Source organism: Schistocerca cancellata, chromosome 3 (assembly GCF_023864275.1).
Source record: "Schistocerca cancellata isolate TAMUIC-IGC-003103 chromosome 3, iqSchCanc2.1, whole genome shotgun sequence".
Lineage (NCBI taxonomy): Eukaryota > Metazoa > Arthropoda > Insecta > Orthoptera > Acrididae > Schistocerca > Schistocerca cancellata.
Window position 1 is genome coordinate 692501707 of NC_064628.1, and position 144179 is coordinate 692645885.

Sequence of the window (144179 nt, forward strand, 5' to 3'; positions counted from 1 at the left end):
CACTGATTTTTTTTCGTTTTGTTCAGGTATCTGGCAAGCGGTTGTTCCTTCACTGACTTACATTTCCAGTACAGAATTGGGATTTCTACAGCAAGTAAAGTGGTTAATGATGTATGCACAGCAATTTGGTCATCACTGCGGGAAGAATGTATACAAAGACCGACCAAAGAGGTATGGGAATCAATAGCGGCTGGATTTGAACGTACTGCTAATTTCCCCCACTGCTTAGGAGCGGTGGATGGAAAACATATCCGTCTTACTGCCCCATTTAATAGCGGATCAATGTACTTCAATTACAAAGAATACTTTTCTGTGGTTCTGATGGCTGTAGCGGATTCCAACTACAGGTTCATTTATGTCGACGTAGGAAGTTATGGCAAAGACTGTGACTCTTCAGTGTTCAGACGGTCCAGTTTATGGAAGTCAATAGAAAGTAATTCCCTGGAATTTCCAGACGTCCAATGTCTGCCTGGTACGGAAGGTCCAAAAGTACCCTACTTCTTCGTGGGAGACGCAGCATTTGGCCTACACACGCATTTGCTCCGGCCTTTTGGGGGAACAAACTTGACAGTTGAGAAACGTGTATTTAATTACCGTTTGTGCAGAGCAAGGAGGTATGTGGAATGTGCTTTTGGCATCCTCACCAATAAGTGGCGGTTGTTTCACCGACCTTTAAATGTTCATCCAGATTTTGCAGTAAAAATGGTTAAAGCTTGCATTGTTTTACACAATTTTGTACGTCAGAGAGATGGATTTATAATTGAAGACACCACATCCTTCACTGGTTTGGAAGACTTAGCCCAAGATGCCAACATAAGAGGAGGACTGACAGCCAACGCCATAAGGAACACTCTTTGTAAATATTTTATGACAAATGCTGGAAGCGTGTCATGGCAGATGTCAAAGATATAAATTAACAAGCCTTTTCCTTTTTGTAGATTGTTTGTGAAAGCCTGCGACTGTATAGTAAATAGTTTTCTTTATAAATAAATTACTGCTACCACTCACGTTTTTAATCGTTTTGTTTATATTTTGTACGACGCGTTTCGGGAAATAATTCCGATCTTCAAGTGCGTTTTTTTCTCTAAGTTTTCATTATGTGTAGTGTTTTTTTATTTGTGAGGTCTTGTGCGTGTTTCTCTTATAAATTACAGTAAAGAAAACAGAATGCAAGACCTGACACATAAAAAGACACCACACATGATGAAAACTTAGAGAAAAACGCACTTAAGGATGGGAATTATTTCCCGAAACGCGTCGTGCAAAATATAAACAAAACAAAAAAAACGTGACTGGTAGCAGTAATTTACTTATAAACAAACGATTTACTTTTAGAATAAAATTTATAACGTTAAATAAAAACTGTTTAAAACGTATTAAATGTAATATTAATATATTAAATAAATACTTACCAAACGCATTTTTATCTTTGTCTTCCATCTCATCAAAATCTTGCTTCAGTGCTACGCAAACTTCCCGCCAAGCATTCTTTGTAGCAATACGATCTCTATACGCATCTAGAGTTTTGTCCCACAGAACAGGTCTTACTTCCACCAAGGTTATCAAAAGTTCAGTATCAATTTCATCCATTCTTCTACACTTTTCAGTAAACAAGAATAAACACAAATGAATAAAACGACACTACAACGAACTAGTCGACGCCGTACGGCTCAAAACCGTCCAGTGTGAAAGCATGCACTTAGTCACGTAGGCCACTGTTGTCGAACTTGCCGTACGGCGACCGTCTGTTGTAGTGGCAAGACACGGCTGCAGCACGGCACGGCAGCGGCATTTTGCCGTCGCCGTATAATGTGAAAGGCGCCATACATTTCTTCACACCTACAGCCGTACGGCTTTTTGCCGTACGGTCAAAACCGTATAGTGTGAAAGCGGCGTTAGTGGGGAACGATAGGTTTAGGACGTGTGGAGGAGGTGAGGAGAAGGCAGCGTCAGCTGCTACCTGCAGTGCTGACATCATTACCCGTGACTATTTGTGCAGTTAAACTTCGCGTCTACGGGTATCCTACCGTTGGCAGCGCTTGAAGACAAATGAATATTAAAGATAGAAACGAAGTGGCTATCTGTGTGAGCACGCACAGCAAACATGAAAATAAAAGGTTTGTTAATAACACTGAAAGAGGGATTTTACCTGAAATCGTACCAGTGACTACAGGTGACAGTTTACGTTTTGAATCTAGTGGGTTATTATTGTCAACAAAAATAAAATCTACAGGAAAACTGAATAATTACTTAACGTAGGTATATAGATTTTGTGACAGTGTTAAACATACTCATTCTATTTTGGATTAAATTTTAAAAGGAACATAAAATTGGACTGCATTTCGTTGGTAGCCCTATTTTTCAGTTCATGAATACAACAAATAATGTTTCATTTGGCAGATAAAGACTTTTTTGGGCACTTCATGAGAAAATGTCAAGCAAGATTAAATGTAGTACCTTCTTTATATGTGACAGCCTTCTCCGTTTATCTTTCCTTTGTCCCCCTTTTTTTTCTTTATTGTCATTTTGAAACCTGTACACAGGCAGGCCTGCAGCAACATACTACGCCGCTCTTTGGCCGCAGAGAAACACAAAAGATAGAAATGAAGACAATTAGAGAAAAAAGATGGTGGACATATAAACGGAGCCAAACACTTTTTAAAATACAAGGTGCCGTTCACGGGCGTAAAGTCCAAGATAAAATTGTTCAGACACTTGGACATAGACAGAAACGCCCTTTGTCCCCTTCGACCATGCTGTATTTAAGATAACTCAGACGGGTAAGAGCGTAAAACGTTGCGTGCACGTTACTCCATAGTTCCGCCATCTGTTGGTAAAATTGTGAAGTATTACGAAGCTTTATTGTACGAGCGAGGCGAAGCGAGCGTAGCAGCGGCTGAGCGGCGAACTGGGCAACTTCGCTAGGCTTCCGTACTTCACGAATGAACTACTTGATTTGAACGCTTCACGGCAAAGAGTGAAATGAATGAAGTAGTTCACGGGAATGAACGAGTTCGACCCACCTCAACAGTAGTTAGCCTATTCCTCGGTTAGTTATCCTTGGATTTATCCCGAGATTTTACAACCGGCCCATAGGGGTCATGAGGATATTAGAATAATTACTGCATGCACAGTGGGATTCAAACAATCATTCTTCCCGCGCTCCATATGTGAACTGAACGGGAAGAAACGTTAATAACAGGTAGAATGCCCTCTGCCATGCACATCACGGTTGTCAAGAGTATAGATGTAGAAGTTTTTTCTGGCTTTTTTCGTGGATGCAATTAGCTTTGGAGAGTTGGCCACACTGATGCATTGTTTACTGTAAGTTTAAATGCAAGATGCAGACGATCATGCTTATCTTTTGAGTGATTTGCATGTTAGTGCATGTAAAGAAGAGGTAGAAAAGCATAATTAATAATTATAAGTCTGCAAAAGACGGACCCAGTCCTTTGTTATAGCTGGAATTAAAATAATAAGCCATGGTATTTGCCTGCCAAGCAGACAGTTTTCTGCGAGAGGTAATTTTGAATAGTTATATTCATTTAATTTGTTTTGTTGCGTATAACAAGAGTACGAATTTTGATTGTTTTCTTTTCTCCGTGTAGTTTTCTTCTAAAGTCGTGTCTTGTGCTGAAGCAAAACTAGATTTAGTAAAAGATGGGAAGAAACAAACAATTGATGGGTTTGAAGTGGTTTTAGAAGACACAATTTTGTTTCCTGAGGGAGGAGGACAGGTGAGTAACAGGCTGTAATATTCAGACTATGGTGATTGTGTGTAATAACGTGTTACATGAGAAGTATTCATGGGTAATGTAGTCTGCTTCGTGTCACAGCTGTTAGTACATCAATTTTGTGTGACTTTCTTTTACCGAGCTGTGGTATGCAGTTTTGTACTGTGACACGTCTTTCGTACTGGCCAGAGTTCTTCATTATTGATTAATTCAAGTTTTACTAGGAAAAAAGACAGAATTTAACTCAACATCGCTGCAAAGCATAAGATTGGAATATGCCCCCAACCCAACACCATTCTAATTCTTGGTTGTTGTGAAGCTGACGATTATACTTTTTTTTTTTCTTACAGCCATCAGATACAGGATACTTAAATGAAACACCAGTGATTCAGGTTAATCGACGAGGTGCTGAAGCTGTTCATTTTGTTCAATCAAAGTTCTTAGTTGGAGAAACAGTAAAACAAAAAGTAGACTGGGAGAGAAGGTTTGATCACATGCAGCAACATTCGGGTAAATTGTCGTAACATTACGTCCTTTCTGCTCATTAGTGGAAAATAATTTCGTCTTGGTTTCTAATTTTTCTGTGTAACAGGGCAGCACCTTCTCTCTGCTGTTGGTGAAACTGAATTCAGTTGCCCCACGACTTCTTGGTGGCTTGGTGAAGAAACGTCATATGTTGAACTTGGTAAGATATTACTTTTTTTTGGTGAAAACTTACAACTGCCCTAGATGGCAGCTTAGACTTGTCACTATGATGTAAGTAATTATCAAGCTGTATGGCTACAAGTGGTAAAAAAAAGGGGGGAGGCAACAAATAAGTGACTTCCGTCATTTCTATATAATGGGAATGGAATCAAAATTCTCTGGCTTTGCTTTATCACTTTATATATTACTGAAAAGATAATCATTTGGCTTTTCATTTTAATATTTCACTGTTGTGGTCGAGTAAATTTTAGTAAATGTCATCAGTTAAGCACATGCACAATAGGCCTAGTAGTTTTACTGTTCAGATTAAAGGACAAAATCCAGAATACAATGTATTGCATTATTTATAGCACTATTTTTTTCCCATTGCTAGTTGGGCCAGAAGGCAGTCTACATTGAAATTTATTTGTGCCCACCCACTCCTCAGACATGCATTTGTGAGGACACTGTTCAAAAAATCCCTCTGGATTTTGGGTTCTCATTGTTTTCAGAAATTGCTTACAGCAAATCCTACTGTCCTTTCTTTCAGAAGGATACAACCAATCTTTACTGACTTATGCTGCTGCTCCGTTTCTAATAATCTCATCATCATTTTACCATTAAACTGTAATCTTCATTAACCCCCACTTTGTTATTTGATAGACTAATCCGTAGCGTATAAAAGATTCTAAATTATTTTGAAATGTTATTTTGGTTGTGAGTTGACAATATCATTGAACATAAATACAAAAACTTCATTGTAGTGGCAGACTGATGTTCTGCTTAGTGACGGGTCTAGATTCATCTTTGGCAAGATTTGCTCCATATTTAGTAATTACACACCACTAAGATACATAAATGATGCTTCATAATTTTGTTAGCCTTTTCTAATTTTGGAAAAAGTTAGCCAACATCCACAATGACTCTTGAAGAAGAATGAAGGTAGTGATCCACCCAAATTCAAATACTGATCTCCCACCAATATTCTGGCCACTATTTATTTATGTACATTTTTTGCACGTACATTATCAGACTGACAACTTTTGCAAACGTCATACATAAATTGAGTAATTAACATAGATAACACATACAGTAGTGGTACATACATCCATCTTAATATTCTAATTATATTACATGTTACAACAGAGGGCAAATAAGATTACAATTCACTGAGTGAATATAAACATTTATTTACTAAGAAGGCTTTTAACTCCCTGTGGAACAGCTTTGGTTTACGAGTTTTCAAAGCATGTGGCACCTTTTTGAACTATATCTTCCCATTAATATACTGACTATTGTCAGTTATTGTAATTTTGTCCTTTGCCTGAAGTAGTTACCTTTATTTCTAGTGTCATAAATATGTGTACCACTGCACTTATTTACTTTGTTTTTACTATTCAGAAAAAGTATAAGAAGTTTATACAAATACAAGGAATATACTGTTAAATATTTATATTGGACAAAGGTTTCATGACAGGTCTCTCTGCACCAACCTAATGGCTCTGCTCTGTAATACTGGTACTCTATTCATGTGCAGGTCTGCTGCACAACCCCACAGTGCAGTACAATAATTAATAAATCCATTAATTGTTCCATGGTAAACAATTTTTAGTATTTAACTTGGACTACTTGCCAGGTGACTTAGCAGATCCAAGCTACTGCTGATTTTCTAATATACAGTAGTAATGTGATCTACCAAATGGAGAAATTTTTCCAAGGTGGACATAAAGAAATTTGACGTTATCTGTTTCTGCTGATGTAATACCACAAATATTGTTTATGAGAACCTATTTTACTGATGATAGTGTTTATACCCTGGTGCAGAAATTATGTGGTTACTTTACACACCTATAGTTGCAGCTGATTGTAATGTTTCTCTTTTTCATAAAATAAGAGGGAAGTGTCAACAGCACAGTGTACTAGATGTGAGTTGAAGGGTTGTGTCACGTCATTGACATAAAGAAGAAACGGACCGAGGATCGATACTGGCAGTACCCCCTGGATTACTGTATATCTAGAAGACTGGAAATCCATTACCTTATTATGTATTTAACGTGAAAGTTTAGTACACTGTTCACGATTTGTCGGGTGTGTGGTGAGTAATTGTATGGACGAGACCTCAGTGTTGGAAGCCTTCAACTTCTTAGTAAGCAACCCATGATTGACTGAATCACAAGGCTTTAGTAAGTTCTAAGAATATGCCCGCTTTCTTCATACCTTGGTCTAAGACAGTGTACACTTTATGGAGAAAGTCAGCAACTGCGGTAGTTGTGCACAGATCTTTCCTAAAGCCATCCTGTGTTTCTGTTAGCAATTTGTTCTTTGTAAAATAAGTGGAGAACTGAGAACGGATATCCATTTCAAAAACTTTACTAAAGGCAGGGATCAATGATGTTGTGATGTAGTTTGATATCTCTTTTTGTATTCCCCTTCTTATGCTATGGTTTAACAATTCTTATTTTTAGTAAATTCTTTCTCTAATACTACAGTTTATGAGACGCTGTTTGACTATTTCTTTTATTCATTTTTTTAACTACTACATTCGACACACCATCCCATTCAGCTGAGTATTTGTTCTTTAATGTTAGGATTATCTTGCTTGTATCATTTTCTTTCACCTCATCAAATTCAAAACTTGCTGCTTGAGGGGTGTGATTTGGTATCTCTTGGTATTTTTATAAAGTGTGTGTTGGTTTTCCTGTTGGTGATATGAAATGTTTATTAAAAATATTACACAATACTGTTGGTTCTTTTATAATAATGGATAAGGATTTGTTGTCCTTAGTTGCAGAAATCTTTTCTTATCAATTAGTTTCCAGGACACCTTTCTTACAGTTGTAGATTGAGATATTCCACTACTGTGGACTTGTTTTCTAAGGTTTGAATGTTCCACTTTAAATGTTTTATTAGCTGTGTTACATTTTTTGTTTGAAAATGTCTCCTTGATCTGTACAGGGTATCTAGGTCATGAATATTTTGCCTTAGTTTAACAATACTGGCTGAAAGTCTTTGGTTGTTATTTCTTACACTGTGTATTGGCCCTGTCTGCATTTCTTTAATGGGACAGCCGGAATCAGTGTCTCAATAGAATGTTATAAAACTTTTCCCATTTGTTAACTGATCCTTCCTCATAGTACATTCTATACCACTTCTCCTCAGCTAGTTTAATTTTCTGAGAGTTGATGTTACTTTTGCTCATAACTCATTTCTTTTCAAAAGTTTTGGTCTTATTTAACGAGGTGTCTTTCTGTTTTCTACCTGTTGTGCAAGGTTGCCTGAGAAAGAAAAGTCTATATTACTATACTTGAGTGTCTTCAGCAGTTTCATTAATTATTGCATAATCTGTCCTGGTAGAACTAGACACTCAGACCCTGGTACCCATGGTATCTATATTTTTAAGATTGTATGAAGTTAATACATCTAAAAATTTCATATTAGCTAAGTTGCTGGAGTTTACATCAGTGTTAAGGTCTCCAAGTACAGCAAGGTCATTGGAACCTGTTTGCCTAGTTATGGTATTGAAGCTGTTACATTTTCAGATGTATTATGCTGAGTGATGGCTGGGTTTCTTCTCTGCTTATATATCTCTGGATGTTGCATTCTGTGAGAGTGGAACCAGGACTATCTTTGCTGTTGTACTTATCTTCTATGTGAGTGATTACATTGAGTGCACATGGTTCACATACATCTAGTTTGCCTGGTTGATCACTGCTGTAATGGTTCTTTTCTCTGGAAAAGTGTACAATTATAACCTAGTGCTATTGGCTCCTTCTTGTAGGTGAATGAGACACAGAGAACTTTTATTTCATTCAGTAACATTAATTTTTTCTTCCTGTTCTTGTGTAGTCAATGCTGGGTGTGTGCACCTTGGTTCATTTTGCTAACATCTCTTAATTTTACATAGCCTAATTTTTCACATAGCTTTCGTAACACTGAATCGTGAGTTTCTGTTTCATAATTAAACATCTCCAGTTCTTTTCCTTCACCCCTCTTCCTTTCCCTTCAACTCTTCTGCCAGAATTATTTTTCATTGTGGCTTATTCTCAAAGCAGTCATATACTTTTGTTATGGTCCTGTCTACTGCTTTCACAGTAAGTAGGGTAGATCTAAAGCCATACTGTACAGAACCAATTAGTTTATTATATTCAAAATATTGGTTCATCTACTGGTACATTCAGTGCTTTGTTGCAATAGAAATAATTGGGGCAAGTGAAATGAGTAGGTAATTGTCATGTGATGTTGCGCTTGTTTTGTTATGGACCAACTTTATTATGGATATTTTTAGGCATTCTGGGTACACTCCCTCTTGATCTTCATTCCTGCCAAGACACTTATTATTCTATCTTCCATCATTAAAAAAAAAGAGTTGGCAGGATGGTGAGTTATCCCAAAAAGTATCCTCGTTCTTTACGGCAGGATATACATTAGCACTGTTCAGTCCTTACGGCAACAGTTTTCAGGCACACTCTTTAAACAACATATGATACTTAATCTTCTAAATATACCAGCAATATGTATATCCGATCTAAGATAGCCTTGGAGCAAGACCCCAGAAATTTTGTACTAATGACACTTAAATTATTTTGTCTGGCATTTGAATTTTTATGTCCTCCTCACTAGTTCTCTTGACATTATGAAAAATCTACATCAATGTACACTCCACAAACCACCATATGGTGAGTGGCAAAGGGTACCCTCTACAACTATTTGTTGTTTCCCTTCCTGTTCGCTGGCCGAAGTGGCCGAGCGGATCTAGACCCTACAGTCTGGAACTGCGCGACCGCTACGGTCGCAGGTCCGAATCCTGCCTTGGGCATGGATGTGTGTGATGTCCTTAGGTTAGTTAGGTTTAAGCAGTTCTTAGTTCTAGGGGACTGATGACCTCAGATGTTAAGTCCCATAGTGCTCAGAGCCATTTGAACTTGAGGAGTATTAAAGAATAGTTCCCACTAGCGTCGTGTATGTCGTCTCCAGATGAACCACACTTTCCTAAAATTCTCCCAATAAACCAAAGTCTACCATTCATCTTCCCTACCGCAGTCCTCACATGCTCATTCAATTTCATATCATTTTGCAACATTATGCTCAGATATTTAAATGATGTATCCAAATATTACTGGTTTGTTTTTCGTACTCATCCACCTTAACTTAAGTGTTTTTACATTTAGAGTTATTTGCCATTCATCACACCAAAAAGAAATTTTGTTAAAGTCCACTTGTATCATCCTATGGTCACTCATCTTGAACACCTCCCCCTACACCACAGTATCATCAGTGAACAACCACATATTGCTGTCCATCCTGTCTGCCAGATCATTTATTTATATAGAAAATATTAGTGTCACACGTAGCTGAGGCTGTCCTGATGATAACCTTGTCTCTGAATGCTCGCCGTTGAGGATGACAAACTGTATTCTATTACTTAAGAAGTGTCAGAGCCACTCACATATCTGGAAATCTATTCCATATGCTCATACCTACGTTAAGTCTGCAGTGAGGTACCGTTCTAATGCTTTTTTTAAATCTAGAAATATGGAATGTGCCTGTTGCCCTTCATCCATAGTTTGCAATATATCATGTGAGAATAGAGAAAGCTGAGTTTTGCATGAGCAATTCTTTCTAAAACTGTGCTCTATTCATGGACATAGACTTTTCAGTCTCTAGGAAATTTGTTATATTTTAACCTGAATATGTTCCAGAATTCTGCAGCAAACTGATGTTAAGGATGTTTCATGCTGTATTTTATTTTTATTTATTACCAGTTATATGACAGTATATTCTGAAGCACTTCTGTCATCTTACCACCAATTCTGATACTTATCATCCGTGAGCTGAATAGTGTTTTGTGTGTGTGTGTGTGTGTGTGTGTGTGTGTGTGTGTGTGTGTGTGTGCTGCTGTATCCTTTTTTCCCATTTCTGGACAGTGGATTCAGCTTCACCACCTTTCAACAGAAAGGAAAGGTTCTAGTTGAAAATGTACTGTTGAATGAATGGGCTTGTGGTATTGCAATGAGGGCACCAGAGCCAGTGAAACGGTCAAAAATTTCATCCAGTCCAGTCGAATATTTTGTTTTTAACCAAACAATCGCTAACACAACCAGTGAAAAGTCCAGAATGAGCCACAGAGAAGCACAATGAAAAAGAACACACAAAATTTAGCTTTAGACACAGTCCTCCTTCAGAAGCAGAGTGCACACGCATGTGTGCCAGTGCCTGTAGACAATGGCCAAGTGTTTGTGTGTTGTGCATATGTGAATGTGTGGGTTATCTTTTTCAGAAGGAATTGGTCCAAAATCTTAACTATTTTAGCAGTCATTTTCATTGTACTTCCTGCGGCTCAGTGCCTCCTTTTATGTAGTGAACACAGTCTGTCCTTTCCTTATTGCTGTCGAGTCACTAACACAGTTTCTTTAGGGTTGGTTGGAAAGAAGGAAGTTGAATTAGGGTTTCTATTCAGGTTTAAAGGTAATATTGTAAGTTCTTCCTCTTCTTCTTTCCCTGGCCTATGTCTCTGTCTTCATGGAATGGGCATTTTAATAATTGGATTTGGCAGTATTGGTGATAGAGGGTGGCCGAAGCCCTTCCTGTATGCTCCGCCCCCCCCCTCCTCTACCACCTACCCCCCCCCCCTCTAGAAATGGAATTTGTGCACCCCATCTATGTGCATCTAGTGCTATCCCATGGGAAAGTGTCCAGACATTTTATAGATGTTTGTGAATTGTGAGACTGATGCAGGATGTGTGTACCAGCCCAGTATTTGCCTCGTCAGATGCAGGGGAAACTGCCTGGAAACCACATCCCAGCTAGCTGGCACCACAAGCTTTTGTTGTTAATCTGTCAGGTTCATTCAGTGTGGGACCGGCATTCCTCCCTGAATGCAAGAAGTGGCATGTTAATGCCTGCAACTATTCAGATGGATCAATATTCTATATTTGTTACTGGTACACCTCCCTAATATCATGTAGTGGCCCCTGCAAGCATGCAGAACTGCCACAACATGACGTGGCATAGACTTGACTAATGTCTGGAGTAGCGTTGAAGGAAATTGCAGGGATTTCCATAAACTGAAAGAGTACAAGGGGGTGAAGATCTCTTGTGAATAGCATGTTGCAAGGCATCCTAGATATGCTCAATAATGTTCATGTCTAGGGAGTTTGGTGGCCAGCAGAAGTGTTTAAACTCAGAGTATTCCTGGAGCCACTCTCTAGTAATTCTGGACGTGTGGGGTGTCACATTGTCCTGCTTGAATTGCCCAAGTATGTCAGAATGCGCAATGGACATGAATGGATGCAGGTCATCAGACAATGCTTAATGTGTCACCTGTCACAGTCGTATTTAGACCCATCAGGGGACCCATATAACTCCAACTGCACATGCCCCACACCTTTACAGAGCCTCCACCAGCTTCAGTAGTCCCCTGCTGACATGCAGGGTCCATGGATTTGTGAGGTTGTCTCCATACCCATACATGTCCATCCATTCAGTATGTTTTGAAATCGGACTTGTCTGACCATGCACCATGTTTCCAGTCATCGACAGTCCAATGTTGGTGTTGACATGCCCCAGGTGAGGCGTAAAGCTTTGCATCATGCAGTCATCAAGGGTACACAATTGGGTCTTCGGCTCTGAAAGCACGTATCGATGATGTTTCGTTGAATGGTTCGCACACTAACACTTGTTGATGGCCCAACATTGAAATTTGCTGCAATTTGCAGGAGTGTTGCACTTCTGTCACATTAAACGATTCTCTTCAATCGTCATCAGTCGCGTTCTTACAAGATCTTTTCCAGCGGCAGTGATGTTGGAGATTTGATGCTTTACTGGATGCCTGATATTCACAGCACACTCATGGAATAGTCATATGGGAAAATACCCATTTCATCGCTACCTCAGAGATTCTGTGTCCCATCACTCCTGCGCCGACTATAACACCACGTTCAAACTCATTTAAATCCTAATAACTTGCCATTGTAGCAGAAGTGAACGATCTAACAACTGCGCCATATACTTTTTGTCTTATATAAGCAATGCTGACCGCAGTGGTGTATTCTGCCTGTTTACATCTCTCTGTATTTGAATATGCATGCCCATACCAGTTTTTTTGGCAGTCCAATATATTAATACTGGATCTGTAGCTCTGCTAGATTTTTTGGTTGCGGGTTGTTCAGATTGCTGGGAAGAATAGGTACCTTGCTACAGTTGGCGATTGTTGATTAGCAGGGCAGCAGCTTCGTGGAGCCAGGTGGATGTCAGACAGTAAGTTTTTGAAAGAAAAAAAGAAACAGCATTTACATAGGTAAATTCATTTATTCTGTACAAAAAATGCAGCAGTCATACTGTTGCTGGCTGTTAGTCAGTACCCTGCCAGTCAACGAACTGTGCTTGTATCAGTAAGCGGCCACGTAATGTCCAGTGCGTGATATCACTCATTGAGCAGGTGGAAGCTGAAGTGAAGGTGCTGTTAGCACACCAGCGGTGTAGCACTATCTCAGGCCCCAGACAGGCAGTTGCCATACCACTGTGACTGACTCCACAGCTATACATCCGAAAGTCAGTAGATATAGGCCAGCAGATGGTCTGCCGGCTGAAAGGCACCAGTTCCACTCCTAGCAGCATCGAGTGTAGGTGCAGCTAGTGAAGGCAGTGCCTTTACCAGCAGTTATATGACCCATATCAGGGTGACAACCAATGTGGAATACCTCTTGTTGCTGGCTGCAGGTCGTGACACACTACATAGCTGAAATGGGCATCCTTATGGTGGTTTGACCGACCACCGAGTTGTCAAGCCATCACTTCCATTGCATAGACCAAGCAAATGGCTTGGTGCCAGGCATGAAGATGTGTTATTCGCCTCATTGTTCCTACAGTCTGCTTCTGTACTTCCACAATGTCGATAATGTTACGGCTTGACAGCGGGTGTGGAGGTTAGATGTGTAGTATTTCGTCCATCGTGAGGCATGAGCAGTGATTCTTGTCAGGCTCTTGTAGCTTCCTGCAAAATTATCCCCTTCTGGCTTCTCTTTGTCCCATCTCTAAGTCTTCTTGTATCAGCTTGTTGTGACATTTCTGGCTAACTTGGCTGAAGGTTTTCACATGCCAAGTAAAGAAAGTTGTGATGCAACATGCCTCCCCTCTTCAAAAGATATGGTCTGCTGGATTGCAGACTGGCAGTATCTCTGAAAATAAATTGTTAACCTACACTCCTTTATTTTATTATTTACTTACGTGCGTGACAATCAGATTTTCCTTATACTAATTCATCTTCAACTATGATGTTCATTGGTTGTATACTAATAAATAACTGCTTGCTAATAGTGACCTACTTGGCTGGTATTTTGTGTACATGGAGTTCAGGTGGGTAGACAGTTCTGTCTTAAATAGTTACAGGCCACATAGACAAGAGTCAAAACCAAAATTATACCTGAGGCCGAAACATGTACCACCACGACTCTGGTGAAAATCGCTACTATATTGTTTTATTTACTGCAGCATCTGCTCTGCACAATTTGGCCTTCCTGTGTTGCTATTAACTTGCTGAACTTGCCTTACTTTCCCACATAGCCATTACATAACAAATGAAGAGAACAAACAAATAAGATAATATTGATGAACACACTCTCTCTCTCTCTCTCTCTCTCTCTCTCTCTCTCTCTCTCTCCCCCTCCCTCTCTCCTCCCCCCCCCCGCCCGCCCACCATTCTTGATGTTTTAGTACATCCCTCAATATGTTGTCTTTGCAACCAAGATTTGCCTTATGTTTTCCCAGAAAATTTCTTCCATAAACTGTGCTGACACATAACCCACACATGATACTGCCAACCCCCATTAAGACAGTATCGCGTATGCCCCGCTTCAATATTGATTACAGGTTGAATCCTTTCTGCAATGCTGCTTTTCCTCATACCTTGCGGTACTCCACCATGGAAATTGAGCCTTGCTGATTTTGAATGCAGTGTAACTAATTTGCCCTATGCAAGAGACAAACCGTGCAGCAGCTCATCATCAACAGTTTCCCCTAAGTTCTACCCTGTGTTGTCCATGGCCAACTTCATTATTTTTCCGTACCCTGTCTGTAAAACTCTTGGTAGGATTAACTAAGACAACAGTAGTTGAAACTAGTGTGGGGGCAACTAAATTTGATGACGCTCTGTCCTCTTTTACAGCATTTAATTTGCAATGGAAGTTTAATTACCTCCTCTGGACTGAGCTATTTGTTCCATCAAAGATTCAGTCACTTCCTGAGTGGTAACTCCTCACATCTGAGACTTTTAGCTAATACACAAAAAAGCAATTGGAGAAGCAAAATGATAGGATCATGATAAGGGCACTTAAATGTAACAGTATACCAACACTTTTTGCTAACTTCAGTTTCTGTGCCCGAGGGGTTGCTTATGATTAACACCGTATACAGTCACGGGTTCAATTCCCAGCCGGGTTGGGGATTTTCTCTGCCCGGGGACTGGGTGTTTGTGTTGTCCTCATCATTCATGAAAGTGGCTACATTGGACTCTGTAAAGATTGGGGACTTTGTACGGGTGCTGATGACCGTGCAGTAGAGTGCCCCACAAACCAATCACCACCACCACCTTATACAGTTCAGAATAAACTATAGTTGATGACTTAGCCACACTCCTTGGTTTTCAATAAATTACATTACCCATACCAACTAGATACAAACTAACATATGCTCCTTTCAAAATTCGCCTCATACACCTTCAAATTGTAGTCAGACTTTTTGGGCCCAAATTTAACCCAAAACCCAGAATTGAAAATCTGGTAGGAGACTAGCTGATTTAGCATTGAAAGTATAGCCCAAAACAGTTACTACACTCACCCCAGGGTGTCCTTGATGTTGTACATTGCGGCTGTCACCATTGTCCCAAGTCCAGTTGGCCACTTCTGCCTGTAGTTGACAGCATTCGGCCAATTATGAAGCCAGTTGCAGTGGGTCCACTGGTCACTTTAGAAATAGTTATATCAGAGTGTCAATATGGCGGGTGAGATTAGGTACCCCGCTGCAGGTAACAGTGTCATTGAGAGTGTATTAGCAGGGCGGCAGCTTCGTGGAGCCAGGTGGATATTCAACAGTAAGTCACAGAAACAGCAGGTATGTACATTCATTTATTCTGTGCAAGAATTACAGCAATCGTAGTGTAGATGGTCAAATATCCTGACATTTGCCTTCAGACGTTGTTTGGTTTTGGTCAAGGAAGTGTGTTCAGCTCAGCAAGGTGCCTCGTGCAACGACAAGCGTGCAACGGCACCCTGTCAAGCAGGCAGTGAAACTACGTTGTCAGCACATCATCGATGAAGTGCTGCATTGAGCCTCGGGCAGGTGGTCTGTACTCTGCTGTGACAAACTCTGCAGAAGCTGGTCATGTTGGTTGTTATAGATGTGTAGCTCAGAGCAGAAAACTTGAGCACGCAGTACTGAATCAGGACCCCATTGCAGTATGTGGTAACAGTGATCCACAGGGGCAAGTCTGCAGTGGTAGTGTCTGCTGCACTGGTCAGGCACTGACTCAACATCTAGTGACTCCCAGGCATGAACTGTGGATCTCTAGGTACATACCCTGAAGTTAATAGAAGTTGGCCAGAAGGTGTTCCTGTAATTAAGTACTATACAGAGATGTACATATATCCTCCACCTCAATGTATTAGAGTGCATGGATTATTTTTGCTCTCCTTTCGTATGAAACAATGGATGTACTGTAGAGTTCTACTTACTTCCCACTCCTCCTGTCTCGATACATGCCACAACACAAGGTTTACATCTTTGAGTTAACCTTCAATAATAATCTTATTTTTGAAATAAACAATGTACTGTTTATTGAATACGTATCTTAAATATCACTAATTGTCTGTGCAAGTTTGTCATATGTTGCAGCAGCCTAATTCTGCTGGACATCGTAAGTTCAGTGATGTAACGATTAGACGCCATCAGCGCATATCATATGCATATTTGCATCCTTTGTTGTAGAACCTACAGTCTAAATCATTTTTATGTGAAGTCTAATTATTCTAGTTGTGCACTGCCAGCTATTTTATCACAGTTTGCTACATTTTGATACGGCCAATTATCACCCAAGTTATCTCTCTTCTGCAGAAATGTCTGCACCTTGTTTCATCAGTGGGAAGAAGAATAAGATTAACACGTGCAGCCAGCTACAGTGGGAGCTCATTCAAGTCATACCTTAATTGAGAACTGAATAGAATCATTTTCACTCCAGCTGCAGCCCTTGTGATCCCCCCCCCTCCCCAGAACAATAGTATTCTGAGGCACTATGCAGTCTTGCATTCCATTTTGTTTGGACAACACATAAAATTCTTCATGGGGAAATATCACAGTCACCAGCTGGAAGGAACCAGTTTGACTACCAGTGACATCAGGCATAGGTGCAGCCAGTAGATTCGCAGCTAGCGAATGCGGTGGTGTCTGGTAGCAGCAGTGGCGGAGGGAACTTTGCATACCACTGTCACTTAACCCCCTTTCCTGTGTGTCACAAATGGTTCATTGGAACAACAAATGCCACTGTGAAGGCCTGAACCTTTATGATTTTATGTCCATACTCCCCCCCCCCCCCCAAAGATATCTGTAGGAGGAAGAAAAGTATTGTTCTCTCTTCTAAGATCACATGCTCTCATAAGTTGAACAGTAAATCACACCATGGGGCAGAACACACCCCTCTTGCACTGTCTGCCAATGGATTTCATCATCTCCATGACACTTTCGTGCTTATTAAATGAACCTGTAATGAAACTAGCTGCCCTTCTTTGGATCTCGTCTGTTTCCTCTATCAATTGTATCTGATACAGATCACATACTAATAGCAATATTAAAGTTTTGGTCCAACAAGGCCTTCGTAAGCTACCTTCTTTATTGGCAGAGTACATTTCCTGAAGATTCTTCCAATGAATCTGTCTAGAATTTGCATTTCCTGCAGTTAGTTTTATGTGGTTGCTTCTGTTTAATTTTTTCCAGGATCACACTTCTAAATATTTTGTGAAAGTAACTGTTTACAGTGATTGTTTTGCAATCATGTAATTATAAAGTGATCGATCTTTCTGCTTATATATGCACAGTACATTACATTTGTTTATGCGCCCCTGTACCAAGCATTGGTCCTGTGCTGGTCTTTCTGCTATTTGCTACACTTTCTAGTGTTGAGACTTCTCTGTATACAAGAGCATTGTCCTCAAAAAGCCTTATTGAACTAACATTGCCTATTACGTCATTTACACTGAAGTATCAAATAAACTGGTATAGGCATGTATATCCAGACACACGGATATGCAAACAAGCAGAATAAGGCACTGCGGTCGGCAATGTTCATATAAGACATCAAGTGTCTGGTGCAGTTGTGAGATCAGTTACTGCTGCTACAGTGCAGGTTATCAAGATTTAAGTGAGTTTACACGTGGTGTTACAGCCAGTACACGAGTGATGGCACACAGTGTCTGCGAGGTAGCAATGAAGTGGAGATTTTCCCACATGACCATTTCACAGGTGTACTGTGAATACCAGGAATCCAGTAAAACATCAATTCTTCGACATCGCTGCAGTCGGAAAAAGGTGCTGGAAGAATGGGACCAATGAAGACTGAAGAAAATCGTTCATCATGACAGATTTGCAACTCTTCCACAAATTGCTGCAAATTTCAGTGCTGGGCCATCAACAAGTGTCAGCATGCGAACCATTCAATGAAACATCATCGATATGGGCTTTCGGAGCTGAAGGCCCCCCCTCCTGTGCCCTTGATGGCTGCACGACACAAAGCTTTATGTCTCACCTGGGCCTGTCAACACCAACATTGTACTGTTGATGACTGAAAACATGTTGTGTGGTCAGACGAGTCTCGTTAACATATAGAGTGGGTGTGGAGTGGGTATGGAGACAATCTCATGAATCCATGGACCCTGCATGTCGGTGAGGGACTGTTCAAGATTGAAGATACAACTCTGACATGTGACACATATGTAAGCATCTTTTCTGACCACCTGCATCCATTCATGTCCATTGTGCCTTCCAACGGACTTGGGCAATTCCAGCAGGATAATGCAACACCCCACACGTCCAGAATTGCTACAGAGTGGCTCCAGGAACACTCTTCTGAGTTTAAACACTTCTGCTGGCCACCAAAATCCCCAAACATGAACATTATTTAGCATATCTGGGATGCCTTGCAACGTGCTGTTCAGATCAGAAGACATCTCCATCCCCTCAAACTTTGACGGATTTATCGACAGCCTTGCAGGGTTCATGGTGTCAATTCTCTCCAGAACTACTTCAGACAGAACTGGGGACCTAGAAACAACAGAGTGTCTTAGACTCGCCGTTTCCTTCAGTGGTTCACAACTCCACAACACACAACAGCAGTCCACCCACATCACCATCGCCCCACACCGAACACAGGGTTCATCTACATCTACATCTACATCCATACTCCGCAAGCCACCTGACGGTGTGTGGCAGAGGGTACCTTGAGTACCTCTATCAGTTCTCCCTTCTATTCCAGTCTCGTATTGTTCGTGGAAAGGAGGATTGTCGGTATGCCTCTGTGTGGGCTCTAATCTCTTTGATTTTATCCTCATGGTCTCTTCGCGAGATATACGTAGGAGGGATTGGTTATTGGTTATTGTGTGGTTTGGCCTCCAGTGGAAAAAAATGTATTCATTTTTCAACATAATGTCATTTCAGCTCTATACACTTTCCCCAGAGATGTTAAATAGGTTAGATACCCATTTTATAATGAGAACTACCTAATTCCTCAAAATAGCCATTAACTGCTGACATCACATCTTTGTTGGAAAATCTTCGACCATACTAAACAATGTGGCATATTTTTTCCTTTTTTGCAAGTTTGGGAACAGAAAATGATCCGAGGGGGCTAAATGTGGCGAATAGGGTGCATGAGGTTGCAATTCAGACTTCAATTCATTAATTTTGGCCACTGCAATACCGTACTTGCGAGCTGGTGCATTGTCCTGAAGAAACAACGCTTTTTTCTTTGCCATATGCGGCTTTTTTTGTTTGATTTCTTGGCCCAAATGTTGCCGTAACTTTGCATGATACTCGCCATTGATAGTTTTTCCTTTTTCCAGGTAGTCAATGAAAATTATCCCATGTGCATTAAAAAAAATGACGCCATGACCTTGCCCACAGGTGACGCGGTCTTCGCCTTCTTTGGAGTCAGTTCTCCAATTTGTGTCCATTGTTTTGATTGTTCTTTTGTCTCGGGAGTGAAATGGTGGACCCAGGTTTCATCCATGGTTATGAAACAGCACAAAAAATCAGCTTTGTTGCTGCAAAACTTCACTAAACACTCAATTGAAACATCTTCATGACACTGTTGTTGCTCGAGTGTGAGGAAACGCGGCACAAACCTTGCACACAGTTTTCTCATGTTCATATGTTCAGATAATATTCAATGTATTGCACTTCTTGAAATGCCTACTTTGTCTGCTAGCTCGCGCTCTTTCAGTCGACTCTCATCCAGTACTGCTTTGTAGGTTTTCTTCACCATTTTGGGAGTAATGACCTCATTTGGTCGACCACTGTGATGCTCATCTTGGCATCTTATACGGCCTCATTTAAACTCAACTACACAATATTTTTCTGTTGCCAATGAAGGAGCAGACTGTCCCAAAGTAGAATGTAGCTCAGCTTTAATATTGGTTGACACTGAGGCCTTTCACAAGTTCACTCACAACGTTCACTATCAATGGCTGCCAAACAAATACTAAACAATGTGGCATCTTCAAACATGAAACATATGCTTCGTAGATCGTATACTTTCTAATCGAGAGATATTTTTCAAGAACTACCATCTCTGTCAGGCCGGGTACTTATGGGACCACCCTCGTACTTTGACTTAATTCTCAAGAGGTTTAAGGAAAGTAATTACACTCCCATCTGGACTACCATATACACAAACATTATTTTTAGGTCAGTCACTTCTGTAGGAGTAGTTTCAAAATCGAGCTCTTTCCCTTATTTGTCAGTGAACTTTAAGGAATGGTGTTTGAAGCCTTTTCTTACGTATATTCATATTCCTCCACGAGTAGAGATTACCGTGCAGAAAACTGATGCTATTCACTAACATACATAACTGATATGTCTCTTATTTCCATGATAACAGAATTTCCACCTTGCTAATTTTATTTGATAATGACTGCACATTTCAGTGAAACAGAATGAATTTTGCTGTTTGCTTATTTACTTGGTTTCTTACCCTTATTTGTGATCGTGCTACCCATTTTTTGACTTGTTGCTCATGATTAAAAGTAAGCCAAAAATGAGGAGCAGTGACAAGTAAGAGTAAGGAACCAATTGGAGGTAACAGGTAGTAAACTGGGATGCAAAACTTAAGAATCAAAGGATCGCATGGCATGTCACTGCCAGTCTAAAGTAACTGAAAGAAATGCACGGTGAGACAAACAGAAATTACACTTATGTTCAAAGACAATAATTACACTTAAAGTTGAGCATAATTCTTAATAGTGTGTGATCACCATGAATGGCAATGCATGCTCTGCAATCTGCTCCCACATTTTCATGTGGTACAGCTTTCCATACCTCCAACAGAGTGCCTGACAGCTGCTGCATGTCTGTTGATGCACATGAATGTACAGCAATAAGTCTCCCCAATACATGCTACATGAACTCAGTGGGATTTACGTCAGGATTGGGCATGCCATTCCATTCACAGAATATCTTCTCGCTTCAAGAGCTCTTCCACATGCACTGTTTGACATAGTCATGTGTTGTCATCCACAAAAAAATGAAGTCTGAGCCGAATGCTCCCCTGAAAACGTTGACTGGTAGATGTACTGTGTGTTCATAGACTTGCAGACCAGTGCACACACACAACATTATGCCGTCCCACATCCCAACACTTGGATGACAAAAATGAACATGTTCAACAATGCTGGACGCATCGTCATATGGCAAGATGTGGGAACACGTAATGCGCTCGGTAACATAGTTTGAACATCATCATTTTGGTGGTCTAGGTGTTATATTGTGGGGAGTCATAATGTTGCATGGGCATACTGATCTCCAAATCTTTGAACATGGTCAACTCGCTGACCAACATTGTTGTGACACTGTACTCATTCCCCATGATAATCTTTTCAGGGATGCATTCCTCTGTACGGACAAGAGTGGGCGACCACGTAGAACAGCGTGCATTGAAGAGTTATTGGCATGGGAGGATATTCAACATATGGACTGGCCTGCCCATTCCTCCATCTTAATTTCCATAAACCATGTGTGGGATGTGTCAGGGAAATGTATTTCAGTGCATCAACAACCATCCAACAGTTGTCAGCCACACTGCTGAACAAATCGAATGCCCTACCACAAGAACTCATCACCACAGGGGCAGGATGGGATCACATTGTACAGTATGCATTGCTGCTCATGGTGATCACATATGGTATTAAGAACCATGTCCTGTTTGTGTTGTCCAGGGGACTTTCGTAAATTGTGGATACATCAGTGTAATTTCAATTTGTCTCATTGCTTATGTTTTTTGGTTATTTTCCATCTATACTGTAGTAATTCTTTACACGCCTGAGCCAAGTTTCGTTAAGTTACGTTGCGTGCCAGTGGCACAGCAACAAAAGTTACTTTTGTCCTTAACTTTTGCACACCACAGTACTTTATCTTTTATATCTGTCCAATATGTTATGTTGGTGGTTCCCACACATTTGAGATTTTTGTTTCTTTGTGTTTCAGCTACAACCAGTCTTACCCAGAGCATTGTGAATAAATGGGAAGCTATAGTGAATGAAAAAATAAGACTAGCATTACCTGTCACAGTCAAAGTATACAGTAAGGGTGATCCGTGGTTGGATGAGGTATGTAAGGTTTGAAACAATGACATAAAAAATTAAGAATCATACAAATTTTAAGTTTTTTCAGTGCCTGTTTTTCCAGAGTAGAGCAGGAATGTAAAATCAATAAACTAGAGGTATGTTTCTTTTGCATTAATGCTAGACGGGAATAAAGTATAGCCGGCCGGGGTAGCCGAGCGGTTCTAGGCGCTACAGTCTGGAACCGTGCGACCGCTGTGGTCGCAGGTTCGAATCCTGCCTCAGGCATGGATGTGTGTGATGTCCTTAGGTTAGGTAGGTTTAAGTAGTTCTAAGTTCTAGGGGACTGATGACCTCAGATGTTAAGTCCCATAATGCTCAGAGCCATTTGAACCAATAAAGTATTATTGTTCTTTTGTATGGACTGGAAAACTAGCACAAATGGGACAACCTTCTGGCATTGCTCTTATCCTCTGCACTTGATCCAGCTATTTTTCTTGTATACCACAATGACTTGCCATTAAATGTGACACACCAGTGCAAATAACATAACTATACACTGGAAATAACAAAAATATTTGGCAGCAGGTACTTGTTATCTTGATGTATTTGTGTTTTCCATTCACATTTTGAGTCTTACCAGAATGATGCAACCTGCATACCTTTGTGTACACAGACATTAGTGCAGCCTTATTGGCACAGGCATTAGAGTAGTATGAAAGAGACTAAGAGATATCAATACTGTCATGTAACTACACTAAAGTTCAGATCCAAAAGCAGGGTTATCAGTGAAGTACAACACTTAGAATTGAAAGCATACAATCACCAGCATACAGCTAAAACAGAACTGACCTCCTGGACAGAGGGTGCAGCTGCTTATACAAACATACAATTTTCCAGAATGTAAGTATATATACAAGCATTGAATATTCCAGAAGATTTTTCAAGAAACTTCCATAACTCAACAACAAATAATTGCTAGTGGGTGTGTTTGAACCAGACACGTGTGCGAGGAAACAACGCTAACCACTACACATGCTTCTGAAGTTCTTATTGGAGCCAACTACATCACTCTGCATCTCAATCTTGGCAATGGTCCTCTGTAAGATGGTGCTGGTGGAACATTATGTTCTGGTCATGTTCTTACATTCTCTTCACTATGATGCGAATCATAGGCAGCTACTCCCATTGAGGCTTCGCGATTATTGAGTCAGTCATCTGTTTTTGTGAATGTCCCATCATTGTTCTATATTTCTGCACTATAGTTGGGCTTCTTACATAGGACACTGACAGTATATTCATGCTTTTGTGTTCTTGATGAAGGGTTATAATCCTCAATCTCATATGTGACACCTGATGGAGACAAAGGAGACAATACAGTGTGAAGTAACACTTGGTAACTTTCTGCACAGGTGTAAAAGTCTACACCAGGTCTCTTGGACTGTATCTCCTTGTCCTGGGCATTAAAGGTCCGTATATGAGCTGTTTGTCTTGTTTCTTTGGTCCTGGTGATGAGGTTTTTCCTGTCATCATTCTGAGTATCATCAGATTTAAATGGGAACAGTGTATTCATTGTTGTTTTGGCCTCATGACCATGGAGTAGAAAGAATGCTGTGAAGCCTGTTGTGTTCTAATTCACTGTGTTGTATGCGAATGTCATGATGGGCAGTATTGTATCCAAATCTCATGTCAGTATAAACATACATAGAGAGCATATCTGCCAATGTCTTAAAGTTTTCTGTGAGGCCATTCTTTTGTGGATGGTAAATAGTTTCCATTCTGGGATGCTGTCGCAATATGAAATTGTCTCAGATACTAGTTTCGGCTGGAAAGCTTTTCCATGATCAGAGATCTTCACATAGGGTGCTGTGTGCTTCAAAATTTTGTGTCCTGTGAGGAAAAAAAGGAAATTTGCAATTTCTGGAGTTTCAGCATTTACCACAGCTTTATTGACTGTGTAGCTGGTGAAGTACGCAGTGCACACTTATGTCCATAGAGTCCTATTTCTCAATGTTCTGAACCTCCCTAAGATGTAGATTGCAGCTGAGTGGAATGGTGCTGCTGGAGGCAGGATTAGTACCAAATGATTCGGAGTTAATAGACACAGGCATTCCTTACATTGGCTCACATGATGTATAATGGATGAGAAGAGATATGGCCAGTGCTGCCCGCATCTGATTCTGTCTGCAGTCTTCATGAATCCCGGGAGACCAGATGTTGGATCATCTTGGGAATACTTTGTGAAAGCTGGCCGCAGATGAGCTGGAATGATGAACAACCATTTCTGCCCCTTCGTATCATGATTCCTCGTAAATAATATTCCATTTATTAATTGGCTTCCTCCTGTGGTTGGTTCCTTTCTTCAGGTTTTCATGGTTTTCAGCGTTACTGGATTTTACCTCTGTTCAGCAGCCATTGTCATTTAATCCAGCGATGACTGAGATTTCATCCACACTGCTTTGGTTCAACCAATGGAGTCTCGTATTTGGACCCACTTTCATATGTCATTGTGACTATGTACAGGGAGCAGCAAAATAATATGAACACCTGTACTTACTTGGGAGTGGTGTATTAATAAGGGGTTGGACCCACATTTGCCCATAATACAGCTGCGATTCTTGTTGGAGTACAGGCATATAATGATTGTATAGTCTCCACTGGAATGTTGTGCCACTCTTCAGAATCTCTTCTAACCCCTGTAGTGACGAGGGAGGTGGAAGTCTGCTCCAGAATCTGCACTTCAGTACTGCCCATAAGGGTTTGATAATGTTAAAAGTCCAGGGACTGTGCTGGCCAGGGAAAATGCTGCAGTTCAGTTGCATGTTCCTCATACCACGATTGTACTGTCCTGACTGTGTGAATGGGTGCATTATAGTCTTGAAGTATGGCATCATTGTTGGGAACAACATTTGAATCATGGGTGCACCTAAAATGTTCACATAATCGTTGGCTGTAACACGGCCTTTGAGAGAGATGATGAGTCCTTAAAAATGACTGCTCACACCATCACACTTCCATATCCATGTGTATCATTGGAATCAAGCAATCTGACTGTAGGCTTCTTTTGGCATTCTCCAGATATAATTCTAACCCGATGTTGGAAATAATGAAAATGTTGACTCGTCCAGGATTTGTGTTCCTGACCGTTTTACGCTTCTTTACGTTGGTTGTCATCACTAATGGTTTTGGTATAGCAGCCTGTCCATGAATATTCGCTTTATGGAGGTGTTGGCGGACAATGTCAATAGATACGGTGTCTCAAAAATGGCTATTGAGCTCTGCAGTCACTTTAGCCAGTGTAGTTTAGTGTTGTTTTGACACAATTTGTGTTAGCGTATGACACTCTGTCATTTAGTTTTGATTTGCACCAACTATTATGTTCACACGATGATGTCTTTCCATGTTTTGTGTAGGCTGTCATGACTGTTGAAACAGTTGCTCCTGTAACATTCAGTAAGTTAGCTGTCTTGGTTACTGATGGTCCAGCTAATTGGGCCCCACAATCTGCTCTCTTCGGAGCTCTGTTTGGTTTTCATTGTACGTCGACCTCGGCCTCTGAATGCAAATACGAAGTGTGCACTACTCGTAAACAACCTGAACTGATGCCTAGTCCGTACTGAACACGCACAGTCCAGTGCGACATGTGCCTTACCTGCATTGTTATTTGTCACACAACCATCCCATTACTACCACTGTTCACATTATTTTGCCTCTCCCTTGTACTCTTCAAGCCTTAGTGCGCATCTCGCCAGTCGGCCCGAGTCCTTCAGGCTAGTCAGCCAGCATAGAGAAGGGTGGTTTGTTAAAGCGGTGAATTGCTTGCCAAATAAATATGATTGGAATTTGTGGATGGCCCAAACAACTGCAAGGGATTCTCTCTGTTATAGACTAGTTCATCTCGTTCTCGAAGAGTAACTTCAGAAGCATAAGCTAATAATCTTTTCAGCCCCTTCCTAAATCTGTACTAGATCGGTGCCTATCCCAGAAATGCTAGCCCTTGTGTGATGTTCTATTTCGCAATTTTCAGCAAGGTGGTGTAAGAAATTCCTGAGTGGCAAGAAAAGATATTTCTTGGGCCTCATTCCAGGAAAATTTGGCATCTTCCTTCAGTAGTTCTTGCAAGGGACATGACTTGGTACAGAACCCAATTGTGAATCACCAGTAGTACGAGCACCTTCTGAGAAAACTTCTCATGTCATAAGAGTTGTAAATTCTGTGACTGTTATTTTTCTGTGGATCAGGACGGACTTAAGTGGCATTCACTATGTGCCCCAAAGATTTTTTTCATCTTGGGTGACGAAGAGGCACTTATTTGGATTCAGGCAGAAACCTGCAGTCTGAACACATTTAAACAGGGTTTTCAGGTGGCTTAGATGTATCTCAAATGTCAAAGCCTTTGTCGTCCAGATAGCAAAGATCTTGTCCACTTAAGTTGTTGAAGCAAGCTGCCCTTCATACATTCGAAAGTGGGTGGAGTATTACACAGTTCAAATGGCATAACTTTAAACTTTAGAGGACATCAGGAGTTATTAATTCAGTCTTTTTCTGGTCAACTTCACCAGCAGCTCCTGATGCATGTCCATAGATGAAAAATACTTTTGCTCATTTCAAGTAGTTTATGTTGTCTTCAGTGCACTGCAATGAATAGACATATTTCTCTGGAATACTGTTCAGTCTTTATTAGCCAACACAGAAATGCCATGAGTCATCCTTCTTTGTTCACCAGACCCCAGGAGAGAACCAAGGACTCTCTGAAGTTTCAGTGGTGTCATCTTGCAGCATCTTCTCCACTTCCTCATGAATTATGTCTTCAGTTGCTGAGACTATATAAGCACTGGCAAATTGGTGCATGGTGTTCAGTGTTCATTTAGTGTGTTACTATGGGCACTCAATCTGTCTTCTGACCATTTTTGATTTGAAAGCATCCAAACATTTATACACAATGACTTACCTCTCATTGATACTGTTCCTCAGTCAGGCCAGATCCTATTAGCAGTTTTGTAGTAGCTCCTCCCCTCTCCCCACCCTCTGAATTGTCTGTATTGGTAGCAGAGCAGATTCTCTATCAGTGACACTAAGCTGCCCTTCTTGGACTGGTGCGGCTGCCCCTGCGAATGCGCCTTAAGGGATGAGTTGTGGTCATTCACGACAATTAGTAATCCAAAGTTCTCTTTGACCTCCTAAAATGCTTGTGATCATCAGTGGCATGTAGAATACTTCTGTAGGCCTGAGCAGCTTTCTGCAATCAATGAAAGCTTCACCCTGTGATTGAGCATCTGTATTAATGACAGGAACTTGTCTTGTTGACGATGCCGAGACATCGTCTTCAACACCAAACACGCGCCCCGACCAATGTTGGTTCTTTGTGCTTGTTGGAATAGCTCCAATAATCTGGAGCTCTGATCTTCCACAGACTTCGTAGGATCACAGGAGAGTTATTCTTGAAAGAAATGTTTCTATCAGCTGGATGTATTTACCATTTGTGACTTTCAGCACAACTGCCCCCCCCCCCTTTTTTTTTTTTTTTCAAGGAACATAGTCTTTAGCTGATGTAACAGAAAAAGAAGTCCTGAAGTCGACTAGTACCCAGACAGGTTGATCATTGATAATGTTGATGAGACTTCCTAGCATTCTGGCAACTATCGTCCATGGAGGATTTGTAGCTGTGGCTGCCTCACCTCTGTAGATGGCCACCTATCTAAATTTTCATTGACACACAGTCAACATGGATTTAGAAAACATTGTTCTTGTGAAACACAACTTGCTCTTTATTCACATGAAGTGTTGAATGCTATTGACAAGGGATTTCAGATCGTTTCTGGATTTCCGGAAGGCTTTTGACACAGTACCACACAAGCGGCTTGTAGTGAAATTGCGTGCTTAAGGCAATCCTCTCAGTTATGTGACGATTTGTGATTTCCTGTTATAGGTGTCACAGTTTGTTGTAACAGACAGAAAGTTATCAAGTAAAACAGAAGTGATTTCTAGCGTTCCCTAAGGTAGTGTTACAGGCCCTTTGCTGTTCCTTGTCTGTATAAACGATTTGGGAGGCAATCTGAGCAGTCGTCTTAGGTTTTTTGCAGATGATGCTGTCGTTTATCGACTAATAAAGTCATCAGAAGGTCAAAACAAATTGCAAAATGATTTAGAAACGTTATCTAAATGGTGCGAAAATTGGCAGTTGACCCTAAATAACAAAAAGTGTGAGGTCATCCACATGAGTGCTAGAACAACATAAATTGAAAAGAACACACAGAAAATGTTGTGAGGAAGGCTAACCAAAGATTGCATTTTATTGGCAGGACACTTAGAAAATGTAAGAGATCTACTACGCTTGTCCGTCCTCTTTTAGAATACTGCTGTGTGGTGAGGGATTCTTACCAGATAGGACTGATGGAGTGTGTTGAAAAAGTTCAAAGAAGGGCAGCACGTTTTGTATTATCACTAAATATGGGAGAGCGTGTCAGTGAAATGATACAGGATTTAGGCTGGACATCATTAAAAGAAAGGCGTTTTTTGTTGCAGTGGAATTTTATCACGAAATTCCAGTTACCAACTTTTTCCTCCAAATGCAAAAATATTTTGTTGACACCAACCTACATAGGGAGAAACGATCAGAACGATAAAATAAGGGAAATCTGACTGCGTATGAAAAGATATAGGTGTTCGTTCTGTCCGCGCGCTATACGAAATTGGAATAATAGAGAATTGTGAAGGTGGTTTGATGAACCCTCTGCCAGGCACTTAAATGTGATTTGCACAGTATCCATGTAGATGCAGATGTAAAAGTTGGTGACTGGGTGGACGGTTGGTATCTCTGCACGTTGACAGGGAAGGACTATGGCAAGGGGAAGTGATATCGTCCAGGGTACAGTGATCAGATTTGTCCCACAGGTTGACTTTTATCATCTACAGCTGACTGACATGAATAAAACTGTTGTTATCATTGCCATGTGGCAGCATTGTAGTTGTCAGAACTCTCCCTCCCTCCCTCCCTCCCTCCCTCCCTCCCTCCCTCCCCTCTAGCATACAACGTGTCCAGGACATCCCCAGTGGAAACACATTGGCCAGTTGTCCTCTGGCCTTCAGATGTGTGTTCTTCTACAGGGCATCTACTTGGTGTAGGAATTTGTTGTACTTGCATTGGTTGTGTGCTGAGTTATACTTTGATGCCTGCAATGTAAGTAAGAGTTGGCAGAGTCTATTCTTCCCAGTGATTTCGGCTGGTGGTGGAGATTGCTACTAGAAATAGGTGCGCCACAGGGACCACATTCGGCAGTCAGTTGTACCTCTTTTGTCTGACTCTTTTGTGGCATTTTCTCAATTTTCTGGCAGCAATTGATGAATTCCTGTCATGACATCATTTACCAGAAGAGCTTGGTACATGTTGTTGACTCCTTTTATCAAATGGGAGATTTTGTCAACTTTTAAGATGTTGAGATTCACAATACGCCATAGGACCAAAATTTTCTGTCATTTCTCCATGACATTGGGTCCAAGTTGTTGTTCTGCTAAATAGGCTTGCTGTTGATTGTCACCAAACTGGAATTTATCCCAGCTCTTATGCTTCTCTTTTTGTTCTTGGACCAAGCTACCATGAACACCATTGTGAACGAATTATTGGAGCTACAATAGATAGGAAGCCAACACCCATATCATAGTAGTACAAGCTTATATTTCAACTAGCTCCTCAGATGACAAGAGAGATTAAATTACTCCCTTTATCAGAAAAGTTCCAGGGCAGTTTTTTAGAAAATTGCACTTACCCAGTAATAATCCTAGCTTCTATCAAAGTAGCCCCCTTGGCTAACTGCACACATTGCCAACGTTTCTCAAGGTCTTGGCAGAAAACAGGGAAATTTTCAACTGTGATGTAAGCTCACATGTCACAGTCCGTTGGATGTGTGCAGTTTCTTTATGAAGCTTTTCTTTCAGTCGCCTTTTCACTCGCAAAAAGAAGAAAAACACCAAAGGGTGAGAGGTCGGGTAAATGTGGTGGATGTGGGATGGCAGTAACACAATGTCTGGCCAGACACTCGTAACAGTTAAATCAGTATGGGGTCGTGCATTGTCATGCAGTAAAAACCAGTCCTGAAAATGCCACAAATCAGGGCAGTGACATCGAATTGCTTGTTGCAAACATTTCAAGATTTAAATGTAAAGAGTTTGGTTCATTGTTTGACCTGGAGGAGCGTACTTGTGGTAAAGTAATCCTTTACTATCAAAGAATGCAATCGACACTGTCTTTGTTCTCAAAGGTTGTCATTTGACTTTTTTTGAGGCTGGTGATCTGGGACTCTGTCATTCAGCACTTTAATGCTTCATGTGAGGGTGATACTCGTAGCACCAACTTTCATCCCCAGCAGTAATCTTCGACAGATATGTGGGATCATGTCTGACTCTGTCCAGTAGTTCAGCAGAAGCTATTCATCTTTCCTCTTTCTGTCCATCTGTTAGTGTGCGAGGGATGAGTTTTGCATTAAGTTTCCATTTCCCTAAATGTTCACATGAAATCTTACTACTCCCATTACAGTTCAAAGTAAGTTCTTCTGATACTGCACACACAGTTACATGATGGTCTTTTTGCAATAACTGCTCTGGGATTGTTTTGCAGTTATTCTCTGCATTCACAAAACCTGGTGTCCCACTCAAAAACACAACTTCTTTTTGCCTCACCTGAATATGCTTGCTTAATCGTTACCCGCATTTCACTAGGGGTTTTCCTGAGCTTAACGTAGAACTTAATGTTCACTTTTTGTTCACATCAGCATCCATTGTGTTACCATAACTATGTGAGGTAACGGGCGAGTTGTGGCGCCTTGGAAATATTCTAAGTTCAGAGTTGGTGGCTGCCGCTCGGCAAGGCGCAGCTCGTTAGCAAGCGTGTGATGCTGCACAGCAACTGGACCGTGTAGTCCATCAAGCACGTGGCTAGGAATTCCTTGGTGTGTCGATAAGAGACTTGTACGCCGGGAGAGCCAAAGATGGCGGACTTTGTGAGACCATAATGGCAGACATTTCTCAGTTAGTATAGAAATTAAAAGTAGCCAGACGAATCAGGATACCTCGAAAAGAAACGTTTACATTACTATTATTTACACGACGATTCTGATGGCATAATCATAGTATCTGATCGTAAATTATACAAGTAACACCCAGCAACGAATTTCCAAAACTAAACGCTTCATCAGATTTTGTTGGTTGACATGTCTTTCGAAAGCTATTAGTGTAAATCTAAATTGGTATAAATTACAGGCATGTAACAAGAGTTATTGGAGGTCAAAGTGGCCGATTACTATCAATCGCGTCAGGCCATAAATACTCCACAGCTACACGAAAAAACAATAGCAGCAAGCTTATAAATATATTTATTCCTCTATGTCTTTGTTTATATCTCATATATACTATTCATGAAGAAATTGGTTAAATATTTACTGTGTTTCATAAAGCACAGAGAAATTAGGCTACTGGCCTATCTTTTGTTGCTATTCCTTTGATATATGTTTATTTAATTTGTTTTTGTATTTAATCATGTATGTTAGAGTGTGTTTATGGTCCAGCCGTTGGAATATGTATTTAATTTCAAGTTATTTAAATGTAAATCCAGTATTTAAGAAGTGTTTCATTATGTTCGTGTGGGTGCGTTGGCTTGAAGATATGGCACGAGCGCTCCAGCCAATCACAACGCTCATGAATGGGGAGACTGGATGGAAGCGGGAGAAGAATATGGCACAGGACACAGGAGGTGCTGGATGGAGAGTCTCGGACAGTACGGCACACCACACGCACAGTCGCGGAATGACTTGGACATTGGAGCAGTTTGCACGTGGGCGCGCCGAGATAGAAATATTTTGTAGCGCCGACTTATGAACTTACGAGATCACCATGGTTTCCACAGTGAAGATGTAGTATGCGTTTAGAAATGAATATCTCGCGAGCTATGTTGGCGTTCATATTTAATTTCGTGCAGTAGGAATGTATTGTTTCCCTGTTATTTTCAAGTTATGTTTTATTTAATTACTGGACCATCGACACCAATAAGTGTTTTGCAGAAATATACTGCATTCTCAAAAGTACTTCTACTATCGTACTCATCATTTAAAGTCATCAAAATAGTACCTGCAGCTTTTGATTGATTGCAATCTTTCATTTATAAAAGTGTATGTCACGTTCAAAATTCACAATTGCCAAGTGATAGAAACCTTCGACCATTCGATTCTCATGCATAGTCATATTGTATGTTGTAGACTCAGCAGTATTTGGCTGGTAATGAGGCAACTACATATTCCAGCCCCCAGACAATGAAACCAGCCAAAACTTTTAATATTTCACCTCTGAGGGGGAAGGGTATGTAGTTGAGGGCCACCACCACTCTTCTTCTTCTTCTCTCTCTCTCTCTCTCTCTCTCTCTCTCTCTCTCTCTCTCTTTTTTTGGAAGTCCGTAACTGATACACCAAGTACCCAAACAGCTTGTTGCGTAGGACAGCCCTGCCATTTAGTGAGTTTGCATGGAAACATGGTCAAGATCATTTTAAGGTCACACACACTTCAGGTAACATAAAAAACATTTTTTCCTTTTTAGTATTGCAAACTCAAAAAATCTGTCCTGGAACTATACTGACAAAGGGAGTATAATTAAATAAAGGAATACTTGGGAACACCAGATGGTTTCAGATCAATTGTATAAGAGGCAGTCAAATAAAAACAAGGCAGATGTAAAAAAATAAGTAAACTGTTTATTATTTCAAAAGTAATTGCCATAACTGTTAATATATTTATCCCACAGTCGGACAGGTCAGTGAGTGCATTCGTGGAAAAAGGTTTGTCGTTGCCTAAGGAACCGTTATTGTCCCCAAGCGTGCACCTCTTCCTCTGAAACAAATTGACGGCCATGAATGTCTTTCTTCAGTGCTCCAAAATCTTGGAAATCACATGGGGAGAGATTGGAATTTTATGGAGAATGTGTGAGGGCTTGCCAGCAGAAGTTCTGAAACATAATCAAAACAACCTTGGCAACAGTCAACATTCCTGGGTACTTGGAATTGATGATTTACTTCAGTTTTTGCAAAGTGTGCATGTAGACACATTGCAAAAATTTAGACACATCATAAAGTCCAAACACCTAGGAATGTTGATAAAAGATTTCTGTTGCAGGGTAATGCCCACCCACATGTTGGTGAGATTTAGATTATGCAGCAGAATTTTCACTGGGTAGCCCTTAACATCTTCCATAAAGTCCCGATCTCTGCTCATCAGATCTCCTAGTTTTTGGAGCCCTTAAGAAACATTCGTGGCTGTCAGTTTGCTGCGGACAAAGAGGTGCATGCCTGAGTAATGTTAGGGCTCCAGAGGCAACCACAAGCATTTTTCATAAAGGCATTGATGGTCTTCTCCCACAGTGGAATAATACACTGAAGAGCCAAAGAAACTGGCACATCTCCCTAATATCGTGTAGGGCCCTAGCAAGCTTGCTAAACTGCCACAACAAGATGTGGTGTGGACTCGGACTAATGTCTGAAGTAGTGCTGGAGGAAATTGACACCATAAATACTGCAGCGCTGTCCATAAATCCATAAGAGTACGAGGCGGTGGAGATGTCTTCTGAACAGCACATTGCAAGTTATCCCACATATGTTCAGTAATGTTCGTGTTTGGGGAGTTTAGTAGCCAGCGGAAGTATTTAAACTCGGAAGAGTGTTCCTGGAGCCATGCTGTAGCAATTCTGTATGCGTAAGATATTGCATAGTCCTGCTGGAATTGCCCAAGTCTGTTGGAATGCACATGAATGGATGCAGGTGATCAGACAGGGTTGCTATGCACGTGTCACCTGTCAGTCATCTCTAAACATATCAGGGGTCCCATATCACTCCAACTGCACATTCCCCACACCATTACCGTATTTACTCGAATCTAAGCCGCTCTCGAATCTAAGCTGCACCTGAAAAATGAGACTCGAAATAAAGGAAAAAAATATTTCCCGAATCTAAGCCGCACCTGAAATTTGAGACTCGAAATTCAAGGGGGGAGAAAAGTTTTAGGCCGCACCTCCAAATCGAAACAAAGTTGGTCCATTGTAATATGAGACACTATTTAGGTCAACTGAAAGACCATACAGCTACAGTAGTTTGGTTCAAGTCATAAGCTTAGCAGTTAAGCTTTACCAGGTAGCCATTGCTATGCGTCAGGCGCTCCGTCCGTATTTATACGGATACCTTTCCTTTTTCATGTGCTTCGTCTGGTTTGAATCGATTGCTTATTTTGCTTTGATCTGATAAGTGCCGTTTTCTTTGTTATAGGTGTTTACGTCACTCTAAGCTGAAAATGCATTACTGTACTGTGTCATGCATTGTTTGTCACATTCTGATAGTGTGTATTTACGGCCTGTCGCCCCTCGCGGCATGACTTGTTTTATGCGCGCTACCGCCGCTTAAAAAGGAATCGTCTCATTAGCGAAACAATGGCAAGAGACTGCTATTTGTTGTTACTTACACTGCTGCTTTATTTGATAATGATCAACAAGAACCAAACAATAGACTGCGTATGATAGAACATGTTCTGAACGAGAGTTAGGCGCAAATTTTTCTCCGTTTGAAAATCTTTGCGGCAGCTTATTTAGTACATCAAATTCTGCACAGAAATTAGTCATCTTACATTTAAAATCTAGTCAGTTGCCGTGCCTCATTTCTGATTATATCACTATTGGGCATAAGAATAATACGAATATAAACATGACACGATATGTGTATTCTTCCGCGTTTGCTGTTGTTTCACTCTAGTTTCTTAGTTTATTAGGCATGCAGGATTTAAATGAGATAGCAGCAAACATGAAAGAATACATGGCAAAATGTTTATTTTCATATTATTCTTATGGTGAAGAGAATACTGCATGTGATTCACATTTCATCAGGTTCCTATTAGCAACCATCTCTTCTCACAGGTAGGAAAAAACTCGGAACGTAGAGTTGGCCATATTGACAAACATCCCTAACAGTCTTGCCAGTCGGATTTTCGTAGTACATTGAAATTCTGCTACATTTGAAGATGAACAATACGGAATTTGTATTTACTTCGTTGGATAATGTAAGAAAATGCAGTGGCCGAAACAAGGGGCGGAGAAAAAAAGTTTTGGCGCCAGTATTTATCTTTGTGCCCACAAAGCATGCTTGTGTAGCGCTACATATATTCGACGGCAGAAGTTAGATTTGGCGGCTTACCAACATTTTTCAGAACCTCCGCTTGCTTTGCACTCGATTCTAAGCTGCAGGCGGTTTTTTGTATTACAAAAACCGGAAAAAAAGTGCGGCTTAGATTCGAGTAAATACGGTAGAACCTCCACTAGCTTGAACAGTCCCCTGCTGACATCCAGGGTCCATAGATTCATTAGGCTGTTTCCACACCTGTACAAGTCCATCTGCTTGATACAATTTGAGGATTCGTCCAACCAGGCAACATGTTTCCAGTCGTCAACAGTCCAATATCAATATTGACGGGCCCATGCGAGGCTTAAAGCTTTGTGTCGTGGAGTCATCAAGGGTAGACAACTGGGCCTTTGACATTTTGTTGAATGGTTCGCATACTGACACTTGTTGATGGCCAAGCATTGAAATCTGCAGCAATTTGCGGAAGGGTTGCACTTCTGTTGTCGTTGGTCCTGTTCTTACAGGATCTTTTTCCGGCCAAACAACGTCGGAGATTTGATGTTTTACCGGATTCCTGATATTCATGGTACACTCGTGCAATGGTCATATGGGTAAATCCCCAGTTCATTGATACCTCGGAGATGCTGTGCCCCATTACTTGTGCGCTGGCTATAACACCACGTTCAAACTCACTTAAATCTTGGTAACTGCCATTGTAGCAGCAGTAACCAACCTAACAACTGCGCCAGACACTGGTTGTTTTAGATAGACATTTCCTGCCTGTTTACATATCTCTGTATCTGAATATGCATGCCCATACCAGTTTCTTTGGCGCTTCAGTGTATATCAAGTTATGGTATTACTTTTGAAATAAGAAATAGTTTGCTTGCTTTTTCCATCTGCTTAGTTTTGCCCCTTATGTAATGGTAATATAGATCTTCATGTCAGATTTTAAACTAAAAGTCATTTCCAGGGGTAGTTGTGTACTCTGCCCATAATGTATGGATTATGAACTGCAAATGAAAACTGAAGGAATTGGTAAATGGTAAGAATTTCAGGATATATGATTGGAATAAGCTGATAGAGCCAGAGGTGTTTTTCAAGCTTTAGAAGTAATGTTAGAAACTATCAGGCCACAACAGGGGGAAAAGATTACAGTAGAAGACAAATGGAAGGCTTTGAGAAAGGAAATGGTGAAGAAGCAGAGGATCAAATGAGTAAAAAGACAAGGCCTATTGGAAGTCCTTGGGTAGCACAAGAGATACTGAATTTAGTTGATGAAAGGGGGGGGGGATGCAACAAAAGAAGCAGGAGAAAGGAAATATAGTTATTTATAAAATGATACTGACAGAAAATAAAAATAGCTAAGCAAAAATACTTAGAGAACAGATGTAAGACTAGAAACTTGTGAGTAGGGGAAGATAGATGCTGCCAATGGGAGAATTAAAAATGCATCTGGAGGTAAGAGCAACAGCCATATGAATATCAAGAGTTCAAATGGTAATCCAGAACTAAGCAAAAAAGGGAAAACTTAAGGGTCGAAGGAATATATATAGTGTGTCTAACAAAAACAAATATGAGGACAATATTATAGAAAGAGAAGATGAAGTAATTGAAGATGGAATAAGGATGGAATAAGAGATATGATGCTCCATGAACAAATTAACAGAGTACTGAAAAACATCAATGGAAACAAGGTCCCTGGAGTTGACAACATTTCCAAAGAATTATTGAAATCCTTGAGACAGCCAGTCATGACAAAGCTATTCCAGCTGGTGTGAAAGATATATAAGGCAGGGAAAATGCCTTTGGACCTCAAGAAGCATGTAATAATTTAAATTCCGAGGAAGGCAGGTGCTGAAAGGTGTGAATATCACTGAAGCATCAGTTTAATAAAACGTGGTTACAAAATGTTGATATGAAGTATTTACAGAAGAATGGAAAAACGGGTAGAAGGTGATCTTAGGAAATAAATTTGGGTTCCAGTGAAATGTAGGCACATGTGATGCAATCTTACATCTTATCTTAGAAGATAGACTGAAGAAAGGCAGAGAAACATTTGTAGCACTTGTAGGTTTAGAGAAAGCATTTGACATAGTTGACTGGGCTACACACTTTGAAATTTTGAAGGTAGCAGGCATAAAATAGAGCATAAGGTTATTTACAACTTGTACCAAAACCAGACTTTAATTAAGAGTCAAGGGCATGAAAGGAAAGCAGTGGTTTAGAAGGGAGTGAGACAGATTTGTACTCTGGCCCCAGTGTTATTCAGTATACATTAAGTGATCAGTAAAAGAAACCAAGGAGCCATTAGAAAACTGAATTAAAAGTTCAGGGAAAAGAAATAAGAATCAATTTGCAGATGCCATTTAATTCTGTGATATGACTAAGAACTTGGAAGAGCAGTTGACAGTATGGGTAGCATCTTGGAAAAAGGTTATAAGAATAATGGACAGCAACAAAATTAAAAAGAGAGTACTGGAATATAGTTGAATTAAACCAAGTGATTTTGAGAAATTTAGATTACTTAGTGAAACACTAAACACAGTAGATAAGTTTAACTATTTGGGCAGCAAAATAACTTAAGTTTGCTGAAGTAGAGGAGATATAAAATACAGACAGGCAATAGCAAGAAAAGTTTGTGAAAAAGAGAAAGTTGTCAACATCTAATATAAAATTGATAGGGAGTCTCTTTCTGGGGATAATTGCTTGGAGTATAGCCTTGTATGGAAGGGGAGCATGGATGATAAGCAGTTCAAATAAGAAGAGAATTGAAGCTTTTGTATCGTAGTACTACAAAAGGAAGCTGACAATTAAATGGGTATACTGAATAACTACTGAGGCAGTGAATCGAATTGGGAATTTATGGCACAATTTGACTAACAGGGATCAGTTTATAGGACACCTACTGAAATGTGGTATCAAGGATTCAAATGAGGTATTAAGGAATAGCTCAGTTTGGTAATGGAGGCAATTGTGAGGGGTGAAAGCTGTAGAGGGAGATCTAGAAATGAGTACAGTAAAAAAGTTCAAAGGAATGTCGGTTGCAGTAGTTTTGTAGAGATAAGGCTTGCACAGGATTGTTGGAGAGCTGCATCAAACCAGTATTTGGACTGAAGACTCAACAACATTTACTGCAAAAGTAAGTCTCTGGAATGTGCAGGTTTTTGTGATCCATCAGCACTTGAATAAAATCAGTTCAAAGCTATAACAAAACAGACCTAATAGACAGGAAAATGTGAAAAGATCAATACCATCCTTTATATCTCAAAGACTGAGAACTTGAGAAAAATTTGGTGTACTGTATACATAAATTTGTTGTTTCAGTAGAGCTACATCATCGTGCCTTTTTCTTATTCCACTCTTCCACCATTTTCTCTCTAATTCTTACTCACCTTGAACTTCATGATTGTTTACCTTAATTAGAATATTAGTAACAGAGCAACTGAGGAATTGATTATTCAATCGTCCTTTTAGATTTTTGACAAGAACTTAATCACAAAGCCAAATAAACCTGTAACTTACGTGTCTTCATTTTCAAACAGAAATATAGTTTTGTAAATTTATCTTAAGTTATGTCATACTATTATGTTAAATTTTAAAAATATTTTTACATTCATCAGGCACATACTCGTGGGCTCCCAAAGGATCATGAAGGTGATGTGCGTGTGATCTCAATTGAAGGAGTGGACAACAATATGTGTTGTGGTACACATGTCAGCAATCTTAGTCAGTTACAGGTCAGTATTTATCTGCTTTTGATTTGAAGGAATATATATGTATGGTTCACAGTTCACTAGCTACTATCCTAGATATATCTATTTTCACATTTTGTTGGAGCATGCTGGATGATAGCAATGTAATGTACACTTTATATTGTAGTTTTTTCTGCTTGGTTTTTTTTAAATTTTTAATATAAATACATAACTACACATTGCATTGGTGTCAGTCAGACTGGTGTGGGTGACATGATCACATTGCTGTGTTTCTTGTGTATGCATTCATACTTGTTAATTTATAAAACCAGACTCCAGTTGAACACGATAACTGTTTAATAGTTTGTAGTGTCAGCAGAAGTGTTTTACTCATCCTCCTCCTCCTCCTCCTCCTTCTTCTTCTTCTTCTTCTTCTTCTTCTTCTTCTTCTTCTTCACATGCTAGCTGCCTTTGCCAAACATCTTTAGCACATTTTTCAATTTGTTAATGTTGTGGGTGCATTTTAATTCTTGCAGCTCCTGGGGTACTTCATCAGCTGTGGCCTGGAAACTCAATGTGCCCCTAGCATGTTTGATGTTATTCTTTGCAGTTACGTTGACTGTAATACCAAGCTGATGTAACATAAGGGTTTTATAAAAATGTGACGAGAATAGAGACAGAGGGGCTATACATCCTTGATAGATTCCTTGTGATATTTAATTCTGCAGTTCTCACTTGATCAAACTTAGCTGTAAGGTGCTGACTTCCAGGTGAAGAGCTCGTGTAATACTCACAGCTTTTCCCATTCTGGCTGCTAGAAATTTAGTGTTTTACACTAAATTAGTGTTTTATCACAGTCAACCAAATCGTCTGTAAAACGTATGTACATCCACTTTTTAATTTTTATATTGTTGGCCTGAAACATGGCTTACATCATCCTTGGCAGTCTAAATGTTATAATGGAGGGTACTAACGGAGGACTATCATGTTACTGGTCTTTCTTCTTAGCATATGCCTGACACTGAGATACAGTTACCTTACTACTCTTAGTAGTCTTGTTGCTCTGATGCGAAACAAGGTTACTGGAAAGGTGTGGGGAATGTTGAAGATAAGTTTTATACAACACTGAATTCTCAAACATTTCTAGAAACCTTTTTTCTGTGAGTTTCCTACACTGAATGACAGACTTTGCATTGCAGAATGCAACAGAAAATATTGTAGCTTTAGCAATTGCCGTATGCCATCGACTTACTTGATTCTCAAGATGCTTATGAGAAACTACACTGTTCCTTTTCCATAGAAGTCATTTTGGATTCCTTTTCCCTAGAAGTCATTTTGGCAGTATCTTGCAGTCAGGGTGAATGAAAACATTTGCAAAACATTGCCAAAATAGTATCCCTGATCTTTTGTCTGTTGCTTTTATCATTCAGCTCTTATCAGGACAAAGAAAGGGATCATTCAAACACTCCAGCAATGCATCCCGGTACTAGTTCCCAGCATAAAATAAGCATTGGCTACAGTACACTGACTGAAATCTGCACCTAATTCTCACAGTGGGACCACCGCCTCTTTAGGGCAATGTAATCACTGCAGTATTTTACTTTTTATTTAGGAGAAAAATATGAAATTTCAGGGTAAAAAAAATCTTTTCTCAAAGATTTGAGACCTAAAATTATTCTCTCTGTGGTGGTACAGAGCAGAATACACAGCTACATTAGTTAAGAAGTGCGTAGTCCAAAATAACAAGTCAAACTGGGGAGGTTTAGCCATCATAGTTTAGTCCCGTGCTGTTAAGTCATTTCTGCTGGCTAATTAAGGGTTTCTTTAGGAGCTCCAAAAGCTGACTGAGCTACATTTTACCCAGATAACTAAAAAAGAAACACTAATTTTCAAAAAAATATTTGTTCAACTAATTATATCAGCCAACATAATGTCATAAAATAATCGGACATAAAGTATAGTATAGTACGGAATTGAGGACCTAGAAACGGCGGAGATGCTTCGTCCCCGCTGTAGCCCTCAGTGGTACACAACCCCACGACAGGCTACAGCAGTTCTTTCACCCCACCGCCAACCCACACGGAACCCCAGGTTATTGTGCGGTTCAGCCCCTAGTGGATGACCCCTCCCTCCCGGGAACGTCTCGCACCAGATGAGTGTAACCGCAATGTTTGCGTGGTAGAGTATTTATGGTGTACACGTACATGGAGAAAGTGTTTGCACAGCAATTGCCGACTGGTGTAACTGAGGCAGAATAAGGGGAAGCAGCCTGCATTTATTGAGGCAGGTGGGAAACCACCTTAAAAACCATCCACAATCTGGCCGGCACTCTGGACCTCGACACAAATCTGCCGGGCAGATTCGTGCCGGGGACCGGCAAGCTTTCCCACCCGGAAAGCAGTGCGTTAGATTGCATGGCTAACCAGGCGGGTTCAAAGTATAGTAAGCAGCGTTACAGATGGCATCACAGTTTGTTATTTTTCCAAAAGGGTTATCGCAATCACTCTCTCTCTCTCTCTCTCTCTCTCTCTCTCTCTCTCTCTCTCTCTCTCTCTCTCTTTTTCCCTTCTGTTGGAGATATTTAATGGTCAGTGTGAACATATCGTGAGTATTTCAATAAACATATCTTCAGTGAGCATTTTCTACCTTTATTTCTTTACTCATTGCACACACTGTCATTTCAGACTGTTAAACTAAGAGGTAACCTACATACTTACTTAGCTAGTATAAATGATCTATTTTAGACAGTCCAATGGAAATAGGCTTACCATTTAGGGGTCAGAGTAACCTACATTTCAAAATATATATGTATTGAATTAGTAACTATAAATCCTTTGAGATACAGTAAAGTTTGTGTATGTCATGCCAAATTTTATTCTTGGAGCATTACACATTCTCACTCAAAGAATGAGTTACATAAAGAAATGACAATTTTGGACTACTGGCTCCTCTTGGATAAGTTTCTGTGGATACCCCTAAATGAAATCTGCAAAACTTTGATCACAACACACTGTGTATCCCATAGCTGTCATGCTTAAACAGCTGTTTGAAAGCTACATATGTTTTTCTTGTATAGCTATGCCAGAATTTCTGATTATGTGGTTAAGGTTTAATTAGGACTGTAGAAACATGTACATTAGACACTATTCTTCTTTATTCCTGATGATAGTAAAGTTGTAGTTCATCTGTAAAAGCACCTGCTTCAAAATAAGTACAATATGGAGTTGTGTCTTAACTGTTGCTTTGTCAGCCACAGGTGTGAAGTAGAAAAATTGTTTTTCCTTATGCAAATATGTCATTATTTTTGAAGAACAGTTAAGTGTAAAGTTACATTTGCTTAACTGATTAAAAGATTGTTGAAGAGTATAACCTGTAAAGAACATTGTCTGTAGAGGTTTTGCCATGTAGTGTCAGTGAACTACTGAGTAACAACGAAGTATTTGTAATTCATGTATGCTGTGTGCAGTAAGTAGATTAATTTCCTGTGTAGCAAAATTAAAACAAAAAAGTCCCCCCCTCCCCCATTTGCTGGTTGGAGACTTCAATGCTCACCACCCACATTGGGGATTTCCGTGTCCTTGTCAGAGAGGATCCCTGTTGATTTACCTCTTCCACCAAGTAGATCTTGTTTGCCTCAACACTGGGGAACCTACATTTTTGTCTGCCTCCATGTCAACCTGCTCTCATTCGGACCTTTTGGTCAGTACTGTTAGGCTAGCTCAGCACTTTGAATGGTTTACTCATGCTGATACACATTTGAGTGACACATTTTCCATGTGTCCATCGATTACAGCCACGACTGCCACCTATGCACCCAAGATGCTGGAAGTTTTCCCAAGCCAATTGGACACTTTCTCCTTTCTAGCAAAATGTGATGTACATAAATTTCCTAGCATCGACGATCAGGTCACTCATGTTACGGAAGTTACTCTTACAGCGCAGAATGTTCAGTACCTCATAGCTCCCTTTTGCACTGGTGCCTCCCAGTTCCTTGGTGGAACAACGTGTGCCGTGATGCAGTACATGAGCGGAGACATGCTCTTCGCATTTTCCCCCCATCATCCTACACTGGTCAACTGTATCCACTGTAAGCAATTACGTGCACGATGCTATTGCATCATATGCGATAGCAAGAAGGCAAGCTGGGATTTCTTTACCAGCTCTTTTAATACCTTCACTGCCTCATCAGTTGTTTGAAGTCGAATCCTGCAGATATCCGGCATGTCCAGTTTTTCTCCGACCTTTGGGCTAACTGTTGCGCGGGATACCTTAGTGGACCCAGTCGCAATCTTGGGTTGACACTCTGCTGAGATTTCAAGCTCTTGTAATTACCCATCAGCCTTTCTCCCAAAGATACAGATTGCAGAAGAGCGACATCTTGCTTTTTCCTCTCAAAATCGCGAAAGCTATAATGCCGTTTTTTCTGTGCAGGAACTTGGACATGCACTCTCCTCTTCTCGCTCCTCTGTTCCTGGATCGCATGGTATCCACGTCCAAAGGTTGCTGCATCTATTGTACCCTAGTCTGTGCTACTTCCTCCGCCTTTGTAATTGATCCTGGGTCAACAGTACCTTTTCCAGAAGATGGCAGGAAGCTATCTTCATTCCTGTTCTGAGACCTAGAAAGGACAAACATCTCCCCTCCAGCTATCACCTAATCTCTCTCACGAGTAGTGTTTGAGGTTCTTGAGTGTATGGTAAATTGCCGTTTCGGCTGGTGGCTGGAGTCACAAAACCTTTTAGCAACTGTCCAATGCAGTTTCCGAAAGCATTGTTCCACTGTTGACCATCTTGTTGCTCTCTCCACTTGTATCGTGAACAATTTTCTCAGGAAACGCCAAACAGTAGCTATATTTTTTGATCTGGAGAGGGCATATGATACCTTTTGGGGGACAAGCATCGTCAACACACTGTTCTCTTGGGGCTTTCGAGGTCGGCTACCCCTTTTCATCTGTGAATTTATGACAGAGCATACATTTAAGGTGTGGGTGACCACTGCTCTATCGCGTACTTTCTCCCAAGAAAATGGCATGCCCCAGGACTCTGTGCTAAGTGTTGTACTGTTTGCCATTGCCATAAATCCAGTTGTGGATTTTCTCCTTTCCGATGTCTCGGCCTCCCTCTTTATCGATGATTTTGCAATCTGCTACAGGTCTCGACAGACTAGCCTTCTTTAACGTGATGTCTCGATCACCTCCACTCAGGGATCATCGAAACCAGCATCCGATTTTCTCCCAGTAAGACCATCTTTGTAAATTTTTGGTGTCGTACAGAGTTTTATCCACCTTATCTACATCTAGACCCTGTTGACCTTCCATTCATGTACATCGCCAAATTGTTGGGACTTAAGTTTGACAGAAAACTGTGCTAGTCTTCCCAGGTTTCATATCTTTTGGCTCGCTGTCTGCGATCCCTCAATACCCTCCGTGTTCTGAGTGGTACCTCCTGGGGAGTGGACGGAGCGGTGCTCCTCCACCTATATCGCAACGCCTCCTTGGATTTAGGGTATGCAGGCAGCCCTTACTCTCTACTACCACTGGGAGTCTGCTTCTGTCAACTGCTACATTCTCTTTCCTTCCAATTTCCTAAAACTTTGACAAATGGTGACATGACACCACCTTGGCTTTGCCCCCGGACCTGCTTTCTCCGTGGTCTTTGTCAGCTTCCCAAAGATAGTATCCCCCCTATAGTTTGTGGGGCATTTGCTGCTCTATGCACACAAATGGAGGATGCCACATTTATTTACAGATGGCTCTGAGACCATCTTTGGTGTGGGGAGTGCCTATATTATTGACCACACCCCTCTTAGATTTTGGCTTCCTAACCAGTGTTTGCCTTTTACTGCAGAGCTTTATGCTGTTCTCCAGGCTGTCCAATACATCCGTTGCCATCAACGGATACAATATATTATATACTCGAATTCGCTCATTTCTATTCTCAATCTCCAAGCTCTTTATCCCATCCACCATCTGGTCCACCGGATTCAGGACTGCCTCCACATGCTCCACTTAGGGGGCATCTCTGTGGCATTCCTCTGGATCCCAGGGCATTTTGGTATATGTGGAAACGAGGCAGCCGGTGTAGCGGCAAAGGCTGCTGTCTCTCTTCCTCGGCCCGCTGGTCGCATGGTTCCCTTTGCCAATCTACAGAGCGTTTTACGTCGTCATGTTGCTGTTTCATGGGACGCACATTGGTCTGCACTTCAGGATACTAAATTATGGGACATAAAACCTCTTCCCTGTGCTTGGACCCCTTCCTCCTGGCCTCGTTTTCGAGAGGAGGTAATTTTAACTACACTCCGGATTGGGCACTGTCTTTTTAGCCATTGACATCTTTTAAGTGGCAGTCCTCCCCCGCTTTGTCCCCACTGCTCTCAGTTGTGGACAGTGAGACACCTTTTACTTCAGTGCCCCTATTTTAATCCGCTACATGCCCATTTACAGCTATCGCCTGAAATATCGTCCCTTTTAACAAATGATGCACGCTCATTCGATCACACCCTTGAGTTAATAAGTGTTAGTGAGATGACATCAGTCATTTAAAGCTCCCCCCCCCCCCCCCCCAGGGATAACAACCCCCATTCAATAGCGCTCCTAAGATTTCCTTTCGTTTTTGGTTTCCCTTCTCCTTGAGTTTTGCTCCCATTGCTGCTGATTTAAATTCCTGTTTCTACCCGTCACTAAGCCACAGAATGGGTGCTTATAACCATAGCTGTTTTGCACCATAAAACTATAACCCAAAAAAGAAGAAAAAGTGTTTTTTCTGTACAGCACATACCAAACGCACTAAATCTCTTCCTTTGTTGTGTATTTAGTGAAAGTATCCTTTTCATTGTAATGAAACACCTCTCATTTCCTGGTGTTGTCACAGGTATTGCACAGGTAATTCGTAGAAGTTTCACTGACTTTGGTGAAACAGTTCCTAATTTGTACATACAATTCAGACATGTTAAAGCTCTGTTCAGTTTGGAAATCATTTCTACTGTACATGACTATCAGTTACTGTCACAGTTCATTTTCATTTAAGTTGAATAATTTAACTGTGGTCTGAAGTTCTTTGTCAGGGAATAACGGCCTGTGTTTTGGAAACAAACTGGGCTGGAATAGCTGCTGAAAAGTGATTGCTAAATGCAAAACGCTCATCAGTTTTAGCTGTAATAAGGCCGAAGATTTCCTCTGCGACAGTTTTACAAGAGTCTACAAGATGCAAACATTTAGCACTGGTGATCTCTTCATTTCCATTCCTGTTGTTCCAGTGATGATAGAGATCAAGAGAATTTCTCGTCAGTTGCATTGCTGACTTGAAATGAGACATTCTTAAGAGCTTTTACAGTCTTAACATCTCTGTGTTGCAGCTGATTTAACAAAATGTCACAGTGCGGTAGTACCTTACTGAAAAATGCAAACCAAAGTAGCAATTCTTGGTTGTTGATGAAAAGTTTCCGAAGTCCATCTGCTTTCCTGGTTGTTGAATTATGATTGCTATCATCATCCTCAATAATCCTAAGGCACACGTCTGTTTCATTCTTACAGATATATATGGTGTCCACACATTCCATTTTAAAATTCCATCCTGTGTCAGCATTTCTTGGGACACGATTCTTCATAGCATTATCCAGTATGACAGAACTTTTTACTGACTTCGAGAAGAAAGTAGACAGTCCCTGCAAATTGCTAAAAAAAATACTACATTGTTTTTGTTGTGTTGCACAGCACTCTTCAATGAGGTTGAGTTGGTGGGCACAACAAATTTGCTCTTTTGTACACCGCTTTCACTTATCTGCACACTGTTGTGCCCACCACTCACAACTGAAGCTACATCATAGCTCTGAGCTATCGGTTTTTCTGGAGAGTTGCCAGTCTTTAGTTTGTCAAGGTCTTTGAACAGCTCACTACTTGTACCTGCAGCTGTATGATTTTTGGGTGTTATGAATTAAAAATTCATATCAAACAATATATACGTTTTGACACAATATTTCACATTCTGTGGTTTTATAAGTTTAAGTTGTGACGCACTCTGTTTGTGATATTTCTTTATAAATCGACTGATGACAGAGTGTCAGCAGCCCAGTCTGAATTGTTTTTAAATGTCAAAAAAAATACACAATTATTGGTTTTTTCGATATGTTCCTTGAATGTGGAATCCATTACTGCCATCAGATTCACCAGATCCTGAGAAACACTAAGTTTCTGTGAAGTATCCATTTCATTGTTCCCTTAGTGCAAATTCAAATTTCCCACAGAATACGCTACTTGCTAAGAATGTAACTATTCTTAGGAACATCTTCATTATGCTTCTTATTTCTCATACTGTATGTTGTATGCAGCTGACATCTCATATCAACTTTTCCAAGCCCAGCATACGCAATGCTACATTTTATGTGTATTTCAGTCAACTTCCTTTTTTGTCTCAAACAGCTAAGTGTTTAATGTCTGTTAACCCATTAGTGGTCCAAGGACATTCCTGAAGATTTGTTACCAGACACATGTGACAGAAGAAAGCTTTTAATATTATGAAAAGGAAAGTTGCTACTCACCATACAGTTGAGATGCTGAATCACAGGTAGGCACAACACAGACAGTCACAAATAAGCTATTGTCGTCTCCACTATATGGTGAGTAGCAACTTTCCTTTCCGTAATATTGTTACATTCCATCCTGGATTTTCCACTGTTTTATAGAAGAAAGCAGGCAGCCAGTCTGCACATTTATATAATGTAGGAGTAAATTTTCTAGTAAAACTACTTTCACTTTTGCACACATTTTGAGTCTGTACAATACTGAAATCAGGTTTTTGGTGGTTCTGGCCTTTTCAGTTCCAACTTTTTTCAAAACTAAGATTTTGACTTCCTGTAGTTAAAATAATGTTTGCGATATTTATACTGTTCATTCTAAATAGGAACCTAGGACACACATTAGTCTCTCTCTCGCAGTTTCAAGCAATCTGATTCATAATAAATAAATAAATACTAGTACACAGGCACAGCCCTATTGAAGTTACACAAAAAAAGTAAAGGACAATCAAACAATTTAAAATCGTAGATGATAAAATAATCTGTACTGAAACAGAGTGAAACTCCAAATCTGCAATAGCTGTTGATTGTGTTTTCACTGTACAATGACCAGTTTCATATCCTGGAGATATATCTTCAGGTCATATCACACAGAATAAAACAAAATCAGTAAAAGCACTAATAGTGAACATAACCTACTAAACGAAATAGACAGAAGAGCGATGTACTCACAAAACAAAACTTAATGTGCCTTGAATACCAAGATGCAAGTGCGCGCAAAAACATGTCACTCCTCAGTAAAGCCTTGGATGAAAAGGCGACGAAAGGATGTGGGTTTTAAGGGAGAGGGTAAGGAGTCATTCCAATCCCGGGAGCGGAAAGACTTACCTTAGGGGGGAAAAAGGACGGGTATACACTCGCGCGCGCACACACACACACACACACACACACACACACACTCACACACACTCACACACACACACACACACACACACACACACACACACAAGCAGACATATACAGAGGCAATATTCGTGGCAAACGAATCTGCTCCAGTCCGGAATCCCTGAACCATTACACCAACAACCTGATAACAGCTTTCGCATCCTGCTACTACCCTCCCAACCTGGTACAGAATCAAATAACCACAGCCACTTCCTCACCCCCTCAAACCCAGAACCTCCCACAGAAGAACCACAAAAGTGCCCCACTTGTAACAGGATACTTTCCGGGACTGGATCAGACTCTGAATGTGGCTCTCCAGCAGGGATACGACTTCCTCAAATCCTGCCCTGAAATGAGATCCATCCTTCATGAAATCCTCCCCACTCCACCAAGAGTGTCTTTCCGCCGTCCACCTAACCTTCGTAACCTCTTAGTTCATCCCTATGAAATCCCCAAACCACCTTCCCTACCCTCTGGCTCCTACCCTTGTAACCGCCCCCGGTGTAAAACCTGTCCCATGCACCCTCCCACCACCACTTACTCCAGTCCTGTAACCCGGAAGGTGTACACGATCAAAGGCAGAGCCACGTGTGAAAGCACCCACGGGATTTACCGACTGAGCTGCCTACACTGTGACGCATTCTATGTGGGAATGACCAGCAACAAACTGTCCATTCGCATGAATGGACACAGGCAGACAGTGTTTGTTGGTAATGAGGATCCCCTGTGGCTAAACATGCCTTGGTGCACAGCCAGCACATCTTGGCACAGTGTTACACCGTCCGGGTTATCTGGATACTTCCCACTAACACCAACCTATCCAAACTCTGGAGATGGGAACTTGCCCTTCAGTATATCCTCTCTTCCCGTTATCCACCAGGCCTCAATCTCCGCTAATTTCAAGTTGCCGCCACTCATACCTCACCTGTCATTCAACAACATCTTTACCTCTGCACTTCCGCCTCGACTGACGTCTCTGCCCAAACTCTTTGCCTTTCAATATGTCTGCTTGTGTCTGTATATGTGTGGATGGATATGTGTGTGTGTGCGAGTGTATACCTGTCCTTTTTCCCCCCTAAGGTAAGTCTTTCCGCTCCCGGGATTGGAATAACTCCTTACCCTCTCCCTTAAAACCCATATCCTTTTGTCTTTCCTTCTCCTTCCCTCTTTCCTGACGAGGCAACCGTTGGTTGCGAAAGCTAGAATTTTGTGTGTATGTTTGTGTTTGTTTGTGTGTCTATCGACCTGCCAGCGCTTTTGTTTGGTAAGTCTCATCATCTTTCTTTTTAAATATATTTTTCCCACGTGGAATGTTTCCCTCTATTATATATATATATATATATAAAGCTTGGCTTGTGATCAATACTCCTATACTTCACTTGTTTTGCACAGATGCCATCCTAAGCAGCCCTAACATCAACTCTCTGTGCCCGCTCAACTCCTAATTACCCCCCCCCCCCCTCTCCACATGTGTCCATTGTCTTTTAAACCACCAGGATGGTTCGCCGAGAATCCAACTGTTGACCCATTCTAAAAACGTTGATCTTTTGCGTACACGGGCTGGTGGTATGAGAAAATTAAACAAGTCTATTTGTGATTCACGATACTTACATATTGCAAGCTTTTGCATGATTGATATTATTTGGAGGGTGCTGCCTCAGAGTCCTCAAGGAATGATTACCTCTGTTGCTGACCTCTTCCAGGTGTCACTTCCCCCAAAAGTTTTGCCCAACATCACACAAAATCCAGAAAAATATATTGGTTTTAGCCCTGTGCACAAATTCCATCATGCTAGGGGGGGGAGGGAGAGAGAGAGAGAGAGAGAGAGAGAGAGAGCATCTCTTTCACTCTGTTCGTACAGAAAAACATTTTTTACTTACAACTCCTTCAATCAAACCGAACTGAAAGCTAACAACTATGCATGATCCTATCCTACCCCACTCCTGGTTACCTTTGAAGAGTGGCCTCCAACCTAACGTCGCATCCTTTCTTAGATCCCTTCCCAAGAACACAAACCTCTTAGTGGAGGAAAGACAAGGTAGCCACCATCTTTAGACAGACCCTGCTTTGATCGTCTTCCTTGCAGGTAAAGAGTCAATCAGCTTTCTGAATTTTGCACCTGAAAGTCCTGCCACCGTGATTCAATTATCACATCTATATCATTCATAGAAGCTTGTATTGTAAGGCAACACAGTTCTCAGTGATCAGGAAAAAGAACGTCGAACACACATTTGGGCACACCCATCCCTTGCCCTGCAGATAATCACACTATTGATAAAACCAAATAAGACACTGGTATAGGCAGAGCTAATAACTAGCAGTGTACGTTGTTGTAGTTTAAATGCTTTTTGTGAAATTTGTGTGTTTGGACCTTTATTTGCAGAAGTTAACAGTTGACATGGAAAATGACTTTGTTTTTATTATTATTATTATTATTATTATTATTATTATTATTAACAGATGCACTGTAGGAATTTTGACACGTGTTCAAAAAAACATTCGTTCCAGAACGTGAATCAACATTTTAAGAAAATGCAAGTATAAGAGTTTAACATCTTATCAGTATCGAAATTATGAAAAGTAGGTGATGGGTAGAGTAAGCATGGCCTGTTTGAAGGAATCATCTCCGACATTGTTAGAAATGATTTCCCTGAATCATGATGCAAGCACAGATTTGTATCAGACCCCTCCCAAGTGCACATCCATGGTTTTGAGTACTGTACCATATCACTTTATTTCAATAATGAATATGATGATGTAATTATGAGAGGTGTTCAATAAGTAATGTAGCACATTATTTTCTTGGCAAATTTTGTTTGAAAATGCAGAATTTGTTGTGAGACATTATGGAACATTTCCACTTCAGCCCCTATCGATCCATGAAGTTCCAGTCGGTGGCAGTGCTATATGTAGCCTTCAAAATGGCATCTGTGATGGAGGTGTATTTCAGGCAGAGGGCTGTCATTGAGTTTCTTGAAGCAGAAAACCAGAACATCTCAGGTATTCATAGGCTCTTACAGAAAGTCCTAGCAGTGAACAAAAGCACAGTGAGTCATTGGGTGAGGTGTCTGTCACCATCGCAACAAGGTCATGCAAACCTGTCCAATCTTGTGTGTGCCAGCTGGCTGCACACACAACTGTGACTCCGGCAGTGTTGGAATGTGCGGACACTGTCATTTGAGGTGATAGATGAGTCACAAACAAACACCTCACAGCTCATCTGGACATCTCTGTTGGTAGTGCTGACACTCTCATCCACCTGTTGTACTCAAAGGTGTCTCCTTTGGGTTCCTCGCTGCCTAACATAAGACCATAAAGAGCAATAAAGGACCATCTGTGCAGAATTGCTTGTGAGTTAAGAGACTGATTGTGACAGTTTTTTGTTGAACCTCGTCACAAGAGTGGGCTCATCTCTTCGAATTGGAGACAAAACAGCAATCCATGGAGTGATGCCAATCCCCACCTCTCCTCCGAAGAAAACATGCAAAGCCTCAGCCAGTAAAGTTATGGCAACAGCTTTCTTGGACTCTGAAGGGGTTATTTTGTTTGATAGCCTCCCTCATGGTGCAACGATAAACTCTGAAGTGTATTGTGCAAACCTCAAGGAATTGAAGAAACGACTTCAGCTCATTCATCACCACAAAAATGCAAATTAACTTCCTCTCCATGACAGCTGAAGCCTCACTCAAGTGTGCATTGTAGAGGCGCCCACAAAACTTCTTTGGACTGTTTCTCTCATCTATCCTGCAGCTCGTATCTGGCAGCTTCCAACTTACATCTGTACGGCCCAATGAACACTCTTTGGGAAGCAGTACATGGATGATGGGGAGGTTAGTGATGCAGCAAGACATTGGCTCATATGTCGACCAGTACAGTGGTGTGCACATGGGTATGCAAATCCTCCCAGTAAGGTTGGCATACGGCCATCACATTGAACAGAAATTGTATTGAAAAATAGGGTTTTGTAGCCAAAGAGGGGGGAATAATATGATACATTGGAATCCTGAATAAAACAAGCCCACTTTCAGAAAAAAAATTGTTTCATTACTTATTGAATGCCCCTCTTATTACTCCACATTAATAATTTAGCAATATTTGTATTCCAGGCAATTAAATTTTTATATTTTGAAAAAGGGAAGAAGAATAAAACAAACTTGCATTTCCTGGTTGGTGGACGGGTACTAAAGTATTTGTCAAGCTGTCTTGAACGAGAAAGAAAGCTTACAGAGCTGTTACAGTAAGTAATAGCAACTGGTTGCATTGCTGTGTTTAATTCCTCATCTTTACTGCATAATTGTTGCTTTCTTTGACCCAGTATGTCTTCAATCCCTGGATTGTACTATGTGGTGCGTACTGACTTCAATCTTCCCAACATAAAAACTTTTATCTAAGATCATAGTAACAGCTGCTGATGCAGTCCTATTGGTACAGATTGGTATGGTGGATGTCAGTAGGTGCAGCTGACATTTTCTTTGATAATTCTCTGAACATAAATGGATTTTATTTGGTAATGAATGTTATTAAACAACTGGACTAATCTTTATCATAAATAAAACTTATTCCACATTTGAATTCAGTGAACCAGTGTCACAACAAGAAGGAAAATTAAAATTTAATACGTTAGTGTTGTTGAGTTTGTCAGAAATGTAGCAATGACAGAAAGCGTTCATCAAAAACTAACCGCAAATGACAGATACAGTTACTGATTCTCACCAAATCTGCACCTGATGCCAGGGATGATGATTACATTACTTAAGCTTGAGGTGTATTCCTAGTTATTAGATTAAGGTAGAACATACACACATCTTCATGTGTATTTGGGAACATGCTGAAAAGATTTCCCCCCCCCCCCCCCCCCTACTGTATATAGTATATCACATGCACAAATGTGTTGAGTGGATACCTGTGGTGAGTGATTTTGTAATTCAGTATAGCAGTGTGTGTGTGGGGGGGGGGGGGGGGGGGGGGGACAATTATGGGCATTAAAGAAATGGAGTGCAAATAGCCCTCATTCCATGAGTGTGGTGATGTTTAGAATTTATCCTATATCCAAGAATACACAGTTCAGTAATCAGGGACTGTATGTTACAGTGTCTTCAACCCTTTCTCGTCAAATACTGATGAGATCAACATCCACCATCAGGATATGAATTAGATTCTTCTAGGTCAAGCATCTCCACTTGTTACTGACACTCTTGTTGTCAATATTTGTTACATATCTACATCTCGGTATATGTTTTATGTCCCTGGAATCATTAGTAAAAATTGTAAAGTATGCGTAGAAATTGCTGTAACATGAAATTCATTCTGTACAATATACAGGGTGGCCCATAGGTGTGGAACTACACTTCTACAACAAAACTGGTGGATAAATAGAAATTTAAAGTCAGGTAGTGTGAGATGCAGAGGGAAGGGGGGCAATGATAAACAAAACACTCCACCACACACCAGAAGCTGGCTTGCATGATGTAGGTACGTAACCAAGATGGTGACCATTTAGGATGTAACCATGTCGGCTGCAGTTTTAAATGGAAAAGCGGTCATGTGACCTATCAGACAATTACGCTGGAAAAACAATTATGCCTTTCATTTGAACATAGCTTTATTCTTTCTCGAATTACATGTAATATTTCTTCCTGACATGTGCCATGAAAACTGGTGGCGTTAACACAAGTCAAATGCATTCAGAATGTCCTGATATCAGGATAGAGGAGCACCCATATTATTACAGATTATTTCTATTAGTGCCACCTAGACAGATGATCTATTATCCACAGTGTGGAACTCTGTCTGAAACTGAAAACTGGGTGAACAAAAACAGTTGTGAATGAAACATCAACCATTGTTCTGGAGTTATTCAGTAAGAGTCCAGAGTGCATACTCTCCACGTCTCACTGGAAATTGGGGTCAGCCGTACAGCAATAATGAAAATTTCCACCACATATAAATGGAACTGTTACAAAATGCAAATGTTACATCATCGCACTGAAGACAGCCTAGTTCATCATATTTATTTTGCAGAATGTGTGACATGCAGGCTGGATGAAAACTATTATTACCCCTGTGGTGAACTGGTTAAGGATGAAGGTTCTATTGACCACATGGGAGAGTGCTTAGTGTTTAAGGTCATTGATAAATTCCACCAACAATTTTTAGAGGGAGAGATATCTCAAAGAAGATCCACTCACCCATGATGACAACTAAAAAGCTACTCTTTAACATTAAGCTGCAAAACTGATATGCAGGTAACCAAAGTAGCTGTATGCCGAAAGGATTGCACCAAGCAAGGCAGCAAAAGCATCAGCCATTATTTTTCACTGAGCGAGGTGGTGCAGTGGTTAGCACACTGGACTCGCATTCGGGAGGACGATGGTTCAAACCCATGTCTGGCCATCCTGATTTAGGTTTTCTGTGATTCCTCTATATATCTTCAGGCAAATGCTGGGATGGTTCCTTTGAAAGAGCATGGCCGATTTTCTTCCCCATCCTTCACTAACCTGACAGGACAGATGACCTCGCTGTTCGATCTTTCCCCCAAATCGACCAACCAACCATTATTTTTCGCATTAGTGAGATCCTTTATGTATTACAACTACAGATTTTATTCTTTGCAAGATTCCAGACCAGTTCTGTAGGATTTAGGTCCAGATGATATGGCATTAGGAAGGGAACCATTTTGATTCAAATTTTACATTTGGAATAAAGAGTACAAGGTTGGTGCTCTGTCCATTTCTGCGTGATGGTCATCGAGGAAAAATTACTATGAAATAAAATTCGGCATTCACAAGAATGAAATGTTGCCTTGGCACTGATGTTTGACAGTACTCATCGGATAGTGTTACTTTTCAACATTTATTCCTAGTGTAGTGGTGTATGAAAAATAATGACTCATTTATGCCGGTGTTGTGTGCAACAAAACCTTTGATGTTTTTGCAAAGATAATTTTCCCTGTATTGTTCATAATGTAGTAGAAATTGCTATCTAATAACACATTCTGCTCTACACAGTTGCTGCTGCTAATAAATAAGAATCATGTGTACCCTTGCTTGATGAAGGCCTTTCGACAAAAAGCTACTTCGGTGGTTTACGGGTCAATTTCGCTGATTTTATAATTGGGCTCCTTTTCAGTTACCTTCATAAGGCTGAGATCTTTCAAAAAATAAAAAAGCGCTAACTGCTAGACCACACTGAAACGTTTCCTTTCTCGTGAATATTCCAATGAAAGTTTCTCAATAAGTGACATTACAAAGCACTGTGGAGAACATAAAGCTTTGTGTAATTTGAATATAGCAATGAGTAAAAAAAGTTCCAGTAATGGTGATGTAAAATTTCTTTTTAAAAGCACAAATAATACAAATAATAATTGTTACATTCCATCCTGGATTTTCCATTGTTTGAAATAATACAGACTGTATGATTAATCTGTAATTTAGATTTTGTTATACCTTAGATCCACCATCGTATAAAATAATTAAATATGGGACTATATTAAGTGTGTGAGTGTGTGTGTCGGGCGCTGATAACCACGCAGTTGAGCGCCCCACAAACCAAACATCATCATCATCAAGTGTGTGAGTATGTTGGCAGATGTAATTGTTAGATGATGCATGACCAGTCATTCAAGAACAAGTCTTAAATGTGAAATTACGCAAGTTAAAAGAAACGATCAGCAAAGTAATCTCTGGGGCATTCTGTCTTCTTTAATAGAAGAATTGATGAAGAACACGAATAGCGCTCGGTCATTTTATTATCAAACAATCCACTTCCATGTCCTCTAATTCAGTCTCCGAAGAATTCTTAAAACACAATGAAAATCACTTTTATGACAAGGAAATAAGAAAGGTAGACAATTAGAAAATAATTAACACACCTACATGCAGTTAATGACAATTATTGGCCAGCAGTTTATAGGTTACATAATTTATATCCTGCTTCGAAGGGCTCAAAATGTTGAAAGGCACAAATATAATTATATAAAATCTGAAGATTGCTCTCTTAATTAGTTACCAGCAATACGAAATAAGCAATTAATAGAATTTCAGAAGCTTCATTATGAATAAAAATGCTTTCTTTGACTGCATGAAATAGTTCTGACTTCCTACTAAAATTAAAATAAAAAGTAATCTACAGAATGCAATTATGAATTCATTGTCCTTTGCTTTACCCACAGAGTTGCTTTTAGATATCACTTAGGAATACTGATGTTCCAGTCTGATCAACTGTCTCTTGCTGCTGTGGTGTTAGCTTTTACTGTGATGAAATTGAAAGAATTGAAAGGTGGTGTATCATGGCAAAAAATGTGTGTAATGACTGCTTGAAGGGAGACACACCCAACAGGTATGGATACTGAGAATATAATAAAATCAGTTGGTATCATGTCCATTCCTCCATAATTTGCACATCATTGACTAACTTTAGCTAGTCAACATGTGCTTACATTTTGCAATGCGTCGCACACTATCCTCTTTGTCAGTAAAATTACTGTCATTAACAGCAAGTCACCATGACTTCCATGACTTCAATTGAAGGTATTTTGCTCAACTGGTTTCTGTGACCACTTTTTGCACTTGCACTGTGAGGTGCACTGCTTTGAATTGGAAAATGACTGTACTTGGTCATTTACCAAGTTATTTCCTGCTGCAGCCAGGTTACCACTTTGCCTTGCTGAGTAATAAACTTCAATTTTATGCCTAATAAAACTTTCGCAATATGTCAAATTACACACACATGGACTATTTCATTAGGTAAGCAGCCATGGTGAGATGTATGAAATTAAACAAAAATGTTTTATGGAATATGTTGTGCTTTGGTTTTACATAACGGTGCATCAGGAGGCGGCATGAAGTGGATATGTGCCTTTCTCATTATGCCAGCAGTTGTACTATATGAGTGTGCCTCACAAAAGAACTGTCTGAATGTCACAATGAGCCCTTCCATCCCTTCATAGATGCGACATCGTTTATGAAGCGTTAAGCACATGATACTGTGAGTTATCATATCCTTACTGACTTCTCATGCAGAGACCTTGTGATACGAAACAAATTTTTATTGGGCTAACAAAATGTTCAAATGTGTGTGAATTCCTAAGGGACCAAACTGCTAAGGTCATCAATCCCTAGACTTACACACTACTTCAAATAACTTGTGCTAAGAACACCACACACACACACACACACACACACACACACACACACACACGTGTGTGTGTGTGTGTGTGTGTGTGTGTGTGTGTGTGTGTGGTGTTCTTAGCACAAGTTATTTGAAGTAGTGTGTAAGTCTAGGGATTGATGACCTTAGCAGTTTGGTCCCTTAGGAATTCACACACATTTATATTGACTTTAATTTATGAAAGGACAAAATGTAAAAACGCAATAAATGAAGCACGTGAAAAGCAATACGAAACACCAAAAAAATGAGATCAACGAAGTGCAAAATGGCTAATCAGAAATTGCTAGAGGACAAATATAAGGGTGTAGAAGCATACAGGCCGGCTGCGGTGACCGAGCGGTTCTAGACGCTTCAGTCCGGAACTGCGCGACTGCCACGGTCACAGGTTAGAATCCTGCCATCCTGCCTCGGGCATGGATGTGTGTGATGTCCTTAGGTTAGTTAGGTTTAAGTAGTTCTAAGTTCTAGGGCCCTGATGACCTCAGATGTTAAGTCCCATAGTGCTCAGAGCCATTTGAACCATTTTTTAGAAGCATACACTATATGACCTAAAGTATCCGGACACCTGGCTGAAAATGACTTAAAAGTTTATGGTGCCTCCATTTATAATGCTGGAATTCAATATGGTGTTGGCCCATCGTTAGCCTTGATGACAGCTTCCACTCTCACAGGCATATGTTCAGTCAGGTGTTGAAAGGTTTCTTGAAGTGGCAGCCCATTTTTCACGGAGTGCTACACTGAGGAGAGATATCGATGTCGGTCGGTAAGGCCTGGCATGAAGTCAGCATTCAGAAACATCCCAAAGGTGTTCTTTAGGATTCAGGTCAGGACTCTGTGCAGGCCAGTCCATTATAGGGATGTTACTGTCGTGTAACCCCTCCGCCACAGGCCGTGCATTACATTATGAACAGGTGCTTGATCATGTTGAAAGGTGCAATCGCCATCCCCGAATTGCTCTTCAACAATTGGAAGCAAGAAGGTGCTTAAAATATCGATGTAGGCCTGTGCTTTGATAGTGCCATGCAAAACAACAAAGGGTGCAGGCCCCCTCCATTAAAAACATGACCACACCACAACACCAACGCCTCTGAATTTTAGTGTTGGCCGTACCCACACCCTACCATCAGATTGCCACATTGTTTACCATGATTTGTCGCTCCACATGACATTTTTCAACTGTTCATTCGTCCAATGTTTACACTCCTTACACCAAGTGAGGTGTAATTCGGCATTTACCGGCTTGATATGTGGCTTATGAGCAGCCGCTTGAATCAAAGTTTTTTCACCTCCAACCTAACTGTCACAGTACTTGTAGTGGATCCTGATGCAGTTTGAAATACCTGTGTGATGGTCTGGATAGATGTCTGCCTATTACACATTACGACCCTCTTCAACTGTCAGCGATCTCTGTCAGTCAACAGACAAGGTCGGCCTGTACACTTTTGTGTTGTACGAGTCTCTCTTAACATTTCCACTTCCCTATCACATCAGAAACAGTGGACCTAGGGATGTTTAGGAGTGTGGAAATCTCGCGTACATAGGTATGACACAAGTGACACCCAATCACCTGACCATGTTTGAAGTCCATGAGTTCCACGGAGTGCCCCATTCTGCTCTCTCACAATGTCTAATGACTACTGAGGTCACTGATATGGCAGTAGGTGGCAGCACAATGCACCTAATATGAAAAAGTATGTTTCCGGGGTATCTGGATACTTTTGATCGCATAGTGTATATCACTAGGGGTAAGATAGATGCTACTTACAGGAAAATTAAAGAGATCTTTGAAGAAAGTAGAACCACCTGTATTAATATCAAGAGCTCATATGGAAAACCAGTCCTAAGGAAAGAAAAGAAAGCAGAAATGTTGACGGAGTATATAGTGTGTTTATACAATGGAGAGGTTCATGAGGGTGATACTATGGAAGAGGATGTAGATGAAGATGAGAAGAGAGAGATACTGTGTGAAGAATTTGACAAAATGCTGAAAGACTTGAGTCAAAACAAGGCCCCGGAAGTAGACAACATTTCATTAGAGCTGCTGATAGTCTTGGGAGAGCCAGTGTTGACAAAACTCTTCCATCTGGTGAGGAAGGTGAGTGAGATTAGTGGAATATTCAGACATTCAAGAAGAATGTAATAATTCAAATTTCAAAGAAAGCAGTTACGGACAGGTGTGAAAATTACCAAACTATCAGTTTAATAAGTCATAGTTGCAAAAATAGTAACACGAATCTTTCACAGAAGAATGGAGAAACTGGTAGAAGCAGACGTTGGGAAGATCAGTTTGGTTTCCGGAGAAATCTAGAAACACGTGAAGCAATACTGACCATACAACTTCTAATATAAGATAGGTTAAGGAAAAGCAAACCTATGTTTATAGCATTTGTAGACTTAGAGGAAGCTTTGACAATGTTGACTGGAATGCTCTCTTTCAAATTCTAGAGGTGACAGGGGTAAAATACAGGGAAAATATTTGTATGGAGTGTAGCCATGTATGGAAATGAAACGTGGACTGTAAATACTTTATACAAGAAGAGAACAGAAGCTTTTGAAATGTGGTGCTACAGAAGAATGCTGAAGATTAGATGAGTAGATCACATAACTAATGAGGAGGTACGGAATAGAATTGAAGAGGAAAAAAAATTGTGGTACAACCTGACTGGAAGAATGGATCGGTTCGTAGGACACACTCTGAGGGATTAGTGGATCACCAATTTGGTACTGGAGGGCAGCACGGGAAAGGTAAAAATTGAAGAGGGAGACCAAGAGATTAATATAGTAAGCAGATTCAGAAGGATGTAGGTTGTAGTAGATACTCGGAAATGAAGAGGCTTGCACAAAATAAAGTAGCATGGAGAGCTGCATCAACAGCAACTGAGAGGTTTGTACCCGATTAATTTAAAAGAGACAGAACTGGTCCCCTTGGTATACAAAACAGGTCAGAACACTATTGCAGATGCATTGAAAAAAGCATGCCGAATTTAAAAGGATTCAAAATCCCCAAGATTGGCAAAGTTTTACAGAAGCTCAAAATTTGGTGCACTTCAACATGAGATGCTTTCAGTAGTTTCCACGACAAAACTCTCGAAACCTGGCAGAATGGATTCTGCTCGTATGTAAAGTATACCAGTGGCAAAACACAGTCAGTAGTTCCACTGTACAACAGTGATGGTAATGTTACAAATGACAGTACCACCAAATTGGGGTTACTAAATATGAGTTTCCAAAATTGATTCACCAAAGACGACAAAGTGAATATTTCAGGATTCAAATCTAGAATTGCTGGCAATGTGAGTTATTTAGAAGTACATACCCTCAGTGTAGCGAAGCAACTTAAACCATTTAATAAAGATAAGTCTTCCATTCAAGACTGCGTACCATCTGAATACCTTTGAGTATACTGATAGTCTAACTCATTACTTAGCAATCATGTAAATACTCGCTTGATGAAAGATCCGTACCTAAAGTTGCACACTAATACTCAAGAAACGAAATAGGAGTAAACTACTGAATTACAGACCCATATCAATGACAACAATTTGCAGGAGGCTTTTGGAACATTTACTGTGTTTGAACATTATGAATTACCTGAAAGAAAATGATCTATTGACACAGACAGCATGGATTTAGAGTACATTACTAGGTCTTTATTCTCATAATGTGATGAGTACAGGGCATCTCAGATTGATTCCACATTCCCAGATTTCGGAAAAGCTTTTGATGCCAATCTTCATAAGTGGCTTCAAATCAGATTGCATGCCCATGGCTTATTGCCTCAGTTGTGTGACTGGCCTCATGATTTCCTGTCGGGAAAGTCATAATTTGTAGTAATTGTTGAAAAGTGGTGGAGTAAAACGAAAGTGATATCTGGTGTTCCCCGATGAAGTAGTATAAACCCTCTGCTGTTCCTTAATCTATATAAATAATGTAGGAGACAATCTGAGCATCCACCTTAAACTGTTTGCAGATTTGCTGTCATTTACTGTCTAGGAAGTCATCAGAAGAAGAAAAGCAATTGCAAAATGATTTAGATAAGATTGTGAGTTCTAAAAGGAATCGGTTAAATTTCGGTTGCACCATAAATAACACTAATCTGGAGTCTGCCAGTTCAACTAAATATCTAGGAATAACAATTGTGGTCAACTTAAATTGGAACAATCACATAACATTGTGGCGAAAGCAAACCAAAGACTGTTTTTATTAGCAGAACACTTAGAAAATAAAATAGGTCTACTAAAGAGATTGCCTGCACTACACTTGTCCATCCTCTGCTACAGTATTGCTGTGTGGTAAGGGATCCTTCTGAAAGAGCAGCAGCTTGTTCAGTATTATCACAAAATAGGGGAGAAAGTGTCAAAGATATTGTGCAATCATTAAAACAAACATGTTTTTCAATGTGGTGAGCTCTTTTTATGAAATTTCAATCTCCAACTTTCTCCTCTGAATGTGAACATATTTGTTGACACCAACCTATATAGGGAGAAATGATCATTGTACGAGGGAATGCTGAAAAGTAGTGCCTCCAATTTTTTTTATTTTGTTCTCAATATCAGTTTAAATATTACATGTCATGTATATTACTTGATTGGCTTTCCCACTTCCCTGATGTTAATTACAACCCTCTGATGCTAGAGGGCTTCAAATTGTAGCGTGTAACATGGCAGAGTGTAACATAACTATGTTAGTATGTGAGAAACAGCATGTTATAATTAAGATTCTAACCTCAGAAAAAAGTCCACACGTGGAGCACCCACACCCTCTCCTTCAGCATGCCAGTGCTGCAACATCTGCAACAATCCAATGCCTTGTGTTCACTGTCATCAATCATCCTCCATACAGTCCCAACTTGGCCTCGTACAATTTTCATTGTTTCCAAAACTCAAAGAACACCTTCAGTGACTTCATTTTGATAATGGTGAAGCGGTGCAAGCAGAGGTGCTGATGTGGCTCTGTCAATAAAGTCAGACATTCTACAGTGACAGTATCAATGAGCTGGACTCAACGTGGAGACATATTTTCATTGCCAAGGTGAATATGTTGAGAAACAAATATATAGACATGAAGGAATAAAAATGTAGAATGTCAAGAACTTTGTTTTATTCACACAGCTTTAAGAATCTTCACATATATATAATTCAGAGGCATTACTTTTCAGTACACCCTTGTAATAAAATAAATAAGGACCTGCATGAAAGAATTTAAGTGTTCATTTTTCCTGCATGGTGTCTGAGAGTGGAACAGTAGATAAGTAGTGTAAAAGTGGTTCGATGAATCCTCTGCCAGACACTTAAGTGTGAATTGCAGAGTCTTGTAGCTGTAGATATTTTACATATAATTTTTCTGTTTTTCATGTCACATTCGTGCATAGTTTTGTAGGATGTGAAATAGGAAATACTGCATTAGCTTGCTCAGTATTTATTACTACTTGTCTCGGAACTGAATAATTTTACCGTTTCATTTGCTTTTTAGACAAATAGTTACACTACATATTAACTGTGTGTGTGTGTGTGTGTGTGTGTGTGTGTGTGTAGCAGAGCATTCAGCATTTGGAGAATCAGTTTTGCAACTTCATTAAAATAGCTCAGATTCTATCCTTCAGTATACTAATTCTGCACAGTAACAGCTAACCAACATACTGAAACATTGTCAAACTAAGAAAATGTTTCACTATATATGAAACTTTTTCCTAATTTCTTATTAAATGCTAAATTCACTCAGTTTTATTTATAACTAGCTATTCCCAGCCACACTGCATTGCTGTAGTTAAATGGAAAAGAAAGAAATGAGAAAGTACACGTTTCTAATACGTATGGGAATTGGATACTGTGCGAATATCTGTCTCTGCCTGTCTCTTTCCATCTCCTCCTTCCCCTTCTCTCTGCCCGTCACCTTGTCATTCCCCCCTCTCTGTGCCCATTTACCCCCATCCCCTTGTCTGCCCCCCCCCCTCTGTGCCCATTTACCCCCATCCCCTTGTCTGCCCCCCCCCCCCTGTCTGTCTTCCCCCCTCCCCCAACCATCCCTCTGTCTTCCCTCCCCTCCCCCCAACCATCCCTCTGTCTTCCCTCCCCTCCCCCCAACCATCCCTCTGTCTTCCCTCCCCTCCCCCCAACCATCCCTCTGTCTTCTCCCCCTTCCCCCAACCATCCCTCTGTCTCCCCCCCCCTTCCCCCAAACCATCCCTCTGTCTGTTCCCCCACTTGAGCCTTGTAGAATCTTACTGCATATTCAGATTCTGTGGTGACAGATGTTTACATTTTTATTTTATACATGAACACCTGTACTTAACAATAATGCAGATATTACTACTAAGCAATAAGGAGCACTAGATTCTCTTTGCCTTCTTTCATTTCATGGTTGAAAATAAAATTAGAGAGAAATGTTTAACAAATATAGCTACCAAAAATTGGTACTTTTATGTAAGGCTGAAAACTGTTTTAATGTCGCATAAGGAGCGCCATCTAAAAACTAATGTATATTCTCATTTGGCTCATATTTTGGAGTAAATTATAGTGAGGCACATACTCCTGCCTGTAGAAGGAACAGAATAAAGATCTACTATGTGTGAAAATATAACTCCTTTTTCTCTTCCTCTGTTTAGGAGCAATCCAAATGATCATGTTAGCTTAGTGGAGAAACTCCAAAAATCCGTGAAGAATGCAAATAAAGTAAGTAAGTTTTATTTCCATAAACATGTTTCTATGTTTGTTAACAATGTGTTGTTAATGAATCCTATTTTTACAGAATTTAGTAAATGCCCTAAAAGAAATTGCAGCATATGAGGTGGAAAAACTGAAGAGTCAAGAACCTAAGCCCAAATTCTTCTGTCTTCACAGGTAATCTAATTTTTCTCCATTATAAATTGAATTCTCATACTAAAGTTACACTGGACCCTTAATTGGCTCTTAAATAGTCTTCAGAATTGTGGCCTGGGTGACTAGATAGATGCTTCTAACTTGTTTGGTACTGGAAGTCATATTAATCAGAAAGTGAGAACAGGATATACTCTCCAGGAGTTAAATTTCTGGGCATGATCTGTGGTAGTAGATGTTGAGGCATTTGGTGATGGGGCAGATAGATTTGCCAGAGATACATAATCTACAGGGGGAAGGAAGTGTGTTTCATGTGGTAAGGATGACAGCTATGTGCAGGTATTGTTGCTCACTGGAAGGTTTTGTATGCACTAAAGTTTGACTGTGAGCTTCAATGATGCAGGTGTCAACATCAAGGAAGGTGACAGGATTTGGAAGAGGACCAGTTGAATTTGAGTGGGGAAAAGGAGTCGAGGTATTCAGAAAGTTAAGGAATTATTCGTGATTGAGAGTCCAGATCATAAAGATAACACCTGTTTATGCACCCTCTCATTACCACTTAACTCCAGCCCCACCACTGCTAGAACCAGCAACATAAATCAGCACATGTGATACGACATGATACAAAAGTTGATAAACATCCTCACTTCACAGCATTTTGTATAGGAATGACCCCCATGAACATAGAAAAAACTGGCAGTCGTGGGAACACTCGGTGGTCATTTGTTAGGCATGCAAATTATTTGTGTAAACTCCTCTATATTTTGGCCAAAGAAGCAAAATTTTTGTGGTAACAAGTAAAATATAAGTGTTACTCAGAACTCGCCAGTGACTCCACTTCCCTGAAGGGGAGGAAGGGAGGAAAGATTAAAAAGTCAGTCAAAAACAAGCCATTACTTCTTTCGTAGTTTTGAGGGAATCCTCTTACCTCGTTCATTAGTGGAAAAAAAGTGGGGTGAAGGACTGAGCTTTTTCACTTCAAATATTTTGTAGCTCATCAAAAATATTGATAAACTATTTCCATATTGACACGTAGTTAGCTGGATTATGCAAGTCATTAGTGTGTTCACAGTATCAAATGTATGAAATAGTTGCATTGTCTCAATAACAATCTATTTGGGAGAGAAAAAGGTTGATACCTATATCTCTGGGTAATAAGATGCACAATACGCTGCTTATTATTTTGTGAGTCACTTGTAACTATTCACATAATGCCTGACAAAAAAAGTGAAGCACTAGAAGGGGAGGGGGAAACAAAATGAGACTCCACAGGCTGAGAGTGCATGTGATGTTATTTCAGTGGTAACAGAATGTATCAAATTTACAAAGAACTTAGCAGTATTATCCCTCTTGTCAGTATGGCTCCTTCTGGTCTGGATGGATGCCCTGATTTAGTTGAGAATGGTGTCATAAAACTTCATATCTTCTCTTGAGGCAAGCTGACTTGCAATTTTGTAACTGGTCCATGGTATTGTGGATAAATGGAGACCCACAATGAGACCTCTTCCAAACTCTGTCAAGTGCTGATAATGCTGTCTCACATGTGTACACAGAATTTTCATGTCCTTAAAGGTGATAATTCAACATCTGACGCTATTCGTGACACGCACCCAATAAGGTCTGTTACAACACTAAATGTGAACAACTGTAATGCAATCTGGTTGCCATTCTGTCACTAAAAAATGCTACTCTAATCATGTACATACTCAGCAACGGTGTGAATGTGTACAAAAGTTGTCTTTACATCCATTACATCCAAATATGTCTTCCAGATGCTTCACTATCTTTGTCAGGCAGCATACATAAATTTGACATTTAACACTCCACTCTGGATACAGGTATGAACAGAGAGATTGTACATAATTTACTATGAATTGTTTCATACCACACTGGACTCGCATTCAGGAGACAACAGTTCAAACCCACATCCAGCCATCCTGACATAGGTTTTCCGTGACTTCCCTAAATCACTTCAGGTAAATGCCGGGGTGGTTCCTGTGAGAGGACGTGACAGACTTGCTCCCCCATCCTTCCGTAATCCGATGGGACCGATGACCTCGCTGTTTTTGCCCCTCCCCCAAATCAACCAACCGACTGTTTCGCATTCTGCACATCGAAATGTAGTGAGAAGGTCCTTTGCTAAGTTTCCATTCCAGCTGTTTCTATTTATTTATTTATTTATTAATTTCATTAAAAACATACAAGGTTATGTGGTTCCACCAAAATTACAACAGTAGCGGTGATTTTCATCTGACAACTTCCCCCCAAAACTGTCATCATTCGCGAGATCTGAGAAGCATTTCTGTTTTTGCTAGTAAAATTTTGCTGCTTCTACTAAAACATAGTAGTAGAGTTTACACAACTTAACTTCACTAACATGCTGTTGCAATTTGGATTATATCCTGACTGTAGCCTATTATTAAAGAAACTTAAAACAACTGAGGGCAGGATGCATTGATAGCTTATAAAAAAAATCATTGTCAGTATAAAAAATAACCTCTCTTAACTTATGTAGTTGATCATGTTTTTGCAAACACATACAAATTCTCCTTTCATCCGCTGTGTAAATGGCCATCAAAAATTACTTTCTATCATTGAAAAAAATCTGTAGGTACTTCTATCTATATGTACAAAAGTTTGACATATTCACAAATTGATAAAATGGTATCATTTGTATGCATTTCAGTATCTGGAAATATAGTGAATTTTATAAATTATTCAGTTTTTGCTGTATTGTAGAGTACGTGAGTGCTCTACATAAAATCCATTTTCTCGAAATTTGAGTTAGATACGGACCTTCTCCCAAGCCTGAAGAAAATTTCAATACGGTAGCTACATTCCATCTTAAAAGCAATATAAAGCCTAATTTGCACCAAACAATAACTCATAGACTCGTACATTTTATTGTAAACCATTCAAATTCCATGCTTTGATTTACTTAGTTTGATAGTAACACAATGACTGTGGCCATTAATTCTAAAGGTTGGAAGTACAACACTGACTGGGGAGGTAACCAGCGCTCTTGTAGGTGCATATAACAGAATAGTGCTGCAAGTTTGCCTGCAGATTAGCAGCTTTGTATTCCCACACTAATGAAAGACCCATTTTCTGTCCTTGTAGTATTGTTCCTGTCAATATACAATGTTCCTCTTCAGAAATTTCTTAAAACTTGATTAATCTTGGAAAGTATATTGAATTTGTACAGAATAAAAATTTGGCATATTTTATCTGAGGCAGGCCATTAGAAGAGAAGAGGGAAGATGGGATAAACTATTGCACTCTACTAAAATTGTTGATATTTTTAAAAATATTGGTAATCTGCTGTATCAATGTTTTAAAAAAAATGTCATTGTTGGGCCTTGATACATTGAAACAATTCATTGATGCTTTGATATATTGACAGAGAAAATATCGATTTACTGGCATATAAAAATATTGGCTGCACATTGTAAATATACTGTCAGTTTTAGAGCTGTATATAGCACAATTTTTAACACAACTGGTATGCTATTTTTTCATATCGGAAATCTCATTATTCAATCCCCACCTCTCCCCCCACCCCCACCCCACTCCCTCCCAAGTGCAATCGGACATCTTATTTGTGCCACCTATACTTGCATCACACAGTCAAAGAGAAAGCTGAACATAATGCAAGTTCAAAAAGTAGTAAGACTCCTCCACACAGTGAAAGTAAAAGAACAAATATTTACCGAAAACTGAGGAAAAATGTAATACAACATAAAAATATAGTCACTCAATATTGCCATTCCGATATCGATATATCGGAGAAATAAATATCAATATTTTTCAGAATAAATATCAATAGATTGATATTTTATCAGCAGCTCGACCCTACTGTAACAGCTAAGCAAATAAACTGTCACTGGGCACTCACTGGAGAGCAATGAGATGTGGTATACGAGATGTGGTATACGAGATGTGGTATACGAGATGTGGTATACGAGATGTGGTATGATTTAGGATCATGTTAAAGACTTCTAAGATTTTGTGACTTCATGCCGTGTACACGTAGTACATGACAAAGATGGTGAAAATAACAATCAGTTAAGTTGTGCTTCAGCACATGTCAGACTTTAAAATCCTGCCACACATATACATGTGATCATCAAAACTAAACCCTTTCACTGTAGAAATATAGTAATATTGAACAAGTTCTGTACAGCTTGAAATGACGGATGCTAACTCAGAAACAGTTCTCGTAATTTACATCATTTCATGGTGTACACAGCTCTGCTCTCATTTAATGTTACTGTACTTCTGTGATGAAAGGGCTTAGTTTCGATAATGTCATGAGGTTTTTAAAGTCTGACATATTCTGAAGCAAATTGTAACTTATTGTTATCTTCATTATTTTTGTAATGTACTACTGTCTACATGACATGTTTGTGCAGTTGGGTATATACACTCTGTGCTTCATTTTTTGTATTCTTTTAGCTTTTGTAGAACCACTTGATACAGTTAAAGGGCCAAAATTTCAATTGTGAAATAAAAATTTCTACAGTCACTGTGAACCCCAATAGTGAGACTTTAATCAATATAAATAGAGTTAGAGATTTCATTTTAAACAAGACTTAAACTGATTTATTAAGAACTTACCATTTGTCAAACTTGTCAAAGCCAAAAAGGTATGAGATGAGATGTGACTGCAGTGGAATGTTTTAGGTGCAGGAAAACTGTTGTTATTAACTAGGCATAGCAGGTGGCAGGAATCAAAGTTTCCTGTAAACATGAATGACGCCAACAATTCATCATAGTATGATTCGAATCCAGGCAGCTTACTGTTGTGACCTTGTGAAGAAGATTACTATCTCAGTCACTAAACATCGTGTGCAGAACTAGGATCATTAAGTTAGCTACAAATCTAAAAACATACCAACACAACCACACTGAGAATATAAAAAATTGTAACATTTCCCTAGCCTTTCTGACCTAGGACCAGGTAAGATACCATATCCCTTAACTTGAAAGTGATAGTGATTGGAAATTATGTCTGAACAGGGCCGACAGCTCTTTGCTGTGGATGATGCAGCTTCTATTCATCACATTGTATGACAATAGTAATTGTGTTGTTGAATATTATTACTGTTATCTAGCATTTAATTGGAAAAACTACTTCTGTTTATTATCTTGGTGGTTCGGATAATTTTTTTTAATCTTAACAAATCGAAGTATTTTATATATAATTTAGGCACATACTGCAGCACGGTTTTATTTTCATTGTATTCATGATGTTGAATCATATTTTGCTGTGTACTTTTTTCCAGAAACGAGGCTGAAATGGATTTCATAAATATGTTCCTTAAGCTGTTTGCGGATGAGGCAAGTATACTAATCAAGTAACCTGCTTGATATTTGTGCAGATGTTCTCTCTCTAAAGCAATAAATATAATAGTGTTGTATTTTTCTTTCACATCTCTGGACGTAAGTATTTTCAGTTTTAACAAATGTCTCAACCATTACTTCCACATATGTAGATACTTAATACACTTACCTGTTCTGCGTATTTAGAGTGTGCTGCTGCTACTTACTGTTGGTGAACCTAAGGGCTCTGGGCACATGGTGTTGCATGGAGAGCAAACTGCTGTCTCTGCTTTGGGTCAACAGTAAGTAGAATCTCGTAATTTTATTCTAACTGCTTAGATGCTTCCTTTCTCAGAAAATCATGAAGCTAACTATGTCTCCTGCACGAGAGAGAGAGAGAGGGGGGGGGGGGGGAGAAAGGGGAAGGTAACTGCTCACACATTAAAATGTTGGGCAGTGCAAGATACACTTACAAAGTCAAAGAATCATCCTTGCTATAGAGCTGGTATGTGTGGGAACAGTATTGTTCATCTTCTTGCTTACCCTCATTTTTGTTTCTTCCTTTTTCCGTCCTCAAATTTCCATTACCATATTAAATTAGCACTTTTATCTTTCCACTTTTAAGCATCAAAATCTGATATTATAGATGCTCAGAAAAGTTTTGGCCTAAACTGGTAGCTGCATAAAATTTATCTATACCAAAGTAAATAATATTAGTGATAAGAGTAGCACGTATTTACGAACTATCAGAGCAGAACTGAAGCAGGGCTGGTAAGTTAAAAATATTATTGAACTTCTGAAAAAAATTTGTTGGTGATACAGTGTACATAATAATTAATAGAAAAATGAAAGCCAAAATATCACATATTTTGTCTTCAAAAGTTCCTCCACAAAGGAAAATGTAGGTCTGTAACTACAACACAGTTGCTATACTACTCCCAGGATAAATGATATAAATTTAAGCTCCTGTAGTACTGAAATCCCAAAGTTGCAGAATTTTAACAGATATTCCATGTTGAAACATGATAAACTACTTGAAATAAAATACTACATGGCAGAAAAAAACCTTGAAGTGAAACACAGCTTTATATTATTCAGAATTGTTCTAGAGGCCTAGGATATGGGTAGTGGACTGACAAGTGCTGCCTAACTTGACTTTTAGCCGATACCTTGTGTTTATTTACGATTTTAGGTGTTTGTTTACAAGCATGCATATTTATTTCCTGTTTTGTGTGTCGCTTTGCAATCGAACATATCGATTTACAAGGGCGCCTAATGTTTCCTGCTTTAAAAAAAAACCACACATTTTCTGACCTTCTTTATAACGTCCCACATATCTCTTGATACAGTACCTATCATTTATATCCATTACAACACTTTGGTCAAACTTCTTATTTTCAATCTTTTTTAACTGTTCTTTTGTCGCTCCTTTTGTCTCCCATCTATCCAACCAACCATGAATCCCTGTTCATTCTACCTCCGCCAATCTTGAAAACTCTACTTTGCCCCAGTAAAACTCCAAACACACATCCTCTTCCTGAAATCTTGTTTGGTGCTTGGTATCCCACCTAGTGGGCTTACTATTAAACTTGGCTTCTCGGGCTGTCACCCATGCTACTGCAAGAATATTTTACAATTCTGTCAGTCCCTCACCCTCACCAATCTGATCATTCATAATGATACAATCGAAGCTTAAACCATACCTGGACAGCCTCTATGCCTTTTGGAAAATCCTTTTACCCCACCTCCCTTTCTCTCTTGTCTCCCTCTTCATCTCCATCTTCCCCTCCTTTTTTCCCCATAGCTTTCCACCCTCTCTTCCATCTCTTACAGGCTCAACCATCTAAACTACTTCAGACTTGTTGTGCAGCCACTGAGTCATCTGTTGCAATACCTGCCTCACAATATCCCATTACCTCCTCCTTGCCTCATGCATCCTTCACTAACCCTCACCACCTTCATTGCCTCTTCAGCACAATCTAAGCAGGCAACTGCCCTCTGTAATCAGTAATTAATAGTCAGTCTGACCGCCACCACAGGAATGTGTACTTGGGTGTCTGTATGGTTGCGTATGTGAAAGAGTGCACTTTTGTAAGGGAAAGAGCAAGAGCTTGAAAGCTAGTGTGACTACTGTTTTCTGTAGCAATTTCTATGTGACACATATCAGTCCACTATATGTGAATGGTTGACTTTGTGTTATTTTACATATTATTCCCTCCAGGAACTTCCATTTTTGTTAATATGATAAGTGTTACACAATAAATATATCTTAATACAACATAAGCATGGAACAAAGACTGGCTATTAATTATTAATGTAGAGGAATTTTAAGTTGTGCAGTTCACGAAATTTACTTGTACAATAACCATTCACAACATGTAAAACAATTAACAACCAGAAGCAGTCATCATAAGAGTAATGAGAAATAACAGTATATAATGATGTGGAAAACTGCAGTTGATTTGATTTGAATGGGAAGACAAAATGACAGTTGTCATGGCTCACTGTTGCCAGCACCAAAACTGAGTTCATTGTGTCGTTTCGCCCATGTCATTCTAGTAAAGCCAGCCAGTACCCTTAAAGAATAGTAACAGGCACCCTACTAGGACTTTTTCACAAACACTGGGGAATGAATGACACAAATATTGTGTGTCCTTTGGCCTTCAGGCTTTACATTGGAAGATTAGACGTGGTGTGGTTTTATCCCTCACCAAATAATCTACATGTAGGGGCTTCTTTCTCTACAACCATTGTGTCCAGGTGTTTCCTGAAATTCACATGGCCAATCGTTAGTCCACTGTTAATTCAATCACTCTCCCATTCAAGCCCAGGATTCCAGAACTTCCTTTAAAAGATTTTACCATTGCATTAATGATGGTTAAGACAAGTTCCAATCCAACAAATGGAGGTCTCGCTACTGTCCTCGTCATCCTATCAGCTTGTTCATTACCAGTAATTCTTGAGTGACCTGGTCCCTCAGCAGGTTTACCTTGTTAGTTTCCCCTAGCCTCACAAGGGATTCATGGCACTCCGTAACGATCTTTGATCTTGTTGCAGGTTTAATACAGATCGCGGAGTTGCTTGGCTGCCTGAATGAATGTAGACGACACGATCCTTGTAGCACCTGTGCAAATTCTCCTCCACACACACTTTTATAGCAAATATATCCATGGAGAATAGCGTGGCTAGCTTCTCCAAAGAGACTGCACTCTCTAGTCTAGGCAGTACCCCACATACTCCAGCTCCAGCACTTTCTGTATATGACCTGTTAGTAAGAAAGATGATGAGACTTACCCAACAAAAGCGCTGGCAGGTCGATAGACACACAAATAAACACAAACATACACACAAAACTCTAGCTTTCGCAACCAACGGTTGCCTCGTCAGGAAAGAGGGAAGGAAAAGGAAAGACAAAAGGATTGGGTTTTAAGGGAGAGGGTAAGGAGTCATTCCAATCCCGGGAGCGGAAAGACTTACCTTAGGGGGAAAAAAGGACAGGTTTACACTCGCACACACACACATATCCATCCACACATACACAGACACAAGCAGACATTTGACAAATGTCTGCCTGCGTCCGCGCACATGCGGACGGACATGCGTGTGCGTGCGAGTGCAAACCCGTCCCCTCCCCCCCCCCCCAGGCAAGTCCCCCCGCTCCCGGGACCGGAACGACTCCCCACCCTCTCCCCCAAAACCCAATCCTTCCGTCCCTCCTCCTCCCCCCCTCCCCCCCGACGAGGCAACCGTTGGCCGCGAAAGCCAGAGTCCCGTGTGCATGCTTGTGCCCGCCTGTGCGTCCATCGACCCGCCAGCGCCCCCGTTGGGTAAGTCTCATCATCTTTCTTTTCAAATACATCCCTCCCACGTGGAATGTTTCCCTCTATTATATATATATATATATAAACATAATAGAGGGAAACATTCCACGAGGGAAAAATACATTTAAAAAGAAAGATGATGAGACTTAACCCAACAAAAGCGCTGGCAGGTCGATAGACACACAAACAAACACAAACACACACACAAAACTCCAGCCCTCGCAACCAACGGCCGCCCCGCCAGGAAAGAGGGAAGGAGAAGGAAAGACAAAAGGATTGGGTTCCAAGGGAGAGGGCAAGGAGCCACCCCAATCCCGGGAGCGGAAAGACCCACCCTAGGGGGAAAAAAGGACAGGTCCACACCCGCACACACACACACATCCATCCACACACACACAGACACAAGCAGACATTTGTAAAGGCAAAGAGTTTGGGCAGAGATGTCAGTCGGGACGGAAGTATAGAGGCAAAGATGATGTTGAAAGACAGGTGAGGTATGAGCGGCGGCAGATTGAAATTAGCGGAGATTGAGGCCTGGCGGATAGCGAGAAGAGAGGATATGCTGAAGGGCAAGTTCCCATCTCCGGAGTTCTGACAGGTTGGTGTTAGTGGGAAGTATCCAGATAACCCGGACGGTGTAACACTGTGCCAAGATGTGCTGGCCGTGCACCAAGGCATGTTTAGCCACAGGGTGATCCTCATTACCAACAAACACTGTCTGCCTGTGTCCATTCATGCGAATGGACAGTTTGTTGCTGGTCATTCCCACATAGAACGCTTCACAGTGTAGGCAGGTCAGTTGGTAAATCACGTGGGTGCTTTCACACGTGGCTCTGCCTTTGATCGTGTACACCTTCCGGGTTACAGGACTGGAATAGGTGGTGGTGGGGAGGGTGCATGGGACAGGTTTTACACCGGGGGCGGTTACAGGGGTAGGAGCCAGAGGGTAGGGAAGGTGGTTTGGGGGTTTCATAGGGATGAACTAAGAGGTTACGAAGGTTAGGTGGACGGCGGAAAGACACTCTTGGTGGAGTGGGGAGGATTTCATGAAGGATGGATCTCATTTCAGGGCAGGATTTGAGGAAGTCGTATCCCTGCTGGAGAGCCACATTCAGAGTCTGATCCAGTCCCGGAAAGTATCCTGTCACAAGTGGGGCACTTTTGGGGTTCTTCTGTGGAAGGTTCCGGGTTTGAGGAGATGAGGAAGTGGCTCTGGTTATTTGTTTCTGTACCAGGTCGGGAGGGTAGTTACGGGATGCAAAAGCTGTTTTCAGGTTGTTGGTGTAATGGTTCAAGGATTCCGGACTGGAGCAGATTCGTTTGCCACGAAGACCTAGGCTGTAGGGAAGGGACCGTTTGATGTGGAATGGGTGGCAGCTGTCATAATGGAGGTACTGTTGCTTGTTGGTGGGTTTGATGTGGACGGACGTGTGAAGCTGGCCATTGGACAGGTGGAGGTCAACGTCAAGGAAAGTGGCATGGGATTTAGAATAGGACCAGGTGAATCTGATGGAACCAAAGGAGTTGAGGTTGGAGAGGAAATTCTGGAGTTCTTCTTCACTGTGAGTCCAGATCATGAAAATGTCATCAATAAATCTGTACCAAACTTTGGGTTGGCAGGCCTGGGTAACCAAGAAGGCTTCCTCTAAGCGACCCATGAATAGGTTGGCGTACGAGGGGGCCATCCTGGTACCCATGGCTGTTCCCTTTAATTGTTGGTATGTCTGGCCTTCAAAAGTGAAGAAGTTGTGGGTCAGGATGAAGCTGGCTAAGGTAATGAGGAAAGAGGTTTTAGGTAGGACGGCAGGTGATCGGCGTGAAAGGAAGTGCTCCATCGCAGCGAGGCCCTGGACATGCGGAATATTTGTGTATAAGGAAGTGGCATCAATGGTTACAAGGATGGTTTCCGGGGGTAACAGACTGGGTAGGGATTCCAGGCGTTCAAGAAAGTGGTTGGTGTCTTTGATGAAGGATGGGAGACTGCATGTAATGGGTTGAAGGTGTTGATCTACGTAGGCAGAGATGCGTTCTGTGGGGGCTTGGTAACCAGCTACAATGGGACGGCCGGGATGATTGGGTTTGTGAATTTTGGGAAGAAGGTAGAAGGTGGGGGTGCGGGGTGTTGGTGGGGTCAGGAGGTTGATGGAGTCAGGTGAAAGGTTTTGTAGGGGGCCTAAGGTTCTGAGGATTCCTTGAAGCTCCGCCTGGACATCAGGAATGGGATTACCATGGCAAACTTTGTAAGTAGTGTTGTCCGAAAGCTGACGCAGTCCCTCAGCCACATACTCCCGACGATCAAGTACCACAGTCGTGGAACCCTTGTCCGCCGGAAGAATGACGATGGATCGGTCAGCCTTCAGATCACGGATAGCCTGGGCTTCAGCAGTGGTGATGTTGGGAGTAGGATTAAGGTTTTTTAAGAAGGATTGAGAGGCAAGGCTGGAAGTCAGAAATTCCTGGAAGGTTAGGAGAGGGTGATTTTGAGGAAGAGGAGGTGGGTCCCGCTGTGAGGGAGGACGGAACTGTTCCAGGCATGGTTCAATTTGGATAGTATCTTGGGGAGTTGGATCATTGGGAGTAGGATTAGGATCATTTTTCTTCGTGGCAAAGTGATATTTCCAGCAGAGAGTACGGCTGTAGGACAGTAAATCTTTGACAAGGGCTGTTTGGTTAAATCTGGGAGTGGGGCTGAAGGTGAGGCCTTTGGATAGGACAGAGGTTTCGGATTGGGAGAGAGGTTTGGAGGAGAGGTTAACTACTGAATTGGGGTGTTGTGGTTCCAGATTGTGTTGATTGGAGTTCTGAGGTTTTGGAGGGAGTGGAGCTGGAAGTGGGAGATTGAGTAGATGGGAGAGACTGGGTTTGTGTGCAATGAGAGGAGGTTGAGGTTTGCTGGAAAGGTTGTGAAGGGTGAGTGAGTTGCCTTTTCGCTTAGAGGAAGCCTTCTTGGTTACCCAGGCCTGCCAACCCAAAGTTTGGTACAGATTTATTGATGACATTTTCATGATCTGGACTCACAGTGAAGAAGAACTCCAGAATTTCCTCTCCAACCTCAACTCCTTTGGTTCCATCAGATTCACCTGGTCCTATTCTAAATCCCATGCCACTTTCCTTGACGTTGACCTCCACCTGTCCAATGGCCAGCTTCACACGTCCGTCCACATCAAACCCACCAACAAGCAACAGTACCTCCATTATGACAGCTGCCACCCATTCCACATCAAACGGTCCCTTCCCTACAGCCTAGGTCTTCGTGGCAAACGAATCTGCTCCAGTCCGGAATCCTTGAACCATTACACCAACAACCTGAAAACAGCTTTTGCATCCCGTAACTACCCTCCCGACCTGGTACAGAAACAAATAACCAGAGCCACTTCCTCATCTCCTCAAACCCGGAACCTTCCACAGAAGAACCCCAAAAGTGCCCCACTTGTGACAGGATACTTTCCGGGACTGGATCAGACTCTGAATGTGGCTCTCCAGCAGGGATACGACTTCCTCAAATCCTGCCCTGAAATGAGATCCATCCTTCATGAAATCCTCCCCACTCCACCAAGAGTGTCTTTCCGCCGTCCACCTAACCTTCGTAACCTCTTAGTTCATCCCTATGAAACCCCCAAACCACCTTCCCTACCCTCTGGCTCCTACCCCTGTAACCGCCCCCGGTGTAAAACCTGTCCCATGCACCCTCCCACCACCACCTATTCCAGTCCTGTAACCCGGAAGGTGTACACGATCAAAGGCAGAGCCACGTGTGAAAGCACCCACGTGATTTACCAACTGACCTGCCTACACTGTGAAGCGTTCTATGTGGGAATGACCAGCAACAAACTGTCCATTCGCATGAATGGACACAGGCAGACAGTGTTTGTTGGTAATGAGGATCACCCTGTGGCTAAACATGCCTTGGTGCACGGCCAGCACATCTTGGCACAGTGTTACACCGTCCGGGTTATCTGGATACTTCCCACTAACACCAACCTGTCAGAACTCCGGAGATGGGAACTTGCCCTTCAGCATATCCTCTCTTCTCGCTATCCGCCAGGCCTCAATCTCCGCTAATTTCAATCTGCCGCCGCTCATACCTCACCTGTCTTTCAACATCATCTTTGCCTCTATACTTCCGTCCCGACTGACATCTCTGCCCAAACTCTTTGCCTTTACAAATGTCTGCTTGTGTCTGTGTGTGTGTGGATGGATGTGTGTGTGTGTGCGGGTGTGGACCTGTCCTTTTTTCCCCCTAGGGTGGGTCTTTCCGCTCCCGGGATTGGGGTGGCTCCTTGCCCTCTCCCTTGGAACCCAATCCTTTTGTCTTTCCTTCTCCTTCCCTCTTTCCTGGCGGGGCGGCCGTTGGTTGCGAGGGCTGGAGTTTTGTGTGTGTGTTTGTGTTTGTTTGTGTGTCTATCGACCTGCCAGCGCTTTTGTTGGGTTAAGTCTCATCATCTTTCTTTTTAAATGTATTTTTCCCTCGTGGAATGTTTCCCTCTATTATGTTTATATATATATATATATAATAGAGGGAAACATTCCACGTGGGAGGGATGTATTTGAAAAGAAAGATGATGAGACTTACCCAACGGGGGCGCTGGCGGGTCGATGGACGCACAGGCGGGCACAAGCATGCACACGGGACTCTGGCTTTCGCGGCCAACGGTTGCCTCGTCGGGGGGGAGGGGGGGAGGAGGAGGAGGGACGGAAGGATTGGGTTTTGGGGGAGAGGGTGGGGAGTCGTTCCGGTCCCGGGAGCGGGGGGACTTGCCTTGGGGGGGGGAGGGGACGGGTTTGCACTCGCACGCACACGCATGTCCGTCCGCACGTGCGCGGACGCAGGCAGACATTTGTCAAATGTCTGCTTGTGTCTGTGTATGTGTGGATGGATATGTGTGTGTGTGCGAGTGTAAACCTGTCCTTTTTTCCCCCTAAGGTAAGTCTTTCCGCTCCCGGGATTGGAATGACTCCTTACCCTCTCCCTTAAAACCCAATCCTTTTGTCTTTCCTTTTCCTTCCCTCTTTCCTGACGAGGCAACCGTTGGTTGCGAAAGCTAGAGTTTTGTGTGTATGTTTGTGTTTATTTGTGTGTCTATCGACCTGCCAGCGCTTTTGTTGGGTAAGTCTCATCATCTTTCTTTTTAAATATATTTTTCCCTCGTGGAATGTTTCCCTCTATTATATTCTGACCTGTTAGTAAACTATACTATGTCCCCTGAACGGTGATGTTCAGTCTTCTGCTGCTACCTATTTTAAATTATTACATTGAAAGATTTATTGAAGCAGCTGGAAGTTATTGTATGGGTAATTGGTATTTCTCCGGCCTTCCCAATTAATTTTTATTACATTCATTATATTGGTGTGGGATTTTGATTATCCTGAAGGTTTCCAGTTTTGAATGTGTATGCCCTCCATTGTAACCCAAAGGTATAATGGGAGCATGTCCATGGTCTCTATCCCAGCAGTGGATGTGTTGCTAATTCCACCTGTTATGGCTAGGTAGGCCAATCTTAGCACCTTCTCAAGCACCTTATCGGCCACCTTCTGTTCTACTTTATTCCACCATACTATGGTACCATAAATTATCACAGGTCCTATTACAGAAATTTGTATCCAGTATATGATCCTGTGGCTTAGACCACAGTTTTATTAAGGGCCCTTCTAGTGCACATTAGAACACCTTTTGCTTTGGAACATATATTATGGAAGGGGTCCATCTTAATTTAACATCCAGAGCTGCCCCTAGATGCTTCACTGCCCTCTCTACTAGTAATATTTTGTCAACGAGCTTAAGATTCCAATGCATATCCTAGTATGCTTCATTGTGAACATTACAACAGCAGTTTACCTGGGACTGACCCGTAGATTATGTTTCCTGCATCAATTTTCCAAGATCTTCAGAGAACATTGTTCTCATGGTACTTTAAAATTTGCCAAGTGTTGCTGTGATTAAATTGTCTGTGTGTACCTTCATTGTTCTCCAAGCATTAGGAATTAGTTCTGCCACTAGACGTGACTGAAAAGTCCTGCTTGTTGCAGTAGAGCCAGCCAAAAAGATTCCACCGGGGCTTGGTGACTTCAATGATTGAAACAGTCCCACTGCCCACCAGATTTTCTTGAAGTCAGTACATTCTCAGACATGTCGCCAGTACTCCATTTGGTTACCAGTACCCAAAGGGATCAAATCTTTGTCTGAGCACTGTACTTGTATGCCCAACGTACTCCTCCTTTAGAGTGCCTTTTGGATCTGCTGGTATTCTTATGAGGATTTTTAGAAGTCTGCCCCCTGACAGTTGTATCTTCCATCTTCTTGTGGAATACTTTCAGGTTGGTAGTTTTGCTTGCTTAATAACAAGGTTGAATTTGGCAAGGGTCTCCTGCCATTTTGTCCATTGTCCTTCCCTTTTTGCAAAGTTTAACAGTGTTCTTAATTGCTTCCTTTGCAATTCTGGATTATTGTTCCACCAAGGTACACTCTTTTTTGTGCATTTTTTGGTGTCTGGATAGTTTCGTAAGGATGAGGTCATAATGGTAGAGGTTAGTTCATCTGCCATTTCCTCAAGATCTATTGGATTTCTTATCAAAGTTTTAACTTCAGTGAAGCATGCATTTAGGTCTTTCTTATATGAGTCCCAGTCTGCTTTCCTAGGACCTGTATAGGCCATGGTCTGTTAAACACCCATTTCAAACCAAACTTATACGTGTGGTCAAATAAGGATGACTCCATCACGACATGCCAGTGTTTGATGTAATTACATATTAGGATGAACTCAAAAGTCTGAAGGTGGTAGTTACTCCCTTCCCCACCCCCATTTTCCTATTTCTGAAGGGTACCTACTCCTATTCAAAATCTCTAACTTATACTCCAGTAGGTATTCAACTATGGCCCACATCTGCTGTTGTCACTGCTTCCCTTTGTCAGTTGTGGGCAGTGGCATCACAACCAACAGTTGTTCATTCAGCTGCAAGCTGCTGTGCGTCTCCTCACTTCCTGGGAAGGAGCAACACTGTCCTCAGAAGGTAGGTAAGCTGAGGCCAAAACAAATTCCCTCATGCTTCCTTCCTCGCACTGTTTCATCCTGATGGTCACGAACTTCAGTTAGTACACAAGAGATTCCTTTGTAAAGGACTTAACCCACCATTTATAGGAAACTTGCTAAAATGCATGGAATCGGTACTGGGTTAGTCTTGTCTCCATAGCCCCACTTGTAACAAATTATACCATTACAAAATAGTTGCCAGCAGGGGCAGTAACCGACCTACACACCTTTCATCAGTCTCACCAAGATCACTTTTTTATGAATTTGGTCAGATGTGGACAATATATGATGTAAGACTTCTGGTATTTCTTTTTTTCTTTTTCTTTCTTCCCAGTACTACTTCATTTACTCTCCAATCAGTCGTCTCTGATCATCTTTCCACACCACTCTCTCTCCGGTCGAGGTATTGGCTAGTTTTGCATTTTCTACCAGTAGCCATAAGCAATTCCTGTCCTGTATTATTTTTTTCTGTAACACCTATTTTGTTTGCATCTTTCTTCACTGCTTCTATCCATCCTACAGTTTTCTTCGGTTTATAAGTGTAATTAAAATTTTTCTTTTTAATCCATGTTGCTTCCATTATTTTTAAATGTCCATATAATTTAGGTGTCTCTTTCTCATTGTATCTGTGTTTTTTTTTTATCTGTATTTTTATATAAATCTTCATTTCTACTTTTAATCCATAAATTTTCAATGTTTTCCTCAGGACCTAGAATTTCTCAGTATTTTCTATTCTCTTTTTTTCTAGCTAGTTCTCTTCGTTTGCCTTTCTTATTCAGTGTTAGGAACTCTGATCCATCATACGTTATTTGTGTCCCAATAACTGAATCTAATCTTCACTTGGATGAACCCCCCCCAGGGGGTCCACAACTCTTTTGTGGATACGTGCGTAGCGAGCACGGGACCCCGAGCTAATGTGGCCTTCCTTCCTTTCCGGGCTGCATACCTTCCCTTTCCGCATCCTTCCCCATCCCCCATCTTCGCCTCTCCTCCCCTCACCTCTGGCTCTTTCCTTCCCTTTCTCCCCATCTGGGAGTATGGTTTGTGCCTATGTCCGGAGACGGACGCTCGAAAATGTAACGCATTCTTCGCCTTCTTTGCTTGTCTGTCTTCCTCCTTCCTTTGTCCTTCTCTTTTCCTTACCTCTTCTCTTTACCCTTTTCTCCACTGCGGCGTTTGAGACCTCTCTTCTTTCCTTTCCTTTCTCTTTCTTCCTCCCTGTGCGTGTCTGAAGGCCTACCCACGCATTTTTGTGCGTAGCCGGTGACGGGGTAACGCGTAATTCCCCGCCCTGGGTAGACAGGTAGGACACGTACGTACCCCCTGGTAACGGCCAGGCCCAGGGAGGGGTGATTACCCGAGCTGATACCTTCCGAAAGTGCCGATTGGTCCCTACGTCCGTTTGTCGGGAGGTGTGACCTAAGGTGTGAACAATCACCTAAGGCGGGAGTGCCCTCAGAGAGGGCCCCCACAAGGGAGGAGCGCGCCATCGGAGACGCCGGTAATCATGGGGGATTCTTCCGCAATGGTTTCCTCACCTTCCACTATGTCTGCTCACAAGCGTAAGTATACTGAGTCTCAGCCACAGACGGTTCTTCCATCGTTGCCACAGTTCCTTGTTGTTTCTCGTTCTGTCGAAGGTCACGACTTCTCCACGGTCAACCCTTTCATTATTCAGAAAGGTGTCGACGGAATTGCAGGTCCTGTAAAGTCTTGTTCCAGATTACGGGATGGCACCTTGTTGTTAGAAACAGTCAGTGCCCTCCAGGCACAAAAATTGCTGCGTACTTCACTGCTCCACACCTTCCCTGTCCGGGTTGAAGTGCACCGTACTTTAAATTCCTCGCGTGGAGTCGTTTATACACGCTCTCTCGATGGATTGTCTGACGAAGAAATTCAGCACTACCTGTCTGACCAGGGCGTAACGGCTGTTCATAGAGTTATGAAAAGGGTTGACAAGAACATCATTCCAACCCGCACTGTCTTCTTGACATTTGACAAAATTCAACTTCCATCGAAAATCAAAGCAGGCTATGAGATAATTTCCGTTCGCCCTTACGTCCCAAACCCTACGCGTTGCTATCGGTGTCAGAGGTTCAATCACACCAGCCAGTCCTGTTCCAATCCGGCCAAATGTGTTACGTGTGGCAAGGATGCCCATGAGGGTGCTTGTCCACCTCCATCCCCTCGCTGCATCAACTGTATGGTTGACCCCGCTGCTTCCTCTCGAGATTGACCCGTTTTTAAGGACGAAAAGCTCATCCAGGATATCAGAGTGAAGGAAAAGGTGTCGACCTTTGCTGCTCGAAAATTATTCGCCAGTCGACAGCCCACCGTGCCTCAGACAGGAAAATACAGCACTGTCCTTGCTTCTCCTCGGCCAACAAAGGAGGCGGCCACGCAGACTTGCGACCTCACCTTTAGTACCACGGTCGTCATATCGGCCAGCGCAAAGATCGCCCGTTCAACCTCACCACTTTCGCCTGCCCACTCTATGGCTCACCCTTCATCGGGTTCTGCTAAATCTCGAGCCCAAAAGTCAGACACCAAGACTTCGAACAAAGAGCATACTCCTGAAGATTTTTTACGTACCCCAACTTCACAACCATCGGTTCCTCCTTCATCTAAACATCATAATTCCAAGAAGGCTACAAAGAAACCCAGCTCATCTCCTTCTCCGCCAAGGCGTGTCCCATCTACAGCACCACCTGGCGGAAATCGCCCTCGGCCGTCTTCTGTGTCGCCGAGGCGCACTGCTGGCGGCCGATCGCTGGTGGCAGGAGCTGCTCCTGAACAACCTATGGATCAGGATCTTCTGCCTTCGGCTGAATGCCATTCCATGCTGTCGGTCGCAAGCTCTGAGCAGTCGTTGAGTTGACAGCAACCTTGGTCACATTCCTCCATTTTCTGTTCACCCTATGTCCATTATCCACTGGAATATCTGCGGCATTCGAGCCATTCGGGATGAATTGTCGATCCTCTTACGATCCTACTCGCCGGTCATCTTCTGTCTTCAGGAAACAAAGCTGCGTCCCCATGACCGCTTTGTTCTCCCTCATTTTCAGTCCGTCCGATATGATCTCCCCTCTGTTGAAGGCACTCCAGCCCATGGAGGACTCACGATTCTTCTCCATGATACTCTCCATTATCACCCAATCCCCTTAAACACTTCCTTCCAAGCTGCCGCTGTCCGTCTTTCCCTTTCTGGATATACCTTTTCTCTTTGTACTGTATACATTCCATCGTCCACACCAATGGCACGAGCTGATCTCATTCATCTTCTTGGTCAGCTTCCACCCCCCACCCCCCCTTATTGCTGGTTGGGGACTTCAATGCCCACCACCCGCTTTGGGGATCTCCACATCCTTGTCCACGTGGCTCACTATTGCTAGACGTCTTCCACCAAGTGGATCTAGTTTGCCTCAACACTGGGGTCCCTACATTTTTGTCTGCCTCCACGACAAATTTATCTCATTTGGACTTTGCGGTCGGTACTGTTCCGCTAGCTCGGCGCTTCGAATGGTTCGCCCTTGATGATACACACTTGAGTGACCACTTTCCATGTGTCCTTAGACTGCAGCCTCAACTGCCATATATGCGCCCGAGACGCTGGAAGTTTGCCCAGGCCGACTGGACACTTTTTTCGTCTCTAGCGACATTCGATGACCGTCACTTTCCCAGCGTCGACGATGAGGTCACACACATTACCGACGTTATTCTTACAGCTGCGGAACGTTCAGTACCACGCACCTCTGAATTGCCCCGGTGCCCCCCAATTCCTTGGTGGAACGAGGCATGCCGTGACGCAATACGTGAGCGGCGACGTGCTCTCCGCATTTTCCGCCACCATCCTACTTTGGCCAACTGTATCCGCTATAAGCAGTTCAGAGTGCGATGCCGTCGTGTCATCCGCGATAGCAAGAAGGCAAGCTGGAAATTTTTTATTAGCTCATTTAACACCTTCACTCCCTCCTCGGAAGTTTGGCATCGGCTTCGACGGTTCTCAGGCGCGCCTAGTTTCTCCCCGGTCTCTGGGCTCACTGTCGCGCATGATACATTAGTGGACCCCGTCGCAATTTCTAACTCATTGGGTCAGCACTTTGCTGAGATTTCGAGCTCTTCAAATTACCCGCCAGCATTTCTCTCGAAGAAACGTGCAGCGGAAGTGCGACCTCTTGCTTTCTCCTCTCAAAATCCCGAAAGCTACAATACTGTTTTCTCCATGCGGGAACTCCAACATGCACTCTCTTCTTCTCGCTCCTCCGCCCCAGGACCAGATGGTATCCGCATCCAAATGTTGCTGCAATTATCAACCCATAGTCTGCGTTACCTCCTTCGCTTTTATAATTGAATTTGGACTGACAGTACTTTTCCCAGACAATGGCGGGAAGCTATCGTCATTCCTGTTCCGAAACCTGGAAAGGACAAACATCTCCCCTCTAGCTATCGCCCCATTTCTCTCACGAGTAGTGTCTGTAAGGTTTTGGAGCGTATGGTGAATTACCGTTTAGCTTGGTGGCTGGAATCCCGCAGTCTTTTAACAACTGCCCAATGCGGATTCCGAAAGCATCGTTCTGCAGTTGACCATCTTGTTGCTCTCTCCACTTATATCATGAATAATTTTCTCCGGAAACGCCAAACAGTAGCAATATTTTTTGATCTGGAGGGAGCATACGATACCTGTTGGAGGACAGGTATCCTCCGCATACTGTTCTCTTGGGGCTTTCAAGGTCGGCTGCCCCTTTTTCTTCGCGAATTTATGGCAGAGCGCACATTTAGGGTGCGGGTGAACACTACTCTCTCCCGTACTTTCTCCCAAGAAAACGGGGTACCCCAGGGCTCCGTGCTGAGTGTTGTACTGTTTGCCATTGCCATCAATCCAATTATGGATTGTCTCCTTCCTGATGTCTCGGGCTCCCTCTTTGTGGACGATTTTGCGATCTACTACAGCTCTCAACGGACCAGCCTTCTTGAACGACATCTTCAAGGATGTCTCGATCGCCTACACTCTTGGAGCATCGACACCGGCTTCCGTTTTTCTCCCAGTAAGACCGTTTGTGTTAATTTTTGGCGAGGTAAGGAGTTTCTTCCGCCCTCCTTACATCTAGGTCCTGTCAACCTTCTGTTTTCAGACGTCGCTAAATACTTGGGTCTTATGTTTGACAGAAAACTGTGCTGGTCCTCCCACGTTTCCTATCTTTCGGCTCGCTGTCTGCGATCCCTCAACACCCTCCGTGTCCTGAATGGTACCTCCTGGGGAGCGGACCGAGTGGTCCTTCTCCGCCTCTATCGCGCCTTAGTGCGCTCGAAATTGGACTACGGAAGCATAGTCTACTCCTCTGCTCGGCCGTCTATTCTTCGGCGTCTCAACTCTATCCACCACCGTGGATTACGTTTAGTGTATGGAGCTTTTTACACCAGCCCTGTGGAAAGCCTTTATGCTGAGACTGCTGAACCTCCGCTGTCCAATCGGCGAGCAGTCCTTCTGAGTCGTTATGCAAGCCATCTATCTTCCATGCCTGCTAATCCAGCCCATGACATTTTTTTCGACGCCTCCTTTGATGTAGGGTATGCAGGCCGCTCCTCCTCCCTAGTACCACCAGGAGTCCGCTTCCGTCAACTGCTCCATTCTCTTTCCTTCCGCTTTCCTAAAGCCTTCTTGACAACTTGGGGTACAGCACCGCCTTGGCTACGTCCCCGGATCTGCCTGCTCAGAGACCTTTGTCGATTTCCCAAGGATGGTACCCCTTCACTTGTTTATCGTCGGGCATTTGCTGCTCTATGTGCACAAATGACGGACGCCACATTTATTTACACCGACGGCTCGAAAACATCGTTAGGTGTAGGGAGTGCCTATATTGTTGGCGACACCCCAAATCACTTTCGGCTTCCCGACCAGTGTTCGGTTTATACTGCGGAGCTTTACGCTGTTCTCCAGGCTGTCCACTACATCCGCCGCCATCGGCGGATACAGTACGTTATCTGCTCAGATTCTCTCAGCTCTCTCCTCAGTCTCCAAGCTCTTTACCCTGTGCACCCTCTGGTCCACCGGATTCAGGACTGTCTGCGCTTGCTCCACCTGGGGGGCGTCTCGGTGGCGTTCCTCTGGCTCCCGGGACACGTTGGTATCTGCGGAAATGAGGTGGCCGATATTGCAGCCAAGGCTGCAGTCTCTCTTCTTCGGCCAGCAATTCAATCGATTCCCGTCGCCGATCTCCGGAGCGTTTTATGTCGTCGTGTTGTTCATTTATGGCACGCGCATTGGTCGACACTTCCCCAAAATAAATTGCGGGACGTGAAAACTCTTCCTTGTGCTTGAACCTCTTCCTCCCGAACGCGTCGTCGGGAGGAGGTAATTTTAACTAGACTCTGGATAGGGCACTGTCTTTTTAGCCATCGACATCTTTTAAGCGGCGATCCTCCCCCACTCTGTCCCCACTGCTCTCAGCTGTGGACGGTAAGACACCTTTTAATTGAGTGCCCCTATTTTAATCCGTTACGCGCCCGTCTACAGCTGTCGCCTGATATATCATCAATTTTAGCAGATGACACGCGCTCGGCCAATCGCGTTCTAGAGTTCATTCGTGCCAGTGAAATGACATCAGTCATTTGAAGTTTTTTTTGGGACAACCAACCCCCTTCTGTAGTGGATTTTTAAGCCTTCCTTCTGCTTTTAGTTTCTCCAATTTTATGACTTTCGTTCCCATTGCTGTTGGTTTCCGTTTTCGGTTTTTTACTGCTTCCTAAGTCACAGACCGGGCGCTAATGACCATAGCAGTTTTGCGCCAAAAAAAAAAAGAAAAAAAAAAAAAAAAAAAAAAGAAAAAAAAAAACCAACTTGGATGAACATTAATTTCTTGTTGTAGTAGTTTTGTGCTAATTCATTTGCAAATTTGAATTTCTTTACTCTTCCTTTATTTTTTGTGTTATCCAGTTCGTTGGTTTGGACCCATTCTCAAAGGTATTTAAATTTATCTGTTCTTTTAACTTTTCCATGATTTTTCTCCAGAAATTTTTCTCTGTTGTGTTTTTGTTCTATATACTGTTTTTTTCATAAGCTACGTTTAGCCCAGTCTTTTCAGCAATCCCATGTAAAAGATCAAGCATAACAGTTGTCTGTTCGGTTTTTAGTTATCAGTGCTATATCATCCACAAAGGCGAAACATTTTACTTCAAATTTGTTCTTTCTGTGTCCCACCTTTATACCTTTTATGGCTCTGTTTTCTAATGTGTTTTCCCAGGTTTTTACTATTTTATCTAAAACCAGGTTAAAGAGAATTGGGGACAGTCCGTCTCTGTGTTTTGATCGTGAACGGTTCAGAAATTTTGCCTTGAAACTTAATTCTTGATGTTGTATCTGTGAGCGTTTGTTCAAAAAGTCTTCTGGTATTTTCGACTGTCATTGATTCATGAAGTATCTGAAATAGTGTTTGTTTTTTAACTGAGTCATAAGCCTTCTTGAAGTCTGTTAAAGTAGCTGCTGTGTTATTATTTTCTATAGCTTTCAATTTCAAAGTGGTTTTTAAATAAAGAAACTGTCTCCACATGACAAACTTTCCTAGATTCTGCTTGGTACTCTCCTGTATTAGATCTTACTTGTTCCTCTATTTTAGTTAGAAGCGCTTTAGACAGTATTTTCTATGTTACTGGTAACAAGGAGGTATCCCTTTTGTCAAATGTCTTTAATTACTTTATGAATTTTCTGACATGTGGATAAGCCCCTAGTTTCCAAAAATAACTTATAGTTACCAATATTACTAGCACAATAAATTTAACTGCAAGAGAACAGTTACATAAATTCCAGGTTATAACAATGACCAAAAATGAGGAAAGGAATGCTTTACACATTTTTAAAGGACTGCAATAACCACAATGATAACAAAACAATGGACATCACAATAACAAAACGTACTTCAGAATAACATTCATTTAACTTGCCAAAACTGAATCTGGCATGTGTAATAAAAAAGGACACCCCCCCCCCCCCCCCTCCTGTGGAATATAGCCTCCAAATTTGACTTAAACGGGTTTGCGTATGGTGCTGGTTTCATTAGCAATGTTATTGAGCTTTAACTCATTATGCCAATTGGATTGCATGAGAATTTCAGGAGGTCACCTAATAAAGTGAAGAAATATTCAAAATTATTAGTATCTAGTCCACACATGGAATTTTGCTGTAATTGGAAACAATTATCTCCTGCCCCCTTCTGATGAAGTTCACTTGTGCCATAGAGAAATAAAATGTGTAACATCTTCCTTACAGAATCTGCAAACTTCTGGATGGTAAAGGTGCAGGGAAAGGGACTCGATTCCAAGCCAAGGTCAACAATCTTAAAAATATAAAAGCTGCAGAGAAGTTGATCAAAGAATATTTTCAAACAGGTCAGAATGAAGTATAATGCTGCATTAAAGAGTGAGAGTTAATTATTGTATTATAAATTTTTGACAATATTTGCTGTGCAATTCATCATGTTTAACAGTGTTATAGATAAGACTCAATTTCATATAGCAGATGAAACTGAGATTTGTAAATAAAACTGGCATAAAATGTGTAAGATTTTTATCACGAATAAAGTGAATTGCTAACTATGGAGGCTTCTTTCCTTTTCATATTTTAAAAGTTATTTGGTTGTGGTTCAAAATCAGATTGAAAAAAAAAAAAAAAAAAAAAGGATAATGAAAGAAGAAAATTAGCTTTTGCTAGTGCAGCCTTTCTTAGTTATTTCACTAATGTAATCTCAGGTCATTAGCTAAGTATCAGGATTTCCTTCTTTGTTAAAGGATGTCATGTAAACACCATCAGCTGCATTTAAAATGATGTAAGAAATTCATTGAATGTTAGAATAAAGATAATTTAGCTACCTTGCATAGCTCAAGATGATTTCCTTAACATTAGGTTTTTCTAGTTCTGTATGCAGCAATGTCTTAGAAGACCTTTTTCATTGGCTGTCGAGTAGAATTGAGAACACTATTCCCTGTTTTTCCTACAGCTGCATAACAGCTCCAGTTTTCACCTGGGGAACGTCTGATTTCATATTTCAGTTCATTAAATTAAATTTCAGGTATAAGTTTGGTTAAGGCATTGTTATTGCAGCTACTAAACAACTGATACCTACCCTGAGGTGACAAAAGTCGTGAGATACCTCCTAATGTCATGTTGGATCTCCCTTTGCCTAGCACAGTGCAGCAGTTAGATATGTCATGGACTCGACAAGTCATTAGAAGTCCTCTGCAGAAATATTGAGCCATGTTGCCTCTGCAGCTGTCCATAATTACACAAGTGTTGCTGGCAGGATTTTGTGCACAAACTGACCTCTTGATTAGGTCCCATAAATGTTTGATGGCATTCCTGTCGGGTGATGTGGGTGGCCAAATAATTTGCTTGAGTAGTCTAGAATATTCTTAAAACCAGTCGCAAACAATTGTGGTCAGGTGACATGGTGCTTTGTCTTACATAACAATTTCCAGTCAATGATGGGTTCAGTTAGACCAAAAGACCCAGTGCATTCCATGTAAACACAGCCCATGCCATTGTGGAGCTATCACCCACTTGCACAGTGCCTTGTTGACAACTTGGATCCACGGCTTTGTGGGGTCTGCACCACACTCGAACCCTGCCATCAGCACTTACCAGCTGAAATCATGACTCACCTGACCAAGCTACACTCTTGCACTCGTATAGGGTTCAACTAATATTGTCATGAGCCCAGGAGAGGTGCAGCTGTTGACAAACACACTCACATCGGTCTTCTGATGCCATAGCCCATTAACATTAAATTTTGTCACACTGCCTTGATGGATACATTCATCGTTAAGTCCCACATTGATTTCTGCGGTTATTTAACACAGTGTTGCTTGTCTGTTAGTACAGACAACTACACAAAAACACTGCTGCCCTGTCATCAAGTGAGGGCTGTTGGTCACAGCATTGCCCGTGGGAGAGGTAATGCCTCAAATTGAGTATTCTCAGCACACTCTTGACACTGTGGATCTCGGAACATTGAATTCCCTAACGATTTCCAAAATGGACTATCCCATGCATCTAGATCCACCTAACATTCTGCTTTCAAAGTCTGTTAATTCCCGTCATGTGGCCATAATCGTGTTGGAAACCTTTTCTCAGGAATCACCGGAGTACAAATTGCAGCTCGGACAATTCGCTAACTTTTTATACCTCCTGTACACGATACTACTGCCATATGTATATATGCATATCACTGTACCATGACTTTAGTCATCTCGATGTATTACAGAAAGAGGAAAAACGGGAGATAGGCATAATGTTTTTCACTGATGTTAAGCATTGCAAGTGTGCTAATGCTCAACCAACCTTCAAATTGACCACTGAGGGATGAATTATTAATCTTGTACTGTACTCACTACAAAGGAAGTGAAAATGATACTTAGTGATTAATTTAGTGATCATAGTCTTACAAGGGGAACTTACAGTGGCCTTCTACAGTTTTCTTTATGGTTGGATTTAAAGCTAATTGTCCTGTTATCAAATTTCCTGAAGCCATATGATGCAATTACTAAAAGAAGCGAGAGAGAGAGAGAGAGAGAGAGAGAGAGAGAAGGGGAAAAAATCAGACTTCAAAGATCTGAAGATTTTTACAAAAAGGTACGGCCAAACTTTCAGGAAACATTCCTCACACACAAATAAAGAAAAGATGTTATGTGGACATGTGTCCGGAAACGCTTAATTTCCATGTTAGAGCTCATTTTAGTTTCATCAGTATGTACTGTACTTCCTCGATTCACCGCCAGTTGGCCCAATTGAAGGAAGGTAATGTTGACTTCGGTGCTTGTGTTGACATGCGACTCATTGCTCTACAGTACTAGCATCAAGCACATCAGTATGTAGCATCAACAGGTTAGTGTTCATCACGAACGTGGTTTTGCAGTCAGTGCAATGTTTACAAATGCGGAGTTGGCAGATGCCCATTTGATGTATGGATTAGCACGGGGCAATAGCCGTGGCGCGGTATGTTTGTATCGAGCAGATTTCCAGAACGAAGGTGTCCCGACAGGAAGACGTTCCAAGCAATTGATCGGCATCTTAGGGAGCACGGAACAATCCAGCCTATGACTCGTGACTGGGGAAGACGTAGAATGACAAGGACACCTGCAATGGACTAGGCAATTCTTCGTGCAGTTGACGATAATGCTAATGTCAGCGTCAGAGAAGTTGCTGCTGTATAAGGTAACGTTGACCACGTCACTGTAGGGAGAGTGCTACGGGAGAACCAGTTGTTTCCGTACCATGTACAGCATGTGCTGATTGGCCTCCACGGGTACACTTCTGCGAATGGTTCATCCAACGATGTGTCAATCCTCATTTCAGTGCAAATGTTCTCTTTACGGATGAGGCTTCATTCCAACGTGATCAAATTGTAAATTTTCACAATCAACATGTGTGGGCTGACGAGAATCCGCACGCAGTTGTGCAATCACGTCATCAACACAGATTTTCTGTGAACGTTTGGGCAGGCATTGTTGGTGATGTCTTGATTGGGTCCCATGTTCTTCCACCTGCGCTCAATGGAGCACGTTATCATGATTTCATACGGGAAACTCTACCTGTGCTGCTAGAACATGTGCCTTTACAAGTGCGACACAACGTGTGGTTCATGTACGATGGAGCTCCTGCACATTTCAGTCGAAGTGTTCGTACGCTTCTGAACAACAGATTCGGTGACCGATGGATTGGTAGAGGCGGACCAGATCCATGGCCTCCATTCTCTCCTGACCTCAATCCTCTTGACATTCATTTATGGGGGCATTTGAAAGCTCTTGTCTACGCAACCCCGGTACCACATGTAGAGACTCTGCGTGCTCGTATTGTGGACGGCTGTGATACAATATGCCGTTCTCCAGGGCTGCATCAACGCATCAGGGATTCCATGCGACGGAGGGTGGATGCATGTATCCTCACTAATGGAGGATATTTTGAACATTTCCTGTAACAAAGTGTTTGAAGTCACGCTGGTACATTCTGTTGCTGTGTATTTCCATTCCATGATTTGAAGAGAAGTAATAAAATGAGCTCTAACATGGAAAGTAAGTGTTTCTGGACACATGTCCACATAACATATTTTCTTTCTTTGTGTGTGAGGAATGTTTCCTGAAAGTTTGGCCGTACCTTTTTGTAACACCCTGTGTGTTTTATATATGTTTTTTAATTGTTGATTGTGTGAAAATAAATTAAATTTTGATATAGATGTGCAAAATCGTAGGTGCAACCACAACAGAGACGTATCTGTTGAGAGGACAGACAAACATATGGTTCCTGAAGAGAGGTAGTAGCCTTTTCGGTAGTTGCAGGGACAGCAGTCTGGATGATTGACCGATCTGTCTGTGTAACATCAACCCAATTGCCTTGCTGTGCAGGTACTGTAAACAGCTGAAACCAAGGATAAACTATAATTGTAATTTTCCCCAAGGGCATGCAGCTCTACAGAATGGTTAAATGACGACGATGGCATCCTTGAGGGTAAAATATGCCATAGGTACAGTAATTCCCGATTCGGATCTCTCAGGAGGATGGCTTCAGGCGGGAAAAAAAACTGGCATTCTGTGAACTGGAGTGTGGAATGATAGAGGCAAGTGGGTTAGAAAATTTAAAAAGGGAAATGGATAGGTTAAAGTAGATGTGATTTTTGGTGACAGAAGGAACAGGAACAGGACTTCTGGTCAGCTGAACACAGGGTTATAAATAAAAAAATCAAATAAGGGTAATGCAGGAGTAGGTTTAATAATGTATAAGAAAATAGGAATGTGGATAAGCTACTATGAACTGAACTGCATAGCAAAAGCATTATCATAGCCAAGATAGACACGACGTCCACACCCACCACAGTAGTGCAAGTTTATAAGCCAACTAGCTCTGCAGATGCTGGAAAGATTGAAGAAATGTATGATGAGGTAAACAAAAATATTCAGATAGTTAAGGGAGATGAAAATTTAATAGTCATGGGAGACTGGAACTTAATAGTAAGGAAAGGAAGAGAAGGCAAAGTAGTAGGTGAATATGGACTAGTAGAAGGAAATGAAAGAGGAAGCTGCTTGGATTAAGAATGATGAAAGAAAGCTGAATATGTGAAAGAGACCTGGAGACAGCAAAAAAGTTTCATACTGACTATATAATGGTAAGACACAGGTTTTGGAACCAGATTTTAAATTATAAGACATTTCCGGGGGGCAGATTGAATTCTGATCACAATGTATTGGTTATGAACTGTAGATTAAAATTGAAGAAAATTCAAAAAGGTCATTAATTGATTAGATAGGAACTGGATAAGTTGAAAGAAGAGGAGGTTGTTGAGAGTGTCAGAGGGAGCTTTAGGCAATGACTGACAAGAACAGGAGAAAGAAATTTAGTAGAAGAAGAATGGGTAGTTCTAAGAAGTAGTAAAGAGAGCAGAGGTTCAAATAGGTAAAACAAGGTCCAGTAGAAATCCTTGTATAAAAGGGAGAGATATAAAAAGGCAGAAATGAAGCAGGCAAAAGGGGATACAAAGTATAAAAAATGAGTTTGACAGGTGATACAAAATGGCTAAGCAGTAATGGCTAGAGGACAAATGTAAGGATTTGGAAGCATGTGTTAATATGTTAAAAGTATATATTGCTTACAGGAAAACTAAAGAGACCATTGGAGAAAGGAGAAGCAGCTAGAATAGTACCAAGAGCTCAAATGGAAAACGAGTCCTAAGCAAAGGAGGGAAACGTGGAAGAAGTATATAGAGGGTCTGTAGAAGAGAGATGTACTTGAAGGCAATATTATAGAAATTCAAGAGGATGTAGATGAAGATGAAACAGGAGGTAAGGTACTACGAGAAGAATTTCACAGAGCACTGAAACATATAAGTCAAAACAAGGCCCCAGGAATAGACAACATTTCCATTAGAACTACTGGTAGCCTTGGGAGAGCCAGCCATGGCAAAACTCTTCCATCCGGTAAGCAAGATATAAGAGATAGGTGAAATACCCACATACTTCAAGAAGAATATAATAATTCCAGTTCCAAAGAAAGCAGGTGCTGACTGATGTGAAAATTACTGAACTGTCAGTTTAATAAGTCATAGTTGCAAAATGCTAACACAGATCCCTCACAGAACAGTGAAAAAATGGAAAAACTGGTAGAAGCCAACCTTGGAGAAGACCAGGTTTAATTCTGGAGAAATTTAGAAACACGCAAGCAATACTGGCTCTACGACTTACCTTGGAGAATAGATTAAGGAAAGGCAAACGTATGTTTATAGAGCATTTGTAGACTTGGAGAAAGCTATGGACTTAAATTTTAATGCATTAAAGGAATGTGGATGTATCATCATCAATAATTTTATTTACAAGATACAGCAGAGACATTCTAATCCCATAATTTTACATACTAGAACAAAGTTGCTGAGTCCATAGTAATCTTCTGTTCTGGAGTTGTTCAGCTTGTTTACTGAGTTGGTAAGGTCTGCTGCAGTAATTCTCCAAGTGAATCTTTCATTTGGTTTACTCTGCGATTGCATAAGAAAGGCCTCAGCATTGAGGTGTATCATCACTTTATGATACAAGGGAAATTGCAGAATTCACAAAATATTCATTAAGAGTATTACAGTTAATTGGAACACTGATTTCTTCCTTTCCCACATTTATTACACTTTTTTCTCATTTCGGGCTATTTTACATGTATTTGCAGAATTTAAAATGTATTAATCAGATGTGATTTTAACTGCTTTAATTTCAGATTTGCAAATTTTTCTTAGGCTTATATAGTAGCCCTTGTCCTCACAGCTGTCAGTTGTCATGTCCTTAAGCAGGAGTAAAAATATCCTGATTTTATTGAGTTGTGATATGTATCACTTTATAGTATGTTGGGGTTTGTGCCTATTGCTAATGTTGCATCTTTTAGAAATAAGAGGGCAGTTACTGTCAAGTGTATGTTTTATGCTGGAAATGAATATGAAGTAGTATTCATTAATATCTTTGACACTGATTAGTGTATTGGACCACTCTATTAGTTTAAAGTCATTTCCCAATCTTCCAATGTTCTCATCACTGAAAACACTGTATGTAGTTAACAGAATTATCAGTAAGCAGGTTTCCAATTTTGAGTCATATGCTGTCATGATTAGATATTCCTAATTTGTTGGTGTCTCATTCGACTTTATTTCTACACAGATTTGTAATTATATTGTCAAGGCATGCTTACATCTTCATTGGGTTTTCATTTAAGCAATAGAAATTCATTGATCTTAACATATTTAGGAGGCAAATCACACTTTATCTTTACACTTACACCTAGGTTAGTATTTCCTGTGACAAAAATTTCATATTGCTTATATTTGACAGTCATTAAAATTAAAGGAAAAGTTTCGTCATCACACTAGTGTTCAGTGAAGTGATGCAATAATAAGTTTCTGAATATGTAATGCCACAGCAGGTCCTTCAAAATATGTCTTACACAAAGGTTGGTGAGATGTATGGTTGAATATTCCAAATTCATATTTTTATTGATAATAGATGGACACTCCACCATGGCCAGTGTTTGGTCTACAGTAACTTGTTGCTAGTGAATAACTGAATTGTACAAACAAGTTTATTTGTGTACTTTTAATCCAGTGTTTATTTACTAAGAGAATGCTCCACTTAATTTCTCACAGCCAGTACAGGAGTTCAGCAACTTTTCTTCATATGGATCGCTCATTTAAATGTACAAGATTGGCTAATTTTTGCATCAGGAGGATGTTTTGTTGGTATGGTTACTGACCAGTGTCTGACACCAAATTCAACACTTCATAAATATCTGCCAGAAATAGCTGTAAAATGTAATATTCAGTGTTTACAAATGCAAAAATTGCTTAAAAAAACTATTTTAGACTAGTCTCACACTAATATTAGTTCTTCATTATTAAGGTCATTATAATTGGTCCTGCATAATTGTCATGTGGTTCGTTGATTTTAGGTGTGTGAACAGCATTTTCACCCTCATAAAATAGTAACATCCCAGGATGGCAGGAGAAACAAAGAAATACCTCACACTTTCAACATCTGTTTTTCCAAATTGCATTCACTGTTTGAGCAAAGCCAGAAGCTGGAGGGTTGGTCCTGAGCCAGAGGAACAGAAACTCGAAGAGCAAAATATTCAGGCAGCAGTTCAGGAAAGGGAAATTCAGTATATTTAGAAGCTCAATTCATTGCATTGCTGTGTGAGTTAAAACCAAAACTCAATGTTAAAACTATCTGATTTCTGGAGTATTATTACAAAACCTACACTTGTATTGTTTGCTAACATGCATACAGTTCTTGCTCCTGTTATAAAAATATTCTGTTTTTCTTAGTGAAATGCTTGATGTATTAGTATTTGTTTTGAACAAGCAAACAAGACAGGCCTAAATGGGGATCAGTTTTTAACAAGGGTTTCAAGCATTGATAAAGTGGGTGATCTGTTAGCTTGTATGGAAAAAGCTGATACACAGATTAATGAAGCAAATAATACTGAACAAATTTTGAATTTTGGACGTGAGATCAAATGTACACTTGGTTTATCTGAGTGGGGGGGGGGGGGGGGGGACGCACTTTATGATTGAACAGTTGAAATTACTGTCGTCAAAGAAACTTCCATATACTTGGCCATTCACGATGTTTTATTGTTTATCTTAAAATATTTTTCAGTGTGCTTATAGGTTTAACAGAGATTATGGTTTTGTTGTAGGCCCTCATCCATCAATTCAAATTATGTGTTTCGGTATTAATTTAGGCCCTCAGGAAGAGCAGTGTAAAAATCATTTTTTGTCGTAATTATATAAAAGGTAAATGTAAAATTCTTGAACCACATGAACGCATGTCAACCTTCTAATAGATGTAGTACATGTAAAAGAATATTTTGACTATGTAGGAGGTAGGTTTGTTGGTATGATTAATGATGAATGTCTGGCAGCAAGTTCAGCATAAGTTTTTATGATTAGTAGCATACCGAGTAATTTTAAAGATGTTCATATTTTACCAGCCGAGAAATTAACAGGTAATAATTTGCATCAGTGGATTAAGAGAAGCATATTGGGTCTCAAAGATACAGGATTCAAAGTCTTGACTGTAATATCAAATAATAATTCCATTAATAGAAAGGCAGTGTCATTATTTTCAAAGCCCCTTTCAATCTCTCATTGTAAAGATTCTATAGGATCCTTGTTTTTTGTAACTGACTCAGTAAAGAATATGAAGTGTGTCTGGCATAATTGTTTAAAGAAAAAAATCCCGTATTATGATTTACCCCATGTATCAGAACAGTGATTCTTACAAGCATTATGTTGCTAGTCGCCATACAGCGGAGATGCTGAGTCGCAGAACGACACAATAGAAAAAAAGACTGTGGGAAACTTAGCTTTCAGCCAACAAAGCCTTGTCGAAAGTAGACAGCATACATGCACTCGTGCAAACATAAGTAACACACACATGAACACAGTCTCTGGCAGCTTGAGCCAGACTGTGAGCAGCAGGGCATTATGGGAGAGGCAACCGGGTGAGGGTAAGGAGGAGGGTGGGGCAGGGATAGCAGGGTAGGAGTTGGGGACAGTAAAGTGCTGCTGGGTGTGTACAGGGATGACGTGGGGCAGCTAGGTTCTGTCAGTAGGTTAGACGGAGGATGGGGGAGGAGGGTTAGTGATACAGGAGAGAAGTAAAAAAGACTGGGTGTGTTGGTGGAATGAGGGCTGTGTATGCTGTAATGGGAACGGCGAAGGAGACTAACAAAGGTTGAGGGCAGGAGCATTACAGGAATGTGTGCTATATTGCAGGGAGAGTTCCCACCTGTGGAATTCAAAAAAAGCAGGTGTTGGTGGGAAGGATCCAGATGGCAGAGGCTGTGAATGATGTTGTGTTGGGCTGCATGCTCAGTAATGGGGTGGTCCACTTGTTTCTTGGCCACAGTCTGGTGGTGGCCATTCATGCGGACAGACAGCTTGTTGGTTGTCATGCCTTTGTGCCTTTCTGCAACTCAGCATCTCCACTATATGGTGAGTAGTAACTATTCTTTTCATACACTCATACATTCCATCCTGGATTTTTCATTGATTGAAAAACTGGTAAAATACTGTTACAGTCTGAAAGCAATAAGACCAAATAACTCTGAAAAATGCTAACCTAGCTCTGGAAATTTTCAGTGATGTCACAGCTCTTCAGATACTAAGCTCAACACACTCCTTAGGAAACTGCAAATTACATTAGATTGTATGTCAAACAAGTGTAAAAGCACCATTTAAACCTAATAGGTTAAATGATGATTTCATGAGTGTCGTTAAAATGATGTACAGTTGCTGAACCCCAAGTATACATATCTTAAAGGAATGTTAGAATGGCTGTGTAGATGGGAAAAATTAAACATCTGATACCCTGAGGGCTCCTTAACAAAAGAAACATATGTCAACAATATAACCTTTTATAAAATTGTCTGAATATTGTGTTAACGAGTTGCAGTTCTGCTTTTTACCTGGAAAGTTTCAAACTGATTGGCTAGAAGAGAGATTTGGAAAGTATCGGCAGTTGTGCGAGATCAGTACAATTTTAGTATTAAGGAAGTGTATGAGGTAGAGAAGAAGCTATGTTTGCAGTCTGCAATTGGGCTAAATTTAAAATACTGTTTTCTGTAAGATCAGTATACAGTCCATACAGTGTTTTTTCTCAGATGTAGGCCTACCAATACTGACATTGATTCCTTCCTTATATGATAAAATAATAGATAATTCATCAAAAATTAATGAAAATTCCAGTGAAGATTTGTCTTCGTATTTTCAATACCAGGCTATTTTTGCTACTTTGTTTTGAAACATACAAAATGCTTAAAGATATTCCAGTGTTAGATGACACTTTAGGCTCTCGGGCAATGTATTCCCTATTATGGAACGTGAGCAGAGGGAAACTGCTTATTCCTTCTTTTAAGGTTATCGTGTGATTGTCACTGCTTCTCTGACTTCAAAGAAATTGTGTGATAAGTTTAAAAACAAGTTTCTTAAAGTACGAAATCAGAGAGAACTGGTTTCATATTTGGCTTGGAATTCAGTTTTAGTGAATGAACTGCTGTAGGAAAGAGACTGTTGCACCTGAAGTGAACTTTAACTGTATACAATCTGCTGAATTTATATGATAGAATTTGGCTGCAGTACATATTCTCCATATAAGTAACAACAGTATTTGTATTCATTACTACTGTGTTACTCATAACTGTTATGATTAGTAAAGCTATTACTTAAAAAAAGACACATTAATGCACCAGTTAATGTGAAATGAACGAATGGTCTGGTTCTAGACATCTTATACTTAGAATTTTTTTTCCCCATTATACTGAAGCTTGCTCCAACTATTATTAACTATTATGTTTTGATGAGCTGTACAAGTGGCCACATTGTGTGCCCCATTAGTTCCAGCTGTAATACCATTTTTTTGGCCTTAATACATCAAATTTTGAGAATCCAATTTGGATCTGTGGGTAGTTTAATTTGAAAAGTTTGTACACTTCTCTTAGGTTTCATAAAATTACTCATTCTTTGAGTATGCATAACCTTGCCACCACCATCTTTTCCCATAGAAATGTATTCCTTTCCGCCAAGTATTTGCGTGCTAGTATCATCAGAACAATAAAACTTTTTCACTAACAAAAAAGTTTTGGCAGAAAGGGACTGTCCAGGCTTAGGATCTGGAGAAGAAAGTATGCTTTTCTCTTCCACATTTAAAATGTACTTCCTTACTCCAAACTCTCTTCCCTATTTCTGGGTAGGGAAGTCAACGCTAATAATTTTTCACTTTTGCTACAAACGTAAAATTTACCTTTTAGAAACATGAAATTTACCTTTGATCAATCCTTTCTGCTTGTGAACCATCACAGCCAAGTATTTTCTGGTTTTCACCCATTTCTCCCGGAAAGAAGATTTCACTTAATTTGCACGCAGAATTGTCCGTTATCTTTGCAATATTCCTTTGAGTTGATTCATTCGTTTTTCATTACTGGGGATTTCCCTTTTAACTGGTTTTGGAAAATTCAGCATTTCTATGAATATGGTAAAGCAGTACACTTTTTAAACCTGACAAAAAAACTCAGTGAAGTGGTACAAATTTCAGATCTGTAAGTCAAATAGTTTTGGAGATATGGCCTCAAGACTGCAGAAGTAACGAAAATTGCACAGTTATAACTCTAAAATGAAAAGCCGAAAAAAATAAATGTGGATTTTTTCTTATTTTGATAGGTAGAACAAAATTACAAAAACTTGCAAAATTTGAAACCACAAACACTCAAATTTAATTTTTTATAGTTGATTTCACATGGAAGAACCCTCATGTTTTCATTATGAAATGTGTGTAGTTAAAAACATGTCTATAGGCCTAATTAAGCTATCTGGATTTTCAGTTTCAAACCAGGTAAGTTCAGTGTATGTAATAATTGATGAGACTGATTTTATTAACATAGCAATGTAGTACGTCAGTAGAAGTACAAAATATAGCCACAGTAAAAACTACTTGTGGTTGGTTAAGACTTATATGACTACTCTTGGAGGGTGGGCTACTCAGTGTGCAGGCCTTCTTAATCTAGATGGCATTGTCTATACCCCTCCACATAACAGTCAAGTGACACCATATGGAAAAGAACGACATGTGAGCTATGGTGTAGTTTTCTGACAAGGGAATGGTGTGACATGTGGGCCACCGATTTCAATCAAGTTTTACGAGGACAATTTAGATTTAAAATAGACCCTTGTCACAGCTTTTTGCTAGACACTCCTAGTTTTAAAAAAGTCGAGGTCAAAGTTGATGATGGAAAATCATATTTTCAATGCTATGCATTGAAAGATCTTCTAAAAACATACATTTTATTAATATAATGTGGGGTCCAAAGTTGATAACATTAGAATCATAATTATTTCTGTGTTTTTATGCTGTAGTTTGGGTACATGTCATTCTATGCATCTAGCAGAGAGAGGTTCGTGGCCAAGGCGTTAGGCTACAAAACCACTGGTCTGTATTTGATTCTTGGTCATGGCCTTTTTTTTCATTGAGTATTTTCTTTTAGTTTATCTGATAATTTTCTGGTAGAACACTTTTCTTTGTCTTCTTTAAGCCAAATATCTGGAGCTATCTTCTTCATGATACATAGCACAAAAATGCACCTAAAGTATATTATTTTGTGATCCTATCTATTCATGAGTGTTCTCACAATCAGTGAGGTGAAACATAAATATTTCTCACACTAAATGCAGATCTACCAGTTACCAATTTGAGTGAATCATGAAACTTGAAGACGAGAGAGTAGATCTGCACCTGCTTTTCAACCTCGGTTGGCATTGGATCACAAGGCCGATATGACTGCCAAGAAGCAGAGGATGCAGTGAATGACCACATGCCAGTAGGAGTATCCTGACATACACCCTTAAGGCATATCACAGATGCCTTGCCTCATTGATGCAGGAGCTGTGAGTATTTGCCCATCGACGTTACCTGCCTCCTACACCGATGACTTATGACAAGGGATGGTAGGATGAGTGTATAAAAGCATATCAGGGAGATACAGGCCTGGACCACTGGCTATGGACCAATGCCTGAATTTTGAAAGCATCTGCTCTGCTGTGATGTCACATGATTTTGCAGTCTTGTGATGAAATTCTTTGCCTTTCAGAAAAAGTACAATTAACATTTTTTCAAAGAGTTATATTTCATTTGTATTACTTTCACGGTGCAGGTTGGTCATCATCATCATCCAGTCCTGTCATAGCGTCCACCCCACGAATTGAGTATCAGTATGGGAATCTCATTACTTGGTATCCCATATCCTTTCTTGTGTGAAATTTAATCCTGTGCTGGTCAACCCCACACCTCTAAGGGAATTATACCCTACTTACCAATGCATTGAATTCAGGTGATGGGCATTTTCTAAAATTTAACATGGACTTAATGCACTTTAGATTTCGTTGAAATTCATCATTAGTATCAAACACATTAAGGATATGCTGGCCCACAAGTTGAGTGGAGCCAACAGAAGCTTATTACTGTCAAGTATTAATAAAATATAAGATATGCCACTTTTTAGTAGTGACTTCATACACTCTTATTGAAGAGATCACCGAATACTCAAACAGATCTTTGTTGAGTTTCTTATTATTCTGTGTGTGTGTGTGTGTGTGTGTGTGTGTGTGTGTGTGTGTGTGTGTGTTTCAGCTGTGTCATGAAAGTATCTGAATGGATCAGAGCTGCTCACAGCTGGCATAAGCTAACTGCATCAGGTATCTGCCTGAGCGCAAACTTACCAAAAGGCAAAATTCTTGCAGCGGTGTGGTGCACACATGCATGGGTCAACAAAAAACAACACACGGTTCAAGTAGAGCCATCTTACGATGCAGAGGTGTTTTCCCAGAGTCTACTCCATGCAATCCACAGACCGTGTAAGCTGAGCCCAATGCGCGCTCACCACCAACATGTACAGAAGTTGTCACTTTCTGTTCACTTTCACTTTAATCTCATTACGTCCATAAAGTACACAGTGCCCCATGATCCTGAAGAAAATTCACTACTTTCTGGACATACATCCATTGTTCTCTTGCAGTCGCACAACTGGATGATGCACTTGCTTCAGTGATGAGTGTAGAGCCACCTTAGATCAGTGCTAGTTGTAATAGTGTGTAAACACCATTACCATGATCACCAGTCAATAGATGTTGCAAACATTTCATTTGTCAATAGTTCATTTACTCTTTTTGTGTAGAATAAATATATTTATGAGAAACATTTACTTCGTGACACTGTCACCATAGCCCTGTGCAGGAGTAAGCCAGCTCACTACATGATTGACATGTACTTTTCACTTAATGTGTCCTCTACAGTGAGAGCACAGAGTAAGCATTTTTCATTAGTCTCCAATGTCCTTTTATGTAGTTTTCCTTTGTCCTGCATCTCTTCTAGTACTGCAACATGAAATATGATTATTTCTTGTCTTAACACTTGTGTTCTTATTCTGTCTTCCTCAATTCAATTCGCTTTGAACTTACTGACTACTTAAGTTTATGGTATGGAAACGCATACATGAACTATTCGGTTTGATGAGTTTGTTTTCATGGCCATCCTCCAGCAACCAACACATAAGAAATATTAGGTTTGGGTTTAATCATTAAAGCATTGAATACAGTTGCTCCCTTGGTAAATGACATAGCAGATATTTATCTGCTTCTGGCTACATTATTTGCCGCCACCTACACTCTATGCGTGTGATGTCTGTTATAATGCTTTGTACAAAAAGGACAATACACTCCAGAAATTACCTAATACATTCACAGAGATACAGAAAGGCTGGTCCAGTTCTAAGCTTCAGGAGGCAACAGCTCCCATTATTGCTGATACAGAAACATAAAAACTGATCAAAGCACTTAATTCTCAGAAGAATAAATTATTTTCTGAAGGAATATATATTTTCTTCATGGTCTGAAACGTTGATCAATTTTTGCGTCTTTCTGTAGGCCATACAAATTGGCCTTTCTGTTGAAACTTCCTGGCAGGTTAAAACTGTGTGCCAGACCAAGACTCGAACCCTGGACCTTTGCCTTTCGTGGTCAAGTGCTCTAACAATCATATCAGCACACACTCCGCTGTAGAGTGAAAATTTCATTCTAACCTTTCTGTTTCTTATGCTTCTGTTAGTTGATGTACAAGTGAGTAAACACATTCAACAGCATGTGGTTCAGCCACTTCATACCATAAAAAACAATGTGAAGACTCTCAAATCTGCTCCAACTGTTAATAATGGTAATATACTCTGAAGAGCCAAAGAAACTGGTACACTCATGAAATGGTCGTACTGGAAAATCCCCACTTCTTCACTACCTCGAGAATGCTGTGCCCATTCTTCATGTGCTGACTACAACAACACGTTCAAACTCCCTTAAATCTCGATAACCTGCCATTTTAGCAGTCATAAGCAATCTAACAACTGCACCAGACAGTTGTCGTATGTAGGCGTTGCCGACTGCAGTGCCATAGTCTGCGTGTTTACATATCTCTGTATTTGAATACACATACCTATACCAGTTTCTTTGGCACTTCATTGTATAATTCTGCAGAAAATGTACTTGCAATGATATTAGTTGATGTAAAATTTGACAAACATTCATAAATGACTTCTCTTAACACAAAAAGCACTAATAGCGCACTTTCACATCAAATGACTACTAAGATTCGCAATTTCATTGGTTACATTGCGCAACCACTTCATCAGTTCTTTGGGGATAAAACTAGTGTACTTATTACTCAAAATGATAACCTGGCTGTAGTAGGAACTAGCTTTTATTATGTAATTAGGTAGAGCCACACTCCAGTTTAAGTAGTGTGCAGTATTATTTTACACTGCAAGCATGGCGAGTGATCACGGAAAATGTCTTCACAAGAAGGTGCAGTGGGTTGCACTTACATTTGTTGACGTGAGAAGAAGGGATTGATCATGCCAAAGGAGAAGGCTTTAGGACATGAAATCAAAATGTAAAAATTGAGCATGAAGATAGTTTGCAAATCGTGAAAGGAGGGACACAAAGCCAAGCAGAGTGGAATTTAAGATTCTACGCCAAAGAAGAATGAGAAGGTGCGCGCAGTAAGTATTATATTGACAATGTAAATAAATGTGTTATAAGGCAGCAGTTTCTATATCACAAACAATATAAAGGAAACTAAATAAGAAAACTACACTGTGTTTATCACACGGAGCTGAACTTCATGGACAGCAAAGAAACAGAAAAATTCTGTCTATGTGATTTAGGTTCAGAATATGCCTAAATAAATGTTATGTGCAAACAAGAGGGAATCAAAATCAAAGCAGGTATTATATGGATTCACACATATTGTACTAAATATAAGTAAAGGAAAGCAGCAATTAATCCTAAGTTTGTTTTGAAAACTACAGCGCTTTACTGGCTTCGTCCTGTTGGAGGTGGTATGGCATTACTTTCCTCTGACCTATGAATTGACTGACCCTGCCAGTTAGAATATAGGGGGCATGTGGATTCCAAAACACGGAGCAACTCGTTGCCAGAGGTGAAAGAAGTGATGAGTGACACGTACAAATCCCAGAAAATAAATATTGACAGTGTGCAAGTAGTATTGTCAAACAAAAGTCCCAGGTAGCATTTAAATGTTGTGCATATGGGGGGGGGCTGTGATTGTGACATTGTTTTCACTCCGGATTGTTTGGGATGGGTTTTCTTCAAGCCAATTTAACCTGATTGTTAGAACCCCTGAAAATAACCAGTTTCTGAAATAACCGATATTCATTTTTTTTATTCCTATTATTTCTTATAATAAATGCAGAAATCAAACTTAAAGACTGTAAAATTTTGATTTGCCCAGTTTAAAAATATTAAAGTAATTAGGCAAAAAAACAATCCGTCTACAGTTTGCTGATTTTCTCAAAAAGTGATAAGTCGTTGAATATTACAAATATTCTCCTGCTGTTCCAATTGGGATCATTCCACTATCTGGGCATTACAAATAGTCAGTGCTAAAGGCTGAAATCTGTGATGGAAGAACATTTTTAGTGTTAATTTGTCAGTTTTCAAAGGCTGCAAGCAGATAAAGAAGTTGCACTCACCCCAGGACCACAGACATACATTACTAGAGTGGCAACAGAGTTTTCACTGGCATCACCGTGGCATGCAAGCCAACACTTGAGAATCGCAAAGGACTTGTAAACAGGTCTTTGTTTACTGATGAAACAGTTGTAAGAATGGGGATGAACTGATACAATGTAGCTATGTTACCTTTAGAATTTCGACATAATGGGCAATACATGCCTTGTTTTTGGTTGTAACTTTCCTTACAACACACTGAAGATGGGAAAATGTTCCAATGCATTCACAATTAGAAACATCTTGCATATTTTTGCTTTAGTAGCGTATATAAGGCTAAATCAATGGATTAAAGTTTGTCTTATCTGAAAAACCGGGAGTGTTTAAATAGTTCACATATATTTAAAGGGGTTTAATCAATGCAGTATCAACACACGTAGCTTATGACGTGCTTTTAACCAGTTTTGATCAGCTTCAGCTTTTCTTCAAATGGCAAAATTTTTCATGAAAGTGCTCCTACAAGTAGACCATGCTATTTGTTGTTGATAACAAGTGTCTTTATTCGTTCGAGCATTATTACTAAAATTACAGCCTGCTTTAAACGTGTGTAGTGTACAGGGTGAACATAAATAAAACCGACAAGCTGCAGGGGTGGATACCTGACTAGAAATGAAGGTAAAAAGATCCTATAAAGAAGTGTCCAGAAATTAAGTGGCTGCAATGATGACAAATTGTATGACCTTGTGGGAGTATTCACAACTGAAGATTCAATGAACATGCCAGCTGAAGTCGAAAAGTTACGAAATGAACCACAAAAAGTAAACAAACAGTTGCTCGATGAAGTTCCAACTGCTAACATTGTAAAATACAGAAAAATGTGTGTGTTATGCGAAAGCCACGGGCGTGGAATTGCCGCAGTGATAACGAAAAAATACAATTACAGGGCAAAGGGTTTCATGAAGCCTGGGGCTCCATTAAGTGAACTAAAAAACCTTACAAAATTACGTGAAGTAACTAGTTTGTGTAAGGATGACTTTGTTGTATTGCTGGGAGGATCAAATGACGTATATAGAAATGAGTCGTTCAAGGCTAGCACAGAATTGAGAAAATGCCTCAATTTATCTCACACAAATGTACTCATTGTAAATATCCCGCATCGTCACGATTTACCTAGGTGGTCATGTGTAAACAAGTGAAATTCATGCCGCAAACAAGAGTTCAGTGAAGTATGTACTCCCTTCATAAATGCAGACGTTATTGACATAAACAGTTTGGAGCGAAGTCTCCATACAGTTCACGGTCTTCATTTGAATGCATTAGGGAAGGAGGGACTTACGGAAAAAAGTTTTACTATTTCGCGGTGCAATGAAGTACCCAGGACAAGTGGAAATCGATCGCAAGTAACAAAGCATTCTTTTCATGCAGCGAGCAATATAGCCATCAATCAGTGTCAAATCACGAAATGGTTTAAAACCAATAGGCCAGAAAGTAACATTCAAGATGGGAAAAACTCAAATTACGAAATGGTTCAAGCCAAAAACGAATGAAGCACAAATTTTGCAAGCTCCAAAAATACTGGAAGACAAACAAGCTGCTGTACGTGTGTCTTCCAGAACAAGGAAAGGTCCAGAGAGGAACAGTGATTTTTTTATGGCTGGTGCCAGGGAAATCACTTCAGCTCCATCCAGATCCAGTGCCATCAAGAATGTAACAATGGATGTAAGTACACAATATCAAAGTGACAAAGAAATGTACAAGCCAAGTGAGCAAGCTGATGGGCTGCTACAGAAGAATACAGACCTACCCTTTTGTGAGGATGGCTCATTATTGAATAATAGGTCTTTAAAAAATAAAATTGATGATCTTAGTAGTAACTGTGTAATGCATTGTAATATAAATGGTTTAAGTGCTGAATACTCATGTGACTGAAGCTCTAAGTTAGATGAGCTACAAATTTTTTTGTCTGAATTTCTAAATGTTAAAGTAATTTGTTTAAATGAACACTGGCTTAGTAGTGATACCATAAAAATCTTACATAAAATTGAAAACTTCAAGGTGGCTACCAGCTTTTGTAGGATAAATGTCACGAGGAGGTTCATACATATTCATTCTGATTTAGATTACCATGTAAGATGTGACTTCAATTGTTTTAATGAAGAGTGTATTTTTGAGGGTTGCTGTGTTGAGCTAAAAGACTTAAATGTTGTTATAATATCAACTTATAGAATCCCAGGGAAGGTGACAACTGAGCATTTCCTACATACAGGGTTATTACAAATGATTGAAGCGATTTCACAGCTCTACAATAACTTTATTATTTGAGATATTTTCACAATGCTTTGCACACATACAAAAACTCAAAAAGTTTTTTTAGGCATTCACAAATGTTCGATACATGCCCCTTTAGTGATTCGGCAGACATCAAGCCGATAATCAAGTTCCTCCCACACTCGGTGCTCACTGCAGGCCGACCTGTTGATTTCCCCTTACAGAGGCATCCAGAAGCTTTAAACTGCGCATACCATCGCCAAATGGAGTTAGCAGTTGGTGGGATCTTTGTTGAACTTCGTCCTGAAGTGTCGTTGGACTGTTATGACTGACTGATGTGAGTGCATTTCAAGCACGACATATGCTTTCTCGGCTCCTGTCTCACTGTGCTCTCGAGCGTCCTGGAGGCAGAAACCTGAAGTGCGGCTTCAGCCGAACAAAACTTTGAGTTTTTCTACATATCTGTAGTGTGTCGTGACCATATGTCAATGAATGGAGCTACAGTGAATTTATGAAATCGCTTCAATCATTTGTAATAGCCCTGTAGATTTCAGAGTTTGTTAGAATACCTCAGTAAAGAAAAGAGGAAAAAAATTGTAGTTGCTGCTGATTTCAACATCAATGTGTTGAATGAAACATGTGAGGTATCAAAATTTACAGACTTAAAAAAAAATATGGCTTCAAATTAAATTTTTCTGAATCTACAAGAGAAAATGCTCAGTCAGCTACATGCATTGACAATATTATGTATTTGACAATGGATATAAATTTTGTCTAGATCTAGGAATTTCTGATCAGTCAGCATTATTCATTGAGCTACCCAGAGCAGGTACAGAAGTCCCATGTAAAAAGGATCTTCAACCAAGAAACTTTGACACTATTCCATGATAAGCTAAAGGAGACAGAATGGTACTTTGATAAAAATATTTCATGCACAGCAAATTTTGAAGCATTTCTAAGGGATTTTCTAAGTGTTTTCAATGAAATTTTTCCACAAAAACTTATGTTAATAAAATGACAAAATGGATCACTAAAGGTATAAAAATCTCCAGTGCTAAGAAAAGGCAGCTACATAAGGAACTAAGACATAATAAAAAAAAATTGAATTTATTGAATATGTTAAACGATACAAAAGTACATTTAAGAAAGTTGTCAAAGCAGCAAAGCATAAATTAACCTTAAAACATGAGAATAAATCAAAGGCAGTGTTGTCAGTTGTAAAACACGAATTAGGTATCAAAGCTTCTACACATGGAATTAGTACAATTAAGCTTGAAGATGACATCATTGTAAATCTGGCTCAAATTTCAGAATGCTTCAATGAGTTCTTCATTAATGTAATGAAACCAGAGGTTAATGTTGCAGATTATGAGAACAATGCATGTCCCTTTGGACTAAATCATAGTTCTGAATGCCTCACAAAATTCAAAAGTTTCAACAATAGATCTAGAAAAAAATTATATTAAAACTAAAAAACAAAAATTCTGCAGGTGGGGATGGAATACCCGCAAAAGTCCTTAAATCTGTGTGTAAAATAATAGGATACCCACTGTCTAAAATAATAAAACAATCCTTTGAACAAGGAAGCTTCCCAGAGGTGTTTAAGTACACAGAAGTAAAACCTTTGCTCAAAAAAGGGTCATAAATCTTTGAAAATGCTGCTGCGATGCAGATTCGAAGTTTTATGGAGGAATATATTACGGAAAACCAATTTGGTTTCCAGCATGGCAAAAGTACTATTGATGCAATTAACAAGTTTATCGACAAGATCAGCACATCATTGGACAACCATAATAAAGTTGCAGGAATCTCTTGTGATCTCTCAAAAGCCTTTGACTCTGTAAATCATGCACTACTCATCTGTACAGGATGAGCGTATAGGCAGGCGGTGGGCGTTATGGAACGATTAGGGATATTTTTAGAGAAAGGCCATTTATTGGCTAAAGCATGTTGAAAGGGGGCTACATAGGCCTAGGGAGGTGAGGGTGATCCAGAGCTTAGTTTGGTGAACATTGCTCGCGAAGCTACCGAAAGTTGTTGTCTGCCAAAACTAAGTCCACAGTGCCGCAGCACCAGGAGAAGCGGGAGATGTTCAATGCTACAGGGCGCGTATCTGACTCGCGGCTAAGCGAGAATACAAGAGAGCGAGCCCGGCGACTGGCGGCCGGATATATTGACACACCATGTGGCTTCCTCTGCCCTGATTGGTCAGGACCGAGCAAACCATGCGGACGGCATGGAACTTTCCAGAGCGTTGCCTGCTAAGTGACGCCTGGGGCAGTGTTACCTCATAAGCGCATGAGAGAGGCGCGTGAACAAGTCATCGGTGCTGACTTATGTTGCTAAACCATGGGACGAAAGAATTTACAGGCAGCTAACACTGCCGGCCGAGGCTTGGCCGTAACAAGAAAAATGAAGTTACCGTGGCCTTATTGTCTGGCTCATCCTTTACACATCTATAAGCATGACAAGTATGGGATCAAGGGTAATGTTCTAAATTTACTTCATACTTATCAAATAGGAAACAGTGACTGTCTCATCAAATGCAGCAAATTACTATTCAGAATGGAAAACATTAGCCCACGGTGTCCCTCAAGGCTCGATTCTAGGACCTATTTTGTTTTTGTTCTATGTTAATGATTTACCAAACAATATAAATGCTCCACCGATTTTATTTGCAGATGACGTCTGTATTAATTGAAAACCAGGAGCCAGAAAACATCCCTCTCTACATAAACACAATGAACAAATTAGAAACATGGTTCCAACTGCAGGGATTACGATTGAACATCCCCAAAACCCACATGGTCCAATTCAGAACAGTCAAAGCACCAAGAAATTAAAATAACTCTTAAAAATCAGGATATAGAAGTGTATTCTGTGAAGTTTTTAGGGTTAAACCTAGATAAAAATTTAAATTGGAATAAACATGTTTACTACCTGTTGAATTATGTAGCTTTGCATTTGCTATGCAAATATTAGCTGGAGCAACAGACATTAATACAAGAAAAATTGCGTACAACAGCTACTTTCAATCAGTTGTAAGGTATGGTATAGGTCCACACTAAAGTTACAGAAAAGAATAATAAGGATCATGTGTACTGCCCACCTAAGGAAATCATGTCGCCCACTATTTGAAAAACAAGTTAACAGTTTCATCATTATACATCTATGTTATCTTTCTACACAGCAATTTAGAGTTATTTGAGGAGAAACTGTTTCAATCACATGTATATGATATACTCGTCAAATGCTGCTACTACACTGTTGAGTTCATGAAGGATGAACTGAACATTTGAGCAGGATAAATGTAGCTGTCCTTCACAAAAAGGAGGAAAGAAAAATAAAAGTTTATATTAATGTTAATTCTTTGTACCAATCAGGCCGAAGTTGTTATCCATCTTTTTGACATGTCTCCTGTACACTAATCATATGATTAGAAATTGTATGTTATGAGACGAATGAAAACACTAAAGCTCTGCATCACATCCACTTAAACATATGTTCAAAGTGACGATGTTGGTGGGCCACTTGCCTTGACCTTGTAAGAGGATTTGTCTCAATATCCTATAGAACCCGATCCTCCAAATCGGTTTTACACGTAATCCGCCGCCTCCCTGCACATCTGTCTGTCTGAAAGTACACATGATCACACAAACTCCCAAAAAGGGATTGAGATGATGTGGTTGGTGTCTGTGCGGGTACTTGTCTTGGTATAGCCATTCTGCCTCTCGAGCGTTTCCATCTGTTTGGCCGTACGCAAACACCATCTCAGCTTGTTCCCTACACACAGACAATACCAGTCAGCTGCTTTCAGTACGCTGCGTCAATCTCTTAGCTTGCAGCACACTAGGAACACATGGTATGTGATTAGAGGAACTATCATTCGTCAGCACCTACCATTGCAACGATGCATTTTCAGACCAATGTTCATAGAACCATTATTCCTGCATTTCCTATCAGGAATCTATCCCTGCAGTTCGCAAGTTTTTCTAATGTTCACCCCGTCAGGCCGCTCGTAATTGCTAAAATGTATCTAATGTAAACAGTTGTGACTTCACGCTCATCGGAGGCAATTTGTTATGAAACATTGCATGGCAGATGTTTGCATGAGCTCTGTGTGTCGTCGTATATGGTGCATTTCTTTTGCAATTTGTTATTTTCGCTTTTTTCTTTTGTGTTTTATTGCAAGTATTCTGCAGTAGTGGGATACATTAATATTCTTTGGAGTATCAGTTCTTACCAGTCAAAATTACAAAAATTTAACAAAACTAAAACAATGAAAAATTCTGCGTTTTTCCCGGATCTCCTGGGTCGTATACACCCTGTTATTACATGTTAAGTATTTTAATGGCCAATTCCTTCTGTACTTCTCTTGCTAATTCCAGCTGATCTCTGTAAAGTTTAAAATAAGAAACTCAAGACTAATCCAGCAGTTTGTGTTTAATTTCTATATTCACATCTCATACCACTTCCCCTTGCACTGAACCACCTTGTGATGGCTATACTGAGTCATACAATTTAAGTACCATAATAAATACACCTTAAGTGCTCATAAATCAAATGGTGTGGAGGTCTGTCAATCACAGAACTTTCTGCTAGCAACATGCACATCCTGTATAGGCTCTGATAAGTTTGCCCGATATATGGGATTAGTCAACTTCTTCACGATGTGCTCTTGAATGAGCTAACCAAACAATGTCACTATCTAACCAGCCTTGAAATATGTTCATTATCAAAAGTTACTTTTTCACACACGAAAGGAAATACTACTTTGTATGACAATTTTAGTGTAGGTAGTTTACTGCTACATTAATTTCATTGATATATTGACACATTTTGAATATACAAAATTTAAAGCTTTCATAAGAAATTCCTGTTACTGAAAAAATTTCATGGTACTGCTAACCTTTCAATAATATTTTGAAACAATTTTCTGTAATTTTTTTATGGCCATGTTTTGTCTGAGAGACTACATGTGCTCTGTAAGATATTAAGCTGTGTTATCTTGAAATTTATGAAACGAACACACAGGAAAGCATTTAATAATGGATACAAATGTTTTAAAATTCTGGGTTTTTCCACACACTATTTCAGATAAATTCTGTATGGCATGGTGTGCAGCCTTAACAGAGAACTTAATCCAAAGTGAGAATTTGCCAAGCAGTGTGAACATTCTCACCATATTACGTGTACCTGCTCTGTGTGAATACAATCTAGCTACTATGAAGGGGCAGCAGCCTTTTCAGTAGTTGCAGGGGCAACAGTCTGGATGATTGATCTGGCCTTTTAACACTAACCAAAATGGCCTTGCTGTTCTGGACTGCGAACGGCTGAAAGCAAGTGGAAACTACAGCCGTAATTTTTCCCAAGGGCATGCAGCTTTAATGTATGATGATGGCGTCCTCTTGGGTAAAATATTCCAGAGGTAAAATAGTCCCCCATTCGTATCTCCGGGCGGGGACTACTCGGGAAGATGTTATCAGGAGAAAGAAAACTGGCGTTCTACGTATCTGAGCGTGGAATGTCAGATCCCTTAATCAGGCAGGTAGGTTAGAAAATTTAAAAAGGGAAATGGATAGGTTAAAGTTAGATATAGTGGGAATTAGTGAAGTTCGGTGACAGGAGGAACAAGACTTTTGGTCAGGTGAATACAGGGTTATAAATACAAAATCGTTGACTGGAATACTCTTTCAAATTCTGAAGGTGGCAGGGGTAAAATACAGGGAGCGAAAGGCTATTTACAATTTGTACAGAAAGCAAATGGCAGTTATTACAGTCGAGGGGTATGAAAGGGAAGCAGTGATTGGGAAGGGAGTGAGACAGGGTTGTAGCCTATCCCCGATGTTATTCAATCTCTACAGAGAGCAAGCAATAAATGAAACAAAAGAAAAGTTCGGAGTAGGTATTAAAATCCATGGAGAAATAAAAACTTTGAGGTTCGCCGATGACATTGTAATTCTGTCAGAGACAGCAAAGGACTTGGAAGAGCAGTTGAACGGAATGGACAGTGTCTTGAAAGGAGGTTATAAGATGAACATCAACAAAAGCAAAACAAAGATAATGGAATGTAGTCGGATTAAGTCAGGTGATGCTGAGAGAATTAGATTAGGAAATGAGAGACTTAAAGTAGTAAAGGAGTTTTGCTATTTGGGGAGTAAAATAACTGATGATGGTTGAAATAGAGAAGATATAAAATGTAGACTGGCAATGGCATGGAAAAGTGTTTCTGAAGAAATTTGTTAACATCGAGTATAGATTTAAATGTCAGGAAGTCATTTCTCAAAGTATTTGTATGGAGTGTAGCGATGTATGGAAGTGAAATGTGGACGATAAATAGTTTGGACAAGAAGAAAATAGAAGCTTTGAAATGTGGTACTACAGAAGAATGCTGAAGATTAGATGGGTATTGAATAGAATTGGGGAGAAGAGGAGCTCGTGGCACAACTTGACTAGAAGGGATCAGTTGGTAGGACATGTTCTGAGACATCGAGGGATCACCAATTTAGTACTGGAGGGCAGCGTGGATGGTAAAAGTCGTAGAGGGAGACCAAGAGTTGAATACACTAAGCAGATTGAGAAGGATGTAGGCTGCAGTAGGTACTGGGAGATGAAGCTTGCACAGGACAGTAGCATGGAGAGCTGCATCAAACCAGTCTCAGGACTGAAGACCAGAACAACTACAAAGTGTCAAATGCAAAAGTCGTATTGCACATAGGAAGGACTTTGTGGCTTATATTTATACATTAAAAGTAGTATGGCATAAACCAGCTGCCTAACTGTACAGGTTTTTCCTATATTCCACACCTGCAGGCAGTTTTCATTCCCTGTGTACGAGAGCTGCATGTGTTAAGTGTAGATGACTAATGGCATGTATGTAGTGTGTGTAACAGACTGCTCCTCTCTAAGGGCACCAAGGGTGCTGCCAAGCTTAACACCCCATCCGACCGACAATGTTACATGCCCTAACTCCATGTGACACTGCAGAGGTTTGGAATGTAATTCAGGACATTGGTGCAAAGACTGGTGATCAGGGTTTGTACACCAACCCTCCTGCCCCCATTGCTGTAAAGGCAACAGGATAATTCAGATTCACTCATTTAGTAGTTTAATCAGACGTGAAAAATTTTTGTACCTTGCCAACATTTATGGAGTCTAGTTTTTCTTCAGCTTTTCTTCTCAAGATGGTGTGTGACAGGACAGGCATGTGTATACAAAGACTTTACCCACATGAGAACTTATCTCTGTACAGTAGAAACTGTAAACTGGCTAGATATTCACACAGGTAGATATGAGGATACTCCACATTCATGAAATTGTGTTTATTCAGTCATCTTCAGTTAATTTTAATACAAAATAATTAGGATTTTACTGTGAAACAAACTAGACGAAGTAACAAAACGTCAAAGGCCAAATTATTAAGAGCATGCTTGTAGATATTTTACAAATTCAGCAGGTTGAAATAAAGTTCCATAAATTCTGGGTCTGTGTAATGCACATGGAACTTCAGCAGAAGGATGTCCACTGTAGATCTCTCAGAGCAGGGCAGCCTGTAACAAAAAGAGGTCATGTTAAGCGAATGCTCACTGCCTGTAAAAATTCAAGTTTTACTTTAGATTTAACACTCCTAGTGTTTCCTTCATTCTGATATTCCATTACAAGAACTACAATAATCCAATCACATTTTCAAAACATAGATGTTTGACAAAAATCTGAAACGAAATATATTTGAACAAACATACCACTGATATAATCCTCTGCACTGGACTTCACAGGACCAGTAATTCAGAAATTTAAAACCAAATTTAATGTCCAATTTCTATTATTGTAACTGTTTTAAACTTTTTATAATACATTATCACTGACAAGTGCATTTACATCTGTAATTGTGATGGTGGACACATCAGATGGTGAAGCAATAATAGCCAAAACTTTCCTCTTTAGCATACAATATGTTCAGAAACAGTGTGCAGGCCACCAACCATATCTGTTCCTTTGTTATACCAGGATTAGTCCACGATTCAAAGCAACTATTTCACCCAAACATACAATGAACCTAACCAGTGCAAAGCTCTTCTTATAGGGCAACCACAACTCTACAACTCCATTTTGAGAAACAGAGAAACCAGAGGACAGTTACTTAATCCACAATCATTTATTGTATACACGACCAGTTTTCGAATACTAAGATCCATCACCTGGTGTAAAAATAAAATCAATCATCTGAGGTCATACTCACCTCAATGTGATTACTCACAGCCAGTATTTACTACTACATAGTTTTCCAGTTGCACAACACAGGGCAACAGTTATGGAATTTTTGCCCCTTTTCCCTTTTGACATGGAACCTCTCGTGCCATAACTTTCGGGTGGTGATTTTTTTTTTTTACACCATATGAGAACATTAAATGTTCGAAAACCAGTCATGTGTACAATGAACGATTGGGGATTAACCAATTGTCCTGCAGTTTCTTCATTTTTCAAAATGAGCCAAATCAGATTAGAGTAACATCAGTACATAATCTGACAAAGGGTTTAATATAATGAAGTATATACATCCCCTATCATATTCCATCTATCATTTAACAAATTTATTTTTATGTTAAAACATTTTTACAGTAAAGAATGAAGAAATGTGTGAAATTTATACCATAAATTATGATTATCAACGAACTTTCAAGTATTAACCCATTCTGAAATAGCTCCTACTTTAATCGCCAATCACGTAACACTATTCCGATATGTTCAATACTCTACAAACTGAAATGCAGTGCAACACTGCAGGGTATCATACCAGCTTCCAGATCCCTGTTGTGTGGGCATAAATACAGGGCTATTACAAATGATTGAAGCGATTTCATAAATTCACCGTAGCTCCATTCATTGACATATGGTCACGAGACACTACAGATACGTAGAAAAACTCAAAGTTTTGTTCGGCTGAAGCCACACTTCAGGTTTCTGGCGTCAGAGCGCTCGAGAGCGCAGTGAGACAAAATGGCGACAGGAGCCGAGAAAGCGTATGTCGTGCTTGAAATGCACTCACATCAGTCAGTCATAACAGTGCAACGACACTTCAGGACGAAGTTCAACAAAGATCCACCAACTGCTAACTCCATTCGGCGATGGTATGCACAGTTTAAAGCTTCTGGATGCCTCTGTAAGGGGAAATCAACGGGTCGGCCTGCAGTGAGCGAAGAAACGGTTGAACGCGTGCGGGCGAGTTTCACGCATAGCCCGCAGAAAATTGGCTCATGCCAGAACTGGAGACCGACAGCGCCGACTTCATCTTTCAACACGATGGTGCTCCACCGCACTTCCATCATGATGTTCGGCATTTCTTAAACAGGAGATTGGAAAACCAATTGATCGGTCGTGGTGGAGATCATGATCAGCAATTCGTGTCATGGCCTCCACGCTCTCCCGACTTAACCCCATGCGATTTCTTTCTGTGGGGATATGTGAAAGATTCAGTGTTTAAACCTCCTCTACCAAGAAACGTGCCAGAACTGCGAGCTCGCATCAACGATGCTTTCGAACTCATTGATGGGGACATGCTGCGCCGAGTGTGGGGGGAACTTTATTATCGGCTTGATGTCTGCCGAATCACTAAAGGGGCACATATCGAACATTTGTGAATGCCTAAAAAACTGAGTTTTTGTATGTGTGTGCAAGCATTGTGAAAATATCTCAAATAATAAAGTTATAGTAGAGCTGTGAAATCGCTTCAATCATTTGTAATAACCCTGTAGATTACACAGTAAGCTTGGGGATGAGTGAAAATCATATTAGGAACAAAACCTAATTAAAGCTATCAGCAAATGTTCCTGATGAAATTTCACCTCCATTATTTACAAACACTTAGAACTGAAGGTGTATTACTTGATAATTTTGAAGACTGATAAATAGTTGACTGAAAGCCACTATCCCCTTCAAGGTTTTCAAGCAATAATTCCTGCTCTTATGACCACTCATCTGCCAGCATTACTGGATAAACATATATCTTTAAGTGAATAATGAACCAATGTCATGATTAATGGCTATAGAGGCACAGTAGCAACACATTAACATCAGGTGTACTTTGCTTTCTGCAGCTTTTAGGCTACTCAAGTCTACTTACAAGGGTGGTTTGAAAAGTTCTGGAAATCACTGCGAGACATCAGCACTAGCTCAATGAGTTGTTCACATGATATTCATTGGATGGCTGCCTGTAAACACGTGCCACGTCAGTGCTCTTGGAAGAGCTGTGGCAGTGACGAGGCTGTGCCATTGCCATGCAGTGACTTGCGAAGATGGGGAGGTAAAAAAGATTCGAACACTGATTAAGTACTTCGCAAAGAAAGGTATGAAAGCAAAGGACATTCACGCACATTGTGCAAAGAGGAATCCCTAAGCTCCAAATGAGGAAAGGAGCCCTTCTTAAGAAGTGAAAGAAGTCATTTCATTCTTTACGTAAGATCATTATGTAGCATTTGATATGCTGAGTCCTCCAATTAAAGATCTACTTTAGCCGAATCATTTGTGATAAGGGCTGTAGCATTGCCACTGGCAGCTGGGAGAACAGTCATGGACAATTCCACCACCACACCCAGTCTTTATTTCTCCTTTTCCACTACTTCGGCTCCCCTCCCCACCTCTCCCCAGCCCACCACCCCTACCATACTATCCCTCCCCCTCCCAGCCTCCTCCTTACCCCACCCAGTCACTACTCCCATCATGCACTAGTGCTGCTGCTCACAGTGTGGTTTCAGTTGCCTGAGACTGCAGTGGTGTGAGATTTGTTTGTGTGTGTATTGTTGGCGAAGGCCTTAATGGCCGAAAGCTGTAATTGTGAGAGTCTTTTTGTTATGCCTATCTGCAACTCAGCATCTCCACTATACGGTGAGTAGCAATCCTCAACATTGCTACTCCGATCAGGCATGCAAATAAAGCAGTTCTTGGCATGAATATTCATTTCAAAACTAGACTACAGCACTTCTGCTATGTGGTGACCTTAACATAAGATTTGTTTTCATTTGAATGCAGCATTGTTATGTAGCATTTCCAATCAGGTTTACATCTACACTGCACTGCAAAAAGCTAGTAAGAAGGAATACAAATTTCTTGCAAAAATAGAAGAAACAGTTCCTTGTGTAGCTTACACCAGAATAAATGACAAATTATTTCATGACTATTTCAAAATGTGTAAAAAATGAACAAGGTCGTACATGAGGCAAAAAACTGCACTATTCACAGTTTATATTCTACTCTAGGAATAAATATAAAGGCATGTGGGGAGATCACTATAAACACAGTATGCTGCCAGTCAAGCATAGAATGGCATTCCATAAATTTAAGATGTAAACAACTCTAAGAAATAACACCACACCGAGAGAAAGCAATAGACAAGAGTGTTGTGACTGCTTGTGTTTTACAGAAGGCAGATTTGCAAAATTGTGCTACAACTGTCAATATATTTGAAACAAAATATTTAATTTAAAACTACTGACCAAATTTGCCTGTTTAGCCAGCTTCAAGTTAATATTTATGTTTGCTCGTACATACACAGCATTTACAGATATTAGTGTCATCAGAAAACACCATGGACTACTACAACAGCATTGTAATTTTCTAAACCATACTAAAAGGCTAAATTCAGGTCAAAATGCACATTTCTATGTCCAGATTCACATTGAAGTACCTGATATTCAACTTTTGTACGTGGTTTTTGGGATACCAATTTTCTAGAAGTACCAGTACTGTATTATCTCATGTTTGGTTCTTTTGGTTGATTGCTAATAATGTGGAAATAATAGAAAATCAGGAAAGTGAAACTAGTAACTTATTTTAGTCTTCCATGATTATGGGAATGTATATTAATTCACTTAATAGCTCCCAGCTACAGGAATTGTTTTGTTTTCATTTGACATTTGAGCTGTAAACAAACAAAACAGCAATATCATGAAACACTTACACGGGTTACGTGGAGAATGACCCCTCCACTAATTCAGATTGCTCTGTGCATGCGCAAATCTGGCAGCTTGGGCACACCAGAAAAATTTTTCTGGGTAGCATATGGCTACTTGCTACTACTGGTCATACGGCAAACAAACACTCTTAAAGTAGCCAGAAGCAGGTGAAAGCACTACTCATACACACATTCAGCTCTGCGCATGTGCATGAACCTGCTGGCAACTGCTCAAACAAATCTTATGTTACAATTAACAGTTATTCGGGAATCTCCAACTTCACTGAAATTAACTGGAGGCCGGGAGTTACCTTTTATTTCAGGCATACAAAATGCACCCTCCAATTTTGCAGTGATAAGCATTATGAAGATCCTGCTTAAGTAGAACTGATGGGATGTTCATAGTAATAGTCACAATACACTGGGCTCCAATAAATAATTCTGAGTAGCTATTAAAGTTACACAGCTTATTAAAGTTTGTAACTTCTTAACAGAATGACATACTGTAATATTAAGTTGACAATTTTGGTGAGCCCGGCAAATCTATTATACAGTTATATTCAAGTCCCTTGTCATTTCATACAAGCCAACTATCCTACAATTCATATTAAGATTGATGATAGTCAGCAGTGCTGCTGCTGACAGTATTTCTATAGACACTTCCACACCAGAAAACAAATTGTGTGAATATTTGAAGTTAAACCATGACACTAATAAAGGAAAAAGGAACTGAGGCCTAATGAATGAATTATTTTAACACTGGAAAGATGTACACAACCCATTTGCCATCACTGAAACACGTAAAATTTTGTAAAATAATCTACAGTTCCCAAGAAAAGTAGTTCAAAGCAAGCTTAATAGCTTACAATTCTGTTTTATTTTTTGCTTTAAATTACGGGAGATCAACTGTGACTGCTGCTAAAAACAGAACTGCTCAATGTAGTGGCATTCATGTTACTTACTGAAATTACTTGGCAAATCACTTGTGTAGGGCAGGGTTGAGACAAGTGGCTGGATGCAGTGATATGGCATGCAACAGATCATTATCTGCCACGTATGTGGGGGACTACTAACATGCAACAAGCTGAATTAGTTCTTTCTGCATATGACATTAGCACTGCATAGCTTCCAACCTTAAGAAGTGGCTGTCAGTAATCATATAGCAAACTAGAGAGGGCTCCACTGACCCTCTTCCATCTCTTGAAAGTTATAAAAATTGGAAGCCTGATTTAGATCTTAACAATAGACACTTTCTGACCTTAAATGAAGATTTCCAGAAATAAAAATTGCAAATGAAAAAGTTACAATAACTGAAAAAAATAGTTTAGTAAACATCAAGGGTGTGTTAACTTTTCTGTAATTTTCAAATACTGAAAAATCAACACACATATAGGTAACCAACTATTAGTGAAAACTAAAGTAAAACATGGAAACATAATCCATTTACAATGTGAAATGAGATGCCTGTAACGATCAAGGTGACAAGCTCTGTTTCAATCACATGTGACCAGAAAAACATGTAAATGCAAAAAATGCAATGAGACTAACAGGAGGGATTAGGGGTCTTTGGGCAAGAACAAACAATATAAAACTAACCTGATACGAAGATACAAAACTAACACTACCACAAATCAAGAAAACTAAATCCAATATCAGAAATTGCACTATAATTATGTAGCTAAACCAAGGAGTGAACACACAAGAATTTGCATCACCAACTTCAATGCTACCAGCATGTGAGCATGCACTCCCCCCCCCCCCCACACACACACACACACACACACACACACACACACACACACACACACACACACACACACACACACAGAGAGAGAGAGAGAGAGAGAGAGAGAGAGAGAGAGAGAGAGAGAGACAGACAAAGTAAAACCTAGTACTTCTGGATACCACCAACCCTGAACTAATACCCAGACTAAGACACCAAACCAATTTTAACAAAAAAAAAGTCATACCTTAGGCAACAAAAAACCCCAAAATCACCAGAAACTGTTGAAACTGCCCCCTCTGCAATGCCCTCCTTAAAAAACCTATTCAACTAGCCTAGCCTGAGGCCTATACAATTAGCCAACAACCTTCAACAAACTGATAAAAATTAACACTTCCTTCAGCAATACCTCTAAAAAACTTGCAAGGTAGAAGAGGACCTTTTCGTCACCCTTATCACAGATTCAACAGCACAAAATATCTCTGCCATACTAGTTGAAGCACTAGTAGGATCCACACTACGTTTCACCACTAAATGCTGATACTCCCATCACTAAATCCCTATAACAAAGAAAATGAATCCAACAATCGGTGCTTCCTCAACAGACTCCTCAAACCCACTAATACCAATTTTGTCCATCTCTCCACCGCTCATAAAAGTCAGAAAACACACACCCTGAAATAACGAACCCCACAATCACATCCCCACAGAACGATACACCTACCAAACACTTGTCACACAGACTCACATTTCAAATACAACACCCCTCTAGTACCCTAACTTTACCTATACTTGTTCTATACACACTTCCATATAAAATGAAAACCAATCTAACATGGTGTGGTTACTAAAGTCTGCCTTGTGTGCACCAAACTCAACAGTCTATAGACATCCAAAATAAGTCAATAACAAAATTCTCCAATGGCAGCCTGCAGTTCTTAAATCAGGAACCCCCCTGGATACATCGCCATACCCATTCTACTGACACCATCAAATACTTTTTAACAAAGAAATATGCCAAATAGCCACACAAATCTCGAAGTTAAATATGTGTTACGACCATGACATCACACAACAATGGCATAGGTCGAAGCAGACAGATGGTACTGCAAAATTTGAATGGCCCCATTAAGTTAACACATTTAGGCCTAACAAAATAATTCAACAATTTCTTCTGGAATAATGTTCTGCAGTTAATCAATATAAAAAATTTGCATTGCTCAAAACATGCTGCTAGAATAACATGTGGTTTTCAACCACAATCATCTTTTAGACATCTATCCAAGGAGTAACACATTTAGACTTACTTTATTACTATTCCCTCAGGAAGTTTGTTGTGAATAATCCACTAGTCTACAAAAAAAAACAATACTTTACACAGTTAAACACAAAAATAAAAAATGACTCCACTCCACATTAAAGTTTTTAAGCATATAACACTTTTGCCAGAATTTTGATATCTTAATGATCAAATTTTTTGGGCAGCAAAATAACTGATGGTCAAAGTAGAGAGGATATAAAATGTAGAATGGCAATGGCAAGGAAAGCGTTTCTGAAGAAGAGAAATTTGTTAACATCAAGTATAGATGTATCAGGAAGTCATTTATGGAAGTATTTGTATGGAGTGTAGCCATGTATGGAAGTGAAACATGGACGGTAAATAGTTTGGACAAGAAGAGAATAGAAGCTTTCGAAATGTGGTGCTACAGAAGAATGCTGAAGATTAGATGGGTAGAACACAACTAATGAGGAAGTATTCAATAGGATTGGGGAGAAGAGAAGTTTGTGGCACAACTTGACCAGAAGAAGGGATCGGTTGGTAGGACATGTTCTGAGGCATCAAGGGATCACCAATTTAGTATTGGAGGGCAGCGTGGAGGGTAAAAATCGTAGGGGGAGACCAAGAGATGAATACACTAAGCAGATTCAGAAGGATGTAGGCTGCAGTAGGTACTGGGAGATGAAGAAGCTGCCACAGGATAGAGTAGCATGGAGAGCTGCATCAAACCATTCTCAGGACTGAAGACAACAACAATGATCAAATGAAACTGTGGTTCCAGAGATCGTTTCACATCTCAAATCTATGATGTATACACACAGACAAGCGACAAATGGAAATTTATACCAAGGCTGCTACGGTAGTCCATGCAGTTGTTACAACCACTTTGCCAGGATGGCACAGTGGTTAGCGCATGTACTTAGTGAGCAGGGGACCTACCTGGGTTCAGATCCCAGCCTTGGTACAAATTTTCTTTTGTTACTTCAGTCTGCATACATACACCATAGATGTCAAACTTTAAACAATTTCTGGAACCATTTACTTTCATTTGATTAAAGGCATCTAAGCCTAAGCTCCAAACATGATTCCCATTTTGTTCCATGCTGAGGTGCTATTCTAGTATAGTTGGACTGCCTCAGGAATGTTGTTCAAGCTTACGGGGAATACCAAGTGGGCAGGGGTGTGAATGGGAACTTGAGTTAAGGTGGGAGGTATTCCACGACAGTCCATGCAGTTGTGCAAGTCACTGTGCCATGGTTGTGTAGTCAATTCATTCCTGTCAAATCAAATGACATATTTAACCTGACCCTCTTTGGGTTATTTGAAATTAAGTACACATTTAGTATTCATAATTAGTACGATTTTTCTCGTGACAGGTTGCTAAGCAATGGGTGCTCAAAACCAAAATTTTTGACATGCAGAATGATACTGTATTATTCACATCTTGGGTTCTAATTAAGCTATAACAATGAAATTTAGTTCATTTGAAAGTTCTTTTAAGGAGCTTTCATATGATACAAAACAATTCCATGAAAATATTTACATTTTATACAAACATTCTGCAAGTCAAAAATTCATTGTCCATAACTCAGTAACCTTTCATTGGAAAAAAATGTGAAAAATGTTGTGTGTTACTATTTATGAATACTACATGCATAACTTAATTTCAAATAAATCTAATGGGATCAGATTGTAGCACTTTATTTGACATGGAATAACTCCAGTGCATCATCCTGGTGAGCAGAAGACCCCCATTTGAATCCCAGCCTTCATACAAATTTTCATTTGCAGCTTTGGACTGTATATTTACTTATCTACTGATAAAAACTGACAGAGCAAAGCTAAACTCTGAAACAAAGTGAAAAAACTATTTCCTTGACAATTCCTATTCTGCAGAAGAATTTCTATTTATGTATAATATAAAAGGTGGTGGGTAGGTATTACTATTTATACTTTCACTATTTCATAAAACTATTGTCAGCATGCAGCCTTATTTATATCTGATACAAATGTAAAAATCATTTGTTCCACATCATTATGATTAATCATACAAATGACCCAATGAACATGAAAAAGTACAGCCCATAATACAGGTAAAATACCCATTTACATCAGCTGTACAATTACTGCAAGTGAGCAGGCAAGGGAGACTATACATACAACTTTAATGTACACAATAAAAGCCCAGGGTTGCCACAAGTCTTCCCAAGTGAAATTCTCTGATTTCCAGAGAATTTTGAGCATTTTTCCCTGACAAATTTTGAGCTATCAAGGGTAAGTTAAGATTTAAGTTCACAATCTGTCTTTGCAGCAACAACCCAAGAAACAATAGGGCACATGAGGAGATACTTAAAACTTGCAAGCGCAGGGAAGACTTGTGTAAAACACTGTAGGTGACTGCCAATATAATGTTGGTTCTACTATGTTCGTTGTTGTCTGTTATTAACCACTGTGTTGTATCTTTATCTTACAGATATTTTATAATTTTTCTTTTGAGAAAGAGTACAGAGTACAAACCAACAGTGATTGAATTTTCTTATCGTCCATACTTTCTAACATATAAACTTTTTACGAACCAAAATGCACTGTAAGGAATGAAATGTCTACTGGCCTGCTGAGGAACACCGCAGTCCTGGGTCTTCGTATTAACTATGAAAATCTACTGCATTATGCCACACTAGCAGACCTGGCCTATCGACAGGTCGGCGAGACTAGATTGAACTGGCAGGGCCTGCACATTAGAGGGAACTGAATGTGCTTCATATCTGCAAGCCTGATCCACTACAGATACCCACAGAAACAGACTGCAGTTTTGACCCATCAGCAGAAGTCCACTCGTGGTCAGCTATTCATGAGGCACAGACAGCATGTTGATGAAATCAGACCACAGTGATCAATCCACACAACAGATAATGTGTTCAAGTACTCTGAGAATCAATAATAAATGAGGATAGGTAGCAACTCACTGTGAAGTTCACTGCTGAGCCACAGACAGGCACACAGAAAAGAATCATTCTCTTAACCAAAATTTCAGCCAAAGCTTTTGTCAGAAAACATGCACACACTTCAAACTACTCTGCACAGTAATTAAGTCACACCACAACACCCTTACATCATGGGTCAAAGCAGACAGGTGGAATATGACACTTCCGTTGACCCTAATGGGGTAGGGAAGCAACACAGATACTCAGGTGCAACCAGTCACTAATGATGCCATGACACCTCAGACAATTTCATCTACTGAGAAACTACATTTTTCCAGTTTTTTTCCCCAATTTTCTCTAGCTTCCAGAACCTGGGGCAACCCCGGAGCAGTTCAACAATGTGTGGCCTCACATTTGCCAAGGAAACAGCCACACCCTTGCACGACTGCTCATTCAAACACACTCCATGTGGCAGAATCTCCTGGCTGAATGAATTCATGAAACAATTGTGATTTCACTAAAAACATGCAACGGACTTCTGTTCTTCAGTCGTTTCCCAGTCCTTGCGAATTCATTGAAAAAACACACAGCAAATGTTCTTGCATATTAACAATGACGCCAAAAACCAAAAATCTCTTCTTAGTTTCTACTGTTTGTAAAGGGAAAACGGAATGAAACCAGCAGATAATCAGGCCTATAATAATTAGGTTACTTATGTCCATCACTGTACAACTATAATGAATCTATAACAAATCGTTCCATGTTCTCAATAAAAGAACTGGGCTACTGGAGGTTATACTATCTAACAGATCTTCACACAGCAGCAGGATTGGTTTCTTCCCTGTAGTTTGACGATTGCTTTAAATAGGAATTAAAGTTGCCTAAAAATTTAAAATTCAACATAAACCTAATTTCACAGGTTATTACTCAAACAACATCCACCATAGATAAGAGTAGAAGGTAGAGGGGCCGAGGGACGCGAGTCGAAAATTACTTTCTTACAAAGTAAGTATCTAGAAAGCCATGGAGTAACAAGAAACAAGGTCCTAATGGGACGGCACTCTCTGAAGAAAGAATTAGCTACTATATTCTCGCCGAATTCCTTAAGCAACTACGCTAATAACTCAATATAGCACCTAACACACATCCCATTAAAGTAACAACCAAAAAATGTGGATGATGAATTCTACCAGAGAATCCCAATTTTTCAAGCAGTATTCATAAGACAATGTGTTAACTAAGCATTAACAAAACTTAAGGAATATCGATTAATATGTAAAGCATACCAAAAAGTTATCTTAATCTTCTTGCTTCTCTCTCAGATTCCAGGAGCGTTAATATATCACCTTCACGAACTGGGCCTTTGACGTTCCGAATAATTTGTCGGTTTTGTTCACCGATAAATTCTACTTTCACTTGCGTACACTGCCCTTGCGAGCCAGTTCTTCCCAAAACTTTCATAACTCTAGCTAGTACTACTGGCTTATCCATTATGAAGACAAATGTTTCCTTTACACACACGTGCACAACACACGAGCACACGATACAGAAGGTCGGAACCGGAACACGAGTGCCAACTATGTACAAAGAGTTTCGCATGACGACTTCGATCAAAGATGTTAGTATCTATACCGTAGCATCGGAAGTATCTCGCGCCAGCAAAACGCCTGTACTCCGTTCATAAATAAGAATAAACCCTATATAAACAAACACAAAAGTGATGATTGGTCAAAGGCCGTAACACACGCACACTGGTGTTGTTGCGCCCTTGAAAGTAGGTCCTACTTATGTATTAGAAATATTAAGTTACGTTAAATAAACCTTTAAGATAGTCAAATCTGTTAACAGCCTTCAACGTTTTTCTTAATCACGCTTTAGCTAAGTAATTTTTGTTTCAAAAATCGTGTACAGCCACAGTCTCGACACTGTTGCGCTCGTACTGTCGCGCTGTTAACACGCAGTATGAAAATCGCTGAAGCTGCTTCAAGATCCATAGTGAAGCATGCGTGTGGAACACGGTTAAAAACTGCCGAGAAATCGGCCGTTCTTAATGTTTTTCATAAATTTACAGATATAATCGGCTTTGAAGTTTTCTAAGACTGTATTCGAAACATTTTAGATACAAGCAGCTACTGAATGCATACCGGAATCGGCAACTCGCTAGATTGATAAATTATTGCAGTTCATGGTTGGCTGGTTCAAGTCTACCCTTTGTTATTTTTTTTCCTCGATACTCTTCATTTGGACTATGTCCATTGTTTTATACCTCAGATTTATATAAGTGTCTTAGAAACATGAAAAAAAAATCATTTTCGCGGCATCGAGTACACCATGCAAATGCAGCATTTTTACATTTTCCACTGTATCATTCTAACATGAACCCAAGAGAACTGATCTGGAACCAATTTAATGGATTACGCCCGAGAAATAACAAGACTGTAAAGTTGCCAGGGGTACTGGAACTAACGCCCACACCATTTTCACACATGGGTGCTCAACGCTGGCAGGATATAAAACGGCACGTCGTAAAAGAAAAGGAGAAAATGCGGCTCCTGATTGGCTTCGTGGATTTTGTTGTTAATCGACTCGTTATCAACGTAGCCGATGACAGTTCCAGAACTGAAGTGTATTTTCCAGTTCGAATAAGGGAGGAGCTAAGAGATTACCAGACGACTGACTGTAATTAAAATCTTCAGTGGCTTCAGTATTCAACAATATGATGAAATTCCTGCAGTATGCTTTTCCATCACACATAGCTAGCTCAGAAAAATTATCCTGTGTTTCGTTAGCAATTTTCATCAGTCTTTTTTGTAATTAGAATATTATGTCAGGTGGGAACAAGAGCATTTTATGCTTTCCGTCTGGTCACCTAAGAAGCATGCGGTAGTGCTGGAATTTTGCCGAATATTATTTCATTCTCTTTAAAAATGAAATGACACTCGAAACTATATAGTTTCTTTCCTTGTCTCTTTTTACATTTGAACTGCAATTGCTCACATCATTGCAGGTTAGTTGGACCGCTGGCTGGCCAGCGCTGTCCAAGTTTAATGCGCCAGTAAAGCTGTTGTCCCACATTGTCGCTCAATCTGTGTCCATGTAACACAGCATACAATGTATTCTTATGATCGTACTTGAGTGTACTGGTAACAGCTTGGCTTCTGCTCGACGTGAAACAAAATCCAATGAAATTCAAGTAAACGTGGAAGAATAGGTGGCGTAATGTTTACTTCTGGTTTATTCTTATGATGAGCAGTGTATAGCTGTACTGACGTTTGGGACCGGAAATTGAGATCATGAAACCGAATACTCCCGGTTTTACACATTAGCTGGCTGCTCGTCTTTTCCTATTCTGAAAGTAGCTGCTAAGACTCTCATAAGGTTCTCATATCGCTTGCATATTCTCATTTTGCTTGCTTTCTTTGTTATTTTTGGTACCTATTGATTTATATTTGCTGCTGGTATTTACTTATTTCTTACATATTTTATGCTGTTGAAGAGATGAATGCAGGAAACAGGTTCAATAGGATATGGGATGCAATAGTTCCTCTGAGATGAAGAAGCTTGCTCTGGATGGAGTAGTGACGAGAGGTTCATCAAGCCAGTCTTCGGACTGAAGATCACAACACATTGTTATGGTGATAATCGTCAGTATTTAAATAGTCTGATGCTCACTGCCCATTACGTTAATTTAAAAAATGAGAGTCTCCAAATATAAATTGATGGTAAAGGTAGAATACCTAAACTCTTAAGCAGGTACTTTCAGGAATTAATATGTTTACATCCTTTGTGATTCTAATGGCTTTTTTTTATATTCTGAAATATCGCTTAGTTGTTGCCAAATTATTCCACGATACGACCCCATGTGGATGAGAAAAAAAGTGAGCATAATATGTACTCTTAATTATTTTATCACAGGACGTTCAGATCTTAACCAACACTGAAGCTGATGCATTTTTCCATCACAAACACAGTGATGGGGTTAATAAGTACACTTAGTCAGATGGCTGGTCATACACCTAGATGTCAAATTGACATGACAGGCACACACTCGCTGGGTATATAGAACAGTATTAAAAATGGTTTCAGCTTTCACAAGTGAAAAACAGTTACTTACAAGCTACACTTTCTTCTGTTAACATCTTCCCCTTTGTATTATTCTCCACGGAATCTATACTGTACATCAACAATATGCTTGCTGAAAAAAAAAACAGAAAGAGTTATCATAGGAATATTTAATACCATATGTGACTGAATAATGCAGGCCAACCTTCTCAGTGATTTACAACATCAATTGTATTACCACTGTATGCTAAAACATGCCTTATTCCAAAAGTAAACAAAAGTTGGGTGAGTCATTATGAGAAGCCATGATATACTCAGTCATGAGACTACATATGATAGTACTCTAGATTTCGCTTTTAGACTGAGTAATTCTTAATAGTTTTAACTTCACTGCAATTTAGATGTCAGCGAAGTACCTTTACCAGTGACTCAGATGCCTAGAAAAATATAAGATTTCGGCATTCTACACCAAGTGCTAACACACAAATGTTAATGAAATTTGAGATTTTTTACTAAGTTTATACAAACAATCATACAGTATTAATCTAATATAAGGGCATAGAGTGCTCATAACAATCAACCACCCAGTTAGCTGTTCAGTTCAATGCACACCTTTCTGGGCGGGAAGGCATGCCAGTCCCCGGCACGAATCCACCTGGCAGATTAGTGTTGAGGTCCAGTGTGCCAGACAGTCTGTGGATGGTTCTTAAGGCGGTTTTCCATCTGCCTCAGCGAATGTGGCCTTGTTCCCCTTATACTGCCTCAGTTACAATTTGTCAGCGATTGCTGTGCAAACACTTCCTCCACACACTCATTCACCATAATTACCGTGTAAACATTGGGGTTACACTCATCTGGTGTGAGATGACCCGGGGGGGGGGGGGGGAGGGGGGGGGGCTGTCCACTGGTGACCGAACCACACAATAACATTGGGTTCGGTGTGGGGCAGAGGCGGGGTGAGTGGACTGTTGTAGCCTGTTGTGGGGTTGTGTACCGCTGAGGCTTTGTCAGGGACGCAATTATGGAGAATGTAATGGCCCCCTGCATATGATATAACAATTTGTCAAATTTTACTATGTTTGCCAAATATCTGACTGTGGACAGTGCTATTTGACTTGTTAGTCAATAATGTAGCGTGTTTGTGAGAAATTTTTATTGACAGAAAATTTGACAGGAGTTGACACATGTATACCTGCCATCCTCATAACACAACATAAACAAAAACAAAAAGAATTGGCCAGGTGTGAGCAGGACTCAGCCCTGATGGTTCTGTACAAAATTATGATTATAGACAATTCATCCATGCTGATAATCGAGGATTTCGACAGTTTTTGTCTATTATCGATATTGATACTGCAAGATATTGGTCCCACAGATTCCAAGTGAAACATTACTTATTTAGAAGTAAAAATTAATATGGAGGTTTATACTCAATCATATCTGCCGCAGCCATGGTCCTGGATTCTTAAATAACAACTGTAAAAATAGACTATTAAGTCAAATGAATATTTAATCAAGTATTAAGTTTCAGAATATTGTTTATTGTAATTTTGAAAAATCCAACCTCCTTTAAAAAACTCAAATAATTTCCAATATACTTACAATAATGAAATGAATCTTACTCAACAAGCTACATGCTTTCTGTCCAACATCACACAAAGTACTGCCCTCGTATGCCAAAATAGCTCCCACTATTTATATAATCCTTAACAATTCACAGTATTGTTGCAAATGGTTTCTTAAAGAAATAACTAAGGAAATTTATCTCTCCGAATCAGTACAGTATTTCACATTAATTACATTGACTCGTATATTTTAAACATATGAGAGTTTATTAATTTAAGCGTATACAAAAAGCTCAGGTATCGAAAGTTAAAAATACTTTGGACGTTTTTATTAATTACAGAAGATTGATACTGAAGTGAGCACTCCTACCAATTACAGGACCTACACTCTTCAATACAATTTTTATTTATTTTTAGTTATTTATTTATTGTTCCGTTGGACCAAATTAAGGAGAAGTCTCCATGGTCTTGGAACGAGTCAATACATGAAATTATAACACAATATTAGAAACAGACAAAATGAAATATAAAAAAAACATATTCAGGTGACAAGTTGTAAGTTTAAATAAAGAAAATCAACAATGTAACACTGGAATTTGCTTAATTTTTTAGCTCTTCCAGGAGCTCCTCGACAGAATAGAAGGTGTGAGCCATGAGGAAACTCTTCAGTTTAGACTTAAAAGAGTTTGGGCTACTGCTAAGATTTTTGAGTTCTTGTGGTAGTTTATTGAAAATGGATGCAGCAGAATACTGCACTCCTTTCTGTATAAGAGTCAAGGAAGTGCATTCCACATGCAGATTGGATTTCTGCCTAGTATTAACTGAGTGAAAGCTGCTAACTCTTGGGAATAGGCTAATATTGCTAACAACAAACGACATTAAAGAAAATATATACTGTGAGGGCAATGTCAGAATTCCCAGACTATCGAATAGGGATCGACAAGAGGTTCTCGAACTTACACCACATATAGCTCGAACAACCCGTTTTTGAGCCAAAAATACCCTTTTTGAATCAGAAGAATTACCCCAAAAAATAATACCATACGACATAAGCGTATGAAAATATGCGAAGTAAATTACTTTTTGTGTTGAAGTGTCAGTTATTTCAGATACTGTTCTAATGGTAAATATAGCAGCATTTAGTTTCTGAACAAGATCCTGGACATGGGCTTTCCACAACAGCTTACTATCTATCCAAACGCCTTGGAACTTGAACTGTTCCATCTCGCTTATAACATGCCCATTCTGTCTGATCAAAATATCGGTTCTTGTTGAATTGTGAGTTAGAAACTGTAAAAACTGAGTCTTACTGTGATTTAGCGTCAAATTATTTTCCACAAGCCACGAACTTATTTCATGAACTACATCATTTGATACTGTTTCAATATTACACACAAGATCCTTCACTATCAAGCTGGTGTCATCAGCAAACAGAAATATTTTTGAATCACCTGTAATACTAGAAGGCATATCGTTTATATAAATAAGAAACAGCAGTGGCCCCAGCACCGACCCTTGGGGAACGCCTCACTTAACAATGCCCCATTGGGACTGAACATCACTGCCACTCTCAATATTGCTGAGAATTACCTTCTGCTTTCTGTTCTTAAAGTAAGAGGCGAACCAACTGTAAGCTACTCCCCTTACTCCATAATGGTCCAACTACTGCAGTAATATTTTGTGGTCAACACAGTCAAAAGCCTTCGTTAAATCAAAGAAAACACCTAGTGTTCGCAACCTTTTATTTAGTCCGTCAAAAACCTCACAGAGAAAAGAGAATATAGCATTATCAGTTGTTAAACCATTTCTAAAACCAAACTGAACATTTAACAGCAAATTATGTGAATTTAAATGCTCCAGTAACCTTGTATATACAACCTTCTCGATAACTTTAGCAAACACCGATGGCATAGAAATAGGTCTAAAATTGTCAATATTATCAATGTCTCCCTTTTTATAGAGTGGCTTCACTACCGAGTACTTTAATCGGTCAGGAAACCGACCACTCCTAAAGGAAAAGTTACAGATATGGCTAAGTACTGGGCTAACATACATAGAACAATACTTCAGTATTCTGTTAGATACCCCATCATATCCATGAGAGTTCTTGGTCTTTAGTGATTTAATTATTAACTCAATCTCCCTCTTGTCAGTATCATGAAGGAGCATTTCAGGCAACAGTCTCGGAACACTTTTTTCTAAGAGCGCTATATGATTTCCTCTTGGGACTAGGTTTCTATTTAGTTCACGTGCTATATTCAGAAAGTGATTATTAAATACTGTACATATATGCAACTTATCAGTAACACGGACATTCCCACTACGCACTGATTCTATATCCTCGACCTGTCTCTGCAGACCAGCCACTTCCTTTATGACTGACCATATGGTTTTAATTTTATCCTGAGACTTAGCTATTCTATCTGCATACCACATACTTTTTGCCTCCATAATGACATTTTAAGCACCTTACAATACTGTTTGTAATGGGCTGCTGCATTTAGATTTTGACTGTTTCTAACGTTTTGATATAATTGCCACTTGGTTCTACAAGATATTCTTATCCCTCTAGTCAGCTACCCAGGCTGCCTGTTTGTGCTAGTACTCTGTTTTGAACGTTCTAACGGAAAGCAACTTTCAAAGAGCACAAGAAAAGTCTTGGGAAAAGCATCATATTTATCGTCTATTGTATCAGTGCTATAAACATCTTGTCACTCTTGTTCCTTGATAAGGTTTACAAAGGTCTCTACAGCAACTGGATCAGCTTTCCTAAACAGCTGATGACTATATTTAACATGTGTTGCAGCACAAAAATCTTTTAGAGTTAAAATTTGTGCAGCATGATCTGAAAGGCCATTCACCTTTTTGCTAACAGAATGCCCTTCTAGTAATGAGGAATGAACAAAAATGTTGTCTATGGTTGTTCTACTGTTCCCTTGCACTCTCATTGGAAAGAATACGGTTTGCATAATATTATATGAATTAAGGAGGTCTACCAGCATCCTCTTCCTTGCACAATCACTTATACAATTAATATTGAAGCAACCACATAAAACTAACTTTTTGTATTTCCTATAAAGTGAACCAAGAACCTCCTCTAGCTTTAGCAAAAATGTTGTGAAATCGGAGTCTGGGGATCTATAAATAACAACAGTTAGAAGTTTAGCTCCGTTAAATTTAACCACACCTGCACAACATTCAAACACCTTTTCAGTGCACTACTTTGAAACATCAATTGACTCAAATGGGATGCCGTTTTTCACATACATGGCTACTCCCCCACACTGTAAAGAGCTCCTCGAAAGAGCCAATGTAGTAACTAGCCAATGTAGTAACTAGCTTATTTGAATCTATTCCACAAGTACATGTTTATCTACACCCCTATGGTATTTAAGTCAGAAATTTTCTGTTTATAGTCGAAAAATATTTTTAAATCGGTTTCAGTAGACTGTTATGTCTCACAACCATTTAGAGAATGTTTTATGTTTAAGTGTGAAGTTGGATAACAAATGACAAAAGAAAATTTATTTCCTGCAATATAATTACAAATTAACAGTTTTATGATTTTTTCCTTTACTTGTACTGTGAAATTCTTCTCCTTGCCAAATTTAATTATTCCACTTCAAGAGGAAGTAGCCTGTAGGTTTCAATGAGTGAGTTTAGGAGTATCAAAATATGTGACATAAATGGCTGTATCTCTTGACTGCAGTATGTGATATTAATTTCAGCTTGATACATTTACCAGTTCCTGAGAAAAAGGGGTCTTAACAAGTGGAGGGGCAGGCAGACAGTTGGATAACAAATAACAAATTTTTTCCTGTGATTTAATTAGAAATTAGCAGTTTCGGATTTTTCCCTTTACTTATTCTGTCAAGCGTTTCTTCTTGGCCAGCTGCTGTGGGCGAGCAATTCTAGGCACTTCAGTCCAGAATCATGCTGCTGCTATGGTCGCAGGTTCGAATCCCGCCTTGGGCATGGATGTGTGTTATGTCGTTAGGTTAGATAGGTTTAAGTAGTTCTAAGTCTAGGGGACTGATGACCTCAAATGTTAGTCCCATAGTGCCTAGAGCCAGCCTTTCTTCTTGGCAAATTTCATGATTCTAGAGCAACAGGAAGTACTCTATAGATTTTGATGAGCCATATTTTTTGATTGCATTAACTTAGAAGCTAATATGTATTATACCCCTAAGGGACCACAGAGATTAGTATGTGAGATGAATTTCAAGTTGTTAATACACTTTTTTTATGAGAAACAGAGGTCTTTACATATCGACAGATAGACAGACAGCCTGATACAAATAACAAAAAAGGTTATTTGTGTGATACAATTATAAATTAACAATTTCGGATTTTTCCCTTTACTTGTACTATGAAACCCATCTTTTTGCCAAATTTCATTATTTTAGACCAATGGGAAGAACTCTGTGAGTTTTGACGAGTGAGTTTGCAAGTATCTCTTTTCATTGCACTGACTTAGAAGTTTCATTTTGTTCATGGCCAAGGTACCACAGATCTTAATATATGACATAAATTTCAACTTGATACATCTACCAGTTCCTGAGAAAGTCAGACAGGCAGACAGTTAATGGACAGACAACAAGGTGATATAAGGGTTAATATTCATGGCGAAATCTTCACCTGTCATTCATTTTACACATTCGTTACTAGTTTTGGTCAATGACCATTATCAAGCTTAACTGTTTAAATGGCAGGAAACTTATGGCATAATTTGAACCAAAGTAATTTGCTCCTTTAGGCCCACCATAGTACGTAAAAAAAACCACAATAATAGCTTTGTAAGATAATTTTCGTCAGGAAGTAAGTTCATATCGACAGCTAGTGACACAGTGAGCCTATAAGGGCTCTGTTGTTAGCGACTGAAGTATGGAACCCTTATAATAGCAGTTGTATGTCGGTCTTCAGAGATGATGGACCTTGCTTGTGATGTTTCCCCACATAATATGAGTGAGAAAGAGTTTCTTTTACAATTTCTCTTGCTTCATCAATAGTTCCCACGATTGTGGAATCAGGCGATTACATGGACAAAAACAAAAGAATTTTTGCACTTAACAAAACAGTGAAGGTTTTGCGTTTATTGCAGCCAAACATCACACAGGAAGGTGTGAAGCAGAAAATAAATATCCTACAGACGACATACAGGCGGGAATAAGGAAGTCAAAGGCCACAGATACTTCCACAGACGATATATATGTATCAGGATTACGATATTACAATGAATTTTCATTTTTGGTGCATGAAGTGGAAGAACAACTTGGAATTAGCACAACCGAAAATCAGGCAACTAATGTTTTAGTAATATCCTTATTTTTATTTGTATTGTCATATGTTCAAGCATTACACAACTGATAGTAAGATAAATAAAATGTTGTTGTTCTTCTCTTATGGAACTGCTCCACCTGTCATAAAGTACTAAAAAAGTCTGCTAATAACCGCTTTGCTTTCAGTACGAAATTCCCTGCTTTAGATTGCTGACCCGGAAATATCTCATTCAGATCATTTCTCCTTATGCCACGTGTAACAGCGGCTGAAGCAGATTCTCCAATGTCTGCCTCTTCATGCTGAATATATTGCTGTTTTGTAACTAATAAGTTGTGTAGATGGCAACCAGCCAGTACGTCAATTTTTGTTTTCTCTTGCAGTACACTGACTGGTTTTAAAAAAAAATTTGAATCTCCTTGTAAGGATGCCAAACATATTTTGTATTATTAATTGGGTACAAGACAATAGATAGATAAAATTTTTCTCTTACCGTTCAAAAGGCTTTTGGTATAAAGCAGCACTGCCTGCTGCTGAAAGGCTTCATTGCCCAGAAAAACAAATGGAAATTTCTTTTCTGAATTTGACAGTTGCTCAGGGAGTGGAAACTGCAGTTACTGCTTTTACAACATATTCTAAAACATAGTATTTTTTATCAGTCCTCCATCAGATATCTGCCATTAGCATCAAAATCCACCATATTGCTGTTGTGGTCTTCAGTCCAAAGACTGATTTGATGCAGCTCTTCACAGTACTCTAGCCTTGTGTGAGCCTCTTCATCTCTGAATGACTACTGAACTTATACCTTTTTGAATATGCTTCTTGTATTCATCTCATGGTCTGGTAATAAATTGGTGATCTCTTGATGTCTCAGATGTGCCCTACCAACCGACCCCTTCTTCTAATCAGGTTGTGCCGCAAATTCTATTCAGTGCTTCCTCATTAGCTACATGATCGACCCATCTAATCATTGGCATTCTTCTGTAGCATCACATTTCGAAAGCTTCGATTACATTTTTATCTAAACTGTTTGTTGCCCGAGTTTCACTTCCATATATGTCTACACTCCAGACAAAGACCGTCAGAAAAGACATCCTCACACTCAAATCTAGCAAATTTCCCTTCTTCAGAAATGCTTTTCTTGCCATTGCCAGTCTACATTTCATCCTCTCTACTTTCACCATCTTCAGTTATTTTGGTGCCCAAATAGCAAAACTCAACTACTACTTTAAGTTTGTCGATTCCTAATATGATTTAATTCAACTACATTCCATTATCCTTCTTTTGCTTTTGTTGATGTTCATGTGATATCCTCCTTCCGAGACATTGTCCAATCCGTTCAACTGCTCTTCCAAGTTCTTTGCTGTGTCTGACAGGATTACAATGACACTAGTAAACCCCATTGTTTTTATGTCTTCTCCATGAACTTTATTTACTATTCCAAATATTTCTTTCATTTTCTTTACTGCTTGTTCAATACCGATACAATTACTGCCTCCCTTTGGTGCTTGTACCACGAACAGTTGAAAGCAAATTGAATCAACAATAATGATGGCATCCTCTTGGGTAAAGTATTCTGTAGGTAAAATAGTCTCCCATACACATATCTGGGTGGGGCTATGCAGGAGGATGTCGTTATTGTGAGAAATAAAACTGGAGTTCTATGGATCGAGCATGGAATGTCAGATCCTTAATCGAGCAGGTGGGTTAGAAAATTCAAAAAAGGGAAATAGATAGGTTAAAGTTAGAGATAGTGGGAATTAATGAAGTTTGGTGGTAGGAGGAACAGGAGTTTTGGTCAGGTGAAAACAGGGTAATAAATACAAAATCAAATAGGGGTAATGCAGGACAAGATTTAATATGAATAAATAACTAGGTTCGCTGATAAACGCCTATGAACAGCAAATTAAATGCATTGTTGTAGCCAAGATAGACATTAATCCCACCCCAGTGACAGTAGTACAAGTTTATATGCCATCTACCCCCACAGATGAGGAAAAGTTTGAAGAAATATGTGATGAGATACAAGAAATTATTCAGATAGTTAAGAGAGACGAAAATTAATAGTTATGGGAGATCTGGAATTCGATAGTAGGAAATATGAAGAGAGGGGATAATAGTATACGAAAATGTAGTGGGGGAAAGAAATGAAAGAGGAAGCCAACAGGTAGAATTTTGAACAGAGCATAATTTAATCATAGCTGACACTTGGTTTAACAAACATGGAAGAAGGTTGTACAACTGGTAGAGACCTGAAGACACCAGAAGGTTACAAATTGATTATATAGTGGTCAGACAGAGATTTTGGAACCAGATTTTAAATTCTAAGACATTTCCATGGGCAGATGTCGACTTTAACCACAATTTATATATTATAGAAAGAGAAGTGTGATATAGATGAAGATGAGATGGGAGATATGATACTGTAAGAGGAATTTGACAAAGCTCTGAAAGACCTGAATCTTAACAAAGCCCTAGCAGTAGACAATATTCAGTCAGAACTACTGACAGTCTTGGAAGAATCAGCCATGCCAAAACTTTTCCATGTGGTGAGTAAGATGCATGAGACAGGGAAACATCGTCATTTTTCAGACAGAATGTTAAGTTCAATTCAAAAGAAAGCAGATGCCTATAGGTTTGAACATTACCGAACTATCAGTTTAATAAATCATGGTTGCAAAACATTAACACTGTAGTTACAGAGGCAAATTGAAAAACCGGTAGAAGGTGACCTCAGGGAAGATCAATTTGGATTCTGGAGAAATTCAGGAATACACGAGGAAATACTAACCCTATGACTTACCTTAGAAGCCAGGTTAAGAAAAGGCAAACTTACATCTATAGTATTTGTAGACCTACACAAAGCTTTTGACTATGTCGAATAGTATACTCTCTTTGAAGTTCTGAAGGTAACAGAGGTAAAGTTCATGGAGCGAAAGGCTATTTACAGCTTGTACAGAAACCAGACCACAGTTATAAGAGTGATGGGAGGGGGGGGGGAGAGCGTGAAAGGGAGCCAGTGGTTGCATGCATATTCAACAAGCAGTAAAGAAAATCAAAGAAAAATTTGGAATAGGAATTAAAGTTCAGGGAGGAGACATAAAAACTTTGATGTTTGCCAGTGTCACTGTAATTCTGTCAGAGACAGCAAAGGACTTGGAAGAGCAGTTGAACGAAATGGGCAGTGTCTCAGAAGGAGGATATCATACAACATCGAAAAGGAGGATAATGGAATGCAGTCGAATTAAATCAGATTAAGAAACGACACACTTAAACTAGTAGTTGAGTGTTGGTATTTGGGCACAAAAATAACTGATGGTAGTCGAAGTAGAGAGGATACGAAATGTAGACCGGCAATGACAAGAAAAGAATTTCTGAAGAAGGGAAATTTGCTAGATTTGAGTGTGAGGATGTCTTTTCTGAAGGTCTTTGTCTGGAGTGTAGCCATGTATGGAAGTGAAACACAGATGATAAACAGTTTCGATGAAAATGTAATAGAAGCTTTCGAAATGTAGTGCAACAGAAGAATGTTGATGATTAGATGGGTCACTCATGGAGCTAATGAGGAAGTACTGAATATAATTTACGGCACAGTAATTGTGTATAATTACAACCTTCAGATTTTGATTTATCGTATAACCGAAATTTACTGGAGTTCTTTAATGTGCATATGGATAACTTAACAGGTTTCATTATTTGGAGTCAATTCCCACGCTTTTCACCGAACAAATATCTTGTATAAATAATTTTGCAGCTGGTTTTGATCATCTGATGACAGCATCATCTGCAAAAATCTAAGAGGGCTGCTCAGATTTTCCCACATTTCATTTATATAGGTCAAGAACAGGAAAGGGCCTATAACAATCCCTTGGGAAACGTCAGATATTACTTCTGTTTTACTCAATGACTTTTCATCAATTACTATTAACTGTGACGTAGCTGAAAAGAACTCAAGAATCCAGCCACACAATTGTGATGATATTCTGTAGGTGCACAGTTTGATTAGAAGTCACTTGTGAGGAACTGTGTCAAAAGCAAAAGCCTTCTGGAAATCTAAAAATATGGAGGAAATTTGACAACCCCCGTTGATGGCATTCATTACTTCATGAGAATAGAGAGCTAGTTGTGTTTCACAAGAATGAAGTTTTAGCAAATGGCTCTGAGCACTATGGGACTTAACATCTATGGTCATCAGTCACCTAGAACTTAGAACTACTTAAAGCTAACTAACCTAAGGACAGCACACAACACCCAGCCATCACGAGGCAGAGAAAATCCCTGACCCCGCCGGGAATCGAACCCGGGAACCCGGGCGTGGGAAGCGAGAAAGCTACCGCACGACCACGAGATGCGGGCAAGTTTTAGCACCTAACAGTGATTTGACATGGGCTACAAAAGAGGGGTGTTAATAAGCTTGGGCAATAACTGACCATCAATAACACTTACTATCTGTAAATTACAGTAGGAACTTAATGCTCATTGTAGATAAATGATTACTAATGGTGGAGCACTACTAACTTGGACAGGAGGTTCTTTAGTCAGTTTTATTATTGGAAATTACTATGATTGAAATAGTTATCAAGTAATTGTATTGAATTTACATAGATGTTTCATTTTAGAGCATGGTTATACAGAAGTCACATTAAGTAAAAAACGAAGTTAGATAAGATAAACATTGGTAACATTGATAATAGTGTTAGACATGCCCCATATTTCAGTGATGTTTTCTGTTAGGTATACATCGGTGAAACGTCCATGTCACCTCCAAAAATGGCTTGAGAGAGAAAATAAAATTCAGACACATCACAACAGCCTCACTCTACATAACAGTACTACAAAGACAAAGACATTTCACATTATTCACATAAGAACAGCAGCAGTACATTTTGCAAAAACTTATATCACCATAGAAAACTGTTACATAGAGCATTAGGTAACAATGAGTATAGGCACTTGAGTATACACATATATAAGAGAACATGTAATGAATAAATACAATACAACAACATGGTAAAAACTTTTACATAAACATTATTTAAAATTTGTTCAGTATTTACAGTTGATTACTATAATCTTTAAGCAATTTATTTACTTTTCTTAAAAGAAATATCTACTTTTAAATTTTTATCATTTTCAAAATAAGACTATGAATCACAGCAGAGGAGTCCTGTGTTGTTCTTTCATAAGCAGTTCAATACATTGCTTTTCAGCTGTAAAATATCCAAGCAGGGTATGAACTGAAAATTTTATTTTCAGTTTGTCTACAGGAAACAATAAGCATAAATTTCTTCACTGCTGCTTCATTATTTTAGGCAGTCCACTCAAACACCTTTATTTAAATACCTTGTTTTACCAAGGGAACACTTTGCTGCCTACTGAAACATGTCATTTCACTTTTTTGGAACGTTGATTTAAATGTAAAGGGTGTTTCCGTAAGAGTGTCCAAAAAAGTGACAGGATGTAGAGAATGCTTCACTGAACAATTTTAGGAAGGGAACCTGGGATCGGAAAAGCCAGCCTATAGAGACATGGAAGTAATTTTGTCTATCACTTTGCTTAGTATTCCAACTCATTTACAACTAACATGCATACAAGAAGTGTACTTTGCTGTTTATTTACATGTACGTTTTTTATTTCCTGTGAGCAAACAAGGAGGACGAACCTGATACTGAGAACGTTATGACTTAGTTTTCGTTTACTTTATCTGTCTCTAATGTCGCTCTGTTGTATCCTATTTACGTCTTCCAATGACAGAACGTGCTACGAATAAACAACAGACCTATTCATTACTCAGTGCTATTCAGAGACATAAATACATTATGATGGAGCAGTAGCAGTACAGTTTTGCAGAACTCACTGACATGAACAATGTATATGGAGAAGTACATTGCAATGCTCTCTCTGCTGAAAGGCTTCACAGGGAACGGCTTCCTAACAGGTATCATCTTTCACAATGAGTGTTTATTTCTCTCAATCAACAAATGGAGGAGACTGGTTCATTGGAAAGAAGAGACAAGGGACCTGGCAACATGATGACCAACTGACCTGAATCCGCTTGATTATTTCTTATGGGGATATCTAAAGCCACCTGTGTGTGAGACCTCAGTGGACACAGAGAAGGAATTAGTTGCCAGAATTCAAGCTGGCTGTGATGTGATTCGAAGCACACCAGGGATATTTGTCAGGCTGCATCAGAATCTTGTTCACCAATGTCATGCTTACATTTAGGTTGATGGCCATCAGTTTCACCACATTTTTTAAGATAAGTACAAATGGAATGTTCACTGTGTCAATGATAGTATCTGTAGTTAACTGTAACTAATCCAAATAAAAAAAGTACACAGTAATGTAATTTTATTCCTATTATCTCCTTAAGCAGGTTGTCCAACACCAGGTCCCCTACCTCAAATTGTTCAGTGGAGCATCTTCTATATCCTGTTAAATTTTTGCACACTATTACAGACAACCCGTGTGTACACAGTTACATCGTTAAGAATCTGCATCTTACATACATACATATGTAAAACTGTAATGGTAAGTCTTCACAACATTGTAACACATGACACAAAACATATTTTGTAAAAAAGTTAACATACTGTAATATAGTACATAATATTTATGATATGTTTTCAAATAGTGCTCCTTTTTTATGTTCTATGAACATAAGGCTTCAAGTCCACTACATTACGAACACCTAAGCGACTCTTTGATTTTGTATACACCAGATAGTATCCATTAGTGTGAGGAGTTCCTTGAGCTTTAGATGGGCCATTGCAAATACATTTTAAACTGAAAATCTCATAATTTAGTTTTGAAATGAACCTACCACACGCCCTCTAATTATTGTAGAAGTTAATGATAATTATAACCGCTCTTTTA

General features: G+C 40.0%; 1 protein-coding gene across 2 annotated transcripts; it reads left to right on the forward strand.

Moving 5' to 3' along the window:
• The first annotated feature begins 2908 nt into the window (after positions 1 to 2908).
• On the forward strand, positions 2909 to 96718 carry LOC126175680 (alanyl-tRNA editing protein Aarsd1-A). Of its 2 annotated transcripts, XM_049922608.1 has the most exons (13): positions 2909 to 3521; positions 3609 to 3737; positions 4085 to 4244; positions 4327 to 4419; positions 22158 to 22279; positions 38997 to 39113; positions 52631 to 52761; positions 64297 to 64363; positions 64440 to 64531; positions 69793 to 69847; positions 70037 to 70131; positions 88942 to 89060; positions 96634 to 96718. In XM_049922608.1, exons 1-13 carry the CDS (start codon positions 3483 to 3485, stop codon positions 96639 to 96641), a joined length of 1227 nt encoding a protein of 408 aa, XP_049778565.1. In that variant the 5' UTR covers positions 2909 to 3482; the 3' UTR covers positions 96642 to 96718. The 2 variants fall into 2 exon arrangements, with proteins under 2 accessions (XP_049778565.1, XP_049778564.1); XM_049922607.1 differs by lacking the exon at positions 96634 to 96718 and having other exon boundaries at positions 2910 to 3521; positions 88942 to 89267.
• The last annotated feature ends 47461 nt before the right edge of the window (positions 96719 to 144179 follow it).

Coding starts and splice junctions, on each gene's coding strand:
- LOC126175680 (XM_049922607.1), top strand. CDS start 3,483: ATGGTATTTGCCTGCCAAGCAGACAGTTTTCTGCGAGAG. Junction 4,245..4,326: donor TCACATGCAGCAACATTCGG/GTAAATTGTCGT, acceptor TCTGTGTAACAG/GGCAGCACCTTCTCTCTGCT. Junction 69,848..70,036: donor TTAAGCTGTTTGCGGATGAG/GCAAGTATACTA, acceptor CTGCGTATTTAG/AGTGTGCTGCTGCTACTTAC.